This window comes from Podarcis filfolensis (genome assembly GCF_964270895.1).
Source record: "Podarcis filfolensis genome assembly, chromosome: 3".
In the NCBI taxonomy this organism is placed as follows: Eukaryota; Metazoa; Chordata; class Lepidosauria; order Squamata; family Lacertidae; genus Podarcis; species Podarcis filfolensis.
Genome location: NC_139606.1, coordinates 50016639 through 50160817, shown reverse-complemented (window position 1 = coordinate 50160817; position 144179 = coordinate 50016639). Strand labels below are relative to the sequence as shown.

General features: G+C 42.5%; 1 protein-coding gene across 1 annotated transcript; it reads left to right on the top strand.

Moving 5' to 3' along the window:
* The first annotated feature begins 80449 nt into the window (after window positions 1–80449).
* On the top strand, window positions 80450–142579 carry PREP (prolyl endopeptidase). Its single transcript, XM_083608331.1, has 15 exons — window positions 80450–80816; window positions 86763–86837; window positions 90501–90634; window positions 92756–92886; window positions 93112–93321; window positions 94082–94203; window positions 102203–102308; window positions 109420–109611; window positions 114238–114435; window positions 118890–118993; window positions 131953–132089; window positions 135028–135122; window positions 137650–137781; window positions 139841–139997; window positions 141849–142579. Exons 1-15 carry the CDS (start codon window positions 80484–80486, stop codon window positions 142141–142143), a joined length of 2421 nt encoding a protein of 806 aa, XP_083464457.1. The 5' UTR covers window positions 80450–80483; the 3' UTR covers window positions 142144–142579.
* The last annotated feature ends 1600 nt before the right edge of the window (window positions 142580–144179 follow it).

The following is a 144179-nucleotide window of genomic DNA, read 5'->3' as shown; positions in this document are numbered from 1 at the left end:
CATGCACCACTCTGGCGATATAGTCTGTGTTGAAAAGCATGGGGGAGAGGACAGAACCCTGAGGCACCCCACGTGAGAGCCCAGGGGTCTGAACACTCATCCCCCACCACCACTTTCTGAACACAGCCCAAGAGGAAGGAGCGGAACCACTGTATGACAGTGCCCCCAGCTCCCAGCCCCTCTAGACGGTCCAGAAGGATGTTATGGTTGGTGGCATCAAAAGCCACTGAGAGATCCAGCAGAACTAGGAAACAGCTCTCACCTTTGTCCCTAGCCCGCCGGAGATCATCGACCAGTGCGACCAAGGCAGTTTCAGTCCCATGATGAGACCTGAATCCCGACTGGAAGGGACCCAAATGGTCCATTTTTTCCAGGCGTGCAAGAAGCACTAGGGGAGAGACAGCTGACAGACTCAGTGTCTTTAGAAAGCATTCCAGACCCCCCTCCTCCCAGAACCCTGGCGGGCATTGAAAGTAGGAGAACAGAAAGCTCAGAGGCAGAAAGCACAGATCAGCCAGCACAGGGATGATGTACAATAGGAGAGACGGAGGGGGTGGGGCTTTACTCAGAGCAACACCATTACTGAAATAGAGGCACCTTACTAAGCCTCTCTCTGTGAATATTGAATCAAAGACTTGGTAAGAACTCTTCTTGTTTATCTGATTCTTGGCTGCCCACCGTGGGAGGGATCAGATTCACTGAAGCCTGACAGCAAGCTGTATTGACAACTTGAGTTAACTTGAGTTAACAAAGCAGTTTATCCATAAGGAAAAAGCTATGGTTCTCTTTCATGCTATACACTGGTAATGCGTAAGCTTCCCAAAACATCCCTTGGGTTAACTCAAAAGGTATTGAAGTTCTTAAAAAAAAAAGGTAGAACTCAAGATAATTTCCCCCTGAAGGTTCAGAAAAACAGTTTGGGAGCCTTTTCCCTACCTACTTAGGAACAAATAGCTTCATTACTTCCTGTTAGAAGTGGGAAGAAGACCTTCCATAGAGATGAAATAAGAGGGTTGGGGCCAGAGTGTCTTTATTGTACAGTATGACCCTAGAAACTGACAAAAGATATCAACTAAGTTTGACATCCAGTGGCATCCAGTGAAGACATGAGCAGCATCATAGAAAGAAACACTAAACTTTTCTTTTAAGTAACCTTTTTGCATCAAAGTGGGGAACATTAAACTATTCAGTTTCCTGTAAATACAGATTACTTTTTTGTCTGGAATGCATAACCTTGAGGTGGTGAAATACTAGATTTTTTTTACACTGTTGAACAGTGAGGAAGGGGTTGTTCAGGGCTCTTCAAGCAAAAACAAGCTTCCAGATCATTCTATAAAATGGGGATTATGACGTAGAGAACAGAGGTTATCCCACAGAAAGTCTGATGACAGCAGTGACTAATATCTTTTATACAGCGCTGAGTAATCTGATGGAGTCTGATGAAACAGCAGGGAATGATTTAGCACAATGTGCATGGACGTCTAAAGACAGTTATCTTAATAAAAAATGACACTGTGGCAAAGTCACATTTGCCTCAAATGAAGCTAGAAGGCACCCTGAGGTGACTGTGAAACGGCATGACTATGGGCCACTGCTATTCATTCTGATCAGCTATAGATGGTTAAACTTTGGATAAACTGACACACTTGATCACTGCAGCTTCAGCTGTAGGCTTGGTCACATCCATGTTCGTGTACTTCACTTGCTTCTCATGTGATTTCTCTATCCTTGACTTGATGACCTGCACCACAGTGTGCGACCTTAAACCATTTAAAATGGTTTAAATTTCAAATTTAAAAGGAATATGTTTGGAATATATGACATAATATGAAAGTTCTAGCTGTTGTCTTTAATTGCATTTACAGCATATAATGGCATATACAAATGTACAAGTCATCACTTGCCATCAAGTGATGGCTATGTGGATCAGACCACTGTGTCCCATGGAATTTGCCCAACAGATCCACCATACAGTCCACACCCATCATCCTCAGGGTTCATTCACAAACCAAATACTAGTAATTCAGAAAGGAACCTGAGCCAGAGACTTACCTGATCTCAACCAGAAAGTGCCCAGCTGCAACTGATTACAGCAGGAAACGCTTGAATCATGCGGTGGCACAGAAAGCACTCATGCTGGATGGTTGGGTGATTACACACCCGACCATTGTTTACAGCAAGATGACCCTATTTTGAGATGATGGCGTACATTTTCCAATTGGGGGAACAATGTCTGGTTGGCCAATATTGCAGAGGGCATGAAGGATTGGTTGCAGGTGTGAGGATATTTGGCAGCAAGCCTTGGGCTCTTGTGGCGGGAGGTGTGGCCATCACCTGCCCCTCCAAGCTGAAGGATATTCCGTTAAAGGAATCCGGGGGTGTGGATCTTGTCCTAAGTCCGGGGCTGGGCTAGGGCCATGCCACGACCCCATTGGGAACCCAGGGGGAGCTCGAGTTGGTTTGCATCGACAGGGCTCCCACTACCAGTGGTTGACCCTTGCTGGACTCCCTGCATGATGGGCAGGAGTCAGATATAGTCAGGTCAATTCCAATGCCTAAGCCAATACCGCTCACATTCTGTAACCATTAAAGTTGTGGCCTAAATTAGCCCAATAACATTAACCTAATATCTGTGTCCTTGTGTCTTATTCATCAACGAGGGGGTGGTCTCGGGGTCTCGACACGCAAGTCTGACTGTTTTGCCTAGGATAGAATTACCTGCAATCATTGGCTAAAAGCACATGTTACCAGTTGCTAGCTAATTATGCTTCATACAATAAAAATAGGGATGCGGGTGGTGCTGTGGTTTAAACCACAGAGCCTAGGACTTGCCGATCAGAAGGTTGGCGGTTCTAATCCCTGTGACGGGGTGAGTTCCCATTGCTCGGTCCCTGTTCCTGCCAACCTAGCAGTTCGAAAGCACTTCAAAGTGCAAGTAGATAAATAGGTACCACTCCGGCGGGAAGGTAAACAGTGTTTCTGTGCACTGCTCTGGTTCACCAGAAGCGGCTTAGTCATGCTGGCCACATGACCCGGAAGCTGTACGCCGGCTCCCTCGGCCAATAAAGTGAGATGAGCACCACAACCCCTGAGTCAGTCACGACTGGACCTAATGGTCAGGGGTCCCTTTCCCTTTCCCTTTCCCTTTACAATAAAAATAGTTGCCTTCTAGGTTAATATGCTCTCTTTCATCCTTTCATGTAATTCCTATAAATATCACTGAAATCTGATAGCAAAGCTGAAAATAGAAACACTTTCTCCTCTTCCTGCTGGGCACCAACACCTGCCATCCTAGGGTTGTTTCCTGGGCCCCAGCAGGGCGCATGTCCCAGATCCTCCACATCAGTAAGCTGGGTCTGTGAGCCCCTATTTTAATTTTCCCAACACCCCCATGTTAAACACACCAGGGCATTATGGGAAATCAAAGTGGTAGCTCCCGGCTGCTGTCATAGTTGGGTAAACCTGAATGGTTCCATCATTATAAGAATGTGCCCTTCAGAGATCACTTTGCTGAGGGTCCCATCAAATTTGGAATTGCTCCTCCTCCTCCTTTACTTCCTATTATTACTACTCATTTATTTAGCCAAAGCGCCTATAGTGTTGCAGGTGTTGTACAGATGCTAGGTGGAATTCAGCCTCATGCAGCTTTGCGTATGTGTGTGTCCTCTATTTGTGTTTGTAAACTTTAAGTAAGTAAAGACAGGCCCACACCAGAAATTATTTCAAAACGTTACTTTTAAAAATCAGTCATCCCAACTCTAGATTAGCTCTGGGCTGGGCTCCTTATACTTGAAAGTCCTGCAATGATATCATTGTCATAGTCTAGGCATGGAGAACTTCAAGGGTGTGAATGGGGACCAAGCAGGATCCCTCCATCTTGTTTTGCTTAATAAAGGCAGCGGGGGTGTTTCAAAGGGTTTGATTAAGAGCCTGAAGGGTACACCATGGTCTTAGGGCCTGGATTTTGCTGTATATTTATAGTATATCCAGAAACCTGGAAATTTAATTCTGCATGTTTAATGGATTTATTGGACACATGCTCCATCTGTTTTCTACACCTGTATTATAATGCAGGTGTAGGAAACAGATGGAGCATGTGTCCAGACATATACCCTCAGTCCTGGAAGTGTTCCAAGCTAAACCCCTAACACAGTTGCTATATGGGGCTCAAATTTGGACAGGCACTTACCTTGGATCTACGGAAGCTGTCCTATCAAAGTTCTTAAGGCAATTTTTTTCTGTACCACCCTGTGTCCCAAATGCATCATTGCACCTAGAGGCTAATCTTCCCTTGGTAGAATTATGGATCTGGCGTAAGACACTTCTGGCTATGCCTAAACTCAAATCCCCCCGGCCTAATATCCTTAGTGATGCAAGATTGTCACAAGAGTGCCTGGTCTAAAATTGTCTATCAAAAACTTCACTCTTGTGGTTTATCACCACAACAGCTATTCACCTTGGGTTTTAGTAAAGCAAACAGTCTAATTTGTCAGCGCCTAAATGATATCGAGTGTCAGAACAACTTAGCCTCAATAAGGAAATTTTGCCCATGGTATGACTATTTTCCACCTTCCCATTTCGACTCCCTGGCATCCTATCTGCATAACCTAGCAATCCAAAAATATAGACATGCTTTTACCCTCACAAGATTGAATGTATTGCCCTTGGCTGTACTTGAGGGACGATTCCAACAGATTCCACATGAAAAACACTTATGTCCCTGTGGAGATGGCAGTACCGAATCAGTGGTGCATGCCCTTTTGGCTTGCACTCTTTATAAAGACTTGAAGAATGAGATTATCGCCCCTCTCTTATTGTCCATTCTGGGTCACCCAACCACTGCCACAGTGTCCTTTCTCTTGGCAGATCAAGAGTAGCAGATGACAGCAAAGGTTGCAAGGTTTTTAGCTGGGGCAATCAGAATAAGGTCCACTATTTAACTGCTGATTGAGGACCCTAAAGTGTGTTTTATATAATCGACTTTTTATTTCTGTTCTTTGTATATTGCATTTCTGTATTGTTGCTATGGCCGATGGCTGACGCAAATAAAGATTCATTAATTCATTCACTTGTATTATAATGCAGTTCCATTGCAGGAGACTTTTGTCACTTGTCACCTGGTCACATACTAGGCCATGTGAAAACAGAGGAGATCAAGGGGGAAATCTATTGGCACCCAGGAAATAGCACATGAAATTATTGTACTAGAGAATTACTGTTATCTCACATTTCAACCAAACCACTTAGCTTAGCAGCTAGGCAGAGCTGTTAATCTGTATCATGAATATTATTGTTTATGAGCAACTGCAAAAATGACAGTCCTTCTTGACAAAATTCTCTACAGTTTTGCTGTTCAAATTCCAAGAGAAGCCCAAGTAGGCAGTATGTGTGTGGCAAAGATAATCAGATCTCTGAAAGCATATTGTTGACTCCTAGTCAGACCTAGTCAGAAGAATACAGCCCATCCATTGGGGGGAAGTTAAAATCATAGGGGATTTTTTAAATAAAAAAATAGTTACTTAAATAAGATTCACATGCTGAGATGTGGTGAGGTGACGCAGAGTTGATTTTCCCTTTAGTAATGCTGCCTGTGCCCATTTCAGGAATGCACTTACCTTAAAAACAAAAGTCCAGGGAAAGGAAGAGTGTCAAATATCCTCCACCAGTTTCAGAAATAATAACACCATTGCCAATCCAATCCAAAATAAATATAAAGTCATCCAAGGCTCCAAAGAAGGATATAGACTAATTGAAACAGGTTTCGAGAAGGGCAACAAAAATGGTCAACAGCATGAAAAACATGTCATATGAAGGAACTGGGCATGTTTAACCTGGAGAAAAGAAAGCCAGATTGGGGGGGGGGGAGTTTGATAGCACCCTTCAAATACCTGAAGGGCTGTCACAAGGAAGAGGTCAAAGGCTTGCACTCAGCTGCCCAAGAGGGTCGGATTAGATATAAGGAGCCATGCCAAATTTCACTATCATAATAAAATGTAAATAAGACTTCTATTGATCACAACAACTGTGCACATCTAGAGAACAGTTGCATCTTTTACTCCCTTTCCCCTCATCACCGTGTATGGTATATATGCATTAATACAAGTCTTTAAAACTCCTTTATCTGGGAAACCTTGGCTAATCAGCATGTATTCTTATAATCAGAGGTGCATGTACATTTGTATATATCGCTCACCTTCCAGTAGGAAATGTAGTTGTAAAATCTAGCATGGTGTAAATAAACAGAATGTCTATTTTGGAATATAGGGATCCATCCGTTCAACATGAGTGTGTGTCAGGCTTCCCCAACCAGGTGCCTACCAGATGTTTTAGTCTACAGTTTTCATCATCTGCGAACACTGTCCATGCTGGTTGGGGCTATTAGGAGTTTTAGTCCAAAACATCTGCAGAACACCAGGTCGGGAAAGGCTGGTGTACAGCATATCCCATCCCAGTATTTAATAGAGACTTTCCTTTTGCATCTAGAAGACACACTGTTCTGTGTAATAGATGCCCCTTGGCGCTCCTTTAGATAAACAGAGCCAGCGCTTTTTGGCATATGGGAAGCACAGATAGAGGTGCCATTCCAGGATCAGAGAGAGCAGGATTCAGATAAGATGGTTTAAATAGGCCTTGGATATGCCGTCCAGTTTGTGGGACTTTAGAGAAGCCTTGCTCCTTGAAGTTTCAACCAAGGGACTCTCAAAGCCAGGAAGCCAGTCAGACATTGAAAGTACGCACTGATTCCGAGGCTGTGTAAACCGGAAACAGCCATGTACTGTGTACTTTCCCAATCCAATTGGCTGCAGATATCTGGCAGAAGCGTTGGAGTTTTGAGGGGAAGCCAAGACATATAACCTGGAAGATTGGTCATACATCGCTCAGGCAAATTCCAGAGGGGTAGTTCTCTAAGTCTGCTGCACAAATGCTACAGAGATTCTTACAGCATCTTAAAGACGAACATATTTCTCATAAAGCAAACTTCTGTGGAGTAGACTTCACTTCGCCTGATTATGAACATAATTGTTCATAAATAGGCACAGAACAGCATGGGTGTGTGTGCTGGACATGAAGTGGGGTCAAAATGCCATGAAAGTCTGATCCTGTGCTTTCTCTTGTATTCCATGGCTTTCCTGTGTGGAGAGAGGTCCCAACAGGAATGAGCAGGATCCTGTCCCCCCCCCCTTCTCTCCTTTGTAAACACCAGCAGCAAGGAACCATTTTCTGGGCCTGAGGGCTACATTGTCTTCTGGGCAACCTTCCAGAGGCCACATGCCAGTACTGGGTGGAGCCAGAGGCAAAAGTGAGCAGAACAATCAATGAGCAGCAGGCTAGTTTATTCACAATCACACAATCCGTCCAGGCAAACAAGAAGTATTATCAGAGTTCAAGATACAGCCAAGAACAACCAAGGAGAGGGCAAAGTAGGTCTGGCAAGAGGTGCCTCTCAGCAGGATGTGTGGCCTGGGGGAGAGTCCTGGGGGGCAGATTGAGAGGTCTGAAGGGCCACATTTGGCCCACAGGCCAGAGGTTCCCTATTCCTGATATATATACTTGAACATGTGTGCAGGCTGGTCGGCCAGTTGCTTCAGGGAATGGGAGATCTGTGCCCACTTCCCCTATCCCATCCAGATCAAGCTCTGGAATGGAGGGCTGAGGAAGAATGGGGGGGGGGAATGTATCAATCTCCCATTTCCTCAACTACTCTGCTTTAGGAATGGGCATTTGTTTCATAACAGATAGAATGGGGGGGGGGGTTGAACTGGATGAGGTTTATTTGTGTTAACTTTCCTTCATTATGAAATGCAAAGAGCAATGAATTGTTTCCATTACCCTGTTACCTCATTCATTTGGGATAGTTTAACCTTTTGCAGTAGCAAAGCACCTTTTGGCAGTTAACTTCTGGCAGCCAGCATTTTCTTTTCCCAGAATGTCCCAATTGTTGCATAATTCCCAGCCATTTGCAGCCACCACACACAAAAAATGGTGGCTTCCAACTTGGAGTATGCAAAGTTTTTGTCCTGTCTGCCATTTTCCCCAGAATGACACAATGTTCTTGGGGGTGGGGGATGGTGGCCATTAGGAGACACTAACCAAGAAAAGCTCTGCTGCTGTGACCACAGGACTCAAGAAGAAAAGAAAGAAAGAAAGAAAGAAAGAAAGAAAGAAAGAAAGAAAGAACTATAAATGCACTATAAATGCAACAAATGTGATCTAAATGAATGAAAGAAATGTGATTTTAATAAATGAATGAATCCTATAATAAAAACAAGTGGAATTTCAAAGCAAAGCAAAACCTTGCAGAGTCCTTTTCTGACGCACTGAATGCACATGTGCTGAGGAAGAGAAGGAGGGAATGGGGTTTATTTAGCTCTGTGGGGAATCCCTCTTTCTGGAGTACTGCAGCCATATGGGGAAGTATTATTATATAAGGATTTTATCCAATTTGTAAATTGATACATTGACTCCTTTTCTGCATTTTGCAGATGTTTAATAGAATTACTCATGTAATTACAGGTATACCATGGGCCCAATGTATAAATACTACCACTAGTTTAGTGGTAGTGGCAGAACCACACAGTTCTGCCCTCTTAACACGAGAGAATGGCTCAGGGGTCAGAAAGAATGGGTGGACTGCTGTCACGACAGTCTCCCAGAATAAGATATCTGAGATGGTTGCCTCACTCTGTCTAATTGTAGGGCTGGGCCTGCAGAATGCCAGGATTCAAATCTCCAGCCAGCAATGAAGCTCACTGATGACTTGGAACCTGACACATTCTCTCTCTCAGCCAAACCTGTCTCATAGGATTGGTGAGGGAAAAATGGAGAGAAGGTGCCTTCCTTTAAGGAAGGTTGTGATACAAACGTAAACAATTAAATTATTTATTATATTATTTATTATTTATTTATTTATTATATGAAATTATTTTCATAAAGTGTGTGAATCCTCTTCAATCAACAATTTACCCCCACCCCAAACCTTGAAGACTGAAGACACCGGTGCATCTGATTTCATGCATTCTTACAATCTGTACAACCCAAGTCACAATGAAACAAACACAGTTTTTCCTCACCATGAACATGTTGAGCATCAATGGAGAGGCTGAAGCAGGTACCTCCTGAGATACCATGAAACCCATGAGGAAAAACCACACACAGATGTGAAGTAGTACTACCCAACTGTGGGAGTAACACTGAACAGCTATTACGTGGAGGCCATTTCCCCCTTTCCCCCAAGTGACAGAGGTAATGTACAGGCCTTGCATTAAGACTAGTGAGGTGAAGGAGATTGTTATATTTGCAGTTTTAGCCAATTTCTCTGTTTTATGCTCTGTCTATATTACCATCTGCACACTGAATAGCTGTCTTGGCTTCTCTGTGCTTGTGGGATTTTTTAAAGTAAACCCTAATAAAATGCTTCCTATCATCCTGGTTTATTGGAACAAGGAGATTTCCCACAGAAAGCGTGCAAACCCAAGAGGAGCAATAAATCCGCTGGATGACATTTTTACATCCCAAAGTATACTGAGTGAATAAGCAGTAAAATGTGTTTTACCATGTTTTAAGTTAAGGGGTGCTCTCTGTTTGTCTGACACATTAATTTGGATATAAGGCTATTATATTCTTCCTCAGTCTTCCTGTCAGATAGAAACTGTAGTTATGGCAAGGCACTTGGTTGCGTATCTTGCCAGAGCTAATTATAAAAGCTTGTATCCAATGTAGTGCTAAGCATATCATCCTACCAGCGCAAGGTTTTCTGGTCATTCAATGAGATTTTCACCTCTCTCTTCCCCCTGTGCATGCTTCAGATCTGCTGTGGAGGGTTTGGGGAAACCCCAGAACAGATGAAAAGGGAGAAGAGAGAGGGAGAAAAGTCCCATTGTGGAAACATAGATCCTTGCACGGATGGAATGCTTACTTTTTTTAAAAGGAGCCATCTGCAACCTTTAAAACAATGGCAGAATTGGATGAAATTTGCAGGTTTATCTCTTTCTGAGAAGATTAATCCTGCCAAATTTCTGAAGGATTGGCTCTAGTACGTGTCCTGTAAGAGCAGCCTTCACAGTTTTAAGGTTGTGGGGGTGGGAAGGTTTCATAATCTACCCTGTTGTTGTTGTTTTGTGTTTGTGTGTGTGTATGTGTGTGTGTGTGTCAATTTGTATGAAAGTAGCATACATAAGGGAGATTCCTGTAGATAAGAAACATGTCAAATTACAGACTAACTGTGTGTGTGTGTGTGTGTGTGTGTGTGTGTGTGTGTGTGTTAGGTGCTTTTAAAGCTGATGGGGGTGGGATGTGAGAGAGAACTAAAATGGATTCATTTCACTCCCTGAAATGAGTGGCATGTCCTGTTTTGCTGCCTGAGGTGAAACAGGAAAGAAGTGCTGCCTTGCCTTGCTGCCACTGCTGGCAGTACTCCTGCACAGGGCGCTGAGCTGTGGGGACGCATACTTTTTAAAAGGAAAAGAAAGATTTTGTGGGAGGGCGCTAAAATTTGTCCTCGCTCTGGGTGCCATATTGCCAAAGTCTGCCCTGAGTTGCCTTTGTGGTGAGGAGGGGACAATGCAACTGGAGCGGGCCCTGATGCTCTATATCCCTGCCTCCCTCGCTCTCTTCCTCCTTCCTACTTTCTTAAGACACACTTGAACAAATTGTAAGCCACAAGCAGCTTGTGTAGTGTCATTTGGGCCTCATGGCTTTTGACTATGATTTTGATAAGACCTAAAACAGGATACCAATACTTACCATTTATATTGTCCTGCGCAGCATTCAAAGCATTTCACATATGCTAGCTCAATGAAACTGACAATGTAAGGTTTCATTATTCTCACACTGCGTATCAGGAGTTGAGGCTGAAAGCGTGAGTGGGTTGCTCAAATCTGCCTGTTGAGCTCCAGGCTGAAGGGAGAGTTGAAATGGGGACTTCCTGGTGATTTATAAATATCTAGTTATTTAGACTACTAAGTCAGTTTAGGAGACAGCACAAACTATTGTTTTTCTGCTGTACATTTGCTTAACACAGCAACATGGGCACAACACACACATACCACATTATATCATTATAGAAGAGAGGAAGGCTTTGCACTGTATACATTTGCACTGTATATCATCCATGACTTCCCTTATCAGCAGAGAAGATCAGCACCTGGCTATTAACATTAACTACTGTACATCTCAGATTTCACCGAGATAGATGGTGCCACAATGAGTTCTGTTTCGGAGTTAATGTCAGCACATACATTTCCGAGTTTTCTCTCTGAATGGACCTGAAATGTTGGGTTCTCCGAAGCAGCCCAGAATATTTTCTGCCACTGGAAGAGTTGGCATTAGCCATTTCTGCACTTTGCTTTCACTTCCCACCCGGGCGCCTTAGAGCTGTACCAAGCCAATTATACAAATGCATCCCATCACATCCATCAGGGCAGCAGCTCTGTAGGTCCAATTAGACTAATCCTGAAATCCCCTTGGTGGCTTAAGTATGTTTAAATTAAAGCACATTTATACTGAGCTATGCCGTTATATTTATAGATAGCCTGAATAACTCATTGCTCCCACTTCGGAAAATTTAATTCATATATGAAGCCATGTACACAGAAAGAGGACAGGCGAGATAAACACAATAAGAGATGTGCCTTTCTTTCTCTCTCCCTCTCTTTATTTTTGTACATAAACCCAAATCAAATTAATGAGAGAAATCTATTGAGGTCAAGAAACTTAAGATACACAGTGTGGCAGACGGCTCAAATCAGGACAATGAGACAGCTAGTCACAGCTACCCTTAGGCTCCATCAGTGCAGCAGACTAGGAGTTAGTATGACAAATTGGGGCCAAAATAGTTCCATCAGGCCCTATAAAGCTTCAGATTTTGGACACACCCCTTGGTGTGATCAACTTGCTCCCTACCTAAAGGCCAAGCAGCTTAACAGACCGTCCATGCCTGCAGGCTTGACCATTGCGTACCTTGCAAATCCCTGTGCTGTCACCATACTGGGGCACAAATTTTGTGTGGCCCTGGGATAGTCCCAAATGCTAGACAGAGCAGCCTGAAAGGCCCCAGGTCCTGAAGGTCCTCATCCCTGGTTTCGATGGTTAAGATTTGCAATCCTTACTCCTAGTCAGGAGTAAGCAAGGCTGAATGGAGCAAAGGAGCCAGCGCCACACCCCACGCCTGGTCCCTCATGCCAGTCTGGGTGGAAGGGGCAACAAAGTGAAACTGCTGTTTTTCACTGCTCCTGGTTGTCGAAGCAGAGAGACCTAGATCTGGCCTATCACTAATAGCTGGACCAGCTTTGGATTCAGAAGATCTGTGGCCTGTCCAGTTCCATGCCATCCCATAAATTTCCCATTTTGTGGATTGACAGTGGCTATTGCCAGGAGAAGTACTGCTGGTGGTAGCTTCTACCGACCTGCATCCTCAGTGGATACAGTGGAGATCTGCACAGAGACCTCCCATCAGCAGACCCAGGCAGGCAGACACCTTCACTGATACCTAAACCTCTCCAGCATGGCAGTTTAAGGGTTGGGAATGCTCAGCTCCACTTATTACCTATCAGAAAAACTATATAGCAATAAAACCTTTAAGACTTACCATCCTGAACTCAATGATCCTCAATTCCTGAATAAAACATTCTCAAGTGTTTCCAGCATTGCCAACAGTGGCAGCAGAAAGGGCTTGCATTCAGCTGTGCGCAAGTAGACAGGGCCTGACTTCCAACCAAAGGTTCTCCCTGCCACTTTTACCAGGTAATTTTCAGACACAGAAAGTGAATGAGTGGGGGGCCCAACCTGTGATTGGAGGGCCTGAACTAGCAAAATCTCTTTGCAAGTCAATATGATTTTCAGCCCATCAATACTTTTCTGGTACGGGTCTCGGCACAACACAATACATCCATAGAAAGGAGGCGCTGCCTTTCCCCATTCTGCTCCCACCTCCCAATTAATGTCTTTTTGCTTATTTGTTTGTTGGGATGTGGCATTTCATGCTCTTCGGGGAACACCGCCAGCACATCTCTGAGTTGGCTGTGTCCTGCTGTGTCACCACTCCAGTTTCATGCAGAAAGCCAATTGTCTGAAATTAGCCCCACATGAAAATTGCAAAAGTTCTCCTATGCTACGCTAGTTTTGAAGGCTTTTCTCTGATGTGGTAACTTTGGTGATTTTCACACGGAGGTTTCAGACAAATGGCTCCTCACATGAAAAGGTAGTGGTAAAGTCTCTGCGTGGAGACTTTACCCCCTCAGTTGTACATGCATGACTCATCCCTTTCAGACTTTTCACTGCAGTCAGTAAATAATTTGAGTCTGTTACCCATGTGACTTGTTGCTATGCCAACAGTTCTCAGTCATATCTTGGAGTCTTAGCTGCCTCTTCCTTCCACTTTGACCCTGTCAGTATTTAATAAATCTTTTATAGTCAAATCTCTTCTTGTATTGAGTTCCTCAACACGCCATTACTCAGTTCTGCTTCCTACACTTACTGAACAGTGATCCTTCTCACATGGTGGAGGTATAGCCATGTGCCTGTGGCTCTCACCTATCACATACATATAACGAGTGCTATTTTTCTAGGAAAAGAGGTGCCGGAACTCACCATGAACACCTCCCTTGTTCTCTTAGAATGGCAATGGCACCCACCTGAGAGTGCCAGAACTGAGTTCAGACAAGTTCCAGCTGAAAAAAAGCCCTGAATATAACTTAATAGATGAGGGTGAGGCAGGCATGTGACTTGAGGACTTGTACACATGGAGGCTTTTCTCACCTTCAGAAAAAGGGCAAATAATCCTGCAAATCTGACTTATGCACAGCCAATTCTCTGCATGAAGCACACAACCCACACATTCTATTAAGTGTGGGGGTGGGGAGAAGGTTGTGCAGTCACTCCTTGAGGTGTGCGAAATGCCACTGCTCCCCTCAGCTCCAACTGGTTGTGTTTCTGCGATAGACGAGGAAGTACAAAGTGTCAGTGAAGTTGGTGCGGTGCAAACACACCAGTGGAACTACCTGATTGGCTCTGCCAGACTGCACCAACCTTGCTGCTGTTTCACAACTCGTTCCTCCAGCCTCCCAGTAAGCAACCATGATGTGACCAACCAACCTTATTATTTCTTGGCTGGGTCACTGAATTTTTATTTACACAACTTATAACCTGCACCTTCAACGTAAATCTGTGTTTTCAGGAAAGCTAAGAAAGCAGCAATCTAAAAACAATAGAAAATAAAAGGATATAAACTAACACAACAAGCTAAAATGACAACAATCTACTTAAATAAACGTGAAAATAAAAATAGCTCTAACTTAAAAAAATGTTATCATTAGCAGTATTAAAAAGCTCAAGTGGGGTGGAGGGTACAATGAGGGTGTGAGGCAGGTCTTCCTGAAAAGCAAAGGCTATCTCTCCACTTCGGATCCACCCAAATAAATGTCTCAGATGGCAATCTCAGTGGATGGGTAGATTAATGTGAGGCGAGGTGATCTAGCCAGTATTTGGGTCATATGGGCCTTCTTATAAGGGCCTTAAACTACCACACCTATACTCTATCTCCATTGTTCTTCTCTCTGCCGTAAATGACAAATTTCATGCTAAAGAACAGCGGATGGTTCTTTCCAAGGATTCAAAATTAATTAATTTGAGAGAGAGAAATGTGGAACATTTAACATAGTGATAAAATAATTCCCAGCAAGCAAAAACTTGCCATGTGGCCGGGGTGGGAGGGGGAGATTCATGACTAATAAGAAAGTATGTTTCACTTTCAGACCCCCTAATATGTGAGTCAGTCATCATGAGGGGATGTGTATCAGATGACAATCAATCTCATGACAATCTCTACAACTCGGGAATGGGTTGAACTGGGGCCACATGTTATTTAAACTATGTCTGGAAGGGATATGAGAAAAGTAGGAATCGTAACTTAAAGTCAACTTGTACGAACCAAATTCTGCCCATTCCAAGGTGCATGACAAGACATGGCCCCAAATCTTGGGCCCCATCTTATAGTGATTAGGGAGACCTTCCTTATCCCTCTCCCAGGCCTCACAATGTGACCAAATAAACTATGAAACCTAAGTACCTAAATCAGTTTGTCTACCAGCAGCAACCCCTTCTTAGTAGCCCAGAAGCAATTGGAAGACCTATACTAGTACAGAGGGGGAGCTTAGTGGGTATGAGAAATGGTCCTAAGAGGCACTTAGGGGTGTTGCCAAGGCATATGAAGACTATATCAGCAGCCCCAGATGCTAATACAGTGGTACCTCGGGTTACATACACTTCAGGTTACAGATGCTTCAGGTTACAGACTCCGCTAACCCAGAAACAGTGCTTCAGGTTAAGAACTTTGCTTCAGGATGAGAACAGAAATCGTGCTCTGGCGGCGTGGCGGCAGCAGGAGGCCCCATTAGCTAAAGTGGTGCTTCAGGTTAAGAACAGTTTCAGGTTAAGAACGGACCTCTGGAACAAATTAGGTACTTAACCCGAGGTACCACTGTATACACATTTTTGTGTATATTTTGTGGCAATCCGAAAATGGTCCTTTTCTGTGGTGGCTCCCCACTTTTGGAATGCTCTCTCCAGAGAGGCTCACCCCAGGCCTTTGTTTCATATCTTTAGAAACCAGGCAAAAACATTTCTTTTCTCCCAGACCTTTGGCCAATTAAACAATCCATGGCCTTTTAAACTTGTGTGTGTGTGTGTGTGTGTGTGTGTGTGTGTGTGTGTGAATATGGTATGTATGTTTGTGATTTTGTACTGTAAACTGAACTGCCTCATGATCTTTAGATGAAAGATGGTACAGAAATTTAAATAACAACATCAACATACACATTTTTGCAAAACAATTTCTCCTGATTTAATGCATGTTTGTATGTTACTTTCACTAATGAATGTGTTATGCATGTTTTACTCCCAATATATGCATTTTTGTACTCAGTACTTGGCTGGAGAACTGTATCACAATAGTGTAAAATTTTGAAGGATGGCTGTTTCAGTTCACATCTTGTTTCAGAAAGTGCAAATTAGAAGAGTTCAGCTTTGAATACAAACTGAATAAATTTCTCCAGTACCCCTATGGCCACAGGTTACCCAGCCCAGGATTACAGACTTGAACAACTAAAAAATATTCCTTGAATCAAAACCCATTTGATTCAGTGCACCCACTGAGAGCAAATACGTCACTATAAGCACTTCAAACTCCTGTTGATTTCAGCAGGGCAAATTTAGCTCTTCCCACAATGAAAGCAATGGGAGTTAAAAGTGCTTTACTTTAGCTTGGTTCTGCCCAAAGCTCATAGCAATCCAGTTGTTATGAATGAATGAATGAATGAATGGCATTTCAGACTCAGTGTACAGTACAGACAGTGGCGGAGCTTCATGCTCCAGCACCAGGGGGCGGAGAGCAGGCGGGGGCGGGGCTGGTGCGCGTCCTGGGGGCGTGACACACTACCTGTGGGGGCATGGTGCCCAGCGCGGGCGGGGGGCAGTTGCGATGGCACCCCATTGGGATTGTGCTGCTGGGGAGCGGTGCGCTCCCCCCGCACTCCTCTTCCTCCGCCAGTGAGCACAGAATAGAGTGTTGGGCTGGGGTCAAGGAGATCCAGACCTCCATTCAGCTATCAGGTTCCCTGACCTAGAGCCACTTACCTACTTCTCAAGGTTGTTGCAGGGATAACATGAGGGGGGCAGGGACATGCCTTGAGCCTTATGGAAGAAAGGTAGGATAAAAATAAATTAAGTAATTTCTGTGGGTTGGAGCCATACTAGGCACGTTGAACTTTGTTTCCAACAAAATCAGCGGGACTCAAGTCATTACTAACTAGTCCCACTGATTTCAATGGAAACAAAGTTCAGTTAATCTCACGTGGATCCAATATTGTGTTCTCCCTCCACACACACAGTCTTGAGCAGAGACATGAGCAACATTACCTTACTGGAAACAAAACTTCTGAGCTCCACTTGCAGGAGTTATAGAGCATCAGAGTTTCTCAGAGGGCCACATCCCACATTTGTGAGAGTGCTGTTGCAAGTCTCTTCTTTTAACATTGGAAGAGTTATAATGAGCTGTTTGGCAGATTTGTGTTGGCCTCATAAACGGACATAACAATTGGTTGGAAATCCTTCCCATCTAATTTTTGTCACAGAATAAGTTTATACTCTGGAGCCATGCCAGGGCTTTTTAGGCAGGTTTCAGAGCAAACCCTTTTTGTTGTTGTTGTTGTCTCTTGCCGTAGATACATAACTATCTTGACTCTTGCACATTTCTGACGAAACTCTGGGAAAGTTAATCTGTATAAGCTCTTCTGAAAAGCCATCAGACAACACTGTGGGGAAAAAAAGACCAAATCCAGTTAAGAATCCAGACATAGCTCTGTCTGACTTTCTGATTTTAAAAAGTATTTGAAATAGTTATGGGGCCCAGCTCTTTCCCAGCTCTTGTTTACTGTTAATTTTAATTCACCCACTTCATTGAAATTCATATTAGATCAAGGATGAGGGAACTTTTCCAGACTGTGGCCCACATTTCCTCATGGGCAACCTTTCAGGGGCCGCATGCCATTGGTTTAACCTGACAAACAGATTGCCACAGGAGTGTGTGGTGCCCTTCCTACAGCTAACCACAGGAAATCCCTGATTTCTCTGCTTTAAAAACGTTGAGGTAGTACATTCTGTGCTTCATATTGCTTTGATACTACCGTATTGGCCCGAATATAAGCCGCACCCGAATATAATCCACACCTTTAAAATTTAAGGGGGGGGGAGAGAAAAAAAAGACAATACCCAAAAATAAGACGCTCCCTTAAAATTGGCAGCGACCACATGGTCCAAGCAAAGAATTGCAGCCCTAGAGGACCCGGACGGTGCACTGGGAAATGATGTGGGGGGCTGCTGAAGAGGCCCCAACACTCCTCCAAAGTGCCAGCCCTACATGGTGCAGCTGGGGGGAGGTTTGCGTAGGGTAGCAGTGGAGGAGGCGGCCCACCCAGGCACCCGCCACCTGCCGCTAGATGTCCCCCCATGCTGGACAGGCACCCCCGTTCCCTAACAGTGGAACAGTGGGGGTGGGCGCCAGCTGGGCAAGAAGAGACATTCTGCTGTCAAAATGAAGGGGGAAGGAGGGAATGCCATCAGCAAAGCTTGGGAGTCACGGGCAGGCAGTGTCCTGTTGTCCCGCAACAGTTTCAGCAGCATATCATAAGGTCACGATTATAAGCCATACTTTAACTTTTCCAGATCAGAATTCAGGGGGGTTGTGTGGCTTATAATTGGGCCAATACGGTATTTATCAAGCAAAACTCAACATGGTCTTCACTACCACCAAAACGTGTAGTTTCAAAATATTGTAGTTACAATAGAATTATTTTGTTTTGGAATTTGGTTAAATTTTATTGCTAATATGGCTTTGTTATTTTTGCAACTGAAAGAGTTCCAACATCCAGGGGAAACCCAGGGAGACATTGCTTCAGGCCAACTACACTAGGGGCCAACTACACGTGACCTTAACTTTTGCTCTTGAGTGCAGAACTCTCCCCCCCCCCCCCAAATCACCAGCACATTGCTCCTGAATTTCATCCAGATGCAAACATAAAGGTAGGGGGTCTTGTCACAGACTGAACGTGGATCGAGGCCCCCATTCTTCGAATTTGCATTGCAAAAAAGGGTCCCATTCATATCTTCCTCCCCTGACTTGAGTTCTGTAACATAAGCTGTTCCTCAGCATTAACTTCAGGACAAACTTGAAATGACTATAAATGTACCTTTGCATTTGATGAGCATTATTTTAAAAATGCAAATAGCAGCAGCTGGCATGTGTGTGTAATTAAGCAGGGAAGTTTAACCCTTTGATGGTGCCAATGGCTAACAGTAGTTTCAAAGAGTGTTTTTCGTGAAGAGACAGATAGGAGAGGTTGCTATCCTGATAATTATCTCCTCAGCTTAGCGGTTGCTATCTGCAGTTTTAAAAACATGGATGGCAAGTTTAAAAACTCATTTAGCATCATGCGTAGTTTGACCCGAAATCTAACCGGCTGAACTGGGCGATTCATTGCTTCCTCTAACTTGCCTCCATCTGTATATCTGCTTCCTGAGACAGAACTGGAACATACTGAAAGAATCCTAATTATTTGGTGATGCTTTCAGTAATCACGTAAGGGAAGCTTGTGAGATCGGTCTGAGGTAGCCTTGGAATGCTGAGGACCTTACAGTAATTGAATTAGATCACTTACAGTAAGAATGGGATGTCCTTTCCTGTTCTTCTCTTTGAATTATTGCCACACAGGATTCCCCTCTTTCCCATCAGCTGCCCTCCCCCACTTCCCATTTCCCGCCTTCTGAATTATGCTTCCAGGGCTCCTTCAGAAAGTAAACCATCTTCAGGTGTTTCAATGGATTTATTTGTTTTGTGGGTGAAATCCATACACATTCGCATAGCTGCAGCTTGATGAAGAAGGAAAGGGCAAATAAACCTGAGTGCTGTGGTTTCTTTGAAAGTTTGTCTGGATTCTGGGTGACAGCGCCAGCCCTCAGCCACAGCACCTTGACTCATTCTGCTGCTGTCTAGCAGAAAGGATTGTCCCCTTGGGAAAGAGCTGAGCCACATTTGCAAACACAGAGATGACTGAAAGGAGGCCGTTCCTGACCTTTGTGTCATTTCCCGGGGGGTTTCAGCTGACTCTCACTTGCAGTTGTCACCCTGAGAGAAGAATGCCTACTATGAAAGTTTTCATAAAATGGTAGCAACAGTGAAAGTCTCCCCATGATTCCCAGCTTAATTTTGAAAAAGAAGTGTCTGTATGTCAAGAATGTAATGTCACAGATACACAGAAAGACAGACAGACGCTTAGTTTTTCCTTTGTGTCTTTTCTGTAAGAAAGACAACTTTTAGCTTCAATTAAATCACTGCTACTTTATCCACACATTTCGTACACACACACGTATACACATAATTAATTATATCCAGCTTTTTCAGGATACAAATATTTCTGAGGCAGCTTATCAATAATGTAATATGATATTTATATTTATATCTGTCATCTATCTATCTATTTGCCTATCTATCCATCCATCTATCACCTATCTATCTCTCACAAATAATAATATTGTTGTTTGAACTTGTCAGTTGCTTGTTACACAAAAGGTCTCCAAGCAACTTACAACATACTTGAAATTTAGATATTTACATATGTAACTTATAAAAATTAACCATTTAAGAGCATCAGCATAGGTAAAAATCAGCAATATGAACAATATCAATATATAAAAAGCACCCAGAATCCCACAGGGCAGCTGTTATGTGGTAGTGGGCAGCATGGGATGGTTCTGCTAGAGCAGGAACAATGATCTGCAGGGAAGGTGTCAGCCTTTCAGCTACTATGATGTCTTCTGAGAAGAAGGCAGCTGGTGGCACATGACCCAGTGTGGAGGGAAGGGAGGCAGTCAAGCTGGAGCAGGCCCTGAGGTCTTGTTTACCTGCCTCTCTGCCTGCTCCTGGACTCCTTCCTACAGAGCAGATCCTGCCAAGGGTTCCTAGGCAACCAAGCAGACATGAATGGCAGGGATTAATGTAGCAGGTGTGGCTTCTGATGCACTTCTTCCTACTCTGGTGATGTCATTTGAAAGCATGGAAATCCAGCTCAGGGCAACAACAGCACCTTGGCAAACATCAGAAAAACCTTTAAGCAGCCAGCGCTATCAGTAAAGTGCTGTTTGCCCTTTAGAAACGGTAATTAATTATATATTCTATTTGTCTAGCTATCTTCACCTCTGTCCCAGATACTTCAAATGTGGCTCACCATACTTGGTAGAATAACCTCTACAGTCTTGAAACTGCTCCAGGCAGCAAAAACTTGCAGTGCCTAATGGATGAGAAAGTCACTTTAATTTGTGGAACTCTTTAGGTAGATATGACCGTATTGTAGAAGCACAGAACTGAAGTGAACCATGACTTGCCCTTTCAGTGGTTTAATATGGGCACTGTGGGTTATTTCTGAGTGCTAGTACTACTCAGAGTAGACCACTGAAATTAAAAGACAAATTAGGCCCATGAATTGCAGGTAGCTCTTTTGGTAGAGCATGAGACTCTACTCTTAATCTTTGGGCTGAGGGTTCAAACCCCATGTTGGGCAAAAGATTCCTGCGCTGCAGGGAATTCAACTAGTTGACCCTTATGGTCCCTTCCAACTCTACAATACGATGATTCACAGCTAGTTTTTGCTAATGGGCAAAGGCCTTCAATACAATGATGACAGGATGTGCCTTCCTTGTGGATTCTGGGAAGGCCTTCAGAGCTTGTGGCATGTTAAACTGAATGCAGCTTGGTATAGCCCTCACAGAAGTTCAGTAACATTGCCTTTTCAATGAAGATGTGCCTCTTTGTCCAGACCTTTGAGAAAGAGTGAGGCACAGTGGCGGAATTTCATGCTCTGGCACCAGGCGGCGGAGAACAGGCAGGGGCATGGCATGGCGCACATCCTGGGAGCAGGGTGCGCTGCCTGAGGGGGTGTGGCGCCCAGCGCAGGCGGGGGGGCAGCCACAATGGCACCCCACTGAGATCGCGCTGCCGGGGGCGGTGTGCTCCCACCGCACTCCTCTTCCTCCGCCAGTGGTGAGGCAGCAATAAATTTTGATGATTTTGGCTTTGTTGCTGCTGCCTCTTTTAAAATTAATTCTGTATTGTTCTGATGTTATTGTGATTAATGCTGTTGTTTCTTACTTTGTTTTAGTTCTTATAGAGTATAATTTGATTTTAATATGTATTAATTTTCTGCCCTGGTACCTTCAGGTTAACTAAAGGGTGAATTATAAAGACTTTTAATAATAACTAATTGAAAAGCTGCCAGGTTTTGCTGCCTGTCTGGGGCGGGGCAGGGGGTGGGGTACCTCGGGTTACAGACGCTTCAGGTTACAGACTCTACTAACCCAGAAATATTACCTCAGGTTAAGAACTTTACCTCAGGATGAGAACAGAAATCGCGTGGCAGCAGCGGGAGGCCCCATTAGCTAAAGTGGTAGCTCAGGTTAAGAACAGTTTCAGGTTAAGAACGGACCTCCGGAATGAATTAAGTTCTTAACCCAAGGTACCACTGTACTACCACAATACAGATGGATAGGTAGGATGTGTTTGGGCCTTTCCTGAACAGAAGTCTAGGTCAGGTCTCCTGTTTTGCTCTGAAAGGGAAAAAATAAGGAATCAGGGTGTTTTCTTCTTCTTCCAGAAATGGAAGGAAGGCAGGGAAACAAAATGCTCTGGTATAGTTGATTCAGTGCTAACAATGGTAATACTACATATTATTACCAAAAACATGTCAATTTTTTTGCTGGTAGAGATGTAGCAGGTTTGTCTATTTTCCTAAAAGTTCAGGTAAAATGGAAGGTGTTATCTCCTTTCACCCTCATTCCACACCCAGCTAAACTACGTGATTAAGAGACAAAAAAAATGCTGTACAAAGTGAGAAGATGACCCCCCTCCCCGCCTTTGGGTTATCTGAGTTTGAGCCATCAGTATCTAATGCTGCCTTTAAGAAGGGCCTGTGCCTGCAGTCTGCAACGCTCACAGATTTTAAACTGGGATTTACAGCATGTCTTGGGGGTTATAATGCCATAAGTCTGTTTTTCCTCCATCGCTGTGTTGCTCTCTGTTAATATTTGACAGGTTCCTTATGTGAAGCATCTGCCAGAAAAACAACCCCAATCCAAACACTTCATAAGACCTACTGAGAAGTTAAGGAAATCTGCAATGCTTACGTTAGATGCTTATAGTCCACTTTTCCTCTAAGCAGCTCAGTGAATCACACATGGTTCTCTCTCTCCTCCTCCTCCTATCTTTACAACAACCCTGTCTGGTGGGTCAGGCTAAGAGATACTCAGCCAGTTACCTTTGTGACTGAGCAGACACCACATTCACCGTCCATGAGCCCAACTGCATTTGTGATGAATGTGGTGCTAAGCTTGCATCAATCCAGCATCTGACGAGGTTTGTTTTTTTAAAAAAACAAAAACTTGCCCCCGCCCCCCCTTTTTTTGAAAAAGTAGAATCACGGTTTGTACACATACAAACCTTGAGCAAACATCTTGCTTTCCGCTGCAATATACTGGTTATATTCCTGAATTTTTCCTCCAGTGCAAATTAACTTTACCTAGAACAGTTACTTTGGTATGGATTAGATCCATCCATTCACCAGTCGCTTACATTAAAGATAAGTTGCAGTTACCCCACTAATTCTTTTTAACTTCTAGGTACAGCTTGTTTGCTTATTTGTTTACTCGATTACTTTAAAAAAAATTGCCCTGCTTTTCTTTCTAAACTCAAAACAGTTTATAGAAAATTCATAAAGTATATGAAACACTGTAAAAATTGGCTGCCCTGTGGATAGAGATGACATGGGCAATAACTCTGGTTCTACTATTTAATTATAATCCTCAGTGATAGAAATAAATGATTGCAGGGTCAATCATACTTTATAGATGCTCACCTATTAAAGGAAGAAAAAAATTACTAGTTTTTCTTGCCTTTCAAGTGGTTTACTATAAAATCATGTCTAGAATCTTCAAACTATTTGGTTCGTACTGATCTCATCTGCTTCCATGTGGCTATAGATATTGCTATGTGGTGTATGTGCCACAGTAAAATGAGATCAAACAATATTCCCTTTTCCTTTATCTCCACATAGATTTAGCAGATTTATCTGAACAATCAAAAATGGAAACTTGCAAGTTTCAGCCAGATTTTGTAAATGTCGAAACACTCAAGAGATGCAACTGATGAATGTTGTCTTAGTAATCAACAGTGGGAAAATTTGTATGTATTTCGGACATTCATAAAATTCATGTGGGCTTTTCATCATTCACATGTGACCACCAAAATTCCCTCACATTTCATATAGACTAAAAAGCCAGTCAAAGTGTTGTGTGCACTTACGAGAAAGTTAAAATTCATAGAGGCTTCCTGAATCATGTTATAAGGAAACCACTATATAAGGTATAGGAAAAATATAAAGATCTATTGGAACCAAAAACTCCCTGGTGACTATCCCCTTTGGAGGCTATAGCAGTGAAAAGAAAAAAATATGGAAACAAATTGGACCATGTATAAAGATCTATTAGAAGAAGATAATAAACTGAAAGTGAAAAAATTCAAAGAAATAAAACATCACCTAACAGGCTGGCTGCAATGGAAGAATCAAAAGTAGACAAAGAATTAATGCAAAATAAGAAAAGAGTAATATCTGGAACGTACATGCTTCTTTTAGAATGGGAGGTAAAAGATGAAGAACTATTGGCATGGGAAAGATTATGGAATAAAGAATGGAAATTTATGGCCTGTTATACACTAATGGAAAATCTCTTGAAGATGTTCTATAAATGGTATGTAACTCCCAGCAAACTATACAAGATGTATAAAATGAGATCTAATACATGCTGGAGGCGTAAACAGGCAGAAGGGACACTGTTTCATATGTGGTGGGGTTGCAAAAAAATTAAGAATTTTTGGGATATTATATATGAGGAATTAGAAATGCACATTTTATTCCAATATAAACTGAAAAGTACATAGTATTTAAATATGAATTTCCACGAAGATTTTTAAGTTGCGGATTAATATGGAAACACAACAGACTAGAAATAATAGACTGATCTACCCACCCCTAGTTAGGGGCATCACTGTAGGGCTGCACACTCTCAGTCTGACTGAGGGTGGCAACAGATTACAAAACATGTTCAGACAAAGCCATTTCCTGCACACAGGACTGCTGGCTTGCTGTGTGTTGTAGGTTTTTTGTGTGGTTACCATTGCATGGGTATTCTTCCGTCTTCCCCCTCCCATCTCATCAAGTAGTCACCAGACAACTGGAGCAATTTCACCTTGACAAATATTTTTATCTTACTAACCAAATTTCTGTGCTTTTCGTTCCTGAAGGGGTGAGTGAGGTGGAATGAGGCCTGGTTAATCACAAAAAAGAGCTTGGATTTCACTGTCCATGAGCAAGTAAGATGTCTAGGAAGATTAAGAGGGCTTTCTAAATGTAAACATAAGCTTCATTCCCCTTCCTTGAATCTATAGATATAGGAAACACAATGTTCCTAAAAGAGCAGTTTATGGATTTTATGAGTCAAGAGAAAGTTGGAGTCAGCCCAGCAACTCAACTCAGACAGACCTGCAATAGTCTAACCACATTTCAGACATAGTGACGAGAGCCATCAGGGCATCCAAAGGATTTAAGAAGCAACCAGATGCTGTGGGAAGAAGCTGCCTTCTAATGATTTTAAGCCAGACATGAGTACACCCGAAATGTTTAGAAATGTGGGGTGAGAACTGATTTTAATAGTCTCCGTTGTCCACCATTTATCATACCACAGAAATGTACTGGCACCATAGTGTCCTGGGTTCCTAATTACATTTCCTGCCATTTTATTTTGTTTCTTGCTGCACTATGTCTGTCACTTACCCCAAAGGTGCTGATTAAGAGCAAAAGAAAAAGGTGATCTCTGCATCAACTACTGTACACGTTGCACTGATAAAGAAAAGCAGCTCCTAAAGATAAGGGAGATAAGCACGAACGTTTTTTCTGGGTCAGCTTCTATTGAAAAGGAGTGGAAATGGCCAACCTGCACAAACACTAGACATAGCATTTCCATGAAGCAAGATGGGGCATGTCCAGGGATGGGCAAATACATCAATTTCACCTTTTCCGTTCTTAAATTCAGTTCTTCACATTTCCACACCAGTTTGCATTTTTTAAATTGTCATGAATATTCATCAGCATTTTAGTGCAAACTTCTACTGTACATACTTTTGTATGGAATATTGCCTAATATAATATCTTTTTGTATGTTATTTTCACTATTATATATATTTATATGCACACTTCGCCCTAGTATATATGTACACCTTACTTGGCTTGGAGAACTGCAATGTGAAATCTGGAGAAGTGAAATTTTCAATGGATAGCCGTGATTCAGTTCACATATTGATTTCACTGTTGCCGGAATAACTGTATTGAGTTAGATGTGTACATTTTAAATGTGCAAATCTGGTGCACAAATCCACAAATATATCTATCTGTCTTCTGATATGGAACAGGACAACAGCTGGAAAGAAGAACCACACTAGTTTTGTGCAGACCAATTGCAGGAAGACATATCTTTTAAAATAAGGAACTGGAGTACGAAACAATGGCACATCATGGGATGTGGTGTGATCTAGATCATCTACTTACGGGACAAACCTATAGAAGATATTCAGGAGAAGTGCCTATATAAGCATACCCTTACTTTATTGTCATGGGATAATATCTCGTGGGAAAATGTCACAATACATCTTTTTTGTTCGTTTGCCCTCTAGAATTCAATGTAATGTCTAGGACAGCTGTTTGATGCCCCCCTGTCCCACCACTCCAACCAAAACACTAGTGACACACAGAGGAAGTTGGAAGTGAATTCCCAACGGCTAGTCATCTAAGTGCGCTTGTTTAGGAGTGCCTTACTTATGAAGATTACAATGTTCCCTGTGGGTTTACTGTGTGAGAACTGAATGTTCTTTGCACATTTCCCATTGATTTTAAACAACTCTCAATTCGTTCCTTCAAGTACTTTCTATAGGAAGGGACATTGCAGACTTCAGGGAACTTCTGCTCGTTGTTTTGTCACTCTTTCTCTTCACCCCCTTTCATAAAATTATGTAACTAGAACTTTGTGCAGCAATGTGCTTAATCCCCATAAAAGAAACAAATGATTCACTGCCACTCTGTGCTTTAAACCCAGCATGACTGTTCTCCAAATTAAGAATTGGTAATTTTTGCAAGCTAAATAAAAGGGTGTGCTTCTGAGAATAAACAGCCTTCCTAAAGCATGAAACTCAGAACTGTGCTGTCACCCAGTTCTAGAAACATATGTGAAATTTTGCAAGACTTACGACGAGTTGCTGTGTTGAGATCTGAAAGGAACATGGGTGGAAAGTCCATACTTACTCATAGGAAACAGCTGCAGCTTCCTCATAGCCATTGCAAATTTGATGGAAACATGTCACTTCTCCTCTCATGGTCATTAAAACACACACACACAAAAACACGACCCAGTCCAAGACTTTAAGATAGCTATTCTTTTAAAAATATTTCGGGGGGGGGGGAATGAAGGCAGACAAAATGTGATGGGGCAGATTAATTGGTTATAAAGCCACAGATATTGAAAACCAGGCCTTGCATGAGCATGCCTGAGTATTGCCTCTGATGTTGCTTTAACAGCCCCACCACCTAATTGCTAAGCTGCTTCTTAAGCTCTGCAAGGAGGATGCTTGAAAAGCCATTGGTATGCAAGCAAATCCTTTGTCTTCCAGGCAGATTTATAGATCTCTAAAAGTAGAGGCTGTAACAAAATGTTGCAGCACGGGGCAGCACCTGATCAGGATTCCAACCAGGATATGCGATTTCATTCCCTATCAACTCCTGGTTTTGCATCATCCCCCCAACAGTCAAACATTTGTGGCCATTGACCTCCTTGTTTTTGTGTCCCGCTCCCCAAACAAGGGATGCGGGTGGCACTGTCGGTTAAACCACAGAGCCTAGGACTTGCCGATCAGAAGGTTGGCGGTTCGAATCCCCGCGACGGGGTGAGCTCCTGTTGCTCGGTCCCTGCTCCTGCCAACCTAGCAGTTCGAAAGCACGTCAAAGTGCAAGTAGATAAATAGGTACCCCTCCAGTGGGAAGGTAAACAGCGTTTCTGTGTGCTGTTCTGGTTCTCCAGAAGCGGCTTAGTCATGCTGGCCACATGACCCGGAAGCTGTACGCCGGCTCCCTCGGCTAATAAAGCGAGATGAGCACCGCAACCCCAGAGTCGGCCACAACTGGACCTAATGGTCAGGGGTCCCTTTACCTTTTACCCCAAACATAGGGGTTTAGTTTTGTTGTTTTTTTTACTCCTGCAAATCTTTGTGTTTCCTTGAGCCTGCTCATACCTTCCTCCTGTATGTGGATGGTTCCATTTGGGCTACATAAGTATCCACATGTGGAATGCTAAGCTGCTATTAATCTATAGGATGGAGACCAACGCTCTTCTAACCAACTCATGACATGGGAAGGAACTGGACAAGCTCCAAAACATGAAATTGACTCACAGTCACAGCAGCTCAGGGACCTGCAGTTTTTCTTCAACACCATCCTTCCCCCAACACTTGTATGATTTTTTTATGTGCTATATTCCCTGACATAAATATTATTTTGCCCTGAAGTGTGTTGGTTTATAGTGCTTATTTTTCTGGGGGAGCAAACGTCAGTTACCACTGCCTTCCTAAAGACTATAGGTGTAATGATTCGAGATGCCCTCACACTTGGCTTTGTTGGAAAGGACTTCATTTTATGATATTTTGTGTATACCAAGGAAGAGGGTGCTGTGGCCCTCCAGATATTGCTGAACCACCCCTCCCGCCATCTCTGCCCATTGGCTATGAAAGGACTTGTAGTTGAACAACATCTGAAGAGTCGGAGATTCCATAAGAAGATCAGAAGAGCCTGCTGGGTCAGGACAATGGCCCATTTAGTCCAGCATCCTGTTCATACAGTGGCCAACCAGGTGCCTGCAGGAACTGAGCGCAACATTCTGCCCACCTGTGATTCCCAGGAACCTGGACCCTGTGGCTAGTGGGTGTTGATATGCTTTCTGAATAAGACATAATCTGAATATATAGATGTATGTGAATGAACTCCTTCACCCTTTCAAGACTGCAGGCCCACAAAGAACAACCTTATCTGACTAAGACTGCCTGAGAAAAAGTGTCAGAAACACCAGACAGGACATGCTTATGTTGACGCTTACTAGTGACTACTGCACAAATGCCGTGTAATACAGTTTACTGTATATCCTGTCATTTAAGCCGATTTAGCTCGTCAGCCCACATAATTTCCTGTGTCTTCTTTGGAAGTGAACATATTCTTTTCACTTGAAAGGGTGCATTCCTACCTGTTTACTTGTCAGGAGCAAGGAATAGTCATGTGACAGGATGCATGTGTGCAAAAATGACAATGGGCTTGGATGAGAGCCAGCTGAGTGAACAGGAGGGGAAAGCACACATGATGTTGTAAATAACAGCTGGAACTCCAAATATGGACAGACCGCAGAGTATTTCCCCTTTCTGATGCCTTGTTTTGTTGTGGATGTCTTCCTATTGACCTAAACATGTCTGGAGTTGGTGGAATTGAACAGGGTCATTTTCAACTAATTTCATTAGCATGTAAAAAGACCTGAATACAAATATAACTATGCCAACCCAATGAAACCTCAAAGCAAAGGCAAGCTAATTTCAAAAGATGCTTGTTGTGTTTTGAGGGTAAATAAAAACAAAATAAGAATGATATGCATTTCTGATTACAAAAATTAAGAATGAAACCAACACTGAACTGGTTTATTTTCTTGGTATGGATCAACAGACTCATGATTAGAGGGAGGAAATGTATTAGTAGGACTCTGGGGGGACTCTTGCAAGCAACATATTTCAGCAGAGTGCCACAATGGATTGCAGGTTGCCATGCAGCAGAGACGGGGAGCATTTGGCCCTCTGGATGTTGCCACATTCCATCGCTCTGCAGCCCCAGGCAGAAGGGCTCTTGGTCAGAGATGGAGGGAGTTGTAGTCCAGCTACAGGAAAGTCTTACACGTGAGCTTCTGCAAATGGTGGAACTAGTGGATCAGTTTCCCCATACAATTCCTTCCATATCTCTTTTCGTCCCAGGGAAATATAGAACCATATGATAGCCCTGCTGAAATAAATATTTACAGCGGGGATGTCAAAGAGGTGGTCCGTGGGCCTGATCCAGCCCACTGAGCCTTTAATGGTGGGCCCTCAGCTTCTCTGACCCAATTTGTTGCCATCATGGGGACATGGGAGCACAGAGCACCAACACATTTTCATTCCAGTCGTAATACTGGGGTGCCCACAGAGGTTTCAGCCTCTCCACCTGGCCCACGACCAGGATGCAGATTACTTCCTTTCCCCCTGCCTCTGTCACAAATGACTGGTGCAATTAAGTTAGCACCAATTGCTTTAAATGGGACTTAGCTTGCCATCCTAAGTACACGCACCAGGGAGCAAGTGCCGCTGAACTCAGTAGGGCTGATGGTTCGATTGTGTTGTTGGTGACTATTAGCTTTAATAGGATCTGGGCCTCAGATTCTTTCACCGGTACTTGAAACAGGCCTTTAATTCATCTCTGCAGCTTTGTCAGCCTATTAATTAGGGGAAAGTAAAAGAAGTTTACCAAAGTGTGTGGCTCTTTTCTTAACAGCAACTTTTATTTTTACTCCAATGTGCCTGTTTACAAATATTTGCAGAGACAGTATAAAACAGAAAGCAGCCTGTCTCCCCTGCTGCAAAGTGCAGACATAATGACCAAACATCTCATCTGTATACAAATACTTAGCTCAGTCTTGCAAATAATTATATTTGCTTCTCCCTCGGCCCCACTTATCTGTGGAGAAGGGAAGGGAGCGTCTCAGCATAGGACCATCCTCAACCCTGCACCATCACAGCTCTGTTCAAGCTCTCATTCCAGCTTTCCATGAACTGCTACCTTCCATATTAAAAGGGGAGCAGTAGTGAGAGTATCCTGTCAGGAAGGAAATGCCATTTCCCACTTGGGTCCTCTCCAAACAGTCCAATGACAAGTTAGAATTCTGATTTAGCTTTAAACGAGATCATGTTTTTTCTCTCCTGTTCCTAGAATTAAAATGGAAAGCATCGTAATGAAAACACTAACTCAGATAAACCAACATGCCAGTGATAGCATCTGAAGATAGGCATTGTGTATTTCATATCACAAATCCTAGGGCTGGCCCAAGACATTTTGGCACCTGAGCCAAACCACAAAATGGCACTTTCCCCGACCAGGGAAGAAGGGGTGAGTAAAGGACAAGGGTGGAAGGAGACCACCCTTCTATTCACCAAGAAGTTGCTGTAGAGGCAACATAGGTGGGGGGCTGCTGAGATGGCAGCAGACCTAGCTTCCAAGGAGCATGCTGCAGCCACCGCAACAGTGGAAAAAGGCGATGCATTCTTTGGAGGCTGAATCTGCTGCCCTGGTGGATCCTGCCACCTGAGACAGCCACCTCACCTTGTCTCATAGTTGGGCCTGCCCTGACAAGCCATATTGTGCATGTTGTAGAAGAACTCTATCTGATGGTTGTTCTTCTAGCCAACTATTTCCCCCAAGAAATGATCCAGCTTCTCCTCTTGTTCAACCATGTTGTCTTCTCACAATATCGCCAATATTCCTTTAACTCCCCTTCCCCATAAAGAAAACAATGTTTTAAATCTTGCCATGACATCACTGCAGCTACTCAGGACCAGAGGTTGTTGTTGTTGCTGTTGTTTTAAAAAAGCATATTCACATGAGTTAGTCACTGAGAGGAGATACCATAAAGATAAAGGGACCCCTGACCGTTAGGTCAATCCACGGGGATTGTCCTGCCCTCGATAAACATACCTATCTATACCTGACCTGGTCAACATGGCCAGGTTGCCACCATTAGTGGTTGCATGCTGTATGCTAGTTAACTCTTTCTTGGCCGGCTTCCCTCACTGGATGTCAACAAGGCTCTGTCAAACAGCAGCACCTGAGGCTGCCATTGGGCTAATGCTTGGCCACTTAACATTGGGGGCCTAGTGTTTCCTCATTGCTCCAAGCTGTTGAATACAGGATCTTCAACCAACTTCAAACTGTAGTTTAATGGTAAAGGGATCCCTGACCATTAGGTCTAGTTGTGGGCGACTCTAGGGTTGCAGCGCTCATCTTGCTTTATTGGCCGAGGGAGCCAGCGTACAGCTTCCAGGTCATGTGGCCAGCATGACTAAGCCGCTTCTGGCGAACCAGAGCAGCGCACGGAAACGCCGTTTACCTTCTCGCTGGAGCAGTACCTATTTATCTACTTGCACTTTGACGTGCTTTCGAACTGCTAGGTGGGCAGGAGCAAGGACCGAGCAATGGGAGCTCACCCCATTGCAGGGACTCGAACCGCCGACCTTCTGATCGGCAAGCCCTAGGCTCAGAGGTTTAGACCACAGCGCCACCCACATCCTGGAGATACGATAGCCATCTTCAAATATCTATTGGGCTGTCACATGGAAGATGGAGCAAGATTGTTTTCTCCTGCTCTGGATGGTAGGACTCGAATAAATGGCTTCAAGTTACAAGAAAGTAGATTCTGATGAAACAGGAAGAACTTTCTGGCAGTAAGAGCAGTTCAACAGTGGAGGTTGTGGGCTCTCCACTGGAGGTTTTGAAGCAGAAGTTGGAAGGCCATCTATTATGGATTCTTTAGTTGAGATTCCTGTGTTTCAGGAGGTCGGACTAAATGACCCTCAGGGTCCCTTCCAACTCTACCACTCTATGATTCTATGCTACGCATTGAGACAGCATAGGGCCCAGCGAGCTATACATTCCATCCATCTGTTTTTATTTATAAAGTAGCAACTGCAGGGAGGAATCAGGATCATGGTGTGTATAAGGGTGGCCAGCTGAAGAAGAAGGCAGGGTTCCTGCACAGCAGTGGCGCATGGTGAGGTTGAGGAGCAGTGGTTGTGCTGATGCTCACTGAGATGGGGACAGGACAGTGGTTCCAACATCAGGGGTGCTCAAGTTGGCAGTGGCTGCCCTGCAAGTGTGTGCACACCTGAAGAGTCACCTTCTCTGCAAACTTGGAGCTCCCCTGACCTTGCTGACACCTTGCCCCCCCATCTCAGTGAGCACAGTGCCACCCCTGCTCTGCCACCCCCTCTTCGGTGTTACTCCCGCTGTGGCAAATTTGCTCATTGTTTTAGATTCTAGAAGGAATTTCAGCAGGAGCGGCTTGCCACTCAATCTCCTCATCTGCTCAACCATCGAAGCTTCAGGAGCCCCTGTCCTCTCTCTCACATGGCCACCTGAGTCCCAACCATGGTGCAACCCTCATAAGAACTGCCCTCTCCCTCCAGGAAGCTGCAGAAGGGCCTCTGCTATTGGCGCCAACTGAAGCAGAATGGGATTGAACCTATTTGTGTGGAATGTCGCCCAAGGAGCTCATTACAGCCACACACTATATCTATTCTCTTGCTGCCTGTTGTTTTCCAGGTGGTTTTCCAGGTGTAAGTTATTACCTGTAAAGCCCTATATGGTTTGGGACCTGGTTACCTAAGAGACTATGGTGAGAATGAAAGCAAGGCAGTGGGGGGAAGGGGGCAGAATTACCATTACCTGTGTTGAAGACAGCCAAGCACGCAGAAAATGTTTCACAGCCCCCACTTGTTCAGAGGTGCCATGAAAACTTTCATCGTCCCAAGTGTGTAGAGAGTAGTTTTTTATGTTTCATCTGCAACCTTTTCCAGCACTCCTCCTGCATCCTATCAGATAACAATGGGTCAGAATTCCATAAAGGGCTATTATTCTCGCACTGAACAAGGAACTTTATTAAAACGAGAATGTTTAAGTGATTTCTTTCATTTTTTGCTCCGCATTGTGGAGATGGGTCCTCGCATCTTCCCCTCGGTTTTAAAGACACATCTGGTTTCTTCATGTAGCTTTAAAGGAACCATAATCTTATCACCAGAAACACCAAATCATTTAGCTAAAAAAAAAGGAGAAAAGAGGTAAGTCTCTCCCCACCTCCTAAGTTTATTTCCTATTTCTGCATGTACCAGGTCATGAATGTATATACTGATCTGAACCACCATTTTTAATTTCTAATAGAACCAACCGCAATGAAAACAAGATAGAGCACATTTCTCAATTAGCCACATCCTAGCTGAATGTGTAAAGGAGAGAAACCCTGGCATTTTTAATTTTTTTAAACAAGTGTTTTGTCACAGTTCTTAAGAGGAAAATAAAATATCCAAAATGGAATTTTCCTAATGCCCCACTGGCTACTGGAAAGAAATTAATAATGCTCTTTGTAACATTCAGCAAATAATGTACAACTCATTGTGAGTCACATATCCTGTGAGTTTGGCTTATTTTAAAAATTATTTATTGTTCTATCATGCAGTTTCCCCTCCCCTGTATATATCTGTAACTGCAGAAAATCAGACAGCATATATGAAATTAATTGCTAATGTAGCTCATATTTATGATATGCAGGAATTAGGGTGTTCTGTTGTGCTTTTTTGTGGGGGTGGGGTTACTTCTGAGTAAATGTGCCTAGGATTTCATTATTAGCTATCCATTCTGAGAAAAAAGAAACACAAATCAATTAACCAGTTGGACAAATAATATAATTAATATGCATAATTATACCCCCCCATGATAGGGGTTGGTATGGAGGTGCCTTTATCACACTTACTATTTATGTGCTTGCTTTCTCATTGTAGTCTGGAAGTACATTTTACCAGAATCACAACTCAGCACGATTGTGATTTCATATTTTCACCTCAAGCAGCATGAAACAAAAAATAATCAAAGGCCTATCTAAGCATAGGTGTCCACAGGAGGAGGGCAAGTGGCACAGTCCCTCCTCCACAGTTGAGCCATAATCCCCAGATCCCAGCATTAAAAAGAAGACTAAAACCCAAGGTATGATGCAAGCTTCGCCAGCATTATTCCCATTATCTTTTTGTGTGTGACAAATTAGGTGAGTAAAATATTGAATTCCAGATGCAACATTAACTAGCAACTGAGTGCATCAGCCATCTCTAAATAATGTATTTCCCCCTCTTTCTCTCTACCATTGTATTTGTAAGTATAAAGCAAATGTAATTGAATGATATATTGAAACTCTTAATGCAGCGATAGAAGGGTGGGCATTTTAAAAGAAATGCTCATTTGGACCTCAGAGGGAAATAAAAATTCATGCCAGATTGAACCCTCAAATCCCGTAAGTAAAGAATCATTCCAAATGATACATAATGATGACAATGACTCTCTCATAGTCAGGTTTGTGATTTCATTCTGCATTGGCTATTCTTAATGCGAGAAAGCAGAAGTTTTGTTTAAAATAACTCTCCTACTTTTGTTTTGTGAGTAGGAACCAAACTCTGGCTGACCCATGGAATGAATCATCGTTTACTTAAGACACAAGCACGACACATGAAAAATCCCCCCCCATTCAGAGTCTTGGGAACAGCATTGATGGTTAGTGGGGGAAAGCTACCAGCAGTTATCAGGTAAACTGTAATAGAAAATATATAATTGCCTTTTTAAGACATAATAACAAAACTGTGGGATTCTACCCTCAGAGAGCCTGGAACTAGTATGTGGGAGCGTCTAGAAAGCATTAAATCGTGGATGACCTTTTCTATAGGCAAAGGAGGCTTATTCAGTTGAATGAATGCCCTAAAACTCCATTTTATATGGCCTTGTGGACCAAGCACAGGAGATGTTGTGGAACAAAAGATCAGCAATGCAGTTTTATAGTCCTGCTAATGGAAGCACAATATTCTCTTATGGCACAATCCTAACCATGTTTATTCAGAAGCAAGTCTGACTGAATTCCAACCTATAACACCTTGCCTGTGGGATTTACACTCCCTGCCAATCTGCTACTGAGCCAAGTTCAAAGTTCTGGTGCCCTATACAACTTGGGATCAGGTTACCTGAGACACCACATTATCACTTGTATTCCTAGTAGGTCACCATGTTTATTCACCTATTTACACCTTCAGTCTGCATGGAGGGAATCCAGACCTTGCAGCATACACATTTCCAGAGGCAGCAGTGCAAAAGATGGATCCCAGCCTTTCTCCCCTTCTTCTTCCCAGAAAAATCCTTTCCCTGTCCCCTCAAACACCCCCCATCACCTTGGTAAGAGCTCACTCCCCAGGCTAAAAGATTCCTCTCCTCAATGGCCCATCAACACCTTTTGGCATATTAGGTTTGCTCTTCACTAAGCCAGCCAGGCTGGTTTCCATAAACCAGCCCAGGAATTCCTTTGCATCTTGCATTCTCCTTTCATATCACAAATAGCCAAAACTCTAGAATTATTAATTTCCACAGTTTACTCTAAATCTATAACAATTTCTTCAGCCCACCTCTGCTTCAAGGTGATGCAGGCCTCTTTTTATCGCTTTTGCTACCTCTCTGGAAATGTATACAAAACTGTATCGAGGTAAGAATGTGCTGGTGTTCTGGGTAATTTTACCTCAGGAGTAAAGATGAAGAAGAAATTTGATTTGGATTTAATGAAAACTTACCTAATCATCATTCACAAACAAATACATGAAACAAAGCACAGCTGTCCTTTTAAATTCACACTTCTCCAAATTTTGATATGCAATTCTCCAACCAAAGTGTATGAAATAGTGTATATATTTATGGCAAGTGCTCATAAAAATGCATATATTCATGAAAATAGTGTACAAAAATGCATCCCATTAGGGAAAACCTCTCATAAAAATGTGCACATTAGTCAAAACTACATACAAAATTTTTTTTACTGGGTAAAATTTGCTCTAAGATGCTGATGAATCTTCAGGAGGATTTTTTAAAACAATTAATAATAATAATTGCAAATTGCTGCAGAAATGTGGAGAACTGGATTTCAGATTGGAAAAATGGGAAAGTGAGAGAAATCAAAACTGAGAAATTTGTCTATTCCTACTCAGGAGACATAATGCACAACTGGGGAGAGGCAGGAGGCAGCTGTAGGAGCCTCAAAGACCGATCAAATGAGCCTACTGTTGCAACACAGTTACAAACAAATCCTAAATGTGTATATGCAGTGGAAGAAGGGCATGTCTAGGGGGAAAAGGAAACATAACCATGCTTGCAAGTAAGTCCTTGTTGTGGTTTTCTATATCCCCTCCTGTTGAATTCTCCGCTACTAATTTCGTATATGCACAGTAGTAGCCACCAATGGTTCCTTTGCTCTCCCAAGCTATAAGAAAAGCAATGGCCTCGATCCAAGTTCTGGTGGTTTTCTTCTGGAGGGATTTGGTCAAAAGGCTACACGAGTACATGTGGATTTGCAAAACCTGTTTTCCCTCAGCACATGGCAATCTGAAGCAACGCACAACATACAGCAGAGCAAGTAAAAGTAAACTATGAATGGAAGGGGGGGGGGTAAAACCTTCAGGTGCTTAAAGAGTTCTGCCGGTTGATGAAAAAGTGTTTTCCTTCTATGATCTCTGCCCTCTGATTTCCTATTAACTCAGTGACAGGTTTCATCAACAAGACTTAGACGAATGAGCTTCATCTGCTGGTTCCTCCTCTTGCTATACTGTAACATGCTTGCCTCAAGGATGAAGCACTGACGAGATTGCCATTCTGGAAGATTTGTTTTAAAAGGGGTGAATCCAAAGGTCTATATGACAAAAGGCCCTGGGCATTGTGTTACTATCATTTTAAAAAAACAACAACACCGGCCACCTTGTTATTGTTGTCGTAGATAAGCATCTTCCACTGCCTTTCTGATTTCTTTTCCAAGAGACACAAGAAGCCAGCTGAGAATGGAACAAAGGAGAATATAGGGGAAAGAACTGAATGTCAGGCAAGAATAGTTTGGATAGGGCCAAAAGTGGAAAAGGAAGTCTAATTCTGTCCTACTCCAGGGGGGAAAGAAAGGGTTTTGAGCAATGTAAACAAATCAGGAAATCCTGGCACTTACTCCAGTTCCGATTTGGCCAAACACACCAGCCCTTTCCCTGTGTGTGAGCTGCTGTTTGTGAATGAAATCCAGATTAAGTTATTCATTGAGTCTTGCCAGTCCCGCCATTTCCAGGTTTCCTTTTGCCGATGGCATAGCTTAAATCTTAAAATAATAATAAAAAAACATATGCATGTTATTAACTCTCCATATTCAAATGGAAATACAATGCTATCATAAATCTCTCTTTCTTTCTCTCTCTCTCTCTTTCCCCCTAACGTAAATTCCTTTCTCCAGCATGAAGCTGCAGGAAAGCCATTGTATCTGAGTAATCTAAACTTGAAAGGGACTTTTTTTTTTTGTTAAACTAGTTATGATAGGGGAAGCATGTTTTTCACTGAGTCCAAAGATTAAAGTTGGTCGTAAAAGGAGGCGGAGGGGATGGAGGAAGATTATTGGTTGCTCAACTAATGATTAGATACAGAACTTCATGGACAAATTAAGGAGCATTAAAAAAAAAATCTCTGCACATAAGTGAAACCAGTCCAAATAATATCAAATAAAAGATGCATTGTTTATCATTTATTTTAATCATCCCCAACCCCACTCTGCCCCAGTTAGCCTAATTAGACAATAAACTCCAATCGAGGCATCAACAGCAGGCAAATAGACTTGAATGTTTCAGGCTGCATACAAAGCATACATTTAAAGCAGATTCCTCTCCTCCCAAAAATTATAGAGACTGTAAAGGGTACTTTAAATGTGCATTGAGTGTGCTTTAAATGTATGGCTTGGGTCTGCCCTACACACCATATGTTTAAAGCACCCTCTGCCTCGCAAAGAATCCTGGGAACTGTATTAATCTATTCTATACAGATTGATGGTGCGACCACACTTTCAGTACTGAGTACAGGTCAAAAAGCAGAGCTGGAAAAGAGATAGAAAAGGGCAGCCTGTGGCCTGTGGGGCTTTTTTCATTTCGTAAAAAGGCAGAACGCAGGGCGGACATGATGGAGGTTTATGGAATGGTGTGCAGGTGTGGAGAAATTCGCTTCCACGGGACGTGGTGGTGGTCACCAGCTTTGATGGCTATAAAACAGGATTAAATGAAGTATCGGAGGATAAGGCTGTCAACGGTTACAGGCTGTGGTATGACGTCCAGGATCAGAGGCAGCCTGCCTGTGAGCACCCCTTGCTAGGAAGAACAGCAGGAGAACAGCCATTGGGCTGGTGTCCTGCTTGCGGGGCTTCCCAGAAGCACCTGGGTGGCTACTGTGGGAAATAGACTGCTGGACAGGACAGAGGGATCTTCTTAGGCTATTGGACGCCACTCTCTTAGCCAGCACATTCTCTTACCTATTTGACTCCTGCTGAGTTAGGAGTTGTACCGCAGTGTACTGTATATAAGATTGAAGTCTTTAATTGAAGCCTTGAGCTCTCCAAAGCAAGTGGCTAATATCTAAGGAGGTAGTTACCCACCTCTGCCAAAAGCTCCCCTTTGCAAGAACCTATGTTTTCAATAGAGTTTGTTTCTGTGTGAGGTGTTTACTTATATGACATTTGCCAAACCTGCCTTAGATACATCTCTTTTACCCGGTCAAGGCAGAGCTGGAGTCGGTATTGAGCCATATTCTCCAGAGCTCCAAAAGAAGAGGAAGCAGGTGCATAATCTCCTGAGCATCTGGTTTGGATGATTACAATGCTCCCAACACCTGCACATTGCAGTCCGGCCAACTCTTGTGTCCCATTGTATTTTATCGGACTCTCTGCCTGGAGCAATAATAAAAAAAAGACATTGTGTATCTGATTTACCAGAGGAACTCAGGAATGCAGGGAATGGTAACCAAATTGGAACAAAGCTGGCATGTGACGAAAACAGAACCTAAGTGTGCTCATATTTTATCCAGTGGAAGTCAGTCACCTGTTGTTCCTAAAAATAATGAACAATACCATTAAAAAAAAAACCCAAATACACATTTTCCTGTTATTACTGTGAGAGGGAACGCTTCCCTGGGCTATATTTCAAAAAAACACAAAGTCTCCAATTGAAAGTCTTAGCCTTGGCACTTGTACATTTTAAAAAATGGAGTATTTTGTGAGGATAGCTAGACCTCGTCAGATAAATCTTTGTAAAAAACTTTGATGGGTCTGGCTAAATCTCTCGATTTAGTCATATCTTGCCTGCAATGTACTATTCACAACTGGACTGCTGAGTTTGGATTTTGTTAACCATAACATTGAAAAATGCCACTTATATTTCTTTTTGTGTAAATATTATTTGGAAAACCACTTGCACAATATGGTGAAGCTTCTCTCTTTACAGTATTAGAATGACTGGATACATTTCAATGGGTGAAGTTCAATGGGTGAATTTTGCCTTACACAGAAGCTCTTTAAAAGAAGCCATTTAAGAAGCCCCATTCCTTATTTTGTTTAGGGCAGGAATAAGAAATTTGTGGCATGCCTTACCTTGTTGCACTACACCTCCCACTATCCCTGGCCATTAATCACACTGGCTGGGGCTGATGGGAGTTGTAGTCCAACAACATCCAGAGGCACAGGTTTCCCATCCCTGATTTTGACTATAATTCCCTGCATTTAATTAATTTGTGCCTTGGTTTCCCTAGCTCTAAAGCAAGGACAGTTATATTAACACTTCTCCTAAACAATATGAGTTCTTCGTTTACACCTAAATACCTTCAGTCTGTAAGCTTTGCAGTCAGGCGAATTTATTTCTGAGACGGTATAGTGAATCATTTGACAGAACAACAGTGCACTGCTACGGAGTTGAGAAAGACAATTCCTTTCAGCCCGTATCAGAGTTGCCAGCGATTTTGCTGACTTTCAAAACCATCTGGTTCTGAAACTAGCTGTGTTTTCTTCCCTTTGGATGGAGCTCCTACTAGTGTTACAATTATAGAACTACAGTCCTAGGGAAATAGGACTGAATTAATAAAATAGGTTTAGGCTTTGGGTTACCCTTTAACTAAGCAACGCGTTAGACAGGAAAATGAAACAAAGAAAAACAAATTTCATCTATTTTTCTTGTTATGCAGCTTTTAGTCCATCCTGTCAAGTGGAAGGTACATTTATATGAAATCAAAGTGCAAAATGAACTACTTGCTGCTAAAAATGGAACTGAGATTTAGGAAAATAATTTAGGCTGTAAACCACAACTAATAGTGCAATCCTAACTATGTCTACTCAGAACCAAGTCCTATTGAATCCTCCTAATCAGTTTCATTCATTTCAGTGAGATTAAGACTGCAATCCTATACACATTTACCTGGGAGAAAATCCCATTGAATTATGTGTGTTTGTGTGTCACCATTCAACCATATTCCTAGGGTAGTTTTTTGTTGTTGTTTTTAATGCTCAGGATTGCAGTGCCCTTATGGACTGACCCAGACCACCTGCAATGCAGGAATCTCAACTGAAGCATCCATGACAGATGGCCAAACAACCTCTGCTTAAAAACCTCAAATGAAGAAGAGTCCACAACCTCCCAAAGGAGTCTGTTCTACAGTCAAACAGCTCTTACTTTCAGAAAATTCTTCCTGATCTTTAGTCAGAATCTCCTTTCTTGTAACTTGAAGCCATTGGTTCAATACCTGCAAGGGAAACTTTTTATTTCTAATACAGAGGTACCTCGGGTTACAGACGCTTCAGGTTACAGACTCCGCTAACCCAGAAATAGTACTTCGGGTTAAGAACTTTGCTTCAGGATGAGAACAAAAATTGCGCGGCAGCGGCGTGGCGGCAGCAGGAGGCCCCATTAGCTAAAGTGATGCTTCAGGTTAAGAACAGTTTCAGGTTAAGAACGGACCTCCGGAATGAATTAAGTTCTTAACCCAAGGTACCACTGTACTGCTCTTTTGAGTGAATGCATTTCTGTGGAAAAAACAAAACAGTTTTAATTGTAAAAATAGAAATACAGTGGTACCTCGGGTTACATACGCTTCAGGTTACATACGCTTCAGGTTACAGACTCTGCTAACCCAGAAATAGTACCTCGGGTTAAGAACTTTGCTTCAGGATGAGAACAGAAATTGTGCTCCGACGGCACAGCAGTTTAAGAATAGTTTCAGGTTAAGAACGGACCTCTGGAACAAATTAAGTACTTAACCTGAGGTACCACTGTATTGCACATCATGTGAAGACCTTTGCGTAAGTGACTTACAAGCCAAATATACAAACGATGACGTTCCCAGGAGGTATCTCATCCAGGTGCTGACCAGATCTGCTCAGCTTCACCAAGGTACGGGTTTCATGCACCTTCGGCTAATACCCTAGAACCAGAGCCTAAGTTCACACACACACACACACACACAAAAATGTAAATAGTTTAAAAAAAACAACACACAAGGTAAAAGTCACAGTGTTACAAAAGCAGTATAAAGCAGTCAGTAGCATTAAATTTGCACAGAAAAACAAATGTCTTTGCCTGGCACCGTATGACAATTAAGTAGGTGCTAGGTAAAGCTCAATTTTCTATAACTGGTGTGCCACCACTGAGAAGGCCCTGTCTTTGGTAGCTTTGCCTCACTTCATATTGGCAGACATACCTTCTGGAGGCCCTCCACTGAAGATCTTTATGATAAGTAGGTACAGTGGAACCTCAATTGTTGAACGCTTCAGAAGCCGAACAATTTGTAACCCGAATGCCGACAACCCAGAGGTGAATTCTTCCATTTTAGAACACGCCTCGGAAGTTGAACGGCTTCTGAGGTGCATTTTTCCATTTTTAAAAAGGAATTTGCCAACCGGTAATTGCGCCTCGGTTGTTGAACATTTCAGAAGTCGAATGGTCTTTTGGAATGGATTACGTTCAACAACCGAGGTTCCACTGTATAGAAGAACTTACAGACCTGTACAGGAAGCAACAGCTAACGTTTGCTGAACTGGGGCCCTTGACTTAAATAGGATTTACAGCAATCATATATATGTCTTACTCAGAAGTGAGGTCCACTGAGTTCAACATGGCTTATTCCAGGCAAGTGGGTAAAGTATTACAGCCTTAGCCATGTGCAGGATTATAGCCCTTATTAATATGGTACGTAAGATCAAACTGAATGCATTTCATCACTGCGATGAGTAAATCACTGGCACCACTTTCTTAACGATTACTAATGTGTTGACTGAGAGACGTGACAACATAAGAAGATCTGGAAAATCTGCCTGTAGTTATGCAGAAAATTGAGCCATTAACTGCTCAGCTAGAGCACATAAATGGACACCTGCTAGACAGCACAGAGAACTGGAGTTTGTTAAAGAAACAGTCCCCACCGCCTCTCCTTTGGCCCACAACTCTTCGCGGGACTTCACAATTTACTACATCTTAAAGATAAATTCCATACTTTAAAATGCACAGCTACTCTTTAAAGTGAAGATGATGGTGCAACACAGAAAACTGGAGCAGCCATAAGCATACCCAAAAGGGGGGGCAGGACATGAGAGGATACAGAACATTTTGCAACTGCCCAAAAAAACCTGGTATGCACTAATGGCATGCTCCAACTTCCAATGCAAGCAAAAATGTACAAGCTCCGGTATGCAAAATCACAGATAATTGTGGACACCTATACACCTGGCATTTCAGCACCTGCGCCATCCTATGTATACACAATTGATTAGGAAAGCCAGGCCCTTTTCTGCTGGGGGGGGGGGGGATTCTTACTCCTGTCAAAGAGAATGAGCAACTTCAAGGTTGCTTTATAACTACAGTATTACAAAGTAACCCTCCTGGCTTGTAATACAAAACTTGATAATTTAAAGGTTGTACTGATAAGGTGAATGCAAAAATCATTTTCTAATGTGATATGTTCATCTGTCCACCCGAGGCCTATTTCCTGCCCGAGGCCTATTGTAATGCAGCCTGAAGACAAGACACTGTCTATATAACAAAATGTTCACATGGTCAAAATATAGCAGAGAGTTAAATGGGTTTAAGACCATTCATATCTATAAGGCAAGTACCTCCCTAAAATGAATGGCACTAGAACCCAAAGTTCCCTGTGACAGAGCTGGCATCCTTTCTGTCCTGCAATCTACAGGTGATTGTAAAGGATATTGGCAATGGGCCAAGGACTCTTTGTACATGCTCCGTAGCACTCTCTTCCTTAGTGTCTCAGATGAAATTCTGTGTTGGCCCACAGCTTACAATTTTCATCTAGGCTGCTGGAGTTTTGCAAAATGACTGCATTGCTTTTAAACCAAAAGCCTACGGATTTCAGCAAAAATCACATAGAATGGTAGTTCTTATGTCTAGATTGGCTAACTAGCTCACTTTGAGTTGAACACGCTTACACTGCAGAGGCTCAGCTCACCGAAATGTGACCTCCCAACTTTTCTGTTGTTCTGATCAGTTTAAAAAAAGAAAAGAATTGCAGAGCTTTCCTAAACAATGTTCTTGGAATCTTTGCTACATGGCTCAGAGTCAACTAACTGGATTGAAAAGGAGCCAAACGAACTGCAGTGCCAAATCCTTTTCAGTCTTTTATTTGTTCTTTATTTAAAACATTTATATCCTGCCTTTCCATCGATTGAGGAAAGGCAAAATGTACAACAGCTAAATATACAACTGTAATTATGTTAAGCACACGAATGAGGGAGCAAATGCCATTGGACTTACTTCCAAGGTAGTGAAATGAATGGAATTGTGCTGTCAGTAGTTCAGCAAGCCAGCCTTAATAATCCAACACTGCAATCCTATATATGTCTTCTCAGAGGTAAGTGCCATTGAGCTGCAAGGGGCTTACTGCCAGCTAAATGTGCATTGAATTGCAGCCTGATAGAAACTTGGGTCCTGCTAGATCAATACAAATACGTGAGATTTCACTGTTAGGGCTCCGGTGGAATTTTAAATTGGAAGTCTTTTGTGCTGTCATTCATCAGTCACCGTTTAAGGAAGGAAGTGATCCATATTAATAAATATGTAAAATGTTCTTGTGAATAATATTTCAGTTAAAACATGACTAACAATTACAAAGTAAAATATATATACTTACATATATGTGTATATATTTGAAATGTGCATTTATGAAATCTGATAGTGGAGATCTGAGGGGTATTATTATTACTAGGGACCATTCTTAAGAAATACAAACTTGGATGGAGGCCAAAACCTTTTCAACACCTCATAACAGGGTTCTTTGGAAATGTACCGTATTTTTTGCTCTATAAGACTCACTTTTTCCCTCCTAAAAAGTAAGGGGAAATGTGTGTGCGTCTTATGGAGCGAATGCAGGCTGCGCAGCTATCCCAGAAGCCAGAACAGCAAGAGGGATTGCTGCTTTCGCTGCACAGTGATCCCTCTTGCTGTTCTGGCTTCTGAGATTCAGAATATTTTTTTCTTGTTTTCCTCCTCCAAAAACTAGGTGCGTCTTGTGGTCTGGTGCGTCTTATAGAGCGAAAAATACGGTAATTTTTCCAGTGCTCATTGGCTAGACTGATGGATGCAGTTAAATCAGTCAGGGCATGTTTGATGTATGCCTAATAGCCAAGTGCATAGAGTGTCAGTAAACACTTTAACTGTGATGATCCAGTATTGGGATCCTTTGCGCAATACTTTGATTGTCTTAGAACATGCAAAATACCTCCTTATTATTCCATTTGACTCTTTAACCAGCATTGTCACTAAACGATCATAGCTGGCAGCAACAAAATAAACAATAAAATAAACAAAAAGCAATAAAATACTTCCATATTATCTCAATTTTTTTCCATGTATCTATAGCTATCTGTCTATCTGCATGCCTCTTAACAGCATAATCTTAGGTCTCCTCAGAAGTAAGTCCCATTGACACCCAAGTGTGTATTAGTAGATAGTTTCACAATTGCTTCTAGACTGATTATTGAAACAAGACGAAAGCAAAATCCAGTACTGTATTATTACATAACTTACTGTTCTTTGCATTTTAAAATAGGAAGAAAACTATGTCGAAATCATGGTTCCTTGATTTGCAATTGTATATTCACTTACATGACATTGCACTTTTGTTCTGATCATCCTCTTTCAAAGTTTGTAGCTTTTAATGGGTGAAAGTGGCAAAGGAATTGACAGGAAATCTGTATGGGATAACCACCTAGGCCTAAATGGATTTATTTAGGTTGTTTATTAATTTTTACATTTCTGTCTCACCTTTACTCCAGGAATTCAGGATGGTATATGTGGGTTTTCCCTTTTCATATTCACAACAACCCTATGAGCCAGGTTACACTGAGAGATAGTGACTGACTCAGTCACCCAGTGAGCTTCATGTCTGTGGAGGGAATTGGACCCTTGTCTCCCAGGTCCTAGTCCAACTATTCCATATGGGCTGTGATAAACTAGCAGTAAGAAATCCATAAGCATAGAGTATCATTGTAGTCATCTAGAAGTAAGTTATTTTTCACCGATAACTCACTACCAGCTTTCTGCTTATGGTGGTAGTTTTCAAAGTGTGTTCCAAGTATATCACTAATGGAAGTAATGTAGGGTTGCCATATTTCAAAAAGTGGAAATCCAAACAGAAAGGTTTTTTGTGTTTGGTTTTTTTTGCCAAAATCTAAAAAAAATGAAGTTTTTGAGCTATTTTTAAGGAAAACTGCTGACGGGGGTTCCAGTTGTCTGGATTTCCCCAGAAAGTTCAGCAATTTCCTCCCAGACACTGCTTCCAATGGCTGATTTCCAGCTATGTCCGGGAAATTCTGGACATATGGCAACCCTAAGTTATGCCTTTCCCCCAAAAGATACCTTGTCCATCACTGTGGGTTTTTCTGTCCAATACAGAGCCATTTGTGGTTTACACATTCTGTGTCCCACTGTCTGCTTTGCATACAGAATGATCTGGGTTCATCTCCAGTTTAAAGAATCAGAGAGTAGGTTTTATTGAATACCTTTGCCTATGATGAGACCCTGAGGAGCTGCTGCCTTGCAGAGTCTAGTCGAGGTTGATAAGTAGGGTGGCCCGATAAAGTACATCTTCCTTTGTTTCCCCTGATGCACTCTAATTCCTTCCATACCCTCCTGAATTGAAAACCCTTTTCAGGCCATAGTAGGGTCACAGCTCTGGCATAAAGCATGTGCTTTGTGTGTAAAAAGTTGCAGATTCAATCCCCGTCAAGGTCTGCAAGAGACCCCTATCTGAAACACTGCAGAGCTGATATCAAGCAGTGAAGACCAGGGACTAAGAATCTGTGGCCTTCCAGATGTTGCTGGACAACTACATCATCATCCTATTATCCATGATCACTAGCTATGCTGACCAAGGGTGATAGGAGTGGTAGTCTGACAACATTTTTAGGGCCACAGCTTCCCCATTCCTGATGGAGACAATACTGAACTGGGTGGACCAGTGGCCTGACTCAGGAATATAAGAAGTCTCCTTGTACCCTATTCCAGTTCCAGCTTAGACATACTTGTGGTTTGTCCAAACCATAGTTTGCCAAATTTGGACATCATGACAAACTGTGGGTTGCTCAAACCAGAAAGGAAGGAAGGAATCAGAACATGGAGGGTAAAGGCAGAAGAGACAGCAAATAAGTACAGAGCCCTTTCATGGCAGCCACACCTCGGACACTCTGGAAAGCATTCGTTCACACTGAAAATCACCTTCTGTTGTCTTGAATTTAAAAATGAAAATGTCTAGTAATCGGCATAGGAGCTTTCACATTGGAAATTCAGTACGAGGACTGAAAATTCAGTACTTCTTTCAAGGAAAGATTCCTGTGTGAAGCTGCTGTGGAAATTGATTTGGTACCATGACAATGGGCTGAAGAGAGTCCTGGAAGGGCCTATCTCGCTACAGTAGGTAATCGTCCCTCATTCTGGGTGGGTGTGACTTAAAAGCACAGCAAAGAAAAAGTACAACATCTACCCTCAGAAGACCCTGCCAAAACAACCAGTCAGGGGCCATCTTTGTGTACCAGCAAAAGGAAAGCAGAGAGGGAACCAGGCTAGCCTCCCATGGAAGGGAGTTCCACAACCTAGGAGCAGCCACCAGGAAGGCCCTCTCTCAAGTCCTTACTCAATACGCTTGTGAAGGTGGTGGAACCAGGAGAAAGGCTTCCCCAGAAGATCTCAGCATCCTGGCAATCATATAGGGAGATAAAGCATGGACCTAAGCTCTTTGGCACGAAAATGCATTCACTCAAAAGAGCAGTATTAAAAATAAAAAGTTTCCCTTGCAGGTACAGGAAACGGGGAGGAAAAGGGAAGAAGTGACAGGCAGCCTTTCATTTGAACAAATCCTTACCCAGTTTGGAACAAGGCATTGCTTATTTTTATTTTTGGACTGCTCTTTTGTGCAAGCATGGTAGATCACAAAAGGTGTATGTGCACATATAAGCAAATATCCATGGACCTCAGGTTTCCTGGTTTGGAGCAACACACACACACACACACACACACACACACACACACACACACACACTGTTTTGTGCAAATCTGGCAGATTGAGAAACTTGTATTTATTTAAAAAAATAAAAATTAAAGGTGTGTGCTTATAGGTAAACCCATACTAGTGTGCATGCCTACAATGACCTCAGGCAAGGCCAGCCCACCCATGAAGTGACATGAAGTAGCTGCCCCAGGCAACAGAAGTCCTCGAGTACCCTTGCAGTACCCTCATGGGCACCTCCTGCCACGCTCCCACCTCTGCCAGAGAAGTGGTGCCAGGATAGGTGCTGATTTCCTGCACCTATCTTTGTGAGATCTCATCAAAGTCTTGCAAGAGGTCAAGGAGAGCAAAAGATTTCATGAGATCTTGCAAGCTCTTTCAGGGAATCGGCGCCAACGCCAGCACTGCTTCTCTACAAGTGGCCGCGGGGACACAGCTGGTGGTACAACTGCAGTGCCACTGGCAGGTGGCACAGTGGTGGTGAGTGTCCCACTGGTGGTGGTGGTGTGGTGGTGTGGCAGAGCAGGGTGGCACTTCCTGTTTTGCCTCAGGTGGCAAAATGGGACGTACCACCCCCGACCTCAGGATTCCAGAACTAACAGCTGTCAGTTCTGAGGGAAGGCAGGCAAGGACCCACAGCCCAGGTGGGGCTGGCTAGCTTGGGGAGGAGGTGTGTGATTCCTAAGCTGGAGTAGGCTCAGGACAGGTGAGGGCCACATGCCTCATCAACCCCAGAAGCTATAACAGGAAAGCCAGTGTCCTGGCCATGCCAGCAGGTGACCATCAGCTCTGCCAGTTCCACCCCAGCACTTCTGAGCACATGAGCTAGAGGCCTAGTTTGCTACTGTCTTTTGTTTACTATGGGCTGAAGTGAGAGACAGTGGTGCTTCTAAAATGGATGTTGGGAGGAAGATGCCGTTTGAGCAAGCTTTGTTTTTGCAAGCCTAGCGATGCACAGCTATCTTCTACCGCTTCCCTTATGAAAGAGGCACGAACCAGCTCATGCTCCTGAACATCAGGCCCAAAGCAGCACAAGCTGTTTGTCAAGGACCGAAACAAGACGTGGGCCTAACGGTTTGGCCTAATTTCAAACCCACTTGAATGGCACAGATGTGAAAGTTTGACTCAAAACTTGAAGAGCTTCTTAAATAAAAAAGTTCACATTCTTCTTCAGTGAGATTGTAGGGTTTGAGGAATGCACAAAACCAAAAAATAAAAAATAAAATGAGGCAGAGAATAATTTATTTAGACAGTTGGTTAAAAGTAAAAAGAAAGGGGGCAGGAAATAACTAATGAAACACACACAATCAAACTCGGTCCAGTCCTACAACTGAAACTGGATTTTAAGGTCAGGTGCACCTTTTCTCCTTTTTCTTCCCTCTCAGGCATGGATTTCCTTATATGTGTAACCTTAGAAAAACTACAGTTCCCAGTATTCTTTGGGGAAACCCACATGCTTTAGATGTGCATTGAATGTGCTTTAAATGGATGGTGTAGATCAGTCCTAAGAAGTTCTTAATAATGACAACATTCTGGACCACACCAAAACTCCATCTGTTCCAGCATGCTGTCTTAAGGATCCGATACCCATATGCATCTGGGAAGCTTTCAGGCCAAACATATTGAGATGGGAGCCATCATCTTAATCTGATGTCTGTCTCCAGCATCTGGTAATCAGGATCGCCTTGCATTTAAGCAATCTGTTTACGAGCTGGTTATGTGTTTTAATTATTTTAGAAGACACGTTTTCACACATAACCCATGAGAATGCTTCCCTGTCTTTAGACTGTACTGAGAGACGAGGCCCCAAACACATAATTAATTCCAATGGAATGTTAACAAGCGAGCATTGACACATGAGCAATAACAGCTGCTTGGAGGATACCTGTACTTTCTGACAATCTACCTAAATTAACCTCCCCAAGATTTAATTAAGCTAGATTTTAATTAGGCACTTCCTTGTGCTGCAACGCAGGGCACTTTCTATTTTATTTTAAAAACAAAAGGGGGGGAACTTGTTAGCACAGCAGTTTTGCTCAATCTGGCATGGCTAATTAAAATGTTTAGACAGCTTTAAAAATGCCTCAGCAGAAGCTTTACTGATGACATGTTTGTGACCTTGTGGAATGAAAAACAACCAGCAACACAGAAGGATTCTTCCTTCACATAATCAGGAAACATCTCCTTTACTTAGATTGTACTTCGCTAGCAAGTGCTTTCTTACCAGAATATTTAGGGAACAATGCATTACCTCAGGAAGCTTTGTGTCTTCTTATAAAGATGCATCATGTTTGGTGGCATTGCGCACCATACATTTAAAGCACTATTATGCCACATAAACAATCAGGGCTTCCCTCCACCCCCCCAAAGAATCATGGGAATGGTAGTTTGTTAAGAGTGTTGAGGGTTTTTAGGATATCCCGTGAACCTTACAGTGGTATAATAGTGCTCAGAATGTATGGTTTGAATGTGATTGAAATATTTCTTTCTGTGCATTTACATTACTTTGTACTACTAGTATATCAGGGTTTTATGCCACATAACTGTGTTTATTGTAATTGTTTCAAATTTTCATACTGACAGAGTCCTGGATTTGTCACTGCAATCACCAAGCCTGCGAGAAACATGAGCTATGCTCACAGCTAGTTCCAAAGTTATGGTTTCCCAGCTGTGGAATCATTCCCACAAATCATTCTTGTATCTGGAGATCCATGATAGGCAACTTGCCAGTCTGTAATATGTGCAGTTCCCATCCTCTGTCCCCCATCCAAATGTGCTCTGAAGAAAATAATAATCCAAAAATATGGAGGGAAAGCTAATTATGGTGTGGGTGTTGTTGTTTTTTTAAAGTTTATACAGTTTAATTGTGTCTTTAGGCATGGGAATCACATGTAAGAGTTATTTGAGGTTAACAGGATACAGCATTAGTTCTCTCCTTCATTCAACACCTTAGCAAATGCCAAGTGTTTCTTTCTCAAACATAAAAGAATTTGTGATCTGGTGTGACCAGTGTGACATAGCTACTGTATGCAACATAGGAAGAAATGCAAGATAGGGCTGGAGGAGGGATTGAAAATCCGTATTAACACTAAAGGACCAGAGTGTGCCAAAACAAACAAGCCTTGCCTAAAAGGAGGTGTGTGTGTGTGTGTGTGTGCGCGCGCGCGCATGCATGTGTGTGTGCATGTGTGTGTGTGTGCGCGCATGCACGCGCGCTCATAGGCACACAAAGGCTGGAAGTAGGGAGGTTTTTAATGGTGCAATTCCATACATGTCTACTTAGAAGGGACTTTCTCTCAGTTAAGTAGCTATAGGATTGCAATGCTGGGCTCCTTCAGGTAAGCTATTCATGCAGCATCCACCTTGATCTGCATGTCCAAAGCTCACATGGTGGTGAGACTGTGCCTGGTCTTTAATGAACATTTAGTTCGATTTGTTTAGAGCTTGTGGGGTGTTTACATGTCTTCCCATTAATTGTTCGTTTGTCACAGTTTTCAAGGCATCTTCCTGTCACTTCCTAAACCTCCAAAAGTCTTTTTTAAAAGTGGACTTGTTGCGCACTTATTTTTTTTTATAAGGTAGTACTTTAATCCTTTTCAAATGCACAAACCTATAGTTCCAGTATGCACCTGACTCCCTCCTGCAAACTCCTGCAAACCTGGAGATACCCTCAGTGCTGGAGCAAGACAATCGGGCAGCTGGGGCGGCATGCGTCCAGGGGCGGGGCCAGGATGCTCTGCAGGGCCTCCAGAGTCTGCCTGCTTCCTCCCTCTCAGCCTCCCTACAGCTGAGGAGAAGGCAGCGGGCAGACCATTTGGGGCAGCGTGGAGCCTGCAGGCGCCCAAGCCACCGTGTCACTCCCAGGAGAGACGCGTGGCTCAGGTGCACAGCTGTCAACGTTTCCCTTTTTTTAAGGGAAATTCCCTTATTCCGAATAGGATTCCTCACAAGAAAAGGGAAAGGTTGACAGCTATGCTCAGGTGAGTGCCACCCGGCATTTTGTCACCCCCCTCAGTGGGGACACCTGGGGCGGACCACCCCTACCGCACCCCCTTGCTGTGTACCCTGTGTACCCCTCTGTGTACCCTGAATAGAGGTGAAGGTGGCATGATGGCACCATTGTTGGACATGGTGCCTGCACTCTTTTGAGATTGATAGTGACAGTTCCAAAAATGCAAAAAAAATGAGGAGAAAATAATGAGTGTAAACAGATCGTTAAAATGAAACTGTATGGAGCAAAATATCTGGTGAAACACACACTGTGGACTCTGCAAATTTCATGGGAGGGGAGAGAGCGATTGACTCAGTCCAAACCATTTTCATCATACTGTACTAGAAGGAGGACAAGAATTATGCCCTGATGAAACAAGAAATGGACCATACCACTAGGCATTTCTGTAAAGGTAAAGGTAAAGGGACCCCTGAACATTAGGTCCAGTCGTGACCGACTCTGGGGTTGCAGCGCTCATCTTGCTTTATTGGCCGAGGGAGCCAGTGTACAGCTTCAGGGTAATGTGGCCATCATAACTAAGCCACTTCTGGCGAACCAGAGCAATGCACGGAAACGCCGCTTACCTTCCCCCCAGAGCAGTACCTATTTATCTACTTGCACTTTGACGTGCTTTCAAACTGCTAGTTTAGCAGGAGCAGGGACCGAGCAATGGGAGCTCACCCGTCACGGGGATTTGAACCGCCGACCTTCTGATCAGCAAGTCCTAGGCTCTGTGGTTTAACCCACAGCGCCACCTGCTCCCTCAGGCATTACTGAGTGCAGGTTTTATTCTGTGTTCCTGAAATGTAATAGTGAGAGTTCCCAGCAAGACTTCTTGCTCATTTTGGAACTATCAGACACAAAGGTGTGGGCATAGCCAGGTTGGAGTGTGCAAGCTGAAGAGCTATTTCTGTACCACTTAACAAGGAGCAAAACTAAATGTACCTTAGAGACACTTGTGTAAAATGTAACTGCTTACTTAAGAGCTGTTCATTTAGCACTGATAGTGTCCTGAGTGGTTTGCAAGTCAATTAAGTACAGATGAAGCAAAGATAAATGCTTCCTGTTGAGAAATGTCACAGCATTCTTTCTGCTTCACTTCCTTAGGGCATGGCATATAAACAGCCTCAATCAGATGACAGGCTGCAGTGGAACTTCTGGGGCCATGTGACAGCTTTGCCTTTGCACCATCAAAATAGTAAACAATATTTTTGGCAGAAATCACTGGCTAGCGGGTTAAGGAAGTTGGGCCACATATTTGTTTTAGGTGCCCAGGAACATTCACATTAGTGGGCAGGTTGATGAGTGGACAGACTCCCCTTGCATTATGCCTTAAAAGCACAGACCAACCTAAACAGTGGCACACAGGCTGATGCAATTTAACACTAAAGCACTACCAGTTTTTCTTTTTTATAAGATTAAAATGCTGGACAGGGCGTAGTCAGGGCCTCTGCTCTTGCTTACCAATACAGATGGGAGCAAAAATCTGCCACTAAGTGATAAATAACCCATCACTCCTACAGTTTGGGAAGATAACTGAGGTGTGAGGACTTTAAAATGTTTATATTTAATCCATTGCTTACAATATCAGGAGCCTCTGGTGGAATATATGATGGAAATGCAGCTAGTCTGACAAGTTACAATTACAAAGAAGTGTTTGGGGTGACAGTTGCTTTACTTTCCTTCTTGGAAAAACTCTGCACATCCGAATTTGCCTCTGCCCATAAATGGTGTATTAGCTGTATGGCCAACTGGCACGGTAAAAGGGCATTGTCCTTATAGCCAACCGTGAATACAGGAGCTTGCAGTAAAAAAACGGTAAAGGACCCCTGGACGGTTAAATCCAGTCAAAGGCGACTATGTTGTTGCAGCGCTCATCTCACTTTCGGGCCAATGGAGCCAGCATTTGTCCACAGACAGCTTTCCAGGTCATGCGGCCAGCATGACTAAACCGCTTCTGGTGCAATGAAACACGATGATAGAAACCAGAGTGCACAGAAACGCCTTTTACCTTCCTGCCGGAGCAGTACCTATTTATCTACTTGCACTGGCGTGCTTTTGAACTGCTAAGTTGGCAGGAGCTGGGACAGAGCAATGGGAGCTTACACCATCTCTGGGATTCAAACCGCCGACCTTCTGATCGGCAAGCCCAAGAGGCTCAGTGATTTACACCACAGTGCTACCCGCATCCCTGTAGGAGCTTGCAGTATGCAGAGTCAGACCGTCGGACCAGAATTTCAAGCAGGAGCCTTGGCAGTCTGACTTGGAGGTACATGGGGTTGAACCTGGAATCTTCACATAGGTACTAGTAGCAATGAACTTCAGGTCTTCTCTTCCCTTTAGAAGTTTCCAAAAGAAACATGCAAGCAAATCTGCTCCTGCTGAATCAAATTCACACCAATGAGTTTTCCCAGATTATTTAAAACCACCACCACTAAAACTAACAATTAAAATTGATCTCATTATAATTATTTTATTCATTCATTTTTTAAAAAAATCACTGTTTAGCAACTTGTTGCCATGTTAGAGCCAAGGGCAAGCTGCAACAAGGTAGATATTTTGATTCCATTTGCTGATAACAGTTTCTAAACTGCCTATAATTAAATACGCTTTCTTTTTTAAAACACACACACAAAACTTTCAACCTTGGCTCATACTATGGGCATGTGCATACATTTAGGTATATTTGGGATATTTTTTACATTTCCCCCCCTAAAACATTTATCATGATTTTTAGTTTTTCTTAACAAAACATTTTGTCCCACTCAGCAAAGATCTGTGGGTTTGTGAACTGTTCACCGCTGTCGCCTGTGAGCATAAAATAGGTCACACAAAAGCATGACCCATGCTTGATAGAAATCCATACAAGCACCTGCTAAGTAAATACCTGGTGCTGTCAACTCTGAGAGTGCTGATTACCTCCTTCTGGTGGCAAATGGTGCCGTTTCAATCTGACCAACTCAAAAGGTGATCCGTACTCTCAAAGCAAGCACACTTCCTTGCTCAACAAGGAACAAGCCCTCCCCATATGCACAAGGAGATGTGTCTCGTGGCTCTTTTGTATGAAATATTGGAAGTGGTTGCCTTCAGCTAAGTTGTACTCAAGAGCAGACCCACTTGAAATTGATAGACCTCAGTTAGTCACAACCATTTAATGAACCTGTTCTGAGCATGGCTGATGTTGAAGATGTTTTAAGGTGGCATATGGTAAATCAGTGCGGTACAGTAGTTAGAATGTCAGATGGGGACTAGGGAGATTAAGGCCCAAAACCCTACTCAACTGTTAACCTCTGGCTGACCTGGAGCCAGCCTCTCACTCTCAGCCAAGCCAATCTCACAGGTTGTCTGAAGGGTAAAGTGGGGCGGCGGAGAGACGCATTTCATTTACACTGCTTTGAGCTCCTTGGAGGAAAGGCAGGATATGCACATGATAAATGAATGTTTCCTGTGATGTACTCACTCATTTGTTTCATCTTACTTTCAGGTTGTCTGAACCTCTCGTGAACAGGAGATACAGTTGGAGAATTGTGCTTACCACAAGCAATGATGCCTTTTCATATGATCATCTGTTCTCTGGGGTGCAGGGGAATCAACGATATCCAGCCACAGAAGAAGAAAAAACTTTTATAGCAACATTGTAAAACATTCACTTTGAGCAGTAGGAAACAAAAACATTGGAAAGGTCACAAGTGCTCAAAAAAGAATAGCAATATTCTATTTTAATAGCTGTCTTGGCAGCCTAATATGGAAGCCTTTGTTACAGAGAATACTTCCAAGTTTCAAGGAAGCTAGTTGTAAATAGATTGCTCAGGAAATTCACAAAGTGAGGGTGGGACACATGAGTAGGAATCAGTTGGTTTCCAAGGCAGGACCAGATTTAGATGAAGAGAGGCCCTAGGCTACTCCACTTGTGAGCCCCAACCCCCACCCCCCAGCCTCACAACTAGAAGAAAATGGAAGAGTGTTATAAACAAAATTGCGTGAAGCCAAGGATGATGACAGGTATTTAAAATTCTGCAATTCACAATTTCTCCTCTAAAGGACATAAGACGTTATTGTTAAATACTGTGGTGATTTTTAAAAATGCATAAAATTAACACTGCAAAACTTTTGCAATAGTTGAACCTTGTAAACATTTTGTGGAATAAGCATTATTTCTTAGGAAAATGAAGTTGTTATTTTAAAAATAAGATCTGGGCCTTAACCTCTGCATAAGTCAGCAGTTCTCAACCTGTGGGTCCCCAGATGTTGTTGGACTACAACTCCCATCATCCTTGAGCTCTGGCCTTGCTAGCTAGGGGTGATGGGTGTTGTAGTTGAACAACATCTGGGGACCCACAGGTTGAGAAAGGCTGGCATAAGTGGAGGGATGCTTCTACTGCCTCAGCCACAAACCTAGCTCTGACTCATGCACTCACCCATATAAGGAGTAACTCCCATTGCTGCCTTCACCGGGGAATATTAAATAAATGTGCTCAGGATGGAAAAAGGCTGCATCTTTTCTTGGCCTGGGCAGGCCGTCTTCCTGTTATATACCTGCTGGGATTGACAAGGCATATGACCCTCACCTGAATCTCATAGCCCTCCTGACAGGTCTGCAGCCACAGTGTGGAAATAAAGGAGGAGATTGCCCACCAGATACCAGGCACTCTATTATTCAAATTAGGCCCCAGTGTTTTCTTAGAAACCCCTTCTCAATGAATTAATCAATTTTAATCTAACATGTAAATTCTCAAAACTTTCTCATTTGTTAATTAGAACAACTACTGCTCTCACTTCATTACAAACAGTATTTCTACCTGCAACACACTTGAGGAAACCTGCTCCTCTTCCTTTCACAGATATTTTGTTTCCATTTGCAACTGTAGCTGCCTCTGATGAGTTATCATATAACTCTTTGCGGGGGAATTAGCATCAGACATCATGTGCATGGAAGTTGCCAAACCAATTAGCCAACTAGAAGGGTTATTGTTAATAGCACCAGTTTTCCTATAACTTGATATTGCTGGATAGTTTTGATGAACTACAAAAGCATTTTTAGTTTTCTTTCTGTTGCCACCCTGGAACTTTTCTTTATTAGTGCCACTTTGTTTTGTACAATTCCTTGCAAATGAAGGAAAACAACTTTTCTGCTTGTATATGTTGATAATATAATTTTGGTTACTGAGAACAAACAAGATTGTACAAAAACAAGATTGGGTGCAGGCCTGGCCAGGACATAGGTGTCCTGACTGTGACAAAGGTGGCCTGTGTGCTTGCTTGCTTGATTAACAGCTGAAGGGAACCTGCTCTCCCTTCTTATGGTCTTTATATTGGACCTGGAGACTCCAGTAGAGAGCATACCATGTCAAGAAGGAGGGCAAGTGGGCACCCTATCAAATGACAGGGCAGGGGACTTCCGGTTGGCGCCAGCGCTAATGGCCGCCTCTCGCTGAGCTTCGCTCAGGGAGGCTCTTCACGGGTTCGGGTCCGACCGCTACGGCGAAGCGGGGACCCCTAAAATCTCAGGCGCAGAAGCCTGAGAGCAAGGAGGCTCGGTGGGCACCTAAAGCGCCCCTCTTTATCGCAAGGGAGCCTTTTTAAAGGCTCCGGAGTGGCAGCGGGGGAGCGCTGGGCTGAGAGCCGCTACCCAGCCCGTGAAGTGAAGCCGCGTCGCCATTGACGGAGAGCGCCGACTTCTTCCTGACATTTGGATTACAAATTGGACTACCGTGAGTAAGATTGAGCAACAAATTTACAAGGAAATAATCGTAAATTGGCTGAAAGCGGAGAAGGTTTAAAATAAGGAAGTCTGCCTTCTCCGGACTGCATGTAAATAAAGCATCGAAATAGGAAGCTGCAATTGTCAGAAAGGCTTTAAAAGTGAAGGACCCAGGCATCGGACCCAGCTCCCCCCTTAGCAAGCAGGGGCAGGGGGGGAAGATTTATGAACTGTTTTGCCTGCACGAGAGAGGCTTGGAAGGGAAAGTTCTGCCGCTTTAAACCCTTGGGGAGGACTGCCTGGGAGTGAGCTACCGGGACTGAGAGCTGTCATTTGAGACTTGCTACAAAGTAGGTGTTCTGCTGGATTACAACTAAAGACTTGATTTGACAGAAGTTTGGAATTTTGGAAAGATACTTTGGAAAGATACAACTTGGCTACTTAGAAGAATATAGGACATTTGGTTGCTACCTTTGTTTGCTTGGGAAGGGAACTTTGTTACTTTGCACTGGAAATTTTGAACTGCTCCATCTAGAGGCTAAAGGGAAATAACTACTACTATTTACTGTAAGAAACAGACTTGTGGAATTTTCCACCTGAAAGTGATTCCCGTGGGAAAGACCTTGGGATATGAGTGGCCCAATAGAGGAGAGAACAACAAGGGCCAAAAGCAAAGCTGAACAAAAAAGAAGAGGCTCAATTGTACCACCTGCAGCTCCTTCCATGGATACAGTAACAATAACCAAAGCATTAGTCAAAATAAATGAAACCCTAGAAGTGCTAACAAAGCAGAGCACTGAAAACTCCAAACAGCTGAATCAATTGTCAACAAAATTGGATTTGAATACAGAGACTATAAATAAATTAGTTCAAGAGAATGAGATAACTAGAAAGATTGCAGAGGAGGCAAAAGTTTCGGCAGAGGAAGCAAAACTTTCTGCAGGAAATACACAGGAACAGATAGTACCAGTCTGTAAAAAGCTGGAAGAACATGAGGCTGCTCTGTCTCTACTGGAACTACAGAGAAAAAATAAAAATTTAAGACTGAGATCGATTCCAGAAAATGAAAAGGACAACTTGATAGAATATTTGACAAAAGAATTTCTGGAATTTTGGCAGGACAGCTTGAAAGAGGAGGAATTTAAGATAACAACTGCTTTCAGACTGGGAAGGAGACAGAACAGAAAGAGCCCAAGAGATTGCCTTATAACTCTGAGATCTCAGGAGGAGAGAGATAAGATATTGAATCTGCATTTCCATACAGCCCTTGAAATTGGAGACTCACGTGTGCAGATTTTTAAAGACATTCCTAAAAATATTTTGGAAGCGAGGACCCACTATAAGGACTTGGTCACCCTATTGAGAAAGAACAACATACTATTTAGATGGGAGTTCCCACAAGGTCTGTCGTTTAACTACAAAGGAAAGAAAATTAAGATAAAGACAGTGCAAGACAAAGAACAGTTCCTGACAAGAAACGAGGAGGATCTTCTTAAGGAAACGGCGGAACCTACGGACCTAGAAAACCTACCAGACATTTCGAATTTATCTTTTGGAGCTAGAAAATCAACAGAAGATCTCCTTGGAGCCGTTGGAGGGGCAACTGAATAAATAACAAGATGTCTTTGAAATTCTTAAGTTGGAATTGTAATGGCTTAAACCTTCCTAGAAAGAGACGAGAAGTCTTCCACATTTTGAAAAAAGAACAATTGGACTTGATTTGTTTACAGGAAACCCATGTGACTAGGTTACATCGAAAATTACTTATCAACAAAAGATTAGGACAAGAATTTATCTCATCGGATAAAGTGAAGAAAAGAGGAGTGGTGATTTATGCAAAGGAGAAGTTGGCCCCGAAATTAATATTCAAAGATGAACAAGGAAGGTATATAGCAATTGAAATTCGAATACAAGGAGAAAAATTATTGATAATAGGAGTCTATGCACCAAACGAAGGGAAGTCGGAATTTTTTAAGAAATTGCATGAGACATTAACAGACTTTCTGGATTACAATGTAATTTTAATGGGAGATATGAATGGAGTGGTCTCTACAAATATGGACAAAGCACAAAAACAGGTGATCTCCAAGGAAGGGAGATTACCTAAGACATTTTTTGAAATGACTGACAATATAAATCTGATTGACATTTGGAGAACAAGGAACCCTCTAGAGAGAGAGGGAACCTTCTTCTCTGAAGCAAAAATGACATGGACAAGAATTGACCAAATATGGATAACTAGTGGGATGGCATCAAAGGTCAAGAAAGCGGAAATCTGCCCAAAGACTTGCTCCGACCATAACGCTGTAAAGATGGAAATGAACTCAACAACAGCTGGTTCCTTTAGATGGAGGATGAATGACTCCCTATTTAGAGATGAAGAGGTATATAAAAAGGCCCAGAAGGCAGTTAAAGACTACTTTGAGATAAATCTGAGAACAGAAGTGGAAAAAAGAGTGGTTTGGGACGCAAGTAAAGCTGTCATGAGAGGATTTTTAATACAACAGAATGCCGTAAAAAGGAAGAGACAGAATGAGAGAAAGGACAAGATCATGGATAAGATAAAAGAAGGAGAAAAAAGACTGAGATCTAAACCAAAGTCTCATGAAATCCTGAGGGAAATCAAGTTTTATCAGAGACAATATATGGAATTGATGAATCAAGAGATTGAATGGAAAATAAAACAAATGAGACAAAAGACATTCGAATCGGCAGACAAATGTGGGAAACTTTTGGCATGGCAGCTGAAGAAGAGACAAAAGCAGAATACGGTTACCAACTTAGAAGTTGAAGGAAAAAACATTTATAAACCTAATGAGATTAGAAACTGTTTTCAGAGCTATTTCAGGAGACTTTATGCACAAGGGCCAGTGAACGACAAAGAAATTGAAGAATTTCTTAAAAAATATGGATTACAAAAAATTTCGGAACAAGACAAAGTGATTTTGAATCAGAAGATAACTGATCAAGAAATTGAGGGAGCCATTCAAAATATGCAATTGGGAAAATCTCCAGGACCGGATGGACTGACCTCCAGATACTACAAAGCTTTGAAAGAATGGCTTATGCAACCGTTGAAGGAGGTCTGTAACGAAATTTTGGAGGGGAAAAAGGCACCTGATTCGTGGAAAGAAGCATATATTACGCTTATACCAAAGACAGAGACGGAGAAGAACCAGGTCAAGAACTACCGCCCTATATCATTACTCAATGTGGATTACAAAATCTTTGCAGATATTTTGGCAAAAAGACTGAAAAGAGTTTTGGTGGGGGAGATTCATAAAGACCAAGCGGGCTTTCTTCCAGGAAGACATTTGTCAGATAATGTGAGAAATATAATAGACATTATGGAGTTATTGGAAGTTAATATTAATACTAAGGCAGTATTAATATTTGTGGATGCGGAGAAAGCCTTTGACAACATTTCTTGGAGTTTTATGAAAAAGAATCTCCAAGGGATGGGGGTAGGCCAAGGTTTTGAAAATGGTATAAGTGCAATTTATTCTGAGCAAAAAGCAAAACTGATTGTAAATAATGTGGTCACTGAAGAATTTGCTATTGAAAAAGGGACACGACAGGGATGCCCAATATCCCCACTACTTTTCATATCTGTCCTGGAGGTTCTATTAAATATGATTAGAGAGGACCAGCTGGTTAAAGGGATTCAGGTCGGAGCTAAACAGTACAAACTGAGAGCATTTGCAGATGACTTAGTTTTAACCTTACAAGAGCCAGACACTAGTACGAAAAGAGTTTTAGAACTAATACAAGTATTTGGTCAAGTAGCAGGTTTTAAGTTGAACAAACAGAAAACGAAAGTACTAGACAAAAATCTAACAGCTGTTGAAAGGGAAAAGTTCCAGAGTGAAACTGGTTTAATAATAGCAAAGAAGGTGAAATACCTGGGGATTAATTTGACATCTAAGAATGTGAATCTTTTTAAAGATAACTATGAGAAATGCTGGACAGAAATTAAGAAAGACCTAGAAGTATGGTCAAATTTGAGACTTTCCTTGTTAGGCCGTATTGCTGTTATTAAGATGAATGTCTTGCCTAGAATGTTGTTTTTGTTTCAAACATTGCAGATTTTAGACAAAATGGATTGTTTCAAGAAGTGGCAAAAAGACATATCTAGATTTGTCTGGCAGGGCAAAAAGCCCAGAATAAAGTTTAAGATATTAACTGATGCAAAAGAAAGAGGGGGGTTTGCCCTGCCGGACTTAAAGCTGTACTATGAATCAGCGGCGTTTTGCTGGCTGAAAAGTTGGCTGCTTCTTGAAGACACAGACACTTTGGATTTGGAAGGGTTTAACAACAGATTTGGTTGGCATGCATACATATGGTATGACAAGGTAAAAATCCATCAAGGTTTTAAGAACCATATTGTTAGGAAAGCATTGTATAAGGTTTGGACTCGATACAAAGATTTGCTGGAAAACAAAACCCCCAGGTGGTTGTCACCAATGGAAGCTAAGGAAGTGAAAAAACTTAATATGGAATCTAAATGGCCAAAGTATTGGGAAATTATAGAACATGAGGAGGGGAAAGTGAGATTACAGAGTTATGAGAAGTTGAAGTCTAAAGTAAGAGACTGGCTACATTACCACCAGATAAATGAAGTTTTTAAACAGGACAGGAAAATTGGCTTCCAGGTGGAGAGGTCAAAATTAGAAACAGAGCTTTTGGAACCCAATACTAAGAATTTGTCAAGAATGTATAACTTGCTGTTGAAATGGAATACACAGGATGAGATGGTTAAATCAGCTATGATTAAATGGGCACAAGACATTGGCCATGACATTATGCTTGCTGACTGGGAACGGTTATGGACTACCGGTATAAAGTTTACGGCGTGTAATGCCTTAAGAGAGAACATCATGAAAATGATCTATAGGTGGTACATGACCCCAGTCAAGCTAGCAAAAATTTATCACATGCCCGATAATAAATGTTGGAAATGTAAGGAAACTGAAGGTACTTTCTACCACCTTTGGTGGACGTGCCCAAGGATCAAGGTTTTCTGGGAAATGATTTATAATGAAATGAAAAAGGTGCTTAAATGCACGTTCGTGAAGAAACCAGAAGCCTTCCTCCTGGGTATGGTAGGCCAATTGGTGTCAAGGAAAGACAGGACGTTTTTTATGTACGCTACAACAGCAGCAAGAGTATTATTAGCAAAGTATTGGAAGACACAAGAACTACCCACACTGGAAGAATGGCAGACTAAGGTAATAGACTATATGGGACTGGCTGAGATGACCGGCAGAATCCGCGACCAAGGGAAAGAGACGGTGGAAGAAGATTGGAAGAAGTTTAAAATCTATCTTAAGAACTGTTGTAAAATTAATGAATGCTAAAATGTTTTGGGTAATGCAAAACAGAATTGCAGCGACTAGCAATTGGATATGAGAAATAAGATCTAAAGAAAGTCTTATATGGAAATTAGGGGATGCTGAAAAGATTGATAACAGGGATGCAGAAAGGGGAGGTATGGGGAAGTCGCCGAAAGAAGGTTAAGGAAAAAATGTTAAGAAAGTATACGTGTTTATATGTTTGTTTGTTTATGTATTGTCTTGTATTGTCTTTTATTATGTGTTTAAAACCTAATAAAAATTTTATAAAAAAAAAAAAACAAATGACAGGGCAGGAGCCACACAGAGCAGGGCCTTTTCACTGGTGGTGCCCATTGTATGGCTTGCTCTTTCCAGACCCGCTCTCTTTTGGAGCTTTATAATTTAGGAAGACTTTGGAAGAACTGGTTGACAAGTCTTATCAGTCACTAATGTATGAGTGGATTTTATTTGCTGCTATTCTGGGCTTCTGGTGCACCAGGGTTTACACCAGTGTAATAGAGTTGGCCAGGAGGCCAGAAGGGATACAATTTACGAGCTTTCTCCATTATCTGCACGACAGGGGGTGTTCAGTCAACAGTGCAAAGGCTGAGCTGAAGCGTTTCCGGCTGGTACCTGCTTTCAGCAATAGGAGTTGCTGTTTGGTAGTACTCAGTTGATTAGCTGTTAGATTCTAGAGCTCCCTATTGGTGGTTCTTAGGTAATTCCAAAAATACAGAGTCCATTAATAAAACACCACGTTCATTCATAAAGCAGTAACATAAATCTCCATTGCTGCATATTGAGTGTGTATTTCAGCAGTTGAACGTACAGGTTTATGGCCATGTTGTAGTTTAGTGATTATGCAACTGTAAATAAAAGGTGACTGGGCTCATCGTCCTGGGGTTTGGGTGGGGGACAGGTGACAAAACTGATTTCCAATCAGTTTCCCCCCCTTATTTCCATAACAGGTCCTTGAGTCAGTACTCTGAATAGTGACACCAGGGACCTAGAAGGTGCAGGGCTTGTCAGTCCAACACCTGCACAGTCTCATCAGGGCTGACCTTAAGGCAATTGGAGCAACTGGGCCAAATTGGGTCCCGTGGGCTGCTCCTAAGGGGTCCCTGCACCAGGGCAATCTAGATGGATTTTAGTTATATCTATAGGATTTTGCAGGCTTTGGCTGTGAACTGGGGGCCTACCAAAAAAAAAAAAGTTGAGCCCCACTTCAAATTGGGCCCCACTGGCTAGCCCTGAGTCTCATAGTTGCTGGGCCTGAGTTGCCCTGCCCTTGCATGAAGTCTTGGGTTTGCAATTTTGGGAGAGGGGAGACTGCGGCACTGGGGAGATGGCAGGCTGGCGAGGCCCCTTAGATATAGAGGCCCAAGTTGCCCTGCCCTCGCATGAAGTCTTGGGTTTGCAATTTTGGGAGTGGGGAGGTTGCCTGCTGGGGCAGGCTGGCAAGGCCCCCTAGATTTAGAGGCCGTAGGCTTCAGCCAACTTAGCCTATACATAAATCCGGCACTGGGTACACGTGGCTTCAAGTGGTGGGTCAGGAACCACTGCAGGTCATGGCCTCATCCAAGATGGGTTGCAATAGCAGCACTGCCACCATGCAAACATATGGTAAACAAAATGAAGAATTAGGTTGCCCAGTTAAATGTTGGGGTGCAAGGTGGCTCTTAAAAGGATGGAGACAACTGTTCTAGTGCAGCTGATAATCAGTGTGGCATAATGGATGTTCAAATCTCCAAATAGCCATGAAGTCCACGGGGCAACTGTGGATGTCTCAGCAGGAATCACCTCACAAGGTTGTTGTGAGAATAAAATAGGGCAATGGGAAAGAAACATGGATGTTATCTTGAGCTCCTTGCAGGGTGGGTGAGATATAAATGCACTAAAAAAATTTAGGTGATCATCTGGCAGCTTTTCCTGGCTTACTTCATCAGGATGCAATCCTAAAACTACACTTACAAAGTGGGGACTTACTTCACAGTTGCATTGTTAGACATTGTAAAGGCCCTCTATTTTGTTCTGAAGGAGCATTTTAATGACAGATTTCCTTTTAAAACAGGGTTGGCCTTTGAGTAAGATTCTTTTTCCTTGCAGGGGTGGGGGAAGGAGGAAGGCCTATCACAACAAAGGTCTTTCCAACGACAACAGGAAGAACATAGAGAAAGGGGAGAGAATGATGTTGAAGGATGTGCGCCAGTGACGGAATGGAGAACGAGACTGGGGACCGGGAGGAAGAGGAAAGACAGGCCCAAAGAGCAAAAGAGATGAAGGGTTTCTGGAAGCAACTGTTGTTTTAAGAGATGGCACTGATAGGCACAGAAGAGGCTGTGGGGCTGGCCACTGACCTTTCGGGAGACTCAGGTTACCGCAGCTGTCAATCTTAAACAATGGCAGAGCTGGCTCCCTCTTCCATAGGCTAGTGATTCCCAAATCGTATCTGGGGCATGCTGCTAAATACGACACAATAGGGGCTGAAGTAGAATGTGGGAACATGGCACCATGTTGGACACCTCCACCTAGGGGGTGGCCAGATGCAAATGAGGACAGGGCTCCTCCATGCTTGATAGTTGTGTAGAAAAGGCCATTTCAGCAACTGTTGCTTGCATGACAAGCTCCACTTGTAGAAATATCCTCTTCTAGGGGTGGTGAGCCTGTGGCTGTCCATAAGCTGCTGAACTTCAGCTCCTTTCATTCCTGACCAATGGCCATGCTGTCTGGAGCTGTTGGCATGTGGAGCCTAACAACATTTGGAGAGCCACTAGCTCCCCACACTTAAACTGAAGGTGCAGGACCCTAAATCCATCACTCCACCTTGACTGAAGTGGTGAGGTTCTATGCAGCATTGATTCGTGCCTCTTATTAGGAAGGCAGGAAGGTCAACAGTAGGTGGCACCAGAGCCAAGGATTCCAGCAGCTGGTGGAACCCAAGCCAGTAGGTGGAGCCAGAACCAATCACCAACTAGTTCTAGCTTTCTCCTCCTCCTGCTTGCTGAGTTCCATAATTACAACACTGAAGATAAGTAAGGAGAAGGTGGTAGATGGTGCCATCCCGTGGACTGGTTAAAAGAATACGGGCAAGAGGTTGTGGGCTGGCTGATGGCAAGCTGAGCTTGGTGGATCTGTGCTCCATTTGCCCTAATGGACTAGCCTTCACTGTTTCTAGAGGGTAAGTCTTTTAAATGCGGCCCCGTGGAACATGTGTACTCTGTATCCATGGGGCTTCTTTTAAAGGACTCACCCTGTATATGGGCAGCAACATTGTCCTATGTGAGAGAGTATGGACTAGGGTTCCCTAATGGAGCCTGCATTTTAACTGAGGTGTAAGCAGGAACCTCGATTTTTCACTTCTGCCCAGAAAGCAGAGTGCCATCCTTTAGAACTGTCTGACTGCGAAATGGCAAAAAACAGATCAGAAGATAAGATTAAGAGAGCTCTCCCCCAACTGCAAATGTCTCCCTGTTTGGCTGTCCGCTGCTCTCTAATCTGTTTTTTCCAAATATGACAATATATGATAGAGAACGTGGTGGAGGTAGCTGCAGATCTGCAAGGAGAGGAGTCGGTCTCTTAAAGCCAATATGGTGGGTGTTCTAGTAACTACAGTTTTGGGAGGTGTAGCCAGCTTGGCAGTGGCCACGATTGCTGTTCCACCAGCACTGGGAGCAGCGGGTTTCACTGGAGCTGGAATTGCAGCTGGCTCTCTGGCTGCAAAAATGATGTCAGCAGCGGCCGGCACCAATGGTGGAGGAGTAGCAGCTGGGAGCGCTGTTGCCGCGCTTCAGGCAGTCGGTGCTACTGGGCTGTCCGCTGCTACCACAGCTGCAGTGACAGATGGTGGAGCACTGTTGGCTGCCATCTTCCCTTAAGAAGAAGACACACATACACAGAGGCCATATCTACTTGGAAAAGCAGTACTTGGAAAATTATGCTTTGCCATCGACATAACTCACTTGACTTACCTTAAGTAAAATGTAATTTTAACCAATGCTACGTTATTCCTACTGGCCAAAATGTGAAAAACAAATATAGCTTTGAGAATTAAACAAAAAAATTTGACAATATACAGAAAATAGATACCAGATAAAATGCAACAATAAAAAGGACTAAATAAAACAACTTAAAATAAAACCACACTAGAAGACTTGCAGCCTATTCATCACATATTAAAGTTACAAAACCCATTAATTTTCAAAGGGTCTGTTCATCAGAATAATGGTAAAACAAAATACAGCAGCCTGCAAGAGATGTCTTTTTTGTTGTTGTTCAGTGGAAGAGGGAAGACTGCCTCCAGATGATTCCGGGTGAAGCGGGGGGGGGGGGGAGGTTAGTGTGTGAAAACCCCCATATAAGAAGTTTGGGAAAGGTTCCCAGCTTTTTTTTCTGGCAAGAGTTCCTAGGCTTTTAACACCTGTGTGGCAAACAGATATTCAAGAGGTAGAGGTTCCTCAATCACTTTATCTGCATGCCGAGAAAATCCACAACTGCAGGATAGCTACATGTTCCTCCCATAAATAAATTTGAACAAATGAATGAATCATAGAAGAGCAGCAACAAAGTAAGCATGCTATTTGACTGCAAAGCAAACACCTCCAGGTGATTTCATCAAATGGCCTAAACTACATGGAGCTTGTCCAAGCCTGGAATTTAGAAGTGCATGTTCTGATGTTGTGCCATATTTCTGATATGATCTGTAATCTGTTGTGTTCTATAATTAGGTGTTGAGGCTGTAATGCTTCAGAAATGGTTAGAGTCATAGAATGGTCCACAGCACTTTCCAAAGTCTAAATACTTGATTGTAAGTTGCATTGGGTTACCTTGGGCAAGATAAAAGTAGCTAACGTATTGTATAAATATTAAACACAGCAGCTAGCTAAACCTGAAATGTTCAACCTCCCTTTGAAAGCACCACACATATCATTAGATTACTGCTACCACGATACCTTATAGGGATGATGGAAGGACTATTTAGATAATATAGTGAACATTTTGGACACTTTATAAAAAGGATGCAACTGCCAAGGGTTGCTAGTAAAAGAATTAAGAGCCATTAATTTCCACTGAGTTAATTCCAAGTGCTATGGTTTAACCATTTCCAGATCAGAGCCCAAAAGAGAAAGTGGGCCACTTTTAATGTTAGATGTATAACTGTCAACTAGATGAGAGTAAGCAGAGAGATGGTACAGAAAGATAATAAATCCCAGACACACTGTGCTTTATTTCTAAAAGAGAGCTGCCGAATATCCAGTTTTTAAGGCAACCTCCAGTTAAAACTTTCTCCTAATGGAATGATTGTTTTGGGGTTATAGATGAGAGTTGCTGTTCATTGTTTTAATCGCATGTTGTTTTTATATTCAACCTGCAACCTTCTGGCAAAGGGTAAGAAAAATAAAATGATGATGAAGCTAGACTAAAAACTGATATTTTAAAATGACTCTGAACATTTAGAAAATATATTTCTAAAATATCCATTCTAATTCTCCCTGGGCGCCATTAAATGAAGGCACAGTATCCATTATTTTGTTTCCCATATTTCCATTATCATGGGGGCATCTCTATTTTCCATATCAGGTATCAATATATCTTGGGACATGTTATTCACACACATACAGTATTTGATCAACCTAACTCTCACTTATTTGGTCTGTTTTCAGAAGGGGACTTGGTGTATAATGGTCACAATTACTGGCTGTAAGAGAATTTTGCAAATTAGTCAGTGTGTGAGCATGTGGTCACAATGTGGGGGAACGGCCTGTGAAATCATGTGTTTGGGTGCATTATTAGAAACCTAACCTGCATCTCCCCACCAGTTTCTGTAAGGTCTCAGTCTGGACATTTAGGCAAGCAGAAATGGTGAAAACTCTGAACTTTGTGGGTCCTCAGCTTTCAAAAATAGTTGGAGCAATCTGACTCTTTGTGGCTTGTGGGAGAAAAATGTGCGCAGACAGTTACGTTTTGACAGCTTAAGTGAATCATTCTATGATTACGCAGCTCTGCAGAGGAAAGTATGTAAACCTAAGGAAGTATTTTGAAAAGGATATAAAATTACATTTTTTCTTTCTTAATTTTTATAGTTTCAGTTCCTTTCACATTGTCGTAAACCTTATAACGAGAGGTTGGTTAGGACCATCTCTGATTAGGTCTATGGGAGAGACGAAAGAAAAGATACTGCTTAAATTAGAACAAAAATTATTTATTTTTATATTTGAATTCAGCTCATCCTTCAGGTACTGATAGTGAAAACATGGTACCTTCCTATTTGTCTTATTGTGAAGCACTTCTGAAAAAATGAGAAGACTAAAATCCTTTACACATGGACTATTTCACTGTGTATACCAGCGACACAGAATCAGCTTTATTAAATTGACATATGGTATTCTGGTTTAAAAGGCTGCATAATGGACAAAGGGGATGATTGACCCCTGGGGATTGTCCTGCCCTCGATAAACATACCTATCTATACCTGACCTGGTCAACATGGCCAGGTTGCCATCATTAGTGTTGCATGCTGTATGCTAGTTAATTCTTTCTTGGCTGGCTTCCCTCACTGGATGTCAACAAGGCTCTGTCAAACAGCAGCACCTGAGGCTGCCATTGGGCTAATGCTTGGCCACTTACCATTGGGCGCCTAGTGTTTCCCCATTGCTCCAAGCTGTTGAATACAGGATCTTCAACCAACTTCAAACTGTAGTTTAGGATCCTCTTATTTCCTGGTTTGGATGAAACTGGGAACTATTGTAATAAGAGACTTCCTGGTTTAAAATCATGACCACAGGAAGGGGTTGCTTGCATGAGCTTGTCCATGTCTCAGCTTGTTATGATACAATTGTATGAAGTGGGCTGCATAACAGTTTAGTGCGGTCTAGAATGTCTTTCTGGTGTTATGTGGTGTTACTGACTACTTTTCCACCAATGGTATTATTCTTACAGATTTCATGGGGTTTTAAGAAATATTTGAATGCTGAAAGTCACCTTGAGCGATTCATACACTTTAAAGCTAAATAAATGTTTCACGTTCTTAATTCTATATACTCTGGAAGCAAACCACCAGCAGCACAAAGAAATAGGCTATAACTCTACGCAACTGGTATGTTTTATGTTTCCTTAATGCAAGTATGTTATACAAACACACACTTTCAGAAGTGGATAAAGGAGAAGTGAAATTTGTTGCTGGGATATTATTTTCTCTCATGTAATGTGATAGATTGTTGCCAGTGAATATCCTTGCTACTTTTAGAATTCTGCCTAGAGAAAAATCCAAAATAGACACCAGGACGCTACATGCAAGTGTGTGCTCTGTTTGTTTGGGGGATTTTGTGTTTGAAAATATCCTTTGATCAGTCTGCTGTGCCGGAACTGTTTCCCTGAGCTATGTGATAAGGTATAGCCCCTTGGTAACTCTGTTTTGTGAGAGCAAGACAGGTTAATTGGGCTTGGCTATACCGATGAGTCTTTCAAGTCATGTAAAATGAGACCTGCACAGAGCTTATCACAGGTAGATAGCCATTAATATTCCTTGTTCTGTCTACGGGAAGAGAAAGGAAGTTGTTTGTTTTGAATGTTTCCAAAGGGATCCAACAAAGGACACAAAGGGGAAACTCTCCATGCCTGGGAGACAGGGCAGCCATACAATGAATGAAAAGGCAGCTTCCTCTTGCTAGAACTGATCGTACGGATGAAAGATTTGGAACTGCAACTGCATCACTGCTTTACAAAAGGACTAAACTGTTGCATTCATGCCATGAAAGATTAAAACACATAATAAATTTCACATATAATCTCAGAGGAAATCTTAGTCAAACTATTTCTCTTAGCAGATGGTTTTCTTGAGCTGAACCATAAAATTCCTTTTCTCTTTTATACAAAAGTAATCATATTTGGGCTCATTCTTTCACCACCACTAGACAAGCGTGTGTGTTGCTGACACAAAACATATCTGTGGAGATTTAGGGTATTGTATAAGACAAGGCATTATGTGAGACAAAGATAGCCAACATGGCCAGGTGCAGTCCTTGGAGTGTGTAAAGGTAAAGGGATCCCTGACCATTAGGTCCAGTTGTGGCCGACTCTGGGGTTACGGCACTCATCTCACTTTATTGGCTGAGGGAGCTGGCATACAGCTTCTGGGTCATGTGGCCAGCATGACTAAGCCGCTTCTGGCGAACCAGAGCAGCGTACGGAAACGTAGTTTACCTTCCCGCCGGAGCGGTACCTATTTATCTACTTGCACTTTGACGTGCTTTTGAACTGCTAAGTTGGCAGGAGCTGGGACTGAGCAATGGGAGCTCACCCCGTCACGGGGATTCGAACCGCCAACCTTCTAATCTGCAAGTCCTAGGCTCTGTGGTTTAACCCACAGCGCCATCCGCTTCCCTGGGAGTGTGTAGTCCACCATAGTTGGAGGGCACCACACTGGCCATGGCAGAAATAAGACTTTCCCAATCACAGACACACAGAAGAGGCTTTTAACACCTAGTCTGTCTATATCATGAGTAGGCAAACTAAGGCCCAGGGGCCAGATCTGAACCAATCGCCTTCTCAATCTGGCCCGCAGACAGTCTGGGAATCAGCGTGTTTTTACATGAGTAGAATGTGTGCTTTTATTTAAAATACATCTCTAGGTTATTTGTGGGGCATAGGAATTCATTCAATTCCCCCCCCCCAAAAAAAATATAGTCCAGCGCCCCACAAGGTCTGAGGGACAGTGGACCAGCCCTCTGCTGAAAAAGTTTGCTGACCCCTGGTCTATACTAAGGTTACCATGTTTTTTTCAATGAATCCGGGGTCACTTTTCAACTTCAATAGATTTTGTATGGGGACTGATTTGTAAATCCGGTGACTATCCCCGGGAAACGGGGACGTCTGGTAACCTAGGCCTATACTAGGTTCAGATTGGTCCACAAGTGACCCAGCTCTTTGCTGACTTCAAGCAAATCTATCCCAGCTTCATGTCTCCAATTGTAAAATGTTAATAATTGTGATTTACTTCCTAGTTTTGTTGAGAGAAACAAAACAAATAACAATCCTGAAACAATGGGAGTGGGGAGGAAGTCTTAAAAGCTATATGTTTTGAGGCAATGAATTAACAGGGGATTGGATTAGATGACCCTTGGGGTCCCTTCCAACTTTACAATTCTAATTGTTTTCTAGAGCCAGCATGTTTCACAAATACAAATTCTGAATTCCCATTCTCCAAGAGCACCTGATTCTGCAGCATTTTTGAAGCTAAGCAGATATAAATCAGAGCAGTCCCTTGGAAGGAAGATCACACCAGCCCCATGGAAGAATTAATAGAATAAGTAAGCAGCATCAGTCCTTGACTATGGGTGTGGCTTCTTAAAGATCCCATCGCTAATATATGAGCAGCTTGATACTAAGCAAATGTAAGAAAAACTGCTAGCAGGGAAATGGCTTCCTCCTGTGTCTGAATGTTTACTATGTGGAAGAAGGTTGGAAGGTTTCACATCAGATATCGGGAGAGCACTTAGTGTCAATTGGAATGCTTGTGTTGTTTGCAAAAGGATAAGAAGTCTGTGGTCAGGGTCAAATACCCTTGGTTTCAACAGATTCCCCCCCACACACACACACCATCCAAAAAACTTGCATAACACAAAGCTGTGAACTCATGATAGGAAGATAGGGAAAAGTCACATTTTCCTCCCAGGAAAACCTTTTCTGCGTATGCAAGTGTTTTATAACATGGGCTGGGTAATGTGCTCAAGGTTGGAGAACAAGAATGTGATTCTAAAGAAATCATGGCTTGTCCTTTTAGCCCTATTCTCCTTTCAAGCATGGATACTCCAGTGTCAATACTCTCCACCACAGCCTTCATCAACTTGGTGCCCTCCAGTTGTTTTGGATCAGCCCCAGCCAGTGCAGCAATTCTAAACATCTGGAAGGCACCAGGTTGGCAGAAGCTGCTTTGCTAAGACATAGCTACAAGGCAGTAACAGAACCGCTACTAGCAAAGTGGCAGATCACAGAGCATACTGTTCCTATACAAAAACTCAAGAGAGAAAAAAACAAGTGGTGTCATATCATCAAGATGCCAACACAGAAAAGGCCATATTTCTAGTAGCTACCCACTCAGCTTCCAAAGATCAGTTCACCCAGAACAAGGTCACAGGTGACCTCAGTGATTGAGCAGGCTCAGATGACAGTTTCATATGGATGCCCCATTAAAGAAAGCAACCTTTATCTCAGTTCCCCACCTCCAAAACAGGAATAAAAGTGATCCATCAGAGTGGTGTTGAGCATCAATTATTTTTGGAAGCTACATTTGTTTCCGGGATTATTAATGTAAATAACATGCATCTAAACATGAATATTAATGTTTTATTAATATCATGTTTTGCACCTTTAAAACTGTTAATCTGGCAATATGCAGACAGACAAGGTGAGCCCTTCCTTACCTGGAGCTGCAGGTGTGAGCTTTTGTAGGGAACATCAATTATGGCATAAGTGTGTGGGATGAAGGCTCAGCCCTCCATTCAGAATGAGGAGACAAGACTAGTAAACTCTGAACATCTGGGAGTTTCTGGGGAGTTCCACACCATACATTTAAAGCACATGACTTGCACCAAAGAATCTTGGGAACTGTAACCCCCCAATCTACAATTCCCAGCACCTTAACAAACTACAGTTCCATGGATAGGGGACATCATCTGCTTTAAATGTGTGTTGGATGTGCTTTAAATGTACTGTTTGGATCTGCCTTCTGTCTTGAGAGGGGCAGGCTGTTACAACCCTTTTAAACACTCTTGGAAAACTCAATGTGAATTAATGTGTGCTAGTGGGAGAAAACCTTTTGCTATTTTTAAATTAAACATTGCTTTTGACAAACATTTTAAAAAATCACATACCTTAGCAAAGTTTAATCACTCTTTAATAGTTTACCTTAATATACCACTTCTCTAAGTAATTCATTTTAACAGCTCTGTTGATAATTACTATTCCAGACACTTACCTTACATTGAAGGTGAAAGAAAACCTGTTCACTCTTGTTTGTCTTACTTATGTCTTTTGCAAGACCATTCAACAGTTGCATACTTTACACAAATCTCATACATTATCTGAGGAGAAAGGTCCATTTCTTGACACAATCGGTTTATTCCTCACAAGGTTTAGATAGCATTTATCTTTAAATGAGCTGCAGTCTTTTGCAAGTTCATCTGATATGTTAACAACCCGTATTGCACTTCAGTAAATATTGTACTTCAGCAAATATTGTACAATTCACAACAATAAAGGCAAAAATAAAGTCAGTCAACAGACATGATCATTAACATGTTTTTGTCCTGCATACGCACACAGCTGCAATCTTATTAGTTCAGAAGGAACAAATCATGAGCAGGAATATATAAATAGATAAAAGAATAAGTGGTCAATGTGATGTAACACACATTTGCACTCTTTGTAAGTCAGAAGAATCCTCAAGAGCATGGGTAGGCAAACTAAGGCCCGGGGGTCAGATCCGGCCCAATTGCCTTCTAAATCCAGCCTGTGGACAGTCCAGGAATCAGCGTGTTTTTACTGTACATGAGTAGAATGTGTCTTTTTATTTAAAATGTATCTCTGGGTTATTTGTGGGGCCTGCCTGGTGTTTTTACATTAGTGGAATGTGTGCTTTTATTTAAAAAGCATCTCTGGGTTATTTGTGGGGCATAGGAATTTGTTCATTATTTTTCCCCCAAAATATAGTCCGGCCCCCGACAAGGTCTGAGGGACAGTGGACCGGCCCCCTGCTGAAAAAGTTTGCTGACCCCTGCTCAAGAGGCTGTCATTTTTGAGCAAAGGAATTAGGTAACTGAGAAAAAGGACTTATTAACCCTTTCAACAGCTATTTTACTGTTCACAACCATTCCCCACACAGGGGGGAAATGAGTACTTACAAGTGTACTATGAGAGGCCTCAGACCTTCAAATAGTCTAGGCTTTCCCCAACCTGATGTTTTCTATATATTGTTGATGCATAAATAGGCTGAAATAGGCAAGGGAAACTGGATGAAACTTCCTAGCATTGACCTCAAGATGGAATCAGAGGCATGGGTAGGATAAACCAGTGCTACACAATGAAAATCCTAATATATTATGACTTTAATATCTAATATAATGTTTACAATGTTACTAATCTTTTCAATTCTTTTAAAAATCACTCTTGTGGAATGCCACCTTTCTGAGAAGTCTCTGTCCTCAGCACATCCAGGACTATGACCTTCACCCTACCACCACCTAGACCACTCAGAATCAATGAAGATGGCGTATATAGTCTAGGACCGGGGAGAGAGGAGTTCAAATCCTCTTTCAGTCATGAAGCTTCCTGGAAGTCCTTGAGCAAGTCACTATCTCTCAGACTAACCTGTCATTCGGTGGATAAATGGGGTGGAGGGTGGGCAAACCATATACATCAGGCATGTCCAAAGTCCATTTCGGGGGCTTAATCTGGCCCGTTGGTCAGTTTAATCCGGCTCCTATGGCAGTTTATTTACCGGGGTAAAATCTTAAAAAACAACTTTAATCCTAAAAAAAGATCAACAACATTGGTTGGCCTTTTGGTCGGCCCCCACAGCCCTTCACTTCATCAAATCTGGCCCTCTTTGCAAAAAGTTTGGACACCACTGGTATATATCACCTCAAGCTCCTTGGACATAAATAGTTTGTGCTACTGAGAAGGTGAAAACCAGCACTTTTGACAAATGATTTAAAGTCTCTCTCTGTTTTGGTGGACTATAACCCCTCCTGAGCTGAGCATACAATACATAGGAAACAGTGGTCAAGAAACTGACACAATAGCACTGTATACTGCCAGCCCCTACCTCAGTGCAATAAAATAAAGCCAACATTGACTACAATCTCCCATCATCCCTACTGGCTATGCTGACTGGGGCTGATGGTAGTTAGAGCCCATCAAGATCTGGAAGAAGGACCACAGGGTTCCCTCCTGGAGGATAGCTTGAACTGCTTGCATTGTGCTATGGTCCAGAGGCTACCTGAAGGCAGCTCTGCTTAAGTTGTTGTTTAGATTGCATATACACAGGCAGAGAAGCACAGATGCACAAACATGTGTACACCCACACCCACAATGAACATAATAAACCTACTGTTTTCAAAACCTATTGCTTACCACAAGAGATTTTGGTACAAAGGAGCAAATGCTCTGGAAAGAGTTAATTATTTCATACACTGAAAATTATGTCTATGTACGCAAGATGTCAAGCAAGAATAAACATAAACCAGTTAAAATCAATTAAATAGAAACCACTTAAGCAAGGTTAATTACTGGGAGGGGAACATCTGTAGGCACACTGCCATCAAGCTGGCTGTTCTTATCAAAATGTTCTTAAGATTTTAAATACTAATGTAAAGTATTCGTCAGGGCAACCCGAGCACAATTAAGATGTTTTGACTGCTGTCAGAGAGACAGAGAAACGGTGTGGTTTTGCTGCCACCTCCTGATACATTTCAGAAGCACAGGTTCCATACTAATATATACCGTATTTTTCACACCATAGGGCGCACCGGACCATAGGGCGCACCCAGTTTTTAGGGGGGAAATCAAGGGAAAAATTTTTTTTCCCAGCCCCAAAGAGCAGCGTACAGGCTGCGCACAACCTCTCCTTGCCGGAGGGGTTGCGCGCAGCTATGGAGTAAGCCAAAGCAGCTAGCGGGATGGATCCCGCTTGCTGTTTTGGCTTCCCCTTTAGCCCCACGCAGCCTCTCCTTGCCGGAGGGGTTGCGCGCAGCTATGGAGCAACCCAAAGCAGCTAGCGGGATGGATCCCGCTCGCTGTTTTAGCTTCCCCTTTAGCCCCACGCAGCCTCTCCCGGGAGGGAGAGGCTGCGTGGGGCTAAAGACTCCATAGCTCCATGCAGCCTCTCCTTGCCGGAGGGGTTGCACGCAGCTATGGAGCAAGCCAAAGCAGCTAGCGGGATGGATCCCGCTCGCTGTTTTAGCTTCCCCTTTAGCCCCGTGCAGCCTCTCCCTCCCGGGAGAGGCTGCGTGGGGCTAAGGACTCCATAGCCCCGTGCAGCCTCTCCTTGCCGGAGGGGTTGCGCGCAGCTATGGAGCAAGCCAAAGCAGCTAGCGGGATGGATCCCGCTCGCTGTTTTAGCTTCCCCTTTAGCCCCGTGCAGCCTCTCCCTCCCGGGAGAGGCTGCGTGGGGCTAAAGACTCCATAGCCCCGTGCAGCCTCTCCTTGCCGGAGGGGTTGCGCGCAGCTATGGAGCAAGCCAAAGCAGCTAGCGGGATGGATCCCGCTCGCTGTTTTAGCTTCCCCTTTAGCCCCGTGCAGCCTGTCCCTCCCGGGAGAGGCTGCGTGGGGCTAAGGACTCCATAGCCCCGTGCAGCCTCTCCTTGCCGGAGACGCTGTGCAGGGCTTTCCTGGCTTTACTGGGAGGTGGGGGGATTCACCCACCTCCCGCAAAACCGGCAGAAGCCGCGCAACTCCTTTAAAGAGATCGCGGCTTCTCCTGGCTTTTCTGGGAGGTGGGAGAAGGGACTGATGCGGCCAGTCAGTCCCTTCTCCCTCCTGTGGAAAAGCCCGCAAGAGCGCACGGAGCTTGTGTGAAGCTCTTGGGGGCTTTTCCCGCCTGCCTCCCCCCTGCATTCGCTCCATAGGACGCACACACATTTTCCCTTGCTTTTTAGGAGGGGAAAAGTGCGTCCTATGGTGCGAAAAATACGGTAACTTTTTAAAATAGAATGATAAATTAGATTAAAATGGAAGGAAAATTCTCTAAGAGTTTCTAGTTACTGATATATCAAAATGATCGAATGAAAGGTGAAGATGGAGTGACAGATCTTTAGAGCTAATTTGTAACTCTGGTCCTACCTGAATGCATGTGGAGCAATGAATATAAACTGATAAAATTATCAGTAAAACTAGTTAAAAACAACTATTTAATACATTTTTTAAAAATCAAAATCATTGATGAACTAAAAACAGATTAAAACACATATCACCATTCTACATATCTGGGTATGCTTGTCTAAACAAAAATGCTTTTAGCAGGCCCCCCACCCCTGTGAAGAGTTTATATTTTATACACCTTTTATTGTAAATTTCAGGTAATATTCAACTCAGTATTTTACTGACACACTGAAATTAATGAACATGAGTAAATTAGATCCATTAATTTCAATAGGTCTACTCTGAATAAAATAGATGACTATCACCCCACGTATTTTGTAATCTATAAAATTATGGTGTGCAGTGATCGTAATAATTTTGTATATTTATACACTATAAAAAAATCAATAGGCTGCATTCCTCTATTAAATGTATATCCCATCCATCTCCCAAAGGAGCCTAGTATGACACATACTTCTCATGTGGAAAAGGGAATTTCAACAAATATAGCTTGTAATGCAAGCTCCACCTGCTGAAATTCCCTTTTCTTCACAACTAAAGGTTCACAAGGCCTCTCTTCTTTGGTACATGTCACCCTAAAAAGGGCTTGGAAGAAAAGGGGTCAAACCTCACCAAATCTGTATAAATTTAAAGAAGCATTTTCTCAGATGTCTCCTTCTAAGGATACCAGTATTTTTGTCCTTCATTTTTCTGAAGGAAAAGTATAATATTAAGTGGAAATTGAACCCCTCCTCCCCCCCCCCCCCGGAAGATTGACCAGATTAGTTCATTGGTATCCAATTTTTTTTTTAACAAAGGTTTCTGTGGTACGTCTTAACAATTTTAATTCTAGCAATTTTATTCGGCATTTTCGGATATACAGAATAGAAACCTAAATGGGCAGGTATATGTACATACATATGGGCACAGAGAAAAAGAAAAATAGGGTTGAAAATAGAAGCTCTCATTTGCCACAGTTGGGATTCACATTGCAATCTTATGTATTTATACTCAGAAGTATATTTTATTGTGTTCAAAGGTGTTTAAAGGTAAAGGGACCCCTGACCATTAGGTCCAGTTGTGACCGACTCTGGGGTTGCGGTGCTCATCTCGCTTTATTGGCCGAGGGAGCCGGCGTACAGCTTCCGGGTCATGTAGCCAGCATGACTAAGCCGCTTCTGGCGAACCAGAGCAGCGCATGGAACCGCCGTTTACCTTCTTTACTTTATGGCAAATTCAGAAAACCCCTAAATTCACTAATGGTTCCTTGTCACCCCACTTGTCACTGGAAAAAAGTGACAAGTGGGATGCCACAAGGTTCTGTTCTAGACTCGTTGTTGTTTAAAATCTTTATAAACCACTTGGATGAAGGAATTAAGGGGATGCTTAACAAATTTGTAGATACCACTGTACTGGCAGGGAGAGCTGATACCGCAGAAGACAGAATCAGGATTCAAGATGACCTTTACAGGTTGGAGAACTGGGTTGCAACTAACAAAATGAAATTCAGTAGGGATACATGTAAGGTTTTGCACTTAGGCAGGAATAACCAGCTGCACCAATATAAGATGGGGGACACCTGGCTTGCCAGGGATGTAGGGGACTTGGTGGACCACAAGCTTAACATGAATCAACAGTGTGATGCAGCAGCAAAAATGAAATAAAATAAAAGAGCTAATGCTATTCTAGGCTGCATCAACTGAAATATAGTGTCTAGGTCAAGCAAAGTAATAGTATGACTTTATTCTGCCTTGGTGAGACCACAGCTGGAATACTGTGTCCTGTTCTGGGCACCACAATTTAAGATGGATATTGCCAAGCTGAAGTGTGTGCAGAGGAGGGTGACCAAGATGATCAAGGGAAAGGAAACCTAGACTTGTGAGGAGTGGATGAAGGATCTGAGTAGCAGCATAGAAAAGAGGAGACTGACAGGAAATAATATGATAACCATCTTCAAATATCTAATGGGCTGTCACAATAGAGGATGGAGGAAGCTTGTTTTCTCCTGCTTCAGTGGGGAGGACCCAAACCAATGGCTTCAAGTTACAAGAAAGGAGATTCCGACTAAACACCAGGAAGAATTTTCTGATAGTAAGAGCTGTTAAAGACGGGGGGGGGGCAGTCTCCCACGGAAGACTGGAGGTTTTGGAGGTTTTTAAGCTGAGGTTGGATGGCCATCTGTCATGGATGCTTTAGTTGAGATTCCTGCATTGCAGGGGGTTGGACTAAATGACCCTTGGGTCCCTTCCAACTCTACGACTCTATGATAAAGAAGCAAGAGGTTAATATTTCACAAACTCATGGTTTATTGTTTCACGTGAACAAGGCTAAATTATCTCTCCCTGAAAGTGATGGGGAAAGTATATATATATATATATATATGCAGTCTCTTTGTATTCCTGCATTGCAGGGGGCTGGACTAGATGACATTTGGAGTCCCCTCCCTCCTTCTATGAAAAACGTAGTAGAGCTAGACCTTTTATCAGGCTGACCAGAATACCAAGCACGGCTTCTGAGTTTGCGGGGGGGGGGACGAGGTTGCGTAAACACCGTACATTTAAACCACATTCCCACCCCGACCCCGTTAAGAATCCTGGGAGCTGCTGCTGCAATGGGTTCAGGTGCGTCGACCGCTCTCTGAGGGCCTAAACTACAGTTCCCAGGATGCCTTGGGAGAAAGCCCAGCTTCGAATGCATGGACGGCATCGGCCATGCTGGCGCTTTACTGCAGGGGGAGCCGCGCGGCCTCCTGGTCCTGCTCCGCTCGCTTCTCTTGCCTCTTGCCGGAGGTGGCAGCTCCTCGCCGGCGAGTGGGAGGGCCCTTTCGTGGCTGCGGCGGCGGCGGCGGAGCTCCAGCCCGCCTGTCTTCGGCTGAAGGGGAAGCCGAGCGGCGCCTCGCCCCACCGGGCCCCTCCTCTTCCTGCACGCCGCCCCATTGCCGCCTGCTCCGCCACGGCGCCTGCCTTTCCCCGCAACCCGCCGCCGCCAGCAGCAGCAGCATGCAGCTTTTCCAGTACCCCGAGGTGTACCGCGAAGAGACATCCGTGAGTAGCTCCCTGGCCCCCACCTCCCGCCCCCGGATCCCCCCAACACGGCCCCCCCAGGAGTCCCGGGCAGCTCCCGTCTTTAGGGCAGCTTCCGGGACCCGGTGGCTTCCTGCCTCCTCGCTTCCTCCTCGGCCACCGGCGCCCCGGTGTGGAAAGGCTTCCCGCATCTATCACACCCTGCGGACTTTCCCCGTCAAGCCTGATGCGAAAATAGAGGTGTTCGAAGGGATGGGTGCAGGTGTGATGCAGGGCCGTGTCCTTTGCACACCCATCCACACACCAGTCTTTCCAACCTGGCCGGTTTGGTCTCAAACCACCGGTGTCGTTTATCTCCTGCCTCTCTCCACTACTTGAGGGTGTGGGAATTGCTGGGGACGGCCGCCGTGGGTTATTTCGGCAGGTGTGGGTATGCCTGGAGAGGATCGGGGGCCACTTTTGCCACCCAACGACACAGCGTGAGCTGCAGAAGTTTAATGTTGGCACATTTTTTTGTCTTGCACAATCTATGAGCCACCAAAACAAGCACCTGTTGCTCAAGCAGGAAGGCATAATTTCCTCAAATCAGATTGGCCAGTAACCAGATTGGCTTGCCTGTATATGCCCTGTAAATAGCTTTGTGCAGCACAGTGGCTCTCCACTGAGGGTGCGCAATGGGCTGGGTTAGAATAATAAAATTACAGAACTTTAGAGGCGGAAGGGATGGTTGTGCAGTTGGGGCTGGTGTATGCATAGTGCCGCTTGGGAATTCTGAAAATCAAGCCGTATATAAATCTCTAAAAGAAACAGATGGTGTTTCCTTGCAAGCAGAAAAGAAAGGACTTAACCCACACTTCCTCTTGTCCTGCTGCTCCCCCCGCCCCCCGTGAAAACCACACTTCAGCACTCCATCAAGAGTAAATGGCAGTTCAGGTTTTTGTTCAGGTTTTCCCTTGGAAAGGAGCAGGGCAAGGGGAAAACCACTCCAATCTGTGCCTAGGAAGCGTGGGGCAATCAGGAAACTCCTTGGACACATGCTTTCTAGGCATGGCACAAGCAGAAGTGTGGGCGAGCCCTGATTTAGAGCAGGTGTTGGAAGCTGTGACCCTCAAAATGAATATTTTGTTACAAGTCCTGTCATTCCTGACCATTTGCCCTGCTGGCTGGGACTGATGGGAATTGGATCTTGCAGACCAAAGATTCTCAGCCCTGGTCTAGAGAGACTACCTCTTAATTCTTTGTAGCACAAGTTCTATTAATTTGGGAGCTTGTACACTCACACCCCGCTTACCATGTTCTTGTAGTTTTGTGTTGGAAATCTTAACTGGAAGGTTGACAAACAATACCTGTTAACAGCTTTGTTGTTGCTGTTTAGTCGTTTAGTCGTGTCCAACTCTTCGTGACCCCATGGACCAGAGCACGCCAGGCACTTCTGTCCTCCACTGCCTCCCGCAGTTTGGTCAGACTCATGTTCATAGCCTTGAGAACACTGTCTAACCATCTCATCCTCTGTCGTCCCCTTCTTCTTGTGCCCTCCATCTTTCCCAACATCAGGGTCTTTTCCAGGGAGTCTTCTCTTCTCATGAGGTGGCCAAAGTATTGGAGCCTCAGCTTCACGATCTGTCCTTCCAGTGAGCACTCAGGGCTGATTTCCTTAAGAATGGATACGTTTGATCTTCTTGCAGTCCATGGGACTCTCAAGAGTCTCCTCCAGCACCACAATTCAAAAGCATCAATTCTTCAGCGATCAGCCTTCTTTATGGTCCAGCTCTCGCTGCCATACATCACTACTGGGAAAACCATGGCTTTTACAATACGGACCTTTGTGGGCAAGGTGATGTCTCTGCTTTTTAAGATGTTGTTTAGGTTTGCCATCGCCTTTCTCCCAAGGAGCAGGCGTCTTTTAATTTCGTGACTACTGTCACCATCTGCAGTGATCATGGAGCCCAAGAAAGTAAAATCTCTCACTGCCTCCATTTCTTCCCCTTCTATTTGCCAGGAGGTGATGGGCCCAGTGGCCATGATCTTTGTTTTTTTTGATGTTGAGCTTCAGGCCATATTTTGCGCTCTTCTCTTTCACCCTCATTAAAAGGTTCTTTAATTCCTCCTCACTTTCTGCCATCAAAGTTGTGTCATCTGCATATCTGAGGTTGTTGATATTTCTTCCAGCGATCTTAATTCCGGCTTGGGATTCATCTAGCCCAGCCTTTCGCATGATGAATTCTGCATATAAGTTAAATAAGCAGGGAGACAATATACAGCCTTTCCGTACTCCTTTCTCCATTTTGAACCAATCAGTTGTTCCATATCCAGTTCTAACTGTAGCTTCTTGTCCCACATAGAGATTTCTCAGGAGACAGATGAGGTGATCAGGCACTCCCATTTCTTTAAGAACTTGCCATAGTTTGCTGTGGTCGACACAGTCAAAGGCTTTTGCATAGTCAATGAAGCAGAAGTAGATGTCTTTCTGGAACTCTCTAGCTTTCTCCATAATCCAGCGCATGTTTGCAATTTGGTCTCTGGTTCCTCTGCCCCTTCGAAATCCAGCTTGCATTTCTGGGAGTTCTCGGTCCACATACTGCTTAAGCCTGCCTTGTAGAATTTTAAGCATAACCTTGCTAGCGTGTGAAATGAGTGCAATTGTGCGGTAGTTGGAGCATTCTTTGGCACTGCCCTTCTTTGGGATTGGGATGTAGACTGATCTTCTCCAATCCTCTGGCCACTGCTGAGTTTTCCAAATTTGCTGGCATATTGAGTGTAGCACCTTAACAGCATCATCTTTTAAAATTTTAAATAGTTCAGCTGGAATATCATCACTTCCACTGGCCTTGTTATTAGCAGTGCTTTCTAAGGCCCATTTGACTTCACTCTCCAGGATGTCTGGCTCAAGGTCGGCAACCACACTACCTGGAGTGTACGAGACATCCATTTCTTTCTGGTATAGTTCCTCTGTGTATTCTTGCCACCTCTTCTTAATGTCTTCTGCTTCTGTTAGGTCCTTTCCACTTTTGTCTTTTATAATGGAAATCTTTGTACGAAATGTTCCTTTCATATCTCCAATTTTCTTGAACAGATCTCTGGTTTTCCCCATTCTGTTGTTTTCCTCTATTTCTTTGCATTGCTCGTTTAAGAAGGCCTTCTTGTCTCTCCTTGCTATTTTTTGGAAATCTGCATTCAATTTCCTGTATCTTTCACTATCTCCCTCGCATTTTGCTTGCCTTCTCTTCCCCGCTATTTGTAAGGCCTCGTTGGACAGCCACTTTGCTTTCTTGCATTTCCTTTTCATTGGGATGGTTTTAGTTGCTGCCTCCTGTATAATGTTACGAGCCTCCATCCACAGTTCTTCAGGCCACCAAATCTAAATCCTTAAACCTGTTCCTTACTTCCACTGTGTATTCATAAGGGATTTGACTTAGATTGTATCTTACCGGCTCAGTGGTTTTTCCTACTTTCTTCAGTTTAAGCTTGAATTTTGCTATAAGAAGCTGATGATCTGAGCCACAGTCAGCTCCAGGTCTTGTTTTTGCTAACTGTATAGAGCTTCTCCATCTTTGGCTGCAGAGAATATAATCAATCTGATTTCGATGCTGCCCATCTGGTGATGTCCATGTGTAGAGTCGTCTCTTGTGTTGTTGGAAAAGAGTGTTTGTGATGACCAGCTTGTTCTCTTGGCAGAACTCTATTAGCCTTTGCCCTGCTTCGTTTTGAACTCCAAGGCCAAACTTGCCAGTTGTTCCTTTTATCTCTTGACTCCCTACTTTAGCATTCCAATCCCCTATAATGAGAAGAACATCCTTCTTTGGTGTCATTTCTATAAGGTGTTGTAAGTCTTCATAGAATTGCTCAATTTCAGTTTCTTCAGCACTAGTGATTGGTGCATAAACTTGGATTACTGTGATGTTAAAAGGTCTGCCTTGGATTCGTATCGAGATCATTCTATCATTTTTGAGATTGCATCCCAGTACAGCTTTCGCCACTCTTTTGTTGACTATGAGGGCCACTCCATTTCTTTTACGGGTTTCTTGCCCACAGTAGTAGATATGATGGTCGTCCGAACTGAATTCGCCCATTCCCGTCCATTTTAGTTCACTGATGCCCAGGATGTCAATATTTATTCTTGCCATCTCATTTTTGACCACCTCCAACTTACCCAGGTTCATGGTTCTTACATTCCAGGTTCCTATGCAATATTTTTCTTTACAGCATTGGACTTTCCTTTCGCTTCCAGGCATATCCGCAACTGAGCGTCCTTTCGGCTTTGGCCCAGCCATTTCTTCAGCTCTGAATCTACTTGTACTTGTCCTCCGTTCTTCCTCAGTAGCATGTTGGACGCCTTCCGACCTGAGGGGCTCATCTTCCAGCGTCATAACTTTTATATGCCTGTTGTCTTTGTCCATGGAGTTTTCTTGGCAGGTATACTGGAGTGGCTTGCCGGTTCCTGCTCCAGGTGGATCACGTTTGGTCCTGTCCATCTTGGGTGGCCCTGCACGACATAGCTCACAGCTTCTCTGAGTTATGCAAGCCCCTTCGCCACGACAAGGCAGTGATCCATGAAGGGGGTTAACAGCTTTACTTTTCCATGATATGGAAAAAGCAGTGCCTTGTATGAAGGAAAACAAAAATCATAAAATAACCAAAGAATTTGACCAGCCTTTAAATTATAGATTTAATAGTACTCCCCATTTCTTAAAATCTGTGACTCTGTTCCAATTATAACATTCTCAGGCTATTAGGCTACAGAAAATAATACTTTTAATCAAATATTTCATTAGGCAGAGAAGGGTCAAGCTTGCTCTGCCCTGTGCTGGTAACAAACATTCCAAATGCCTTTTGTAAATAAAATTGCTGATATTGTTCAGAAGTCCCTCCCAGAGTTTTACGTAGTAGAATTTCACTAGCAAGAAAAGAACTTCCAGCCATCCTGCAGTCTTTTATAACCTGTTAGCGGAATGTTGCTCATTTCTTTAGGCTAGATATATCTTCCCTCACTGAAGTACTAGCTTTTAATATGATGGAAGTTGGGAGTCCAATCTGGAGATTTTGTATGGAGGACGTTCTCCCAAGTTCAGGTGCTGACATCCTCACCTAAAACATGAGTGGTTAACCACTTGCTCTCCAGATATTGCTCAACTCCAACTCCCATGAGGATGATGGGAGTTTTGGTCCAGCAACATTTGGAGTCCCCATCCCTGCCTAATGTCCTTTCAGGCTGCTATGATACCTGAATCCTTCTAGTGCTTGCTGTTTAGTGCTATAGCACCAAACCAAGAGCACAAGCATTTTCCCTTGCAGATGCACCCAAATGTCCTGTTCCAGCAAGTGTGACTCATTTCTGGAATTAGAAATCCCTGAACATGTCTACTGTGTTGAGAGCACAATAGGCAGCTAGTTGGGGAGTGAAAAGCCATACAGTACATCCAAAGAGACACCTGTGGCTTCAGTATAGTGATTGCAGAAGTCCTATCTTTGGGTTTTGTTCCAAACTGCTGTTGTGTTTTTAGAAGCCCTCAATAGTACAGTGGGCCCTCGGGTTACGTTATGTTTGGGTAATGTAACTTTCGGGTTGCGAAAGTGGCACCTCTAGATGCGGACTTTTCAGGTACGTACGGAGCCCCGGAACAAATTAAGTTCGTATCCGGAGGGTCCACTGTATTGATCTCCATTTCCCATCTTTTTCCCATGCCAAGTTATAATCAGTGGCTAAGAGTTCTCTCTTTTGTTAATAAAAACAGAAGGTCCAAAACTACATCGGCACATGAATTCTCTGGGTTGGTTATGCTTGATTAACTTCATTTGGAAGAGACTATTATTCTGCTGTCAGGGCAGCTTGATGAAATTAGTTGCCTATTGCATCCTCCAGTTTTCAGCAGTGTATTAAGCTGTAATAACTTATTTAATGCCACTCATAAAGTGATTGTAAAGCAATCTTTTAAAAAACAAATCTCTCTCTGTATATTTTAAAATCAGGTGGATGACTATCATGGCTGTAAAATATGTGATCCGTACAGCTGGCTTGAAGATCCTGATAGTGAGCAAACAAAGGTAAGCCTTTCTTATAATTCTGGACATCTTGGGGCAAGTGCCTTTGCAAGTGTAGAGGTGCATAGTACTGTTCAAATGTGATACTAGTCTCAGGTAAAACATCAGGCAAAAACTAGTTTTCTGCTAATGATCATCTTACACCAGAAAGGTTTGTGCTTGTAGGAAGTCTTACTGGTCCACAGGCAATTGCTGTGATTGGAGTACAGTGGTACCTCGGGTTACAGATGCTTCAGGTTACAGACTCCGCTAACCCAGAAATAGTACCTCGGGTTAAGAACTTTGCTTCAGGATGAGAACAGATATCGCGTGGCGGCGGCGCGGCAGCAGCAGGAGGCCCCATTAGCTAAAGTGGTGCTTCAGGTTAAGAACAGTTTCAGGTTAACAACGGACCTCCAGAACGAATTAAGTTCTTAACCTGAGGTACCACTGTAATGTTTTTGTTAGTTGTGCAGGGTAGAAATGTTTGAATGTTCAGGACCCCTAGTATTTACAGTGGGGTGGCTTCCCTAGACTTTATGTCTCACAGATCATGGTCAGAGCATAAGCTTTGGATGCAGTGGTCTCGGGTTCGGTGCCTTGGAGCTCCGGCTGAAAAGATGGGATGGGACTGAAAGTCTCAGTGATGGAGCACATGCTTTGCTTGTAGAAGGCACCAGGTTCTATTCACTACATCTCCATTTAAAAATATTAGGGGAGGATCAAATGTCATTGAGAGAGCAAAGGTCCTAGGTCCAATCCCTGGTATCTCCAGGTAGAACTGGAAAAGACTTATCTGAAACCCTGGAGAGCCACTCCCAGTCAGTATAGGCAATACTGAACTAGACTCAGTGGAACAGTGGTATGACTCAATGGCCATATTCACATGTAGTGGGAGTGCTCAAGATACAGTTTGTTTCAGCCTTAATGTGCAAATGTTTCACATTGGTACATGTAGCCTGAGCTCTTGCACTTTGCTCCCCTCTGCAGGGAAACAAACCATGGAGCAATTGGTTTAGTGTTGTTTCTGAACCAGAGTTTGTAGCTTGTTTCTCTCTCTAAACAAGGCACGATCTGAAATCTACGTTTCTTTGTGCATGCTGTGGTTAAAACGAAGCATACTTTCTGACTTACTGTTACATCCAGTAACATCCATGTTACATATTGATCTGTATAAGCTATGACACTGTTACGTAGCATTGGGCTTGACGTTTCTTCTATGATCACTTGTGGGCATGGCTGAAAGGTGAGATTTGTGGCTTGGAAGATGCAGTGGCTTGAGCTAAGCAGTTGTATGCCCCCTAGAGGCTTCTGCATGCGGTGACTTTACAAACTTCTTAAAGAAAGGACCTTGCTCAGGATCCATGTCGGTTTATGGAAGGTGGGAGCTGCCTGGGTCAAATGGGTCAAATTTTGTGCATGCGCTGGAAAACAGAAAGGAAGTTTACATGAGTAAGTGACAAAGTTGGCACGTGCATGATCTTCACAAGTAAATGATATTTAAAATATACTAAGGTATATTTTATATAAGTATAAGTATATAATATATAAGTACAAGCCATAGACAGGATACTTACAAAGCAGTGCAGATGTAGTAGTTTTAATCATTTAACAACAGTTAAGATATTTGGGCATGAGCTTGTGGACATTACCCCCCACCTTACCATTGTCACCTCTCCAGTGCAAATTCTCTTTCCCTTTCTATACAGCCTTAGCTGTGATTTAGTATTGCATCTGCACCAGCATGAACCAATACTGTTCTCATAATCTGGGTTTGAACAGCATTTGCAAACCTTTAAGGAGAAAGCTTGTTAGGATTAACCATCCAAACACAATACTAAACAATGGATAATGCTGGGAATGTCACACTGGACAGGGGAGAAGCCTAAGTCTTCATACCCAAGCTCTTAAGAGGTTGGCCCCATTATGTCTCAGCCAGGCTCAAGTATGTTTTGATTAGTTTCAAGGATAGGTAGAGTGCATTTGCGAGAGGGGCTGTTAATCACCTTGAATCAAAATATTTCTGTGAACCTTGAACTCTCGGTGTGCAACGTGCTTAAACTGAACCCTGATACACTCCATTGCTTGTATTAAAAGTATCAAACATTTGGCTGTTCATCATTTTCAGTTCACAGGTTCACATGCATTTTGTGTCTCATTATTGCAGAAAATTGTTTGAAATTTACCTTTATGACTTTATTTGAGGCCTTGAACTGGAACAGTAATACTGTTCTCTCTGGTGAGCTGTTAAAATAAATTGATTTTGTTTAATGCTATGGAGTAGTTTGCAGAAAGTACCCATTTGTTTTATCAGAGCTAATAGATTATGTCCCCTTCTGGTCCTTTTATTCTCTGTTTCTCTTTGCTAAATTTATAGTTAATTTTTTATTATTAAATTTCAATACAGTACAACCCTTCATCCGAGGATCATAGGATGGTTTACAATATAAAAACACAAAAATATGTAACACAATAGCAAACAAAACAATACCCACCTTGCCCCAGTTTAAAGACCATAGGTTGTTTAATTAGCCAAAGCCTGGGAGAAGAGGAGAATGTTTTCCGCTGACATCTAAAGATAATGTAATGAAGGTGCCAGGTGAATCTCCCTGGGGAGAGCATTCTGCAAACTAGAATCTGCTTGTATTGATGCAAACCAGCATTCACTCACTTGGGACTAAGCCTTATTACATTCAGCAGAATTTACTCCTGAGTAAATTTTCATTGAAATGGCCTTTCTATCCTGTTGGCATACACGGGATCAGCCTGCACAAAAGCTATAGCCCCGCCTTGCTATAGAGATTCTTTCAACTTTTTCACCAACAGTTATGTTGGCTCATTTATTAAGCCATCCATTTATACCATTCAAGCAGCAGTAATCTGCCTTCGCATTAATCTTGGAACTAAAGTGCTTCACTTTACTGTTCATATATCGCTTCAGTGGTGGCTGAACTGTTTGTCTTCATGGCATCTTGGCAATTTGGTTTAAACACCAAATGAGAGAGTTTGCATTTAGATCAAAGAGACCCATAAAGCTCATCAGGACTCATACCTGTGATGACCTGCTTTTTTGACTTGTTCAGCCAGGGTGTGGTGACCAAGTGGTAAAATAGTTACCTCTTTCTGTGTTTGAATGTATGAAGTGGTTTCATCCGAAAGCTGCTTGAGAGAATCCTTTGATGACCTGCAAAGCAAGTTGGCAGACTGTAGACTTCTCTCTCAGGAAGAATCCATCTCAAAAGTCACCCTCCCCCTTTTAATGCAGGATGCTGAAATTAAAAGTCAGTAATAGGTGGACTGGACAGATTGCTATCATGTTTTGAATATTAGAAAGCCACTTTAGTTATCATGTTATTATGTGCCATTGCCACTTAATGAAACAAGCAGCAGCATTCCTGAAATAATGTCTGTGGTATGCTCAGTTCTACTCTAAGACTGTTATGAAGTTGCATCCAAATCATTGCACTCTCTAGACCGGGGGGGGGGGGGGGCGGGACCTGTGACCCTCCAGATGTTGTACTCCCAACCTGTGATCATGGGCTATTCCGCCTCTGTCTGGTCAGGTAGTTGAGAGTCCAACAACATCTGCCAGTTCATCAGCTCCCCATCCCTGATCTAGGTCAATACAAACTGTTGCTTTATAAAGCCCTTGTTTTATTTCATTATGTTTTGTTTCTTCTCTTTCAGGCTTTTGTCGAGGCACAAAATAAGATAACGGTACCCTTTCTTGAGCAGTGTGCTGTCCGGGGACTATTTAAAGAGCAAATGACAGAACTCTATGACTACCCCAAGTATAGTTGTCATTTCAAGAAAGGGAAAAGGTATGTAAAGGACTGTGTGTGCCTTTGGATTATTGCAGGATGGTTTATAGCCAGACATTTTGTAGTGGGGGTATCATAAATTATGTGCTAAGCGTTCACACCAAGTGATTCTCAGGTCAAACACACACACACACACACACAGAGAGAGAGAGAGAGAGAGAGAGAGAGAGAGAGAAAGTTTCTACTAATTAAATCTTGAGCCAGGAAAATCAACAGCCAGCCCGCCAAAAAAATAAAATAAACTCATGACCAACTGCTGTAATAATTAAGGAAAATACAGAAATCCTACCTTTTGTTTTGTCAAGCAGTGAAAGAGGACATGTCTGTTTCTGTGACTTTTCAACCCTATTCTTGCCTTTGCTTACATTTACTAGAATACTGGAAGTGAGAGAAGGTTTACTAATACTTACTGAGCAATTGCTTACTGCTTCTCCATTTTCCTTAATATAGAGTCAGAAAAGGGTTTTTTTTTTGTTGTTGTTGTTGTTGTGTGTGTGTGTGTGTGTGTGTGTGTGTGTGTGTGTGTTTTAATGAAAGCCGAAAATTCAGGAAAAGGCCTAGAGGAGGCATGGTTCCCTTCAGATGATGATGGATTGTCCAAGCCTGCTTTCCCAGTTGTTGGTGATATTGAGAGTTGTAGTTCTTTATCATCAGAAAAACACCTTGTTGGCTACTCCTGGCTTAGAATATCCCTGGCAGTAATTAAAGGCCTGGCTTAGAATTAAAGGTCTGAAGTAGAAAAGGAGAAAAAAACAGTACGCTAAAATATCTATTTAAGATTACTCAGTTCACTAGTCCTTCATCACATCAAAGTGGGGAGGTCATTTTCTCCTCTTCAATACACAAGAAGAAGAAAAATCCATCTGGCAAGGATAGTTCATCTCCCAACTCCACAAAGTTGTCAAGCTCCTTTTCCTGGCAGATGTGGCTATCTTGTGATCCGCTGCTTAGAGCCAGAATTGGAGCCCAACTAGGTCATGAGCTCTTAAAGGCTGCACTGTTGTCCATAGGCTCTTGCCCATTGTTTGTCTCTCACCATCTGTCCTACGGTGCTACACTACTTCAGAGAAACCTTTGGGCAGAACAAAGCACTAACTAGGGTTCAGATGACATGCCAAGGCAAACCATGGTTTAGCTCTGGGTAGCGTGGCAGCAGGAGGAATCGGGAAAGGAACACAGCAGTTGTGATATCCTCTCCAGAAACCCACACATTTGCTTGTTTACATTAATGCTAAGCCAGATGATGGCTTATGCTTAAACTGGTTCAGCAGCATTGAAGAATATTTCATAAAAGTTGTTTACAAGTGGCAGTTTGGAACCTTTTTTTTTTTAGTTGAACTTGAATGGTTGCCTGTGTATAGGGCGATTGTGCATTTGCCAGTCTGCATATATTTTGGGTTGTTATAGCTAAGCTAGCAAAATCTCTACAAAAGTGAGAGGTTTAGACTTACTACAGGGATTGGGAAACTTGTGGCCGCACTGCTTTTGTTGGACTAGAGCTTCTGTCATCACTGATGGTTGGCCACACCGCATGATGGGAATTGTAGTCCACCTGCTCCCCATTCCTGGTTTACTGGCATGATTAAACTTGGTTTACCATGTGGGTGACACTTCATACAAACAGTTTCCTATACAGAAAGGTATGCCTGTGGTTTGTCTTTGTGGCAACCATGTCATTGGTATTATGTGTTCAGGGCATTAGACTTGCTTCCTTAAGGGGCTTCTCTTATGCATGGAAATGCCAAACTGCTGCAGTATGACATTCAGATGAAGAAGAAGATTTTTGTTCCATTTTTTTAAGTAAGTGCATGGCTGAGAAATCTTAATGATTTGTCTCATTACATACTGCAGTAATGTCAAAAGCTCTAACTGTTATAATGAACTATTTAACGTAACTTGTGAGTTGCTAATTGAATCTGATGTTGACTTAATGCAACCTGATGGGTGAAATTGTGTGCTAAATTACTGAAATGAGGCATTTTTCCTTCAGGAAGAAGCTGCTTTCCTCTGTTATATAAATCTGCCACTCCTCTTGAAAGTCTTAGCCTGCATAATTCTGTATTCAGTCTCATACTATAGTTGAAAATAAAACCCCCCAAATAATTATATCATTTATTCTAGGTATTTTCACTTTTATAATTCTGGACTTCAGAATCAACGAGTATTATATGTGCAAGATTCCTTGGATGCTGATGCCAAAGTATTTTTGGACCCAAATAAACTTTCTGATGATGGCACTGTGGCTCTGCGAGGTCAGTGTAGCAGATTTTTCGAAAATGCATAATTTTGGAAGCCAACATAACATTTCTCTGTTTTGAGTTATACACATCTACGTGTGAAAATATTAAATTGTGGAAAACGTAAAACATGCTTTGAGCTGCTGCCTATATGGTGAAGGCAAGTGTTAGAAGCATAAACTATGAAAGTAAAGTTTGTAACTAACGTAAACTAATACACAGCGTGTTCTTAATCACCAGGTTATGCATTCAGTGAAGATGGCGAATATTTTGCATATGGCTTGAGTTCCAGTGGGTCAGATTGGGTAACAATTAAATTTATGAAAGTGGATGGTACTGAAGAACTGGCAGACACACTGGAGATGGTAAAATTCAGTTGTATGGCTTGGACCCATGATGGCAAAGGCATGTTCTACAACTGCTACCCAAAGCAAGATGGGAAAAGTGATGGTGAGTGGCATACAATCACCCGTCTCATCCTCAGGCCTTTATAGCCTTTATTAACTTTAGAATCCTTTATCTCATTACTAGCTCTGCTTCCTTCTTGTGGGTATTTTGGGTCAGGGTTTCCCAAACTTGAGTCTCCAACTGTTTTTGCACTTAGATTCCCATAATCCCTCGTCACTGGTACTGCTAGCTAGGGGTGATGGGAGTTGTAGTCCAAAAGCAGCAGGAGACCCCAGTTTGCTAATGCTAATGGGACAGGTTGGTTAGAGCCAGTATCTCTCAGTTGCTTAGTTTCTTTGGCCCATGGGACTTCTTATTCTGCCTGTCCACCTGTCCACAAAATGCTGTCAAGTTTCAAGCCAAAGTAACATCTCACTTCCTTGACAGGGAATATTACATATTGCTGGAAGCTAAGCATAACATTTTACACAGACCAAAAATAAAAATACAGTAACTTTAGCAACATATCTCAAATTATGTAAAGAACATATTATTCCAAATGTGTTATATTTATATAAAGAAAAATAATGCAAAGAAAAATGCATGGAATAATAGGAATAAAAATTATCCTTGTAGATATTATCTAGCTTCTTGGTCGTAAGGACTAGTATTTCCAGAAAACATATGAGTTATTAAATCTGGTTCTGCTACCTTGTCAAATAAGAAGCTTCTAATATGTTAAGGTTTTGAAACTTTCAGGTTGTTAGAACTAATAACAAGTCACAACTTACATACCTGTAATTAAATATGTTGATTGCCCCAGGCACTGAGACGTCGACAAACTTGCACCAGAAGTTGTACTATCATGTCCTGGGAACTGACCAATCAAAGGATGTTTTATGTGCTGAATTTCCTCATGAGCCAAAATGGATGGGTGGAGCTGAGGTATGGTGCATCTCACCTTCTTTGAAACTCAGTAGATAATAAAAGTGAAAAGTTGGTTATAGGCCCAATCCTTTGTTGTTAAATAAGGTTTCTCACTGCCTCTTTTTACCTCTATTGCACTACCTAGGACCAATATATAACACATTATTTTAAATATGTGAAAATGGTGACTCGGTATATTGGTGAGAACTCATTTTGACTTCTTCTACAATGAATTTTTGTGGTCATCAGTTTTCAGTAAGAGCCCTCCTACACACACCCCTTCCATTTTTCTCCAACTTAACAAAATAATTTCTGTTCTCAGCCATTGTTCCTTTGATGTGATGCTATTGTAGTACCACTTTAAAAAAAAAAACTTGAAAGGGCATTGACCACAATGAAAACAATATTAAAAAGAAAACTATGTTTGCTATGCACTGGACACACACATTTTCAGCTTTAAAAATATGGTGGAATTAACATTTGTAGAATTTTAAAACATGTTTTTTAACTTCGTTACTGTCAGATAATGCTTATAAACTTATTACAGTGGAACCTCAGTTTTTGATCATCTCTGTTGACAAACGTTTCAAAACTCGAAAGCCGTAAACCCAGAAGTAAATGCTTCCGTTTTTGTGCATACCTTGGAAGTCGAACTTCCGAGGCAGCTTCCGTTTTGAGTTTTCCGTATTAATTTTTCCGTTTTGAGGCTTTCTATTGAGTTTTTGAATGTTTCATAACTCGAATAGTCTTTGGGAATGGATTACATTCGAAAACTGAGGTTCCACTGTATTTCTGTAACTTGTACGCACTTCCATATATTTGCTGTGGGAAACCTAGTGATAACTGTGGTATATACACCACAAACACATTTGCCACATCAAGGTCTCCTTGATCTAAGTCCACCTTCAGTTCACAGTACCATAACAAGCCCTCTATGGCAGGGATGGGGAGCCTATGGTCCTCCTAATGCAGTTAATTTCATGAGAGTGAAATCAACTTTTGTGCTTTTGGGTCTCTTGATTGGAACCGGCAATGTGTCCAGAATTTGGATTGTTTTTGATATGGGTGTTTCTGTCCATGTGCTGCAGCAGTCCCTTCTGCATGCAGGTGAGTGGTTTGTGCAAAAACATATTTCTGCATGAATCCTCTCTGTTGGTTGGATTTCAAACAAGTATGCTTAGGTTCATGGCCTGACAATGTGATCCTGAATGTGCTTACTCATAAGTAAGTCTCACTGAATTCAGGAGATTGTAGTGTTAGTGTAGTATGATAGTGTTTTGACGTACAAAACACATTTCACCATCAAACAGGGAGTATGCCTCATTTTGCTATATAAAATGAGGTCATAAATCTTTAGTGACAGAAGCTCATAAACTTCTCAAGGTGCTTGTTTGTCTGAGGAAATTAATAACTTTTGATTACATATCTGCAGGAGGCTTCTTACACCCAGCATCTGTTGTTAATTAAAAGCACCTACCAGCTTTGCCTGCTGTTTACAATATTTTATGACTTTTTCCCCCCTCTTACTGCTGCCAGTTTCTGGCAAATGACGTTGTGAAAATAGTTTTTAAAAGCCCACAGGATGCACAAACCTATATGATTTTGCTACTTTTAAATATCTAATATATTCCTTTTATTGTAGTGGGGTCGAGTTTTATACCTTTAGAAACATTTAGCCCATCCAATCCTATGTAAATGTTGTTAAAAGTTGCTTCTTGGTTTCTTGTATTTATTTATCATTTTGAGCAATATGCAGGTTGAGTAACAAACAATATTGAGCCAACGTGAAAGGAGACAGTTTTGTCTTCCAAACGTTTAGAAATTAGAAAGGTGGCTTAAGAAGGAGTTACACAAAGGAGTTAACAAAAGCCATCCCCTTGTTTCCTCATCAAAATTAGCATTTCTTCTCTTAAACTAAAGAACTGATAATACAACTAATTCATACTTGGAGTAGGCCGAGTGAAATCAATGGGCTGGATTCAACCATCCTATTTTGCTAGTGGAAGCCAGCACAAGGACTCCTGCTAGTGCAACAGGACTCCCCCCCCCATGTCACCCCATAGTTCCCCCAGATATGGTTTGGAGAGTTGGGAGATCCCTGTTCCCAGAAGAGCAGGCGGGGGACAAGCAGAAATACCTGTGCTGATCCTTAGTGCTACATTGAATTCCACCTAATGGAATTAAGTTACTTGGCAGTATCCAACATGCCTCACCAGCAGAAGGATTTTTTCTTGTACAACAGGATTTCCCCCTGTGTATGCCCTACAACCTCTCTAAATCTGCCCTGGAGGATGGGGGAATCCCTGGAACAGATTTGGGTGGAATGAGAAGGGAGGAAAGGGGGGAGATCCCATTGCACAAGTGGAAATATTTGCACTGGTACAGTGGTACCTTGGTAGTCGAACGGCTTGGGTCCCGAACAAATCGACTCCCAAACGCCACAATCCCAGAAGTGAATGTTCCAGTTTGCGAACATTTTTCGAAAGCCGGATGTCCAACTCGGCTTCCGCAGCTTCCGATTGAGTGCAGGAAGCTCCTGCAGCCAATCGGAAGCCACGCCTTGCTTTTCGAATGGTTTCAGGAGTCGATCGGACTCCCGGAACTGATTAAGTTCAAGAACCAAGGTACCACCGTAAGTGTTACTCACCACTACTTTGAATACACCCCTAATGTCCATCAGTTTCAATGGGCCTACCAAGTATGACAAACCTTAGATGTCATGTCTAAGACAGGGTTGCCTAGTGATTAGTCTGTCAGATTAGTGCTGGGGAGACATAAGGAGGAATTCAGTGTTGTGCTCTTCTGATTGTTCCTTCAGCGCAAGCATGTCAGCTTGCCATGGGGAATGATCCCTGTCTCCTCTCTCTGTGTACTGTTCTGGGGGTTCTCCTGACAACCACAGAGCCAATTTTGGGGGGTGCGTGGAGGGGGGGAAGCCCTGTTGCACAAGCAGAAGTCCTGGTGCAGGGCTTCCACTGCCATGTCGCATTCAGTGAATCCTGCGTCAAGGTTCACTTGGCTGTGACACTCACTGGGTGACGCTGGGCCAGTCGCTATATCTTATCCTTGTTGGGAGGGTGCAAGGGAGGGAGAGGAAAGAGAGCAGTGTACACCTCATTAAGCTCCTTGGATGAAAGGTAGGGTGTTAATGTGATAGGTAAATGAAATAAAGAAACCAGGCCAAACTCTCACACTTCTTCCTTCAGCATGGTGCTTCTACATTTCAGAGAAGGGACTAAATTTCATTCCATTGGCAGCCATCCAAGGCACACCCCCCAAGCCTCATCCTCCGTCCCTGTTCCAAAGCAAATGTTCTGTGTCTGTATTTGCATCAATTCTAACTAAAACCAGAAATGTCATGGCCCTGTTTTCCCCCTATACGCTATATCCAGAATTTAGAATGGAAGCAGAGGGAGCAAATTTGTGGCTGTTCCCAGAAGAGGGCACTATAGAATAATGATTTGAAGCCATGTGTGTGTTATCTGAGTTAAGTGGGGAAAGCAGTGATGATTTTAAATGGACCTGTGCTGCACACGTTGTTAGAACCAAGTTCCCATGCTTGGGGTAATAGAAGAAATGCCATCAAAAGTATCAAATTAGGAGATAGATGATAGATAGATAGAGAGAGAGAGAGAGAGAGAGAGAGAGAGAGAAAGATATTGCATTCCGCACTCCCTTCAAAAATAACCGGTGAACACAACAGCAGTATAGGTGGTGTGTTTTGCTTCAGAAGCATTTTAAAGGTTTCTGTTGGAAAACTGCTTTCACTTTCAGCTAGAGGCACTTACCTGCTGCACAAGCTAGATGAGCTGACCTGAAGGATCACCTTTGTGCTTTTGCTCAAAACAAATACCAGTAATCAGAACAAGAACTGCTGCAGTATCTCGATTGTAATGGTCTGTGGGATTTGCAGCAGTTGAAGTCTGGCACGAGCTGCTGTGAAGCACTGGAATCTTCACAAACATCCTGAGTCCTGGAGACGGAAAACAGGCAACAGGCTGGAGGAAGGGAGATTACCAAGGGCCCACTATTATTATTTAAATGTGTTTATTTGCAAGGGCCTTTTTATCTGTCTCGTGTTTGGAGGTATGTCTAACCTTTGGGGCAGGGATTATGAGAATCACTAGTTTTTATTCTCTGAAGATCATTTTGTATTTCATGGTGCCCATGGCAGTTTTTTTAGATTTCTAACTGTGCCTGCCACTGGGACCAAAAATTTAGGGGAATCCCTGTGATAATTACTGAGCAGGCAACCGTGCTCTGACATATTTTATGGTAGGAAACAGCTCGCAGGTTAAAGAGCATGACTTCTTGGTAGTTCTGAATCCCAGGATCTATCTTAGAAATGTGGCCACAGGGCTTCCTGCCTAGCATAATTGGAACGGCTATTTTATAAAGGAACGTGATCTTCCCAGTTATGCTTTATGGAGAGTGTAGCACCCAATACTATACACCTGCTTCATTTGACTGCATTATGTGCTAATTACTGCTTTCCTCTTGGAAAACATGATAGCGTTTGAGTAGGAACCAGCATTGCTACTGAGTTTAATGCATGGTTGAAGTGTTTGGTGCCCTCCATATGTTGTTGGACTCAGACTCCCATCATCCCCAGCTGACTAGCATGGCCAGTGGTCAGGAACGATGGGAGTTGTGGCCCATCAACATCTGGAGGGCCGTAGCTTCCCATTCCTGGTTTAATGGTTTTGATAAATTAAGATTATTACAAATACAGGAGTTGGCAAGAGTGGTGGCGGTGGTGGTGGCTGTGTACACCTGCAAGGAAGTAATTAATAAGGTACAGTGGTTAGAAAGTGCACACAGGTTTTGGGCATATGGATTCAATCAGTTCTGCGTATAAGCAGCTACAGGCTCTTGCAAAAAAGAAAGGTTTTTAATTGATTGGTTTCTCTTTCTCAAGAGCACTGGTTAAAAAACAGACCAGAAGACAAGGGAGTGTTGTATTATATCAGGGAATTTCATTCCAAGAGACAGTGGTTATGAATTCTAAAAACAAAAGGGACCCCCCCCCCCAATACTAATTTTGTATTTCAGAAAAAAGACCCAGATTGGCACTAAAAAAATACTATAAAAACCAAAGGGATGGAGAAAACAGTATAATTTCAGTTCTTCCACTGAAATTGATAGGATATTTAATTTAATCCTTCCCCTGAATCAAACTACATTTAATTTGGGACCTGAGTGACTCTGAAACCTGTGGACAGAATACTGCTTCAGCATAGCATGAAATGCAAATTGACAGGGGTGGCCATCCAGCCCCACAGAGACAAAAAAGCACATTGCTGGGCCAGCGGCTGGCAGGTGAAGCAGGAAAGAGGCTATTCTGTCTCACATTGCGCCCTCTCTCTCTTTCTCTTTCTCTCACTCACACACACACACACACACACACTCACTCTCACATACATACATACATACATACAGACATATATTTGTCTTTATTTTTCTCCAGTAAAATATCTGATGGTGTAGTTCTTGAATGCAGCTGTCAATAATGTTTTGCCTTAATACTCTTGAATTCCTTTGAGTTTTGAAATGCATTGATGTAAAGACAGCTGTAGCAATGAAGACAGACTTAATTGGCACCCTACCCGTAATGTGTGTTGGGAAATTAGATTAAGAATGTGTTCTGGGAATCGCATTAAGCAAACTATTATCAACTATTCACCAGTCCAGCGGGGAATGTTGAGAAGCTCATTAGATATGCTCAAAATTGCTGCTGTCAGGGGCTCTTGTTTGCCATCATGCAAAATAAAGTTTCAAAGATTGCTTTTGCTTTGATGGAGTGAAGGCAGTAAAGATTCTCAAGTTTGTAGTATATTGACATTAACTCAAAATGCTGGGTACTAGACGGGGAAGGTGCATTGGTTGACCACTTCCTTGGCCTTCAAAAGGTTCCAGGCTTAATCCATGGCATCTTCAGGTAAGGATGGGAAAGAGCAGTTTTTATTCAGTGCAGATGATACTAAGGTATATGGACCAATGTGTGTCTTGATATAAAGCTTCTTTGAAAGATGGAACCCATGGAGGAAAGAGGTCTAAGGGTTTGAAAGAACTCTGTATTTTAATGCTGGAAATGGTTTTGTTTTATACGTGTAATCCCCCCCCCAGCAATTAATTTTTTTATTTTATTTTTTAAAAATATAAAGCTTCTTTGGGACAGGATTCAACTAACAAGCCCCACCAGCAATAGCCTGTGTAAGAACTTCTGGTGCAGTGGGGCTTGGGCCCCATCTCCTCTCCCCTCGCACCCATCTCAAGTTGGTTCTGAGGGAGTCTGGAGAGGATAGGCGGAGTTATCTGCCTAGCACCAAGTTGAATTCCACCCTGGATGCAATAATAATAATAATACCCCACCCATCTGACTGGGTTTCCTCAGCCACTCTGGGCGGCTTTCAACATTTTCAACAGAACATTAAAAACAGAATAAAACTCCAAACATTAACAACTTCCCTAAACAGGGAAGGCTATCCCTGAGCCACTTTCCCCCCATGGCAGTTTGGGATGGTACCCCACCAGCTGGGAACCCTAGCAGTCTGTGCTGGGTTCATAGTAAGTTTGCTTTTGAAATTGTGCAGTGGGTTCTAGCCACTGGCCTTAATAGAATTGAAGTGTGTTTTTATTTATATGGTTTCTAAACTGCCGTTCATCAAGGAGATCCCATGGTGGTTCACACATCTCTACAGCTAAAAACTCAAAATAATGTAACAACATTAAAACATAAAATTAAGAACCAAATAAAGGGTATTTGGTTGTTTTTTTTAAAAAAAATCCAGTCAATTGAACAAAGCAAAGGAAGATGCCAGGAATTGTCCTTGGGACCTTGTGCATGCAGAGCATGTTTCGACTCTTGAGCTTCCCTCTACAAATATGTATGTGTTATACAAAACAGATATTCTTTGCTTTTGTATTTTAATTGTGTAAAAATCCAAGGTATCAAAGCCACACACGCAGCAATAACGACAAACACTACCAACAATGGCAGAGGGAGGGGAAAGGGAAGAATTAGGACATGGCTTTAAAATATTTGCACCTGCTGATCATCTAAAAATTTGTATTTAAGTGTTGATATAATTAATTTAGGATGCTTTCTGTAGAGTGAATATATTTAATAAAGATCTGCCAGTATAATTTTTGACACTGTCTGCTGTCACTTTGCATTTAGCACAACATCATCAGCTTGGCATGACTTTCCATAATATAAGGGTTTCATAGATGAGAGGGATTTAAAATTAGTTTGGCTTTAATTTCAGGCGGTTGTGCTTCTATCAAAATGCACTGGGTTGCTGCTTTTCAGAATGCACTGTTGAGTCAAAACACTGAATTTGACATTTGCTTCACATTTTGTATGTGTCTGAGACATGGAACGGATTTGAAGGACTAGGCGAATTTGTGGCCCTCTAGGGACGCGGGTGGCACTGTGGGTTAAACCACAGAGCCTAGGACTTGCCAATCAGAAGGTCGGCAGTTCGAATCCCCGTGACGGGTGAGCTCCCATTGCTCGGTCCCTGCTCCTGCCAACCTAGCAGTTTGAAAGCACGTCAAAGTGCAACTAGATAAATAGGTACCGCTCCAGCGGGAAGGTAAACAGCATTTCCGTGCACTGCTCTGGTTCGCCAGAAGCAGCTTAGTCATGCTGGCCACATGACCTGGAAGCTGTACGTCAGCTCCCTCGGCCAATAAAGCGAGATGAGCACCACAACCCCTGAGTCGTCCACGACTGGACCTAATGGTCAGGGGTCCCTTTACCTTTACCTTAGATGTTGATAGACTTGAGTTCCCATCACCTCTTATAATTGGCCATGTTAGTAACGTCTGGAAGATCACAGGTTCCAAACACATCTGTACATATGTTTGTAACTTTATAATTTGACACACCTGTTTTGCTTTTGGTTTGTAAAATGCTTTTGGGGGGGAAAACAAACCTTTCTGAGTATTGTTAGTAACTTTTTGGTTTGGTGTACGTCAATATTTATGTTTCATTCATTGTGATAAATTTTAGGTATCTGATGATGGGCAGTACGCTTTGCTGTCCATACGAGAAGGATGTGATCCAGTTAATAGGCTGTGGTACTGTAATCTACAGAAGGAATCAAATGGGATAACTGGTAAGAGGCTGCTTTCTTCATGTCAAAGTAAAATGACTTCTTTCCGAATACATTGCAAGTTTACGTATAACAGTAAGTTACAAATCTTGTACAAAGAATAAAAACATGGGTATGTTCCTAGTGGCTGCTTGAGCTGCCCTGTTCTCCAGCCAGTATTTGTTAAACAGAGAAACCACACATTCTTTCCTTAGGCTGCATACGGGACTTGTCTTTAACAGTCACATTCTGGATTGCTACAAATTTTCCTTCTGTCGTTTTAGGATTATTCAAGCATACGAAGGGGTAGCTTGGTACATATTCCACCCTATGTGACTCGGTCTGCACTGAAGGTTGGGCCCAAGTCAGGTAGCTGAGTTGATTCCCTGGATGCACATGTATTACACCTGTGCTGAGCAACTGATAGTCAGTGCAGTTGGCCAGCTGACCATGCTCACGGTCTCAGCAATAAGATTTACAGCCCCGAACAACTTGGGACCAAGTTACTTGAAATACCCCCCCCCCCCCCCGTGTAGACCTGTAAGACAGCATGGCCAACAGTCACGGAGGACTGGAGCTGTAATCCAGCAACATTTGAATTCCCCACCCCTGCTACAGAATTTACCCCTTCTCTTAGAATGCTTGCATTCGAAGCAATAAACTGTTCTTGGGACTTGTAGATTTTTCTCTTTCCCCCTTTGCTTTCATCATATTATTTGCTTGCTGCAGAAGAAGCCTTTCTGAATTTGTCTATGCATGTATGTTCCATTTTCAAAATTGCATTTATGGCTGCCACTGTAAACTACTTCCCCTCCCCCCGATCTGAAGTTCCATCAACTTATGTGATTAAATAACTCCCTACTACAACCTGAATCGTAGAATTGTAGAGTTGGAAGGGACCCCAACGGTCATCTAGTCCATATATTTCTCGCTGTCCTAAGGCAACGATCCCTTGTGATGTCATCTAGCGGGCTCAGGGGCAGTGGCGTAGTGTGGGGGGTGCAGGGGGGGCCAGCTGCACCGGGCGCAACATCTGGGGGTTAGGGTTAGGGGGCGCAAATCCACGGGTTAGGGGGCACAAATCCACGGGTTAGGGGGCGCAAATTACTTGCCTTGCCCCGGGTGCTGACAACCCACGCTACGCCACTGCTCAGGGGACAGCCCATTATATATTTTACTGGTAGATATAACCAGTGAACTTGATTCAGAGCATACTTTCAGTGTAGGCTTGAAAACATAGATAACTTGTTCAGTGTAAGACCAAAACAAAAAACCATTGAGCCTCTACTGTATATTTGCATCTGTTTGTATCATAATTTGATTTCATCCTAAGAACATTTCTAACCTTAGATAGAACTGCATGAGAAAAAATACGTGGGAGAAGGATGTGGGATATTATCCAAGTCATTTCCTCAATCTGTCCCTTTTTTTCCAATGGGGATTTAAAACCCAATTCTAAAATAAGCTTTATTTCTGTCATGCTGTGCACATGATAGCTAATTAAAAAATCAGAACCTCTCATACGTTTAATTCATTACCTTTCCTCATCTTTTCTTTAGAGCAATCCCTTTATACATTTTCACGATCGCCAAAAGTTTTCGTGTGTGTGTCTGAGCACAACTGTAAGCAATGAGTAACTTCAACTTTGCTTTCTTTTCTTTAATGACTGTTCAGGTTGATATCAAGGACCATAGTTGGCTTCTGAACTTAAGAGTGAGACTGACAAATCCATTCATTTTCATACTAAATTTAGATCCTGCCTTTTCTCCAAGGAGCTCAGGGCAACTTCATAGTTCTCTTTCTGCCTCCCATTTATCCTCACAGCAACCCTGTGAAGTGGGTTATACTGAGAGTCGCCCAAAATCATCCAGTGAGTTTCATGATGGAGTGGGAATTTGAACCCTGGTCTTCCAGGTCCTAGTCTGACACTCTGGTTCTGCATTTAAAATGTGGAAGACTGGTGTGAGTGCAACTTGTACTTCTGTTTCCTTTGTTTATCTGTAAAATTTGGAATAGCTCTAAAGGAAGCTGAGGTCTTCTGGATGATGTTGGACTCCCATCATCCTTAACCATTAGCCATAGGAGCTGGAAGCTGAAGCCCAACAACCTGCTGGGGGGTAAGGATAATAATAGTAATAATACCTTTATTGTCAATGTACAACCTGTGTACAATGAAATTAACCAAGCCTCCCTCCCCCCCCAAACACTCAATCCCATTGCACTCTGTGTGCTTGTTGCACAAGTCACCAACCCCAAAAGTCAGTTGCACTATATTATTTTCCGTTCAGCAGCCTAACAGCCCACAGATAGAAACTGTTTTTTAGCCTGTTGGTATGACTGATTATACTTCTATATCTCCTGCCCGAGGGTAGAACATTAAAGAGGTGTGAATCGTCCCTGAGAATTTTTCTCACTCTCCTAAAGCAACGATCCCTTGCGATGTCATCTAGCGGGCTCAGGGGACAGCCCATGATATCATGTGCTGTGTTCACCACCCTCTGTAAAGACTTTGTCTGTGGCTGTCAAGCCATTGTACCACACTGTGATACAATATGAGAGGACATTTTCTATTGTGGACCGGTAGAAGGAGGTAAATCAATTGTTGTTTAACATTGTTCTTTCACAAGACCCTGAGAAAATGAAGTTTCTGTTGGGCCTTCCTAACCACCTGAGTTATATTGTTTTTCCAAGTGAGGTCTTCACTAAGGTAAACTCCCAGGAATTTAAAGGAAGAGACTGTCTCCACACAACCCCCCAATATACAACGGGGCTAATTCCCCTCTCTTCCTCCGATAACTTCTGTCTGCCCTAAAGTACTTCAGACTGTTAGCTTTTAAGTTGACTTCCAGTCAAACGTTTCTGGCCTTTGATGTGGCCAGAAAAGATGAAGTCAGCACCACTGGACTTTGGGTGAGAGTCAAGATGAATGTTCAGCATCTATTCTACCATTCTCCTACTAAGCCACAAGGAAGAAGGTGCTGCATCCCAGAGAACGCTGGTGCTTACACTGTACATTAAAGTGAAAACTTTACTAACTCTACCAAAACAATAGGCATAGCTGTTGTTTGTTAATTCAGACATACCAAGCCATGATTAACCAAGCCATAGTTTGTAAACCCACATTACACTACAGTTCCTTGCCCCCTTTTCTTTTTCAGCTTATCACACACTGTGGTTTGTCAATTCGGGCATCACGCCAAACCAAAGTAAAGCATAATTAATCATGGATTGACATGATGGCTGAATTAGCCCAACGCGATCCTGCCCCAACAGAAATGCCTGTTGTTTTCTTAGTGTCATGCATTGTAATATCGCTGAGCATTGGCAGTACCAAAAAATATCAACAGTAGTAGCAAGTATTGGCAACGGCATTTCTGATTCACATTGAAATAAAGGGTAAAAGTAAAAAGATTCCTTGCATTAGTAATTATTGTTAATTTCTTTGGGTTGTTTAACATTTTAGCCAATCTCTCCCATATTTATAGAAAAGTCAGTACTGCACAGTGTATCTGTAGCTTGAGTAATTTCACTGTTGTGAGTAGAGCTTTCTGCATACTGATGATCTCAAATCCTAAAAAGCCCACAGTAATTATTTTTTTCACACAAAGAACCAACAGAGACGTGATTTTCCCTTTGCTTAACCCATATTAAGAGTTTATGATTACTGACAGGATCTCGCCACTCCCTATATACTGTATTTTTCGCCCTATAGGACGCACCTTTTCCCCTCCAAAAATGAAGGGAAAATGTGTGCACGTCCTATAGGGCAAATACAGGCTTCAGGAAGCTCTGTGCAACCCTCCGGAGCCCGGCGCCAAGCCGTGCCGGCCTCCGGAGGGTCGCACAGAGCTGCCTGCCCTCCCAGGCTCCGCGCAGCTCTGCGCAACCCTCGGGAGCTCGGCACCAAGCCGTGCCGGGCTCCAGAGGGTTGCGCAGAGCTGCCTGCGCTCCCGGGCTTCGCGCAGCTGTCCGCAAGCCTGGGGAGACCGGCGCAGCTCCCTAGGCTTGCGGATAGCAGGCTGTTCTGGGGGCTGGGGTCGGGGGAAGCTCGGGCTTCCCCCGCGCCAGCCCCGTGCCTGGGGGGGGGGAATATTTTTTTCTCTTTATTTCCCCCCCCCCAAAAAAAACTAGGTGCATCCTATGGGGCGAAATCTAAGTCAGTATTGTCTGCACTGACTGGGAGCAGCTTTCAGACTGGGAGTCTTTGTGTCTGCCATGCCTTGCCTGCTTTGCAAAGCTGTCTTGGCTCTTTTGCCTTTTAAATTGTTGAAAGGGAATGGAAGGGTGTCCACCATTAAAGGCTCCAGGCAAGTGTGACATTTTATTAGTTCTACTGTAGAGGAGGCAGCTGTGTCTTGTCTGTTCACTGATCCTTGATGTGCCTGGGATCTGCGAAGTTGACTCATTCTGTCTCTGGTAGAAAATGGATTTGACTCCTGAGATTAGGCTGTGGGCTATTACCTTTTAACTCACTGTCTGCTAAAGCAGCGTGAAATTTAGTTGTAACCCCCCACCCCCAAACAGCCGTCGTATCCTAGATGTTAAAACGCCTAACCAAAGGAGAAACAACCATCAGTCAAATTTCTTAACCCTGAATCGCAAGAGAGTGAAGTTTAACTCTGCATCTTGAAATATGGGAAGTCAAAATCCGTGCCTTTCATGGGATGCCCTGGACCTGAAACGAAAGTGAATCCCCACCACGATACTTCTGTAATGGCTGCTGCCATCTGGGTTGTTGTTGTTTTTTTGTCTGCTTCAGAAGGCTGCAGCTCAGTGTAGAGCAAAGCTGTTTCACAAGCACAGCAGCCCAGGTTCAGTCTCTGGGGTCACGGGCTAAGAAGAATCAAGTAACATCTGCCCTTGAAGAGCTGATGCCAAGCGAAGTGCCCTGTACCCTGTGTCTGACTCAGAATAAGGAAGCATCCGATGCTGCGGAACTTGTTTTTAACAGCATGTTCTCTTTCTTACTGGCCTGAGAAGAAGAGGTGTAAATCTTCCCCACTCTCCTCTCTGCAGTGTGTTCTGTTCAGCTTTCTTCATTCATCCTCTGTGTTATCTGCCTTTCTTTGCAGGCTTCTGGCAGTAGCTCAGTGCCAGAGTACGGGCTGCTAGACAATCTGCAGCATCTTTTCAAACACCTTCTCACTCTGCATGATGTGTGACCCATCACACACACACACACACATTCCTTCCAGTGAGAGATTCTGCTGCCGGAATTCTTTTCAACACAGCAGCCTCTTTTGTTTTCTGTCTTCTGTAGGGAGATACAGTACCTTGGCAACTTTCTGTGTTAACAATTTCTGCTATCAGGCAGAGGAATCTGTCTGGTTAACTTTTCTGAGAAGCTGTGCCCCGTGTGCTCGCTCACTCTCCTCACCCTCCAGCTTCCTGTTGCTCCTTTTGCTTAGCAGTGGAATGGCTGTGAAAGGCCTGCAGAGGGAGAAAGCGAAGCTGTCCTGCATGGGGTACGTTGGGGCATCTGAAAATTCCTTATATAGCTGTAATGGTTCTAGGGGTTGCTTGTGCGTAAGCCGGTGCAAACACCTGGCTGGGTTGCCTGAGTGAACCTTTTCTGTCCGGACAGCCACTCACCCGTGGCTGTCTCAATCGCTGGCAGAATCCGTCAGTGGGCGTTTCTTAAACTTCTTCCAGCAAAGAAGCTCTTTGACGCCTAGTCTCCTCCTACTCTCTCTGTGCGAAAGCCTTCTGCGCAAGGAGGGCGTAGGCAGCGGAGGACCCCTACTCTCCCCGCTGGTCCCCAGCAAGGAGTCATGGGACCGCCTCGCCGCTTCCCCCATCTGCCCCCCTTCTCCACTGGTGCTACGCTGATTCTCTTCCCCAGAAGATGGGCTGCCTCTCCCAATCCTGGGACGCTCTCTGGAATCCCTCTGGATTTTGCTCTCTCCCTCCGGCACTGATGGCAGTTCCCTGACAATAGCTTTTGATTTTGAAAACCTTTTCATCTGAGAACTGAGAACTATTGTAACAGTTGTGTGAGGCATCACACACTGGTGATGGGGGGGGTGTACAGCTATTCAAAAAGTACTGCCTCTGTTTCACAGGCCAATCCTTGGTTTACAAAAGTAGGGCAACAACTTCGGCCAAGTTCTCTGATGGATAAAATCTTTGGTCCCTGGAGGGGACTTAACCTGCACTGCCGATCCTTCAGTGAGCAGTGGTTGACTCCTATGATTCAGTACACTTGATTTTTGTTTGGGAACCTGACTTGCATGCGAGTTAAGATCTGAACCAACTATGGTCTGCTGTATTCAGAGGCAACAGCAGACAGTGGTTTGCTGCTAGGTGGAAGCAGAAGCTTCTAATCTCTCCTGTTTGGGGACAAGTAGGAGGTAGCACACAAGCCCAAGGCTAATTGCTACTCGTGTCAACATGGTTTGACGGATTGCCTGAATGCGGCTGTCTCCACTCCAAGCAACATTAGGCAACGAAGCTCTTTGCTGTCATGCACAGTATGATAAGATTTCAGAAATGCTGATAGACAGAATAAGATTAATTATTACTTCAGCATATTTGCATGTGTCAGGACTAATTAGTATGTTCCTTTTTATTAAGTTGCAAAGGAGTGCAAGGAGATGTTGAATTATACTTGACATTTCTGTGCCATACATGATTATGGACACATATGCTTCTGAAAAGGAACACAATTATTGTTTCTGGAGCAAAAGAGTATTAACATACATTCTAATCCTTGTAAGATTTTCCGTATTGTCCTGTTTCTGTCAAAATCACATTTTATTTTGTTACTTTTTCAAATGCCCTCGACTCTTTTGTGAGGAAAGGTGGGGATAGATGATGATGATGATGACTGAGGATTTTGCAAGACATCAGGTCTAGATGTGTGATTGAATGTGTGGTTAAATATTAGAATGAACAGGACATCCATAATGCAAGTCCTCCTTTCTTTAGAGCCAACAAGCTATGATTCTTGCAGGAAAAAGAATCTTGTGGGGTCAGAAGAACACTGAGTGGTAGTCAACCAAGTTACTCATGGTCATTAACTTATTGCCCTACTCTGAGTTAAAGTTAGTTGAATGCAGCCCATTGCTATTAAATATCCTCATCCTGTATACTTGGTTTTACAGTTGTAAGTGCGTTCCTTTTTCTCTTAATGTAGGTCTTCTGCACTGGGTGAAACTGATAGACAACTTCGATGCAGAATATGAATATGTCACCAATGAGGGAACTGTGTTCACCTTCAAGACAAACCGTCATGCTCCAAATTATCGACTAATTAACATTGATTTTAGTGACCCTGAGGAATCCAAGTGGAAAGTGCTGGTTCCTGAACATGGAAGAGATGTTCTGGGTAAGAATATTAAGTTACAAAGGAGAAAGAGAGGCCACGTACTAAATTTTGTAATAACTCAGAAGGACTTGCACCAACAGCCTCTAAAGTTTAAGAAATGTTGTGAGGCGGGATTGCAGGTTGTCTTTTAACAGCAGTTCTACAACCATGGCATATGAACCACAAACAAGTAGCGCACAGTGAAACAGAATAGTTGTTTTAAGTTGTATCTGACTAAGTAATACTGAGGGTAGGCCAGGAAATCAGTGTGCTCAGAGTATGGCTTATCTGGATGGTGCAAAGATGGGGCAGTGGCGAGGCTGAAGTGATCTGGGTGCACCAAGAGAGCCAATCCTGTGTGCCTTCATAATCCCGACTTCACCGCTTCCCAAACAGGTAAGCAGCAGCAATGCTGGTGTTGGGAAGGTGTCCTTACAGCACCGCACCACCAGCTAATTCTCTTTTAGGCACTGTGGGGAAGAATCTTCCCCCACCCAGTTGCTAGATTCCTGTATACCAGAACTGCAGAAATTATTATACTCAAGTTGTGTGAGAGCGCTTTATTCCTAAAGAGCAACTTGTCCTGATGCTAACAGGCCAAGCTGCTGTTGCGTCACATTGCTTTAGTCTCTTCCCAGATTTGCCTTGGAAGGAAATAATTATATCAGAAGGCAGTTAATAATTTATCGCTCTGAAGGCTTTGCAGTCAAGTTAATTTTTGATTTTACCTGATAAAGATGACATATTAATGAAGTGCCTTCTGCAAAAACAAGATGTGTAAGAATTCAAAGGTTAAATGGTTACTTAGCATGAAGTGATTCATTGCCCTGTCTTAATCAGCACTTGACACCGCTGCTCTCAAATTCTAGATAGCACTATGGTTGTAAACATTCTTCTTTAGCCCTTTTCTATGTTTATTTAAGCACACAAACTAAGGCTTCTTTTTCTGGTTTTGCACTTTTAGGAGACAACTGAAGGCAGCCCTGTTTAGGGAAGCTTTTAATGTTTAATAGGTTATAATAGGTTATTGTATTTTAATATTCTGTTGGAAGCTGCCCAGAGTGGCTGGGGAAACCCAGCCAGATGGGTGGGATATAATTATTATTATTATTATTATTATTATTATTATTATTATTATTATTACTACTCCTGTTCCACTATTTGGAAGTGCCTTGGGTGTTTTATATTGTGAAACCTTTCCCACATCTCAGGCAAAATAAATGCAAAGTACATACGAATGGAAGGCCTACCAATCTGCAATCCAATCCTAAACATGTGTACTCAGAAACAGAGCCAACTGATGGCAGACCTAGGCCCCTAACCAAGCCAAAGTTAATAGTGGCCAAATCCCATTTAAAACAGTGGAACTGATGTCTTCCATTAGTAGTTGTAGCTGTGTAGCTCTGATAAATCCACCGTATCCATTGTTGGGACTTACTCCTTAGTATGTTTAGGAATGAAGTTTTGGTCTTTGCTAAAAATGGGTTTTAAGACTGATTCACACTAAGATGTTTTGCTCCCTACTGGATCAGTCTTTGGTATGCTCATGTGGGCACACACTGCATGTGAACTGGAAAGTTGTAGCTACAGCCAGCAGCATCAGTTCATAGAAAGTCGCTGTAAGCCAGGTCAGGCCATTTCTCCATCTGTCCCAGTATTGTCTACTCTGAAGGGCAGTTGTCTGGCCATGATTTCCAGGAGAGGTCTTTCCCATCTCCTGCTCCCTGATCATTTAAGCTAGGAGTGCCAGGAATTGGAACTTCCTTCATGTAAGCCAAATGCTTTGCCACTGATCCATATAGTCTTTGCCCTGATCATGGAGGGCACTTCTCCAGCTCTTTTCATTGTGGGGAGTTCTGCTGACTACAGCCTGGCTGACACAAGATATTGTCCTCATACCTGAGGATTTGGGGAAGTGTTTGCATGTAAAGGATACGCCTTCTGTGAACCAGCCCTTGGTGAGAGTTTTCTATTAAGTGTCCATTGCCATGTTCCAATGGGGCAGGTATACTGTCAGTCTTGTAGTAGTCTTGATTCCTTTAACAGCCACTTGAGAAATCTAGCTTTGCATCACCATCTCCTGTTTTCTGTAGGCTGGGCTGCCAGCTGCATCAACACAGAAGTATTACCTCCCCAATCCTCCTTTTCCCCCCAAATAGCATTGCTTAAATAACAATACACTGTTGTTATGCTTTATGGTAGCTACTGCTGCTGAACAGCATAATGTTTAGGCAAAAACTGCTCTCATTGATGAAAGTGTAGAAATGGCAAAAAGATATGCCAGTTTTCTCTTTCAGCTGACGCATTGTTATTTTTTTCCTACCCCAAAGCACAAAACAAGAGTTGAGTTATAAGGAGAGGTTTCACACAGAGTTGAGATAAATTTAGAATGCAATTCTGTGAATTGAGAAGCGGGGGGAACCACAGATTTTGAAAGGCAGCTCCAGGATATCTAAAATTCATGAAGGTCAGAATATTTGTTCCTTTTAGAGAGCTTTTTTTTAAAGATGATTGGCATTATTTTCAGATATTTTTCAACCTTGCTTTTTTATCTAAACACCTTAATACTAACAGAAGCTGTTAGAGAAGGCTCTGCCTGAATACGCAGTGTTTTCTTGTTCTGCAGCATAATTTTTATTTGCGAGTTGCTTTTATCAATACAATTTGTGGCTAGAGATTAAAGCACATATTTTTGGCAGGTGTATCTGTATCCTTCCACTTGCCATTCAGGATTTCCATGCCCATGAAACTGGAACTCTCTGAAAATGAGCAGTCCCTGAATTCAGACAACCCCTTGTTCTTCTACTGCATCCTGTTCCAAGCCAACTTAGTTATTTGTCTGTCTCCCTGTGATAAATAAAATTGCCTTTAGGCAGGTTCTCCTGCTGTAAGTAAGGAGAGATATGGGCACAGTTGCTGCAGTGATGTCCTGTGTTTAGAGCTTACAGTACTATAAAAAGAAGCAATTATTTCCTTTCCTTTCCCCCATTTTGTCATTATAAAACAGCCTGTGTTTTTGTTTTGTAATTCTTTTTTCTTTTTCTTTTGGTTGGTCTGGTGGGCAAAGAATGCTAGTTGAACTAAGCCAGAAATTACTGCAAAATGTTTTGTATGATAAGTTATTTATGGAATTGGTTGAAAAGAAAATGGGATAACTTACTTCAGCAGTAGCAGTCTTTGAGTAAATAAGATGTGGTTATGTTTTTCGGTGGTCTCTGTCTGCCTCCCTTCAATCTAACATTCTTAAATTAATAACCTGATTTGGCTGCCTACAGAGTCTTGATGTTGAGTGGATAGTATATAAATTTTAAAAGAATTAAAGTTGTTAAGGTTCACTGGAGAATTAATGCTACCAAATCCTGAAGGGATCAGATTTGGGCCGTGACAGTGTGTGCTTCCTGTCTGAGAGATATGGTGCCCTCACCATCCATATCCATGGTTAGCCATGTGAAGCGCAATGGCGTTAACATTGCTTAATGTCAAGAAATCCTCTTTAAGAGTAAACCCTGGTTAGTGCAAATCCCTATTGATGTAAGAGGCCAGCTGTGGCGAAGGGTTGTGGGTAAAATATTTTGACTTACCTTGCACTCCTTCACTCTCTGCCATGAGTAAGGGGTGCACCAAGAGTGCTAGGTATGTGTTATGTAATCCCTCTGTGATAACAGTAACGCAGATCACAATGCATCTTTGCTTCAGTTGTTTTATGAGAGAACAGATGTAGGCTCTTTCTACATGCTGAGTATTCCCACAAGTTGTTAACTTTGCCGGACCCAGATGGGTTATCTGAAAGTTTCATTAATAACAATGTAGAATACATACAGACAGTCTGCCATATGCTTGCTTACAAGCCAACATTTCATGTTCTTGCTTACGTAAAACAACTACTTTTACGGGTCTGGTAAGCTTTCAGAATCTAATTGAACTTGTGTTTTTGCTTAGGGCCAAGCTGCATGCTACACTTAATACACAATGGACAGCTTTCTCTTTTTCTTCTTAAATACAGGCATGCCCCCCCACCCCCACAGTTATCAGGATCATGATGCGCAAGGAAGGGAAGCTTATTCCTTCCTTCCTCAGCTACAGCCCCTCCGCAGTGTGGCTACAAAGCTTTGGCACCTACTGGAACCTTTGCTCTAAAGTCACAGCCGGACCCTACATTAAAGCACAATTATACTACTACAACTATCATAGCTTGCCCCAGAAGAATTCTGGGAATTGTAGTTCACCCCTAACAGAGCTACAGTTCCCAGCACCCTTAACAACAATTCCCACCGTCCCCAGGATTCTTTGTATGGAAGCATCAGAGTGTTTTAAATGTAAGGTGTGGGTGTGACCTAAGCCTCAGAAATGTGCAGGGGGGGTTTTGTGGGGGGGGGCTGGGGAATCATGGCTTGGGGGGGTTAAACCCCTCCCCCTGCATTGTGATGCTGTTCAGTTGGGTCCTCCATGCCTGCAATCAGATTAAAACAAATGATCTTGCTGTATGCTGTGGACAAAGTTTAAAGTGTTGTTTGGCCCTTGGATTTAAGAGCTAAGGAAATCTATATAACTGTTGTGCATTTTTAAACAAAGTGACTTTAGGTGTGTTCTGTTATGGTGCTGTTTACTGCTTATTCTGAAATGGACTCTTTCCCTTCCTGTGGACAGAATGGGCAGCTTGTGTCAGATCCAACTTCCTAGTCTTGTGTTACCTCCATGATGTGAAGAACGTCCTGCAGCTTCATGACCTTACAACTGGAGCTCATCTCAAGACACTCCCACTGGACGTTGGCAGCATTGTGGGATATAGTGGCCAAAAGAAAGACAGTGAAATATTTTATCAGTTTACTTCCTTCTTATCACCTGGTAAGTCTGTTTTGCCTTTGCGTTATGTTCTGGGCCACTTCACACATGACACTTCCCATACACAAATGTTAGTCAAGTCTAGGGAAATTCTTTTTGCAAGAACCTATTTCACAAGTCTCTTATTTTGGAACAACTTGTTTCACATGCTTGGTGGAGCATGGCAGCAGGTTGTCACTGTGTACATGCAGAGTATGGAGTGTTTGCAATACCCAAAGATCTTGCAGAATTGAATCATGTCTGTGTGGCAAATAACCCTGCTTTTTACTGAATGATATATTGAGATATATATATACTGAATGATATGTTGAAAGGACCTGTACTTAAGTGGTGCTCTCATTCAGCCTATTGTGCAGATTAAATCAATCCCATATTCAACTGTAAGATTCTTATTCGACCATATGGAAATCTGGCTTTTGTAAAATAACAATTTTGACAATAGAACGATAACAATGGAAACAGTTTGTGTGCCTCTTGAGTGTTGCATCAAGGATGACTGTCTATAAAGTCTAAACCACCAATGATTTGTGCTCGGTGTTTATTGGGGACCAGTTACCATCTTCATAAACAGTTTGCCAATTAGTGCCTTGTGCAATCTTTATTTTTCATAGCTTTCTGAAAAGCTTTATTCATGGTGATTAGTTAATGCTTCTTTTTAAATCCTGTAATTAGTTTACCATATTAGTTTTCAATATAGAGAAAAACAAAAGGTAATGAGGGAACTTAACCGATTCTAAAACCTGCTTATTTACATTTTGTGAAGAAGGAGGTATTTTGATGTAAGGAAGTGATGTGGTCATTGGACAGAGTGGTATGGCTTGTTTATAAAGTCAGTCAAATGATAAGATGAAGTTTTGATTTTTAGACAATACTGTTTCTTTCTGTGGGTGGGATATTCCAAGTTCAAATGGCTCCCCGGCTAAAAAATACAAGCCTCTCTGCACATAGCATGCCATGGAGAAGGGTTCAATATTTCCTCCTGCTGTTATACTTTCTATATGCAGAGAGACCTTTGTGTGTGCACATAGAACAATTTAAACAAGCAGTTTCCCACCATTCAGACGAGCAGCTCGAAGGAGTACATTTCAGATAAGGTTGTATAACACCACACTGCTCACTATATAAATGGTTGTCCATTTGTAAAGAATTAAGTGGCTGTCTCCAAACAGCTCTGAGGGCAGTTATTGTGAAACTACTGCCTATACAAAAGATGCTACATAAATGGATAAAGGGGCTCTTTCTCCAGTATTCACTTCATAGGTAGCCATAATACCTTGCACTAGGCTTTTGTAAACAATCGTGGCAGTGGCCACATTAATAAGCTGGAAGATGTCGACATAAGAAAAGCCCCAGTGACCCATCTAGTCCAGCATGCAGTCTGTTCCCATGTGGCTTTATCAGCATAGATTTTAAAGGACCATGGCTTTTTAGCAAGAAAGCTTACTTTGTGTTTTCAAAGCCCAGTAGTAGGATCAGTGCATGGACTTTGTTCTTTTAACACTGTAATTTACAGATTAGTTCTTGTGCCAAGGGCATCTGAGCAGACAAGCTTGAAAATTGCATTCTTCTTCATTCTCCTGAATTGGTTGGATGGACAACAAATTTGTTTCCTCTTGATAGCCTCAAGTTGTGGTTCCATTTCTGGTCTCCTTCAGATAGGGGGTGGGAAGGAAAAGAGAGGAAAGAAGTCAGGAAGCTGCTCTTAGTTGACTGCAGTTGTGCCAGCAACATTTAACCATCTTCTTTCTTGCACTCAGTTTCTGCTTTGCACTTCTTGTAGCCGTGTGTTTCAACACTTGCAAAAGTGTTACGGTGTCTTCTGTTGTTTTATAGAATGATGGCTTGTGCTGCCAACGTTGTATTTTTGAACATTTGTTAGTAAACTGCTTTGAACGTTTGCAGAGCCGGGGCTCTGACATTCTGGTTCCAGCCTGGTGTCTTGCAAGATGCTGACTACCAGCAGCTCTTGTTAACTGTGAAGAGCTCTTGTTCCTTATCACCCCTTGATACTCAGCCCTCCCTCCCCCCCAAGAAAGCCAGACAGACGCTAGCAAAATCCTCAGAGTTAAGGAAGCATCGTAAAATCAAAATACATCAACACACAAATGAGGCTGTGTGAAAATCACTGCAGCAGTGAGAAATGTAACTGCAAGAAAGTATTAGCAACAAGATATTAGTTGAAAGCCAGTTTTCCTTAATTATGGTCTTTTAGACAAAGGTGGGTGCCCATTTCAGGGTCTAGGGCCACATTCCCTTGGGAGAAAGTGGTTGGGGTCTACCCTGGGATCATACCTTGCAGCACACCCTATAAAGAAAGTAAAAAGTAGGTTATATTGTGATGTTAAAGGGGGAAAGGTGCAGGGGGAGGTGGATAGGTGATCTAGGACTTAACAACACAACTGATTGCACATAATAATTCATTGTTGGCTGTCTATCCCTCCCAACTATCAGCACTCCCATTCTTTCCTCTCCAAGATGGAAACTGAAACAGCCATTGAGTATGCTGCACCTAGTAATGTCCTAAGTTAGTTGTTCTCTTGTTTCCCACTTTCTGTGACCCTTCTCTCCTCAACTGGGCAGATGACTAAATACAAGCCCAGCATACAATAAAAAAGAAGACAAATGCAGAGTGACGCAACATGTTCTAAGCAGGAATGCCCATCACTGACGTCTGTGCCAAAAACCTCTGCTGTCGACCTATTAAGCTCAGCTCTGCTAAGGGGAAACCAGTTGTATGAGAATGGAAGTATTTTTTTATGCCACCCACCCATCATGTTTCCAGGGCAGTTTGCGAAGCTACAGACTGGAGAAGCTAGATGAAGTAGGTCTGGGGTGGATGGCATATTGCTTGTAGGGATACCCTCCTCAGGCCCCTCAGGAAATGTGGGTTAGGAATCTAAATTCATTTATTTATTTTTATTTACCCCCTTTATATTCCAAGGATCTCAAGGTAGTGTACATGGTTCTCTTTCTCCCCATTTCATCCTCACAACAATCCTGTGAGGTAGCTTAGACTAAGAGATAGTGACTGGCCCAAAACCACCCAGTGAGCTTCATGGCTGAGCGGGGATTCAAACCCTGGTCTCTCAGGCCACAGTCCAACACTCTAACCATTGTAAATGGTAGAACGCCCTTGTTGAAATGGTTAGTTTACTCTTCATTTGTTTGTGATTTAAGGAAGGGCCATTAATAAGGAAAGCAATTACAAAATTGGCCTTACTTTAAAAGAGTATTTTTTATCATTCTTTCTTCATGTAAAGCTCGCTTTATGCAGACAAGTATTAAGTACATTCGACTGTGAGAGCCTAGTAAGCAAATGGAATTTATTTCAAGGAGAAATGTCCATGTACAGCAAGTTTAGAAATTACTAAAAAAGGAAGAATGGGAGCCCAGGATTACATTTGCAGTGCATAATCCCCCCCAAAGTATGCAAAAATGTAGCAAGGCATTTTTGATCCCTAACAATATGTGTCTTTGCTGGATCCCTGTACATTGCTTTGAACTTACTGTTAAACTTTGGCAATTGAAAAGCCTGCTGAATCGGAGCTGAAAGACTGTGTGTCAGACACTACTTTGATGAGCAATTCTGTCATACTTGTAGCACAATACACTCTGCCCAGTTTTGTGTTAAGAACAAAATAAAAATAAAAAGGCAGCTTATTCACTATGTGACATATCACTGTTCGGGCAATTAAACACAAAGAGTAGATACCAGCTGTGTTCACAGGCCACATTAAACCATAGCTAATGCTTCACTATGTTGTAGGAAATAGGAAAATGTTGACTTGGTTTGGAGGGCTGAGCAGGGAAAGATCAGTCACCTGAGAATTCTACAGCAAGATGAAAGGTCACAACTGAGTGTGCATTTAATGGCATATCAGGAAATTTCAAAGGTGTGCTCTACTCACTTTTTGCAGGGTGTGTCATTAAAAACATCATCCCATTTCAAAGCCTTTCGTTATATGAGGCCAAGGAAGATTAAAGGTGATATTACTTGATGGTGAGGATACAAAGTGTTGATTCCTAAGTGCATCTTATGCAAAAGCCAGAGCGCCTTGGGGCTTTCTAGAGGGGAGACGAGTGTTTCAACTACCATTTAATTATAAAGAAAGAAAGGAAAATTTGAGCTACTTTTTGAAATGCAAGAATTCTAGCAGAATTCATCAACTAGATCCACAGAGAAAGACTTTGCATCAGCTAAAAAGTTAAGCCTTGATAAATTATTATTCATTTGTATTTTCAAAGCTTCATCCGTGTGTGTGTGCATGCACGTGCGTGCGTGCATACACACACACACACACACACACACACACACACACATGAGTATTGTAGGGTGATGCTTGGTTGCTTATACAGCCTGTTCGTTGGTATACCAATAATAGCTACAGACTCTTGTGAATTCTGTTCATTGAAGAGGCACTGAATCAGTAAGTGACCAACTTGAATCACATTTTCAGGTATTATCTACCACTGTGATCTGACCAAAGAAGAACTGGAGCCAAGAGTTTTCCGAGAGGTCACAGTGAAAGGATTTGATCCTTCAGCTTACCAAACAGTGCAGGTGAGTAAAGAGAAGCAGTGATCCTTTCTTACAGATTCTAATCAACTGCTGTAAAAGGCTGGCAAGAGTTGCTGTTGGTTAAAATTGATTTGAATTTACCTTTTGGTCGATTTTGCACCCTTACAAGTATAGTTACAGGATGGAGCCCATTAATTGACAGGACATTTTGATCTCATGCTGATGGTGACAGTACCCTGTGAAAATGAATGTGCCACCTGGGCAGACACCCTAAAGTCCATACTTTGCGATTCTGTGGTGTTAATAACAGTAGCTGGTGTTTGCTATGAGTCATGCTTTACTATCCTAAGAGTTTAATCTCAAGTGTCCCTGGCCAATTATAGTGACTTAAAAGGGAATCTGGTGAGACTCCTTGAGAACAGGTACTGAATTTGAAGCATTTACTTGGAATTTCAACAGTGCCAGTGCCAGAGGGACCCTGAGTCTACTTTCCGTTTCCACCTTCCCCAGCAGCTTGGACTGCTCCTTCCTTCTGTTCCCTTCCTGACACAGGGCAGTATCCAACTGAACAGTTAGGCTGCTGCAGCAGCTTTTAAGCTGTGCAGTGTAACTTCCTCACTCTTCCTGTGACACCCCTAAATCTGCTGTAGGAGCTTCCCCAACTCTCTGGAGTAGATGGGGCAGAGACATAAGGCCTGCAGGGAGAGAAGGAGGTCAGGAAGTTACATGGTGTAGCTGAAAAGTCATTGCGCTAATGTAACAGTATGGATACCATCCCCTCTTTTTTTGGTTATTAACGTCCTTCTGTTGCCCTCCACCTGAAATTCTCACTATCCCCCTCCCCAATTGGAGTCAATTGCCCACCCAGGGAAATTAGGCTGCCCATCTTTCTCTGCGACCCACAGTTCCTTCTTCAGCTCTTAGGAGAAGGCTTACTGGCTGAATCCTTGCATAGGTGAAATTATGTTAGAATGAGAATCCATAGCAACATTTTCATGCAAGTTCCACTTGTCAGTGGCTCTCAGCCATGATGGCTGAAAAGAACCTTCATGATGCCACACGCCATTGACTGCTCCTTGCTGGAGGGGAGAAAGGAGACAGTGGGGAGAGGGCCTTGCCTCCATGTCTATTTGTGAGCTTGTCTGGAAGCACCTGGTTGGGTACTGTGAGAATGGGGTGCTGGACTAGGTCAGGGACGGAGAGGCTGCAGCCACCCATCTTATGATTCCACTGCAGACAGATGGGCAAGAGAGATTATCAAAGGTGCCACCATTGTTCCTTAATACAAGCATACTGTGTACATGCACTTTTGTGACCCATCTTGTGTTTTTGTAAAAAGGACATGGGTGTGTAACCTTAATAAGTATACAGTGTTCCTACATTCAGTGAGATGACAGTAATTGAATTCAAATACCCGTGTAATTAAAGTGTTTCAGTGGGAGGAAAAGCTAATGGGAATTTTAGGTGGAAAATGTTTGTAGAATCTAAAATCATTTCTGTACTTGCCTCAAGCTCCAGTGTTAAAACTACGCAAACGTTTGAAGAATTCAACATCAGTTCTTTGAGATTTGTTTTTAAAAAGGAACCAATAGTTCTATCTTTTTGACTGAAGCTTTAAAGTCATCACTGATGTGCAATGTCAACATTTTTATGGCTAGGCTGTTTTCAGTACATTAAACTAGGTATCTCTAATAGGACTAACAATATACTCATGTTGCTAGAACACACAGTATTATTGAGACATAGTATTTCTGATAAGCACAATTAAGCCCATCATTGCTAGCATGGCATATATTAGTAAAGATTAAAAGATGTACTGTGATTCTGTTTTATGTTGATGTCTGTTATTTGAACGCTCAGAAACTCTTTGAATATGTGTATGCGTGTACAGAATTGGCATCACTCTTCCATAAAGCACTGAGAGTAGATTAAACACAAATGTATAATTTGAACAAATTATTCTCAAATACGATTGGATTTTGTGGCTGGGTGGTGGTTGGTTTGTTGTTGATGTTTTTGTTCTTTCATCTGGGTAGAAGAAAGCAACTGAGACAACTGTTTGGCTTTACCAGCTGTGGCAGAGATGGGGAGCTAGATATAAACAGTGGAGCATCCCCAGTAAACCAGATTCAACTGTTGGGTGTGTCCGTCCACTTGTCAAATCACTTTATGTCACAAATCCAACCAACATTCAAAGCACTGACAATGAACTGATATTTGGGTCTTGAAATGCCCAAAATCACTTTGCAAGATCCAAGTTAGCTGACGGTTTGGCCTTGCTTTGCAAGGGGCTATTCTGATCATTGGGTCCTGCAAAGTGTTTTGCAGAAGATTTTGCATGCATTGCCAGTTGTGGGGGGGGGGGGGGGACGGGGGTGTTTTGTGTTGTTTTTTGAGCAACAAACCATGAACCTGAGTTCAGCTGTAATGCTAAGCCAAACCATGTTCTCCTTTTAAATACTGTTAAGCTTAAATGTGGCTTAAAGAGACAAGCCAGCCAGGCCTTTGAATACTAGTCCCCTACTCCCCATTATTAACACTGTTTTCCTCCTTAAGTTTATGTAGGGACAGAGACAAGTTCGCATGGTTCTGTTTAATTGAGCTTTCCTGTTTGGTATTGTAAATCATTCATATGTTTCTTTAGGTAAAAGCTATGCATTTTCAGCCCTTGTGATGAGCCCTGTGCTCATCATATTTATACCCTAGAGTGATATTTCATTATAGATTACACCTCCAGCTGTTCCAGTTCAGAATTCAGTACATTTATTTTGGCAGGCCAAGATTACAGGTGCTGAAACGGTGTGGTTGAGACCAGTTCAATTGCTCTTAATGCCAGTTAAACAGATACAAAATGATAGGCTCCAGGAATTGTCTGGGCAGTTGTGAACTTCTATTTAAAGGAAAGTTGCATGACAGTGTATTCTAAGGAATAGCATAGATTAACGGCCATATTGTGAAAATATAAGAATATCAGAGACCTACTAGATCAAACCAAAGGCCCATCTGATCTAGCATTCTGTTCTCACAGTGGTAAACCAGATGCCTATGGGAAACCCTCTGAAAGGTCTGGGTTGTATAGTGAACTTAGTATAGCTCCTTTCTTACTTCTTTTAACAATGTAGACTGGAATATTTGTTTATTCAGGAGTAGAAACGAGATTAAAATAATCTTTGCCCCTTACACAGAATTGTATCAGGTACAGATGTGGTAATCTTGACAAGGTTGAGGATGAGTCAGAACTGAATTTAATTGGCAGTTTGTAAGAGAAATTTCTTCACAATTATCTTCCCACACCATTCTTGGATCATGCTATCCTTACTGGTGTGACACTTTGTGAGTATTAAATGTGCAAACTTTTTTTAAATGAAAATCTTTTTTCCATTAAAAAAAATGTACTAACCAAGTTCCTGATTGCCCTTATGGGGGAAAATAAGAGATTCAGATCACAATTTTTAAGGGAGAATATATTGAGGGTTCTTTTTCCTAGTATCTTTCCAAATAAATGGTCTACTGGGATTCAAAATTGGCATGTTCAGTGGTTCTGCAATCTTGCTAATGAGCATCACCCTTAAGATGACTGAAAATATTCGTATTTCAGAAGAGCTGTGCCTTGCTCTGTTCTTTAGGAAGTTAATATTCTGTTGGGAGCTGCCCAGAGTGGCTGGGGCATGAATACAAATAATAAAAGTATTATTATTATTATTATTATTATTATTATTATTATTATTATTATTAAATTGTTTTCTGTTGGTGTTTCAACTGTACCTTTTAGAGTGAAATGGTTACCTATAGCCTTAAGTAATAGGCATCTGCTAACTTATTTTTAGCCAACTTATAATTATTGGTTGCCCCCCTCAAACAAGTGGTCTGGTTTTACATAGGAAGCTGCCTTATACTGGTGTATGTCTCCTACGTTGTCTACATTGACTGCAAGTGGCTCACAAAGATTTCAGACGTGGTTCTTCCCCTGTCCTACCTGAAGAATGCTAGTGTTTGAACCTTCACCTTCTGCATGCAAAGCAGTTGCTCTACCTTTGAGATATGGCTCAAATTCTAGTAATAGTTATTATGAATGCAGGTTTAGGATGCTGCCCTGTATGCTCAGGCTTGCTCTCTGGAGTTCTGCCAAATATGGTAGTTTTCAAGTAGAAATTAATTGTTATAGTGAGAAACGTTTTTCTCTGCCAAAATTCACCTCTTTCCCCCCTCTCAATCCTGCTCGGCCTATCATATCTCCAGTTCAGCTACTTCTTCAGTGAATTTTTTCCCAAGCTGTTACTGCTGCTCCAATCAGCCTTAATTAGTCCTATGGATGATCCTATCCATTGGAGATTATGCACTCTAATAATGCTGTGCGGCCAATTAGATTTAGCCATCACTGAGGGGGGCAAGTGAAACTGAGGGCAATCTAAAATAATGCAAGTCACTAGAGGAAGGCATGCTTTTCAGCAATGCTGAAAATGTGTGCAAAAAAAGAAAAAAGATTGTGAGTACTTTCAGCGTAGTGCTACTTCCATCCATTTGGGAACAGTTGGGATGTTATCTTCTCTTGTTGGCCTTGGTGAAAAATACAGAAGGCTTTGCCTCTTAGTGTGTGCTGAGTGTTTTGCTAGCACAGGAACAAGAAATACGTTTTCTCTAGAAGAAAATTTATTGGTTGGTGGGTTTTTTTCTTTCTCTTCTTCCCCAATTCCGGCATCTAAGTGCTTCTTAGCCTACTCTTTTCTTGCTGTTGCCTGTTCCTTTTTCTGGGGAAGACCTGTGATCATAGACAAGACCTGTGAACGTAGTTTTCCTATTCATATTTCTTCAAGCAGTGCTACGACTTCCAAGTCTGTGCCAGTGAACTGGTTCACACATAACAATAAGCCATAAACGATGGTAAGTCATAAATGGACGGTTTACTCTAAGCATGCAGTTTACTGATGCATGCTGTTCCTTGGTGCCCGCCCCTCTCCTCCCTGCGCCAACTGCCAGGCCAGTAGGAAAGGAACCAGAGTGCTGGTTTGGCAAATGGCATTTGTGGTTTGTTTCCTTCAAACCACAAGCAATAAAGCAAACAATACGCTTTGGCTTCCATTCATGGTTTGTTTGGAGAATAGCAAAGCATAAACACTCGTCTGCACATAATGCAAAAGAAGATGACTGGTTTGCTTCTTCCTAGTGCAGCGCAGGAAGGAGAGAGGGATGCAGTTGAGCCGCGGGTTTGTTTTGGACCATTCCTTGCCCTTATGTACGAATAAGACCATTGTTTTAAAACAAATACCAGTAAAAACCCCTGGAGGCTTGCAGCCCAAATTGAAAGTAAGGAAGGACTGGTCACTTCATGAATTGTTGTTGAACATGATTTTCTTTTCAAACATCTTGAGGCCTGGGGTGCCCAGATAAAATGGAGGATACAGATAATATCAGCATGTGCAGCTTCTCTTATTGTTGCATAAGGAGTTGTACCCACCAAACTTCACTCTTCTGTGCTGCTTTAATAGTATGAATCTGCTTATCCTGCATTGCAGATGAGATGTCAGAGCACTTTTGTGAACAGGTAATGTTGGACTGCATACCTGCATGCAATATGCCGTGATAGTTTGGGTAGTATTTCCAATTTCCAACTTGTTTCCAATGAGTAGTGGAAATCTTGACTGATGGATGAGGACGTTGCAATCTGAGGCTTCATTCCAAACCTTCAGATGCCGCTTGTTAAAAGACCATCCTGAATGGAAGGAGATCTGCTTCAATCCATACCCATTGATCCTATTGCTCTACAAATTGCTTACTACGCAGGAAAAGCTTTTTAATGGCAATTTAAATGAAAGCTTTTCCAGTCTTTAAAGTACTCTGAATAAAGATGTATTTTGAGTTTTACTGTAAGTAATTGAGTTCATCTTTACTCATGGGAAGGATAAAGTCTATTTGTCCTTTCTTCCCCCTCCAGTATCATTTCTGAAATGGAACATGGGTAAAACTTTTATCCTTTTTAATTGTAGTTTTGCAGCTAACACAAACATTGATCTAGGAATACAGATTGATCTTGCCTTTGTGAGTTAACAATCAACACATTATTTCACATATTCCCAAGATAGAGAAGAATTATTTCCTCTTACATTAGCAAGTGGATCTCAATTTATTTTGTTTGACAGTTCAAAATGTTTCATAAAAGTGGCAGAACAAAACACTTGCTGATGGGCATCTGGGTAATTAGGAATATTGCTCTAGGCATAGGATAACCCACGTGGTGCCCTCCATATATTTTGGGCTACAACTCCCATAATCCCTGACAATTGACTATGCTCACTGAGGCTAATGGGAGTTGTGATACCCTCCAGATGTTTTGGCATATATTATCAATTCCTGCCCTATGATGTCTTTTTATATAAGCTGGAATGAAAGCCTTGTTGCTTACTCTGAGGATCCGCTCTGAGGGTGTATACACCTCAGTTCAGAATTAGACTCCCTTCCTCTTCCACTTCCCCTGCAAGCCAAATCCAAAGGATTAACTGCATCCTAAGCACAAGAAGCCTTCAAAGGAACCCTGGAAATTGTATGTCAGGCTCCCAGGTACCTGGGATTCTGACATGACAACATTCAGGAATGAGATGGGTAGAGTGAGATGCTCACCAGCATGGATTAAAATCTGAGCCAGAAAAGAACTCTTGAAAAAATGATGCTAGAGTTATGATGTCATTGACTATTATGAACATGATTAGTAGTTTGTACTTGGAATTAGAATTAGAATTCAGTAGTTGAAAACTTGAGCGCATCACTGTGAGTTCACTTTGTTCCATGCGAATTGAAGGAGGGTGAATCCAGACTGTTCTGAAACCAGTACCAAAAACATATCTGTGTAAATGTAGCTAGAATATCATCTTGGTTTTCAATTTTAGAGGAAAAAGTTTCACCTCGACAACATGGTGTGTCTGAGTGATATAATGTAGTATGTTGTTAGGGGTTTCTTTTGAATTGGTTTTCACAACTTGGATGCCACATTTAAACTAACACACATTATCAAAATCCATCTAAAAGTAGTTTTAGGAAATGTGGAGCCAGGGAAAGATAACATTCTTCCCTAGTTTGAGGGACAGAAAAAGACATCTTGGGACAGCTACACCTCTGAGCAGCGCAGAAATGGGGTCCTCAATTATAATTTGGTCAACAAAAAGGTCTTTGTCTTGGTTGGGGTTAAGGTGTGTGGTTCCATTCTTGATGGGAGAAGTAATGTATTATGTTGCAAATCCCATTAGAGATCTTTCTTTAAGAGAAGATAAATTATAGATGGGCTTCTTTGAACTGAGTTCAGTAGTGTTATGCCAGTCCAACAAACAGTATTAAATTAGCGTTAGAATCTAGCATAACAGTGCTTCTTTAATAAAGAAAGGTGATATGCTCAGAAGGGTTATTTATGCCTGTTAAAGTAAATTAAAAGCTTTTTGGGTTTTGAAATTAGATCTTAATTGGAAAGTAGCAGTCTTTGTTTAGCAGAGCAACTCAAGTTCCAATCATTTGTCCCAGCTGCTTACAAAATGTTTATAGATGTCAGTTCCCTGCATAGTTCTAGAACTTGAAAAAGTTCTATTTATGCTTATATCGTACTGTGCATAAACAGTTTATTGCATGTCTTAAGAATGCCTTCAATTTATGGGTAGGCATCTATAGACAACTATGTTCTCTACATGGTTCACACAAAAAAAATGTAAAACAATAATGACACCATGTTTTAATTAAGGAATCTTGAGTACCACCTGCCTTCTCTCTTAGGGTGATGGGAACTGTAGTCCAAAACCTCAGGTTGGGGAAGGCTGTGTTTAGTGCTTTCCGGAACCAGGCAGGGCACTCCCTCCATCTTGTCAGGATTCAGCTTAAGTTTATTTGCTCATCCAGCCTCTAACCAAATCCAGGCATTGGTTCAGCAAAAACCACAGCTTTGCCTGACTCTGATGACAAGGAGAAATAAGAGCTGGATGTCATCTGCATACTGATGACCTCGCTTCAGATCCCAGAATGACATAACCCAGTGACTTCATATAGATGGTAGAATGCATAGCGTGTAAAATAAAACCTTTGCAGGACTCAAAGGTTATTTCTTTGCAAAAACACCTCTTACATGTAACTGCGATGATCTCCCATTCAGTTGTAGCTAGACGTTTAAAATGTGTAGAGATTTCATGGTGTTGCCAGTGGTTTGTATCCTGTGAAATCGTCCTGTTCCTACAAGAATTTCCGTTTACACAATGGAACTTCCTCCCCCCCCCACAATTGTTCTGGGCTTCCCCCACAACCATCCAGAGCATATTTGGGGATAAATGGAGAGAAGGAGGGAAGGTTCTGTGGCACAAGCAGATGTACTTTTGCACATGGGACAGATTTTTTAGATACCCATCCAGTGTTTCTACTTTCAGCATGAAAAATTAAATGAAATATGGGGTGAGTTTTGCAACTTTGCGGTAGAATTAGCTTTGATCAAGGGTGGAAGTTATTATTTTTATTGTTGTCCTGTCATTTCTTACAGCCTGACATTGTTTGCTTGTAGCCATTTCTTCTTCTTCTTCTTCTTCTTCTTCTTCTTCTTCTTCTTCTTCTTCTTCTTCTTCTTTTTATACAGAGCAGTTTTTTAGTATAAAGCACTGGGCAGTTTTTTTGCAGGATGTTTGCTTTCAGTTTCACCTGGGGAATTTACTAACTTGAGCTGTGAGAAATGTGCCTATGAGTTATTCAGAGTCAGTCACCTTTCTCAGGCTAATTGTTACTGCCTTTGTCCTTGAAGCATCTCTCATGAAACTTACAAAGTAGGGTGACTGCAGAAAAAAGTCGTTATCAATCTCAACACAACTCCTATTTCCCTTTCCCACTCCTAAGATTAATGATCATAAGCCATAGGTGGCCTCCATTGTCATAGACTGATGTTCTTCTTGGCAGCAGCTACTATACAATCTAATAAATAGGCTGACAACAAAATCACTTTTTCAAGAAAAAGATTGTGATGGTTCTTGAAACAAAGAGTGATTTAAAGAGACTTTTTTTTTAAAGCATAACTAATTAAAGGAGAAGATCCTGGAGAGCAGAAACCACAACTGGATGTGCTTGATCTGGAAGCTTCTGTTAGTGCAGAATGCTGCAGCGTGATTGTTAACAGGAGTGAAACCCTGTCAGCATTTAACACCCCTGCTCAGATACCTGCATTGGTTGCCAGTTTGCTACTGGGCCAAGTTCAAGGTGTTACTACTGGTATATAAAGCCCTTAACACCTTGGGACCAGTTTGCTTGTGATCACATCTTTACCCCATGCATGCCCACTCAACCACTTTGACCTGAGGAACTGGCACTGCTACAGATGCCCATACTAACTTGCTCCGTGCTTGTATGAAATACAGGGGCACCTCGGGTTACATACGCTTCAGGTTACAGACTCCGCTAACCCAGAAATAGTACCTCGGGTTAAGAACTTTGCTTCAGGATGAGAACAGAAATCGCGCAGTGGCGGCGTGGCGGCAGCAGGAGGCCCCATTAGCTAAAGTGGTCTTCAGGTTAAGAACAGTTTCAGGTTAAGAATGGCCCTCCAGAACAAATTAAGTTCTCAACCCAAGGTACCGCTGTAGATCTTTTAGTGTGACAGCATCCATGGGAACCCCCTGCCTATTGACATCTGGCTTGCACCTTCACTGTATCCTTTTTGGCAAGTTGACTTGCTTATATCTGATTCCCAGCTAGGAATGGAAACTATACAGTATAAGGTACAATGTTTCGGGTAGGAGGGGTAGGAATTATCTCTGCATAAGAGGCTTTGGAGTGTCACTGGCAGCCAAGGTTGACACTACTGGGCTAGCTGGTCTCTTGTGATATGGAAAAGATGCTAAAAGGTATTAGCTCATTCATTCAATTGTTATAGCTTCCAACTGAGAAACTGTTAAGAGCACTCAGTGTCAGAGGTGAGAAGATACTGGGGTGGGGAGGAAGAAGGGGATCAAGATTCCAAGCCACAGTTTAAACGACATCCATTATTTATATTGCAAAGACTTCTGTGTGTGTCAGTTATATAGTTCTCCTTTGACACTTTCCCCTTTGCTATCGACTGTTGTTTCAATAATTGCCTGCATCATGGCGTGTTCTGGCATTAAGGGCTACTTTAATGAAAGGGATCTGACTTTAATTTCTCAGGTTTCCTAGTAATGCATTCAATGAGACACCTTTTCAAAAAGTATAAGGAATGCTCACTGATCTTCAGTGTGCTCTGCAAAAACTCAAAAAGAATAGAAGTGCAATAAAAGGGCTGCCTTCAAAAGCTTTTGATTAACCCACTTTGCATCAAACCTTTTTGACATTTGATATTTGTGTGGAGGGAATTAAACTATTTTCTTTACTTGGTTAAACAACAATGAAAAAAAAACTTTATGCCTTCACTGCAGGATTTCTGTCAGGTTTTTTTTGAAAATTATATTTTCTTCCGTTTCTTCCCCACCTCTTTTTCCCCTCTCTCCTGCCACCTGGGGAGTTTCTGTCCAGCAGCCATTTGCTACTCGACTACAAGGCTCACTAACAAGGGGTAGAAATTTTTTTAAAGACTCCTGGCACTTTTCTTTTACCAGCATGACACTGCTGCTTCACGTCCCTATGGGTGGCTAGTGAAAAAAAACTTACCTGAAGTCTTCCTTGATTATTTATAATTCTTCTTCTATTTTCTGTAACAGCTTTTCTGACCATATCTAGGTATGTGCCTCCCTTGACGGAAGCCTTTACAGTGGTACCTCGGGTTACATACGCTTCAGGTTACATACGCTTCAGGTTACAGACTCCGCTAACCCAGAAATAGTGCTTCAGGTTAAGAACTTTGCTTCAGGATGAGAACAGAAATGCTCTGGCGGCGCGGCGGCAGCAGGAGGCCCCATAGGCTAAAGTGATGCTTCAGGTTAAGAACAGTTTCAGGTTAAGAACAGACCTCCGGAACGAATTAATGACTTAACCCAAGGCACCACTGTATTTACCTGCAGGTTTGGCACCAAGGCTGGCAACATTAGGTCACCTGTTCTTTCATTGGGATAAAGCAGTAAAACAGTCCTTGGGGGTCCATCGTGGTCAAATGGGTATCCAATATACCTGAGTCCTACAGGATAGGTATAAAGCATTGACTTGAGCTGAATTCACACCCCTTTTCCCCTGGTGCTTCTAGATTATTCAGATCAGTGCAAGGAAACTGAGATTATCCCATATTCAATGTAGACAAGATGCATCCTTAATAGGGGACAGATCTGCTATTTTTTGCCATGGAAGGTGGTTTTAAGAATCTAAGAAGAGCCTGCTGGATCGGGTCAATGGCCCATCTAGTCCAGCATCCTGTTCTCACAGTGGCCACCCAGGTGCCTGTAGAAAACCCACAAGCAGGATTTAAGCACCAGAGCAGTCTCCCCTCCTGAGGTTTCCAGCAACTGGTCCTCTGAAGCATCACTGTCTCTTACTGTGGAGGCAGATAATAGTTGTCATGGCTAGTAGCCTTCTCCATAATTTTGCCTAATCCCGTTTCAGAGCCAGCCAAGTTGGAGGCCACCCCTGCCTCCTGTGGAAGCGAGTTCCATAGTTTAACTATGTGCTGTGTGAAGAATCTAATGATTGTGAAAAAATGCTTTGCTTTGAGGCTACTAGTTGGTTGATTCCTCCTCTTTCTCCATGTCCACTTTCTGGTACTGCGGCCGGCACTGGCTCAGTTTTATTCAGTAGCTCCTATCACAGGCATGCATGGAGGCTGTTATGCTGTGCAAGCCTTTGATGCTGATTTATGGAAGTGTTTATTCTTGTGAAAGACATGTTAAAGCAGGCTGCTTTCAGGGCTGGAAGAGTTTGTCGTCACCTGTTGCATGCAGTGTAACTAAACAATAGATGCTTTGGAAACCTTGTTCCATTTCCCGCCCCCCCCCCTTTGCATTCTCCGCCCCCACTCCAATCTTTTGAAAGCACCCCCCCCCCCAGTGTAGCTGTGATTGAGCAGGAGCTAATTTAAGACACTGTAGTGGTGTTTGATTTTACCAACCGTGGGCACAGTGATAAATATACTCACGAAATATCTTGTGGGAGAGAGGGATCGTATTCCTCTTGAAGTTATCTGCTAGCTACAAAAATAGCTCTCCCCTAGTTTTCTGCGTGGCTTATTTCAGCAAAGCTGTCTGTGTGTATTTTTATAAAGCATTAAAAAAAAAGAAGAAGAAGAATATTGCATTCTATTCCTTAATTGCTGGGAAATTTTAGTTAGCAATTCAAGGTGCTCAGTTTAAAGCCCTAAATAACCTGGATCTTGCCTGCTTTAGGAAGCACCTCTTCCTATGTGTGATCCTATTGCTCATTAATATAAGCAGAGGAGCCTCTAGTCTAGGTATCAGTTCCCTGTAAAGCAGGGGAGCGGAATCTGTACCCGCCCCCCAAATGTCATTGGACTCCAACTCCTATCACTCCCAGCCAGCACAACCAATGGTATAGAATGAGGGAAGTTGCTGTCCAATAATATCTGTTCCCCACCCCTGCTATAAACTAATACTATCTAGGAACTAATACTAACTAGGAACAGGGCCTTTACAGTGGGAGCCTCAGTTCTGTAGTGAAGCCTGCCCCCCTTGTTCTCATTTGTTTTGGATTTCAGAGAAGCACTTGTTCAAGCAATCTTTTGGAATATAATCTGAAAACTATCATCCCCCACTCTGCTCCATTCATTCATTTAATTGATTTATATCCACTTTTTTGAACAGTGTCCAAAGTGGCTTACAACAGTGTTTTTCCCCAATGGGTGACTTAAAAATTGCTGATGGCGTCTGGTTGGACAGAATACTGGACTCAGTGGTCTGATTTAGCAGTGCTTGTCTTGTGTTATAATTTTTGCATCCTTCAACTTCCTAACAGTCAAAATGTTATTTATTTCTATTTCCCATACTTTTCCTTTGTAAATTAGAATGGTTGCCTGTGGCTAAGATCCATCTAAACAGACTGACTGTACCAATGATACACATATATTTTTTTCTCTGTCCCAGGTTTTCTACCCCAGCAAAGATGGTACTAAGATTCCAATGTTTGTTGTCCACAAAAAAGGAATCAAATTAGATGGGTCTCATCCTGCTTTCCTTTATGGTTATGGTGGCTTCAACATATCAATCACACCAAGCTACAGGTAAGCAGAGATGGGGTGTTTATGAAGATTTGTCAGAATAGTAATAGCGCCAGTAATTTTATGTTAAGAAATTGTGAAGTGTATTATATAGCCTGAATTTGCAGCCAATGAATACTGATACTGAAACTTAAACCCAGTGGAAATACCCAGGTCAAGGGAGTTCCCAAAACATGAGTGATCATTTGCTAATTAAGCAGCCTGCTTTGTCACCTCTTACTGGCTCTTTTCTTCTTTCAGATTTTTGTTGACCACCTTTTGTTGTCTCATTTAACATGCCTATAGTTCTTATTTTTCGTCCGGCATGACTAGCTTGAAAGTCATGACCAAACTACAAGTCTAATGGTGACACTCCTTTTCTTACATAGATGATCTTTGTGTGTTTAGGAGAGCAAATGCAGAGGGTGCCAACCCTGCTCTGCCCTAAGTAGTACCTCTACACTGCCCTGAGAACTGCTTTGAGCCATAGGTCAAGTATACATTTCGAAAATAAAAAAATAAATGGAGAAAAGCTTCACTTAAATTTCCAGGATGCTAGCAGAACAGTGTTGTAAATGTCACAAATAGGTTCTTATACATCTCCCATGGGGGTGACATTAAGTTGAAATTATTGAATCCTTCCATGCCTTAAGATCCATGCTCTCAGGCAATGATGTTTAGCAAAGACAATCTCTTGCTCTGCTGACTTGAATTAAGAGCCACTGTTACGTCTATGCACAACTATTACTTGCCTGTTATTCTTACCCTTCTCTTCCCTTTATTTCACTTCCATTTACTCCTAAAACTTTGCTATTTTCAGCGTTTGTACACAATTCTGATTCTTTCTTTTTTTAAGCCTTATTATAGTTAACTTGTTTTATTCTAAGTTCAGATATGAAGTTCCCTTTGCAAGGAATGTGGACAGTTTTTTAATGCAAAAGTTCAAGTTTTCAGGCCTCGAGTGTTCCCCCACCAGATCCTTGTGTTCACTTAGCAGCTAAAAAAAGAGGTCAGCCTTTGAAGAAGGGGGTATTTTCTGGCAGATGGCTCTTAGGTACTCAGTACCATGGAAGAGAACACTTGAAATAAGAACACGCTCTTTGCAAGATTCCAAGAACAGGTGACCAGGGGAGAACTATCCTCTCAACATCCCAAGGGCTTTCTCCATATTTTGCTGTCATGTCTTTTATTCAGCAGCCAGTCACTCAGCTATGTACCTTGCAGATGTGACCTGACAATAAAGCCCAAATGAATGAGTCATAAGTCCAGAAGCAGAGAACCAAAAATGCCTGCTTAAATGGACTTTAAAAAAAACAACCACTTGCATAATATATAAGCTTCAGACCTTTCCCATTTTATCACTGAGCTCAGCTTTAGGATAAAAAATCATCTTGGTGCACACAGTGATCTTAGTACAGTGTGTGCAGCATGTGTGTAAGTGTCTCTCGTGTGCATCGCTGTGTCGCAGACTATTTGCTGCCACATTTATAAAGTCAAAGATCTTTGTCACTTTGGGCACATGAAGCATTAATTAGCAGCTCACCTGTACCTTTCAGTCTTAGTGCTACCAGGTTGGCTCAGTGTAGATGTAGAATGCTGGCAAATGGAGGTGGTGTGTTTGACCACAATACAGTCTGGGTGAGGAAGCTTGGCCTTTGACCATGCTCACTTGGGGCTGATGTGAGTTGTAGCATCACCAACATCTGGACTAACAAACGTTCCCCGTAAGTGGTCTAAGGGCTGGAAGCCAGTGTGGAAATAGAGCTGCTGGCTAATGGAAAACAAGAACATCAAAAGGGGGCACCCTAGCCTTTGTTTTGAGGGCCATACATATACATACAGATACAGTAATATGCACACTTTTTTTTAAAAAAAAGACTCTGGACCAGATTCAGCTAACCAGCTACATCAGCAGAAGCTTATGCAAGGACTTCTGCTCGTGTCACAGGGCTTCCTCCCACCCTCTACTGCTCCCCCAATTGGCGTGTATGGTGTTCATAACTACCAAAAAGAAACACATCTTGTGCAGCCAAGCTTCCTGTTGGACTTACTGTGCCCAAGTTGCAGGAAACTATCCAAACATTAGTTGGGTGAAGAAGAAGAAACTGAGATCAGTTTCCTAGAGTCGAGCTAGAACATCTAAATACCTCCTGCCAAAAAGGGATCATTAACTGGCAGGCAGTATCCTGTGAATTAAAATGGCATTAAAGGTTCTGTTCCCTCAGTATCACTCATCTTCTGGCTTTTTAAATTAACCTGGCCTGTCTTTTTTGGAAAACTAGCCGGACTCAGGTGTCCAAAGAAGACTGAATAGCATTTAAGACTGCATTCCTGTGACCCCTTGGATAGTGTCCAAGGGCCCATGGGAGGTATTGTGTCTTCCTTCCTCACCACTGCAGAAATCTCTGGCACCCTGGGCCATACATCAGAGCCCCTGACGTCGTAGAATATGCTGTAGGAAAACCAGGAAGTGGCTTGGTTCTAATCCAGCTGCTTGTCTAAATGGAGGCATTGCTGCTCAGTGGCAGATCACCTGCCTTGCATGCAGGTAGTCCCAGGTTCAATCCCCAGCATCTCCAAGGTAGGACTTAGGAGAGAACCTGGTCTGAAATGCTGGAGAGCTGTTGCCAGTCACTGTGGACAATTCTGAGCTAGATGGACCTGTAGAATAAAGCAGCTTCCTATGTTCCTATATCTCTCATTTTTCTTTCCTTCCATGAGAGATGATGGGCTCTCCTTCCCTGGAGGTTCTTAAACAGAGGTTGGATGGCCATCTACCATGCATGATCTTGTTGAGATTCCTGCATCGCAGGTAGTTGATCTAGTTGACTCCCAGGGTCCCTTCCATTTCTTTGATTCTATGAACGGAAACATATTCCTCCTCCAGCTACATTTTGAGCATCGTAGGCCAAGCGCTGAAAGTATTTACCAATTAATTGTCTTTGCATATATATATTTGCAGTGTATCAAGACTCATTTTTGTAAGACACCTGGGTGGCATTCTAGCTGTGGCTAATATCAGAGGAGGTGGTGAATATGGAGAGACCTGGCACAAAGGTAAGAGTTCCTTGGTGCAAGAACATACGTAAAGTGCTTTATTCAATAACAGTCTGCAATCCTGGACACATACAACTCTCAGCAGAACTCACTTCTGAGTGTAGTCATGTACAGGGTTGCACTGTCATTGTGTTTCCACATGTCAAATGTTTGCATGTCTCCGTGCTAAACCACTGCAGAGGTCTGGTTTTGTTTTTGTTTTATTACCTTAATTTGACTCCGGAACGCCATCACAAATTTATTTGAAAATGTCCATATTTCTTAATTTACTAAAATTTTCTCCATTGCTGCATCAGTTTTGTTCCTCATTATTATTTTAATTGCTTCTGTAGTCTGGAGTGTTTCCCAGTAATTGGGGTTTTCAGAAAGAGAAAACGCAGTATTACTGCCCCAAAACAAAGTGCCCTTCAATAACAGGAAATTAGATGTAGACCTTTAACGAGTTCTTAATTAAGTTAACCTTTATGTGGGAGGGCTCTGGTTTTTCTGTTTCATTTGCACACAAGACTGTGTGTTGGCATTAGGTTGAAGTCTGTTGTTTCTTAAGTGTCATGGGCAGCTATTACTGATATTCATGGAGCTTGGCACTGTGGCCTGAGCTTCACCTGGAATGTCCAGGAGACTCCAGACTTATGGCAACCCCTGTCCGAATTTCCTTAAAAAAACACCTCAACCTTTGTGTCCAGATTTTCACTTTTTGAAATATGGCAACCCTAACTTATATTAACCACTATAATTTGTAGAAATTTGCCTTGATTGAGCCACAGTAATTGTTTTCGTGGCTATGATCCAGAAAATTTACTGCCTACGTTAGGATGTAATAATAAATTATGGTTTATCATTATGAGAACTTTCTGCGGCCTTATGTACTCTCTCTTCCTCCAGCACATCTGTTAGGGATGAAACTGCAAATCTTTACCTCTGTTTTTGTATATGTGCTGCCGAAGCGAGCACAATCTTTACCTCTGTTTTTGATTAATTTGAACAAACTGTGGTTGTGGCTTTCTGAAATAAGCCAACTTAAAACCCTGATTTATGAAGCTGGCTTATTTCAATAAAGCATAGATTAACCATAATAACAAACCATAGATTAACCACAAAAAACTTAAGGATGAACTGGGCTAATTGAAAATAGAAGTGAAATCTTCTGATCTTTTGCTTGCAGTCCTATCAGAGAAGTAGAGACTAGGAAGCAGATGGGTCCAAGGTATTGGTTTGTTCTCATAGCTTACTGTAGTTTACTGCTACATCCTAACAGATCCAACATTGTAATCTTGATTATTTTGTGTGTTTATGTGAAGTATGTATATGAATTCTGTACATCTTGGCTTGGATCAAAGATGTATAAGCAGAACTCCCCATTGCAGCTGCTTGTTACTCCCCAAGCAGCTTCTAAGCATTGGAGGATTTTCCAGAATAGAACAGGATGGCATGCAGGTGCTGCAGGAAGAGAAGGAAGGGCACCTTTTGTGACTCAGTGTCTTCTGCCCATGCAAGACCACTATGGATCCAAGCCTTTATGCATAATGTCATTTTCTGCCCATGGATTTAAGAAGCTTTATTGTATTGTTATCTTGATGTGAATATGGATTTCACTTGTTTTGAAGTATGCTGTTGTCTTATCAAAGAGGGGTATACTATTGATGAAAATCAAGGGACCTGCCTTGCCCAGTAAAAATTATTTTGTTCCACCTGATTTATTTATTTTTATTAACTTGAAAAAAACCTATCTACTGAATGGAAAGGAAGGAATAAAATGTTTGCTAGATTTGGAACAAGGAAAGGCAGGAGGGTAGGCAAGAAAACAGATCTTGCGGCACGGCAAAAAAGCACACTAGTTCTTAAACATCTCTTCATTCCTATACAATTGTGTCTGTGATAGTGTTGTGCTTTTCTTTGTTTTGATACCTTTAGCTGTGCACCTCAAGTTTTGTGTTGATCTGCGGTAGATAAATGCTAGATCTCAAAAGGAGGATATATTTCTCTAGCCCTGATCACCATATGAATGAAAGATTTATTGTTTTAAGAAAAGCACTCATTTACCTCTTTTTTTTTTTTGAAACTATTAATTTTATAAGCCTATAAGCTTAAAATACCATAAATGAGCTGGATGCTGTCGATTTCCCATTAAGACAAACCTCAGTCAGAAATGCACGTGACCGTTTTGTCTGCAATCTACAGCGATCAGTTATTAGGAACATTACCTGGTCTGTTCTTTCCTTCCTTCCTCCCCCCCCCCCCCGAAGTCTTTCGCATAGGTATGTATTATTCAAGCCTTCTGAAAGCATTAAAGGTACTGGCAAGACCATTTTCTGAAGTCTCTGTTGCACGTGATATTCATTATTTTTTTTGTGTTCCTCAACTGCATACATTATTAAAATACTTGTGGAACTGAAAAATTCAATCCAAGCAGTTCTTGTGTGTACATACATCCTAGAGTACATGTTCTGAATCGGCAATATCAAAAGTCTGCGTATCTGTGTGTTTTCAAAGGGTTAACTATCTTGTTTTCTTCGTTTCCATTTAGGTGGTATCCTGGCCAATAAGCAAAACTGCTTTGATGACTTTCAGTGTGCAGCTGAGTATCTTATCAAAGAAGGGTATACTTCTCCAAAGAAACTGACTATCAATGGAGGTTCAAATGGGGGTCTCTTAGTGGGTAAGAAGAGGCTGTCTGCTTCCTTTTCCTTTTTAAAAAATGACAAAGCTAAGTGAATTTAATGTCATGTAAATGGAGGACTCAGAGGATAAGCTCTGGAAGGATGTTTCCCTCCCCACACAAGTTGGACATTGCACCATTTGTTAACAAACTGAAGTAATTAGTGCAATACCCAAATATTGTCTAGGCCTGCAGAATACCAATTGGCCATTTAAGAAAACATCTGCCTTTATGAGCTGCACACATAATTACTGCACTGAGGCATCTGTCTTTTTCTTCCTGTAGGGTAGAACTGACTTCATACAAAACACTTTTTCATTTTAGTTAGGGAAGGAAAGAGCAAATTCATATCAAAAAATAGCTAGTCAGAGCTGACTTTTGCATCACTAGTTGCCACTAAATCTGTTTCAGCCCACACTCTCCTATTTTGAAGTATTTTGTCCTTACGTTTATCCAGGACCAAAGTCTTGATACGGCAATGGTAGATTATCACCTGTTCCCCTTTTCATGCACAGTGGAACACTGTGTTCTTTTTTAAAAACAAAACAAGTGGCTCTTTGCTAGAACAGCACATACACAACAGGCACTAATTGGGTTTAAGCATTACAGTTTTGAGTTCCATTCTCAGTTTTTCTTTATTTCTTATGGGTCTAACTGCATAGTCATAGAATTACATTTGAAATGTGACTGTAGCATATACCCCAAATCCACACAACCTCACCATTTTTAAGCCTACGGCAGAATTTTTAGGGCTTCATTTAGAAAACAGTTCCAAAATTAGTGTGACAAATCTCTTAATACAAGAGCCTTATCTCAAAACAGTCATCTTTTGCCAAGTCCGTCTCCTTCCCAAAACCATGTTGATGGTACCAAGAAGTCTGTTCCCCTTCCACCTGAGACATTCATACTGTTAAAGTGTATAATATTCTTTGTGATAAGGCATGAATGCTTCCCTGGAGCTGTGTATAACTAGGGACTGATTCATAAGAAGATACTGCTAGATCGGGTCAATGGTCCATCTAGTCCAGCATCTTGTTTTCACAGTGGCTACCCAGATGCCTGTAGGAAACCCACTGCTCACACAAGTGTGTTTTTCTTCCTGACGACCCTGCATTCCATCCCATTTTGAGAAAATTAACCAATCTGGGACTGTCTCAGGTTTTTGTTTTAATTTCAGTAAAACAGAGTCTGTGTACTGGTGTGTTTACCTCATGAATTCTTGGTCTGCAAAATGGCTTGTGGGCCTTTAGATCTGCTCTGACACTCTCCAATATCAGTCCCCCGGAACCTGAGCATACAGTTCCAGTTAAATTATTTACCAGCCATTGAAAAATGTCTGAAATCTTGGAAGGCCCTTAACCCCTCTCTTCTCAGTAGACTTGCTTCTCTAAAAATGCTGCATTTCCTTAATCTTTTGTTTCTATTTCAAGTTCTTCCTCTTCAAGTCCTTGGGAAACACAAGGACAAATTCTATTTAATAATAGCCTCTTCAAATGGCTGTTCAGTGTCAATGCTTCACTTGTTGAGCTCAGCATACAAAAGGCAGCACTGATTATCGGCACTGCTTTGGACTGACTCCACAGAACTTTGCCATTAAAGTCAATAGGGTAACAACTGGATGGCCAAACACATGAAGTTTGACAACAACTGGAAAGCCACATGGTCCCCATCCTTGGAACAGATGGAGGAAGAGTTTGCACCATCCCGCAGTTGCTCCTTGTCTGCATGAAATTGCCCTTCCTTCCTTTAAGTTCAGCAATGGCCCCGTTCTAAAACATGCAGATTTTTTTTTGTCATAAAGCCAGCTTCATGGATTCCAGTTCCCCACAGAATGGAAGCAGGTGTTCCTGCATCTCATCCTCTTTCCCCCCTAATAAACTTCTCCCTTAGTGCTAAATCAACAAACTGATCTGTGCCCATGCAGGTTTGCCCTTACATGTTTCAAATGTTGACATCCTCTGATTGCTATCTTTATAACTGCTACTTGTAGATATTAGCACTGCTAGCTGCTTTAAACATTAGATTCAATTTGGGTTGGGTGTTTTCCTCCACTCTCCAGCTGCCTGTGCCAATCAGCGTCCTGATCTATTTGGCTGTGTTATTGCTCAAGTAGGAGTGATGGACATGTTAAAATTCCACAAATTCACCATTGGTCATGCTTGGACAACAGACTTTGGCTGCTCTGATTATAAAGAACAGTTTGCCTGGCTGTACAAGTAAGTAAAGTTTTGTTTTGTTTTTCCTAGTTTATATTCACCACCGCCTTCTTGAATAACAATAATATAGAAGCTGCTTGTTTCCCACCCACCCCTTATTTTCTCTCAATAATTGAAAATCACATCATTAAGTGACATCATAAATCCAGGATGCATTCATTTATACATTATCTCTTGAGTTCAGTAAATTTCTCACATGTAGATAGCTTAGCTTGCAATTCTGAGTACATTGACCTGGAGATAAACTCTGTATGATCAGCAGAAATTACTTCAAAATAAATATGAAAGGTATTCCCAATATGTTAGAAATGCAGCTAACATTTTAACTCCACTTTGTTTTACCATGGGGAGGGGGTGTTTTTTGGCTACAACCTTTAATCAGCTATGAAAGCCAACAAAGTGTTCTGAACAGCTGGTGATCATAAGCAGTTTCCCCTTTTGAGATGTGGTGATCAGAACGGAACAGAGTTTTTGAAATGTGGTCTTGCCATGGTACCCCTGCCCGTACGGGCCAGTCTTGACAGACTCTAGGGTTGTGCGCTCATCTCACTCTAGAGGCCGGGAGCCAGCGCTGTCCGCAGACACTTCCGGGTCACGTGGCCAGCGTGACAAGGCTGCTCTGGCGAGCCAGAGCCGCACACGGAAACGCCGTTTACCTTCCCGCTAGTAAGCGGTCCCTATTTATCTACTTGCACCCTGGGGTGCTTTTGAACTGCTAGGTTGGCAGGTACTGGGACCGAGCAACGGGAGCGCACCCTGCCGCGGGGATTCGAACCGCTGACCATGCGATCAGCAAGTCCTAGGCGCTGAGGATTTACCCACAGCGCCACCCGCGTCCCTTGGTCTTGCCATAGAGCCCTACAATAATGGCAGTTTTTATTTCCAGTGTCATTTCCTAGCAATCCCTGGAATAAAATTTGCCACTTTAACCCCCAAGTTAACTGCCCTGTGTACGCTTACATCCTCCTCTTGTTCTCAGCCATATACACACACAAAAGGGAGGAGGCGGAAACTACCATAAAATTAAAGGAGTCCCTTTCCTTTCAACCTTTCCTGCCAACTCTTGGATTGGAATGAGTATGTCAGTAGGCCACGTGTGCCTTCCTTTTCTAGATCCAGATATCCCATTCCTCAACAAGAACTAATTCTCAGAGCACTAGCACATAACTTGGGTGCTTAAACGTTTGCACTAGCTCCCCATGTGTCACCAAGGCCAGGTCAAGGTTCTTGCATTAATTTACAAGGAGCCTAACAACATGGCTCCAGGATATCTTAAGGGCTGCCTTAGCCATTATATCTTGACCAAAACACCGAGATCTTTGGGGAGATCTCTGTTGGTGGTCCCCCATGGCTCAGATGCACAGCTCAATATAGAAGTCGTTCATATAGTGTGATGGGCCCAGGCCAGTGGAAAACCTCCCCAGCTGAGATTAGTCACCATCCTCCTTGCTCAACTTTATGCAGGTGATGAAGACTTACCGTATTTTTCGCTCCATAAGACACATTTTTTACCTCCTAAAAAGTAAGGGGAAATGTCTGTGCATCTTATGGAGTGAATGCCTACAGACGACGATGGCGGGATCCCGCTGCAGTGGCGAGCAGAGGATACTTCCTTCCCTCCTCATTTTAAGATAGCATTCAGTTTTGTGATAATTGTCCTGTTGTCTCATTTTTTTGTGGTTTGTTTTTATGTTTTACACCACTTACAAATGCAAATAATTAGACGGTATAGAAATGTCTTGAATAAGTCCATCATGTTCCCAGCCCCTAGGATTCCTTATTCTTTTCCCACTTTTCTGCCAACTGGTAGCATTTTATCAAATTTCCAACAAATGTGTGTCCCTCTAACAGGTATTCTCCACTCCACAATATCAAAATTCCGGAAGGAGAAGGAGTTCAGTATCCTGCCACCTTACTTCTAACAGCTGATCATGATGACCGTGTGGTTCCTCTTCACTCCCTGAAGTTCATTGCTACTCTACAATATGTCGTAGGCCGAAGCCCCAAGCAAACCAACCCACTACTAATTCACGTGGACACCAAGGCTGGCCACGGGGCTGGGAAGCCCACAGCCAAAGTTATAGAGGAAGCATCTGACATGTTTGCCTTTATAGCAAGATGCCTAAATCTCGAATGGATAGAATAGGCCGTTACTGTCTCAGTTAAATCAAGGGCTTGAACAACCTTTTAAAACTATACAGGAGCACTTGGTGTAGTACTTACATTTAAGAACTGCCACGCCCAGCTTCCCATGAACTCTGTCTCTCTTCTGCTTCTGTTCAGTGTTTACTCTTGGCTCTTCATTTTAGTTCCAGTCATACCTTTTAAATAGCATGTTTGGATAATTAGGCAGATTGCAGATGACGCTGTTAACGTGAATTCTTAAAAGTCAAAGGTGTTGGTGGTGAAAAGGTTTTAATGTGGTTTTTCTCCTTGTAAACATATCCAACGCTCTTGTAATTAAATGTAAGTACTGTTCCAGTATAGACTGTCAACTCGTATTTTCTTTACAGCCACGACGAGTGTTGGGATTATTGCCAATGCCTCTCCATTAAAATAACTATATTACAAATGCGGAGTAATTTCAGGTTGTGTGTCAGTTCTTTTAAAGGTCTGGCTTTTATGCAGCACTGCTTTGAATCAGTACGCAGTTGCATTGTTTCGCACAGTGCAATACACTCACACCTCTTTCCTTTTAACATCTATTTTTAACCAGTCTTGTTATCTATAATCTCTGGGCTGTTACAATTAAAAGGAGGTGCTGCAAATTGAGTAGCAATGCAACTGGAAGAGCCTCTGCTTCTCTTGGCTGAGTTGGTACTTCAGGCCTTTTCTCAGAAGATAAGAATTTGCCCTAGTTGCCTCAGACCATTGATCCATCTAGTACAGTGTCGTTGGCACACTATTGTCAACAGCAGTCCTCCAGAGGTTTTTTTCCAGCCCTTCCCGAAGATGGCAGGGGTTGAACCCGAGACTTGTGTGCAAAATAGATACTCTGCCATTAAGACATGGTCTTTTCTCAAGATATGCCTAAGTTATACAAACTTAAATGTTAAATGAGAAGATCAGGCTTTCCCTTTAATATAATGAAATATTTTTCAATGTCTGATATACTCTTGATTGACAAATAGTAAATGTTTTTCTCTACAGTAAAATCTTGATTTGGAAATGTCATCTGTCCAAGGCAGGGCACTGTTTTTTCTTTCCTTTTGTTTGAAATACCAAGGATGTAAATAATCTTTGGAGGAAGAGAAGGGCAAAAAGAAAGGAGGATTGATTAGCACCTGTCATTTCTTCTGCTTTCTATTGTTCTTTAGAGAATATGCTTACAATAATGACACATTATGACCCCATAACTTTAGGTATGCCAGAACTAACCCCCACCATGGTCACATCAGATATGTCGTAACTGTACTGACACACTAGTGCACTGCCATACCAGGTCCGCTGTGCTGTCACTTTCCACCAGCCAAAGTGAGTGGAGATGGTGGGGCATGGGAGGAGCAGGGTTAAGCAAAATTCTGTACACCCTGAACAATACTGGCAAAACTTTCCACCAGCTGCAGAGCTAATGTAAAGGAAATGTCCGCCATTCAACTCAATGGAAACGAGGAAAAAGGGGAAGGAAAAGGAAAAAAATTCCCTCTCCCCTGCCTCTTGTTCCACCCATGTCACTGCTGTTGAATCAGTCGACACCCGATTTCAGTATACCACCAGTACATAAACCGCACAGAGAGACACCATAACTCCAGATAGTGAGATGCATTGACCTATATTTATCCAGCTTCAGATCATGCACACTTAGAGCACACAAGGGTGATGGGACACAGCACTTGCCAGGTAACCAAGTGAATTTGAAAGTTTATCTCCCGCAACTGTCTGCTCCTCCTCGTAGCTGTATGCGAATGCTGTGTCTTGTCCAGGCTCTGGCTGTAGCCTCCAACAGCTGGGAGAAGCAGTGGCGTAGCGTGGGGGGTGCAGGGGGGCCAGCCGTACCGGGCGCAACATCTGGGGGGGCGCTCGCACTCGCAGCTCTCTGCCCCTACCTGGCTCCACGGGTTAGGGGGTGCAAATTACTTGCCTTGCCCCGGGTGCTGACAACCCACGCTACACCACTGGGGAGAAGTGTCTCTCTTCAAAGCGTATGTACTTGCCATGCTATGCAGGTAAGTTCCCTGGGAA

Bases quoted from the DNA above. Each gene is read 5' to 3' on its own strand.
- PREP (XM_083608331.1), top strand. From the start codon at position 80,484: ATGCTGGCGCTTTACTGCAGGGGGAGCCGCGCGGCCTCCTGGTCCTGC. The intron at 80,817-86,762 runs GTGAGTAGCTCC...TTTTAAAATCAG, and splicing joins TGTACCGCGAAGAGACATCC to GTGGATGACTATCATGGCTG. The intron at 135,123-137,649 runs GTAAGAGTTCCT...GTTTCCATTTAG, and splicing joins TGGAGAGACCTGGCACAAAG to GTGGTATCCTGGCCAATAAG.